We start from the raw sequence: 144,179 nt of genomic DNA, 5'->3' as shown, positions 1-144,179 counted from the left end.
ATTTTCGATTCCATGGCACATGATTTATGAACTGATATACAAAAAATGCCAGATTGAAAACTTAAGAGTTTTCCAATTTAAATGATTATACAATATTATTTCAACTAATAGTATATTATATATATGGGGGGATACAACCATCCCAGTTCTGTAGATTTTGCTGCGAAGAAACAGAATCATTAGATCACTTTTTTTGGTACTGCCCTTATGTAGTTTGTGTTTGGTCGCAGGTTCAGGAATGGCTGAATAATTTACCTGGCTGAATAATTTAACATTTACCTGGAGCTAACTCTGCGAATAATACTGCTGGGTGACTTGGAAAGCCATATTCACTTGATCAATAATACTCTTAGCAAAAATGTTTTTTTTAATGTGATTTACAATCTGTAGAAACTATGACAATAGAAAGGTTCAGAACTTTTGTGAAACATCATAGCACAGTATTGTATGTATAAGCTGTAAGTAGAATATATATATATATATTTTATCCCCAAACTTATACAGTATGGGGGATTGGAAATGATGCAGACAATTACATTGATAGAAGTCACAATATATCTGCAATATTAAAGTTGATAAATAAAAGTTAGACTAGCCAGCTATCTAAACTAGTAATCATTGCGGAATTACCAACCGGGCATGAAGGGCATGTGCCCTGGGGCCCTAACCTGCAGGGGCCCCCCCATTGATTTTGTTAATCACTCTCACTCAGATATCATATTATTAACATAGCATAAGTCAAGGGAAAAAAACCACGAATTTAAGGAAATTAGCTTTAAAATGTCAGACATTTCTATCCATCCCACGGTTTGGGGGATGGATAGAAAGCTGTAAAACTCTCTGTCCCGTGACAAAAATGAGTAGAATTGTATGAAATGTGTTAGTAAATTGCAAAATGTTGTCTATGCCTCATGGAAAAATGTGAGGGATTTCAGTAAAGTAACCTTAAAACTAAAATAAATTCTCCCTGCCGTCAAGAGGGGGTGGGGGGGGGACACTAAAATGTTTCGGCTATGAGGCCCCCAAAAGGCTGGGGCCGGCTCTGCACACACGCACACACACACACACACACACACACACACACACACACACACACACACACACACACACACACACACACACACACACACACACACACACACACACACACACACACACACACACACACACACACACACACAGGCTACTTCCCAGCTGTGTCTTCCCTTTCATAAATGTCATTGGCACTGTGCTCTGTATGACTAATCCCAAGTTTATTTAGCATTTGCATAATAAACATGCACGTACAGAGGTTAACAAATGTGACATGTTTTCTAATCTGCTTTGTCTTAAGACAGATGATTTAGTTAGTGTAGAAAGACTGTCAGATGAAATTGTATTTAGGCTTCACATGGTTAGGTTACCTAAATCACTCAAGCTCTGTTTTGAAAAATCCTGGTCTATACTCCTTATTTCTGCCAGTCTGTTAAAGGTCCAGTGCAGTTAAAATGATGTTTTTCTGTGTATCCTATTTGTATAAAGCTGATGAAACTAACACTGCAAAAGTATGAGAAAATGTGATTGTGTTTTTGCCGATAATTGCTATTTACACAGGACCTCTAATCAGCAGGTTTTGCTTGGGTGGAGTTTTAGCTTGCTTGGTGACATCACCAGGTGGAGTACGTTAGTAGACCAATAGCAAAGAGAGTTCCAAACCTCTCTGTCAATTACAGCTAGTTTATAAGTTACATATCCCTCCTATTAGGCCCCATTGCTCTGATGGATTGATCCCCACACCATAATCCTAACTGGGGGTAGCCCTTTCCTGCAGTCAACGAGCAAAACTGCCCTCTTTGGCTTCGTGGGTGGAATGTTATTAATATTTTTTCTCATTTCAAAATGAATTATAAAAATATATATTTAAAAAACATGACACAAATTTGGAGTTTCTATGTCAAGCTGTTTTGTTATATTTCAGACTTCTGTTGAGTACACACTGAACAAAAATGTATTTACCTCAACCATGAATAATGCAAGTGTATTTCAAATCAAATCCAATTTTATTAGTCACAGTGAAATGCTCACTTACAAGCCCTTAACCAACAATGCAGTTAAAAATAATATGGATAAGAATAGGAAATAAAAGTAACAAGTAAATAAAGAGCAACAGTAAAATAACAATAGCGAGACAATATACAGGGGGGTACCTGAACAGAGTCAATGTGCGGGGGCACCGGTTAGTTGAGGTAATATGTACATGTAGGTAGAGTTATTAAAGTGACTATATATAGATGATAACAACAGCAAGTAGCAGTGGTGTAACTTAGGGGGGGGCAATGCAAATAGTCTGGGTAACCATTTGATTAGATGTTCAGGAGTCTTATAGCTTGGGGTTAGAAGCTGTTTTAGAAGCCTCTTGGACCTAGACTTGGTGATCCCGTAGCGCTTGCCGTGCGGCAGCAGAGAGAACAGTCTATGACCAGGGTGGCATAAGACGTCAAAGATGAGTACAGATCTATTTCATTTCCTTCCTTATCAGTTTTTTTTTATACTAATGATTTTATGACTCAGAAATAGTTCTGTGGCCTGATACTGTAGATCAGTATGCTGAGGATGTTGCACATCACATCAACCAAACCTTTTTAACGATGATTGACACAGCCGTCAGATGCATAAAAGACCAACTTGGAATATTCATGGGTGTCAAATGGCATTAAGTCATGCATGTGCAGAAATGACAACCATTTTATAGGTGTGTAGTCATTGGCTAAATCTCGACACACACTTGCTTAATTAAGTGTTTTTTTTGTCATCCGAACAAAATAATCCACAAATTATGGCAAAGTTGACTAAAATGAAGACATTATTTCTCCAAAGCCGTACAGTGGCTTATGTGTAAACGTGACGAAAAACCTCACAGGATTTCAGAAAACTGTGAGAGAATAACAAACACGTGTTGTATTCAGGGGTAGCTAAAGGTGTGTGACAAAACAAAGAAACGAGGTAGAGAAAGTACTGGACAAAAATGGACTGTTCATTGTTACAGAAGCTTCTCACCTGAGTAATTCACGTGAGTATTACATCTTGCCACGGAACTCAACAATTTGTTGGACATAACTCATATTGCACCTCAATGTGACATTTTATCTGTGGATCGCTCCATTTCGCACCTAGTAATAGGAGCGCCCATCAGTATTCACACATCGCCTTAATATAATACTCATTACAGCAACCCTACCCCTCTAAAGCACTGAGACTGGCAGTCTACATCCTAGGCTCCACTTTTGCAGTCTCCATTCCCATGACAGATCAGTGTTGTGCACGGGCGGCTTTCATCTCCCTCTGCTTTATTACCTGGTTTGAATAGTTCCATCATATGGACACCTTTACAGTATAGAGTCAGCTACAGGCCACACGAAGCAAGACAACAGAGGTTACATGAAGATAAAGTGTTCAACTGCAATTAGTAATTCCGTCGTAACTTCGGGAAAAAATAGGTGCAAAGTCACACGTGGACCACTCTTTTTCTGGTCTAGTCAATGTCACTTCCTCTCCAGGGTCAAACCTGCAAGGCCATTGTGTCAACTCTGGACCTCTCACAGAGTTTAATGGTCACTGTGGCAAGGTATTTTTAGGGCTCTGTCAGCTGAGATAATTTCAGATGCCTCCTATGATCAGATCACGCAAGGTTGTTTTATCTGTGGTGGAGAGATGTTATCCAACCTATCACGTCTTGACCATAAACTTCTTCCAAGGTAAGAAGAGACAAATCCATTATGAAAATAATCATAAGCAAAGTATTAATACATGGGTCTGGATGATTCAAGCAGTCTATCTATTCACCGATCTTATTGCTTATCTTCTTACTGTTTCTAAGATCACTCACTTTCCAGACTATCCAGAGGTTGGTTTTGTTAAAAAATATATATATTACAAAGGCCCTTTTGTGTCTGAGAGGGAAATGGAGGAAATAATAGAAAAGGAGGTAATAAAAATAGCTAAAGAGAGCCTGAAAGACATTTCGTTGCAACATCAAGGACACTCAGAAAAGCAGGTGGTAAGACCCAGCCTGTAAAAATGGCTATTGCAATGTAGCTTTGTAGCCTGATGTCTTTGATGTGGTACACTGAAACTTTGTGCTCTGCAAATAACATGTTCTCCACAACAACAAAAAAATCTAAGAAAATCCCATATATTGGATACAATAGCTGTCATGACCAATGAGTCTATCTGGTTTCCACAACAACGTTATGGGAGAGAACACGCGGACAGTCACTGCTATATGCATTCCCTTATCTTTGTCAAAATAAACAGATGTTCAAAAAAGACACAAGGTCACACTTTAAATTACAATGTTGTTACTGTGTAATTATTCCTAGGTTTAGTGCTAGGGCAAGGTTTAGGACTAGATCTTGTAGAGATAAATATCAATGTTTTTTTTGTAATCACTTATTATGTTTCAAATATTCAATGAATCTGAAAGGAGTATGACATACTTGGAGAGGCTCCAAAGAAAACAATAGTTGATTCATAGCTACAGAGCTCTTGGACATGACTGATGACGTCTCTGTACCCCATAATGTGCACGCCGTATATACACATGGGCAACCACCATCTTAGAGGAAACTAAATACCCAGCTAGCACAGTGGATCTGGGTCGATTCCGGCTGAGAGTCGGGGCACTCGGCAGAAAGTCAGACTCGCCTTCGGCAGTATTACTTATGGCTAGGATGCGGGGATTGAGCTTGGACCGATTCCGGTGTGAGTTATCTGGCCCAAATGTATTATTTGGGGCTCGGGCCGATTCCAGTGAGAGTTATCCGGCCCAAATGTATTACTTTGGGCTCGGGCCAATTGAGGCTAACCCTCTGGCAGATCAAATCAAATCAAATCAAATTTATTTATATAGCCCTTCGTACATCAGCTGATATCTCAAAGTGCTGTACAGAAACCCAGCCTAAAACCCCAAACAGCAAGCAATGCAGGTGTAGAAGCACGGTGGCTAGGAAAAACTCCCTAGAAAGGCCAAAACCTAAGAAGAAACCTAGAGAGGAACCAGGCTATGTGGGGTGGCCAGTCCTTTTCTGGCTGTGCCGGGTGGAGATTATAACAGAACATGGCCAAGATGTTCAAATGTTCATAAATGACCAGCATGGTCGAATAATAACAAGGCAGAACAGTTGAAACTGGAGCAGCAGCACAGTCAGGTGGACCGGGGACAGCAAGGAGTCATCATGTCAGGTAGTCCTGGGGCACGGTCCGAGGGCTCAGGTCCTCCTCCGAGAGAAAGAAAGAGAGAATTAGTGAGAGCATATGTGGGGTGGCCCGTCCTCTTCTGGCTGTGACGGGTGGAGATTATAACAGAACATGGCCAAGATGTTCAAATGTTCATAAATGACCAGCATGGTCGAATAATAGTAAGGCAGAACAGTTGAAACTGGAGCAGCAGCATGGCCAGGTGGACTGGGGACAGCAAGGAGTCATCATGTCAGGTAGTCATGGTCCTAGGGCTCAGGTCAGTTGAAACTGGAGCAGCAGCATGGCCAGGTGGACTGGGGACAGCAAGGAGTCATCATGTCAGGTAGTCCTGGGGCATGGTCCTAGGGCTCAGGTCCTCTGAGAGAGAGAAAGAAAGAAGGAGAGAATTAGAGAATGCACACTTAGATTCACACAGGACACCGAATAGGACAGGAGATGTACTCCAGATATAACAAACTGACCCTAGCCCCCCGACACAAACTACTGCAGCATAAATACTGGAGGCTGAGACAGGAGGGGACAGGAGACACTGTGGCCCCATCCGAGGACACCCCCGGACAGGGCCAAACAGGAAGGATATAACCCCACCCACTTTGCCAAAGCACAGCCCCCACACCACTAGAGGGATATCTTCAAGATGATTACATAGCTGCTTTATATAATTAACATTTCATCATTTTTTTCATATTTTATAATTGTTTCTGGTGATCAAAAATACAACATTTAAATACAATTCTTTAAGAGTCCTGTTTAGTATTTTGATACTTTGTACAAGGCCATTGATAAGCATTAAAAACTTTGTGGATTGAGCCTCCCGAGTGGCGCAGCGGTCTAAGACACTGCGTCGCACTGCAAACTGCGTTGCTACAGATGCTGGTTCGAGACCTGTGCCGCCTGCGACCGGGAGACTCATGAGGTGACGCACAATTGACCCAGCGTCGTGCAAGTTAGGGGAGAGTTTGCCCGTCAGGGATGTCCTTGTCCCATTGCTCTTTAGTGACTCCTGTGGTCGGCCAGGCGCATGTACGCTGACACGGTCACCAGGTGTATGGTGTTTTCTCCAACACAAAATATATTTTTTTGTGGATGGGTATCATTTGTATGTATAAAATGTATTATAGTAATATTTAAAATTACTGAATTGGTTCATTTTTATACATTGATTTAAATTTCCATTGGCCTGCTTCTGGGGCGATTCTGGTAAGATGCCGGTAAAGTTGTCTGAATTCCAGTAGACGGAAGTTGTACCGATTCTGGGCAGTCATTCTTTTTAATTCCGGGCCGAGTCCGACACCCGATTCCGGGCTGAGTCAATCAGTTCCGGCCCCCCGGAAGAGGGCCGCTTCTGTGCCGATTCCTCATTGCTAGCTGGGTAGGTATTCAAGTGGGTCGATCGGTAAGGATTGACCCTTCTACCGCAATCATAACTGAAACAACTGGCAACATTGACTACTGCTCAAGCAGGCCTGCTAAGACAGCTGTTGCATATGTAGTGAGTCAATATGTCGAAAGTGTCTCAGTAGCGGGTCATCCATACTCTAATCTGCAAAGGGAAAATCCAATTGCATATTACAAAGTCAGAAAAACGTATCGCCTGCCGACCCAATGTTCTGGGGAGAGACAGGGAATCACTTCTCTGTGTGGCTTCCATCATCTTGTTGACACTGGTCATTCAAGCATTCGATGCAACTCTACTTAAAGCAGGCTGAGATATTCATTGCTTTCCTAGAACAAACACAATGATTACCATACATTAAGGGCATAAGAACCCGTACGATGTTAAAGGTTCTAGGTTCTTACCTTACAAAGAAACCCTCATCTACCAAAGAGGGTTCTTCAGGTTTTTGGTACTGTAGAACCCTATCCAGCCGCAAAGAACCCTTTTGGAACCCTTTTTTTTCGAAGAGTGTAGGCGGAATGTATATTGTACACCTTTGACATGAAGTGTATTATCCATATTGGATGAATGGTTGTTTAAACTTACACAATCAATAAGTAGACTAAATCATGACCAACTAATAGTCATCACCATGGTCAACCACTGTTTCTAGCAACAACAAGACTAAAATAAATATAATGAATAAAAGTCATACAAAAAAAATGACAAAAAGGTTACAATTTCCTAGTGTCAAGTCAAGCTCAACATCACACACATCACAAAGTCTAACATGTTTGCGGAGACAATTAATTCACTCCTATTTCTATCAAGTGTCAACTTCCTTCAAACAGGACAGCTGGCTGTGCTATTCAAACCCTCTAATTGAATGCCTGTTAATTCACTTTCTGTAAAGATATAATTCCGGCCTTAGTCTTTGTGATCCGACATTGTTTTCCTTTATGTTAAAAGAACAAAAACATAATTATACCTGTATGGGTAACAATTGCTGGACTGAAGGACGTCCAATTCTTAAGGTTTTATCTTATCTTGCAGAGCAGCAAACCATTCATTAGATGTTGGAGTACCTGCATGGTGGGCTTGGGTGAAGATAGTGCTCAGGTCCGGGCAGTAGGGCTGAGAGGCTGGCACAGCACTTGATCACTGCACATTGGTAAGGTAGAGGCTATCTGAGGAAACCCCAGATGACCCTTGGGGGACAAGAAGAGAGCGTGATGCACCAAGAAGCCAGACGAATGCTCCTCTGGGTGAAACGGGGGCTGTCAGCTGCCCCTCTCCGCATGACCTGACCACCCTTCAGAATACAGATGCCACTCTACTCTCCCACCAAGACAGTTCATCAGCTTTCCCCCCGGCCATCTGTAAATCTCTTTTGACATTCAAGTAACTCATGAGACCATGGAAAGGAATAGATAAATAGCGAAGAAGGTAGACTTAGTTAAGCTCTGTTTCCTTTGACGTTGAAGGTTCGAACTCTCGAAAAGGGCAGTTGTATGTAACAAAACTGTGCTGTTTCTTGAATGCTCATTGACCCTTGCTGTGCCAGTCTCTAATCATGCCTCCAGAAATGTAAAAGCTCTCAACTGCTGGTCTGCGGGAGACAATACATTCAAACCGAGAAGCATGTGCAATAAGGTAGACTTGCAAATGGACTTGGTGCATGCATTGCTGTATTTCAGTTATACACATGAATCAATCCCTGCACATCAAAACAGTAATTGTCCATAAAACAGGACATTTGGATTATTGAATGTATTCGTGTGTGACGCGGTAAAGAAAGACTGATATGATGAGAATGGACAGTTTAAGTCCATATATATTGAGATTCAAGATATTGATTTCCTGATTAAAGGGTTGCACAAGAGACGTGAGGAGAGTGTAAACGAGCTCCTTTTAAAATCTCAATTCAATTCTCACTTTGAAAAAGCACTCTCAATGTCAAGGCAGTGCTGTTTTCAGCTGTAAACAGTGACAAGACTCTAATAAACAATCTGCCACGGTTCACTCTGTATTAATAACTAACTTTCATCTACTGTCAATCTTAATACAAAGCTCCAATTATCCAGTCTTTACTGGAGTGGAAAGAATGGGTTTTATCCATACTTTCCAGAGAACTACAGAAGTCTACTAGCTCACTGGGTGAAATCATTTGACTTCTTTATAGTTGCTTCATTGGAATTATAATCTCACTGTTATGGCTGTTGGGAAGTACTGCTGGGAAATAACAGACTTAATGTAGCTTAGTTGGTAGAGAATGGCACAATGCAAGGGTAGTGGGTTTGATTCACGGGACCACCCATAAGTCAAAATTGTATACAAGCATGACTGTAAGTCACTTTGGTTCAAACTCCTGTAGGTCTAAGCCCTTATATGGTGATATCTAGATAGACCATTTAGCTATCTGATTTAGAATTTTAGGACCCCTGTAGGTATGAAAAAAAACATGTAAAAATGATTTGATCAGTCATTGAATTAGTAGTCCATAGAAACTCACTGAATACGTGGCAAAGGATAGTACAGAAATTAATCAAAAGGAAGTATGGTTTGAAGTGTCTTACCTTAGATATATAGGAAAGCATAACAAAAAGTGTTAGATGTGTAACCCTGGTTCCTTTTCCAAACAAAAAGGAACCACACAATCACTAGATGACCTTCTGGTGAGTCCTGTGAAGTGTGTGAGATTGAGACGCAGCCCATGCAAAACTCCGGAAGTCTCTAGCTTAAAACACAGATTTTGATGAACAGAACAGCGATGAAATGTTTATGCTAATTAGACTTAGACTCCACTTCCGCTAAATGGCGTACATTATTATATTATAATGATGACAGAATACATAACAGCAAAAAAGTGTGGAAAAGTTTTAGCTGACTGAAAAAAATGCATGGCGTTTGTTGCCTCAAGGTGTTCTCAGTTTGTCAGGATCTCCAAGACAACTTATTTGTTTTTGAGTCACTCTCTCCAATGTAATAACTACTAAGGGGTTGTCACTGACAATATTGACAGAGTAGAAAAGGGAGCCTGGCAATCCACTGGCAGTTTTTTAATCATGTCCTAATTAGAATATTCAGAAAATATGTTTTGTGTCGTCTTTACTCGACAGTTAACATTTGGAGATGTTAGTGGAGGGAAATGACAGATCCAATTAACCAAAGTGTCATATTCATATTCCCAAATTGTCTAAACAGTTTTGAACATTTAATACAGGTGTATTTAGAGTCTTTCAATGTATTGTTTTCTTGTCTGTATTGTGCCATGTAAGAAGGCTGTTACATGCATAGAATTAGTTAATTTAATTGATCATATTATATTAATTAATTAATTATAATCGAGAGTGATCTTTATAGTGTCATGTTGGGTGTAATTGGGTTGTGTTGGTGTGTTTTGGTGTTAATTACGTGTTTATTTCAGTAGTAAACACACCGATAGGTAAAACGTCATATTAACAGTACAGTTCCCGAATATTGACTTTTGCCCTCAAGCAGCCTCAATTTGTTATGGCACAGATTCTACAAGGTGTCGATAGCAGGTGTTCTTAATATTTCGTAAACTCAGTGTATGTGTGATAGACAGGTTTCTTTGTCTGGTCAAAGTGGAATACATAGACTCTCAAATGGTTTTATTAGTAGTTCAAGTGTCCATCCTTAAAGGTCCATATAATGTGGAGAGAAATGTAATTTACCGTGTGGGTTCAAGGCACAGTTTACGAAGAGGTGAGACTGTGAAAGAGTTGAATTAGCAGTGGTGTGATAGTGTACCCGTGCCCTCTTGAGGAAAATGAAGATCAGATATTCAAAAGCGTACTGATTTTTCATGTTAGGAGCCCCTCATTTCCATGAAGGTTATATTCATAACAGATTCATTCATTAGACAATTTACATGAATGACATTTTATGAACAAGTTTGATTTCATTAAATACATATTGTATAGCCGCTGAAAAATAACACAAATCACCGAATAATGGGTTGAACAATTTTATGATTCAGTGCTCCTAACATATGCTGTACTCCATTAGGGAATCTGAATGCAGTCCTTAAAGAGAGACATGATTGAAATGATTACCATTGAATGTTGTCTGTACAAAGGAACATATCATTGTACCAAACAGAAAGAGAGTGAGAGATTAGGATCTGGATTTCCCTCACCAGTCAACCAGCAGGTAAAAAAAAAAAGAAGGACCGATGATGATGGGGTTCAGTGAGTTTCAATGCCATGCAATGCTTGGCACATATTGCTGGTACAAAGTGAAGGTGAAGAAGATTCTCCATCCAAAAAGAGATTATACGAACATTACAGCACAATTCCACAGATAGCCTCTGAGGAGTAGAGAGACACAGAGGTGAGGATGACCATGTTTTAAAGAAGCAATGGCCGAGAATAGTATTTGTCATTTTGTGGATACAGACAGCCTTCAGTGATGAAATACTGGTGACTGCCAAAACAGTGCTGGATAGGAAGTAGAAATAACCCCTATGTGTTTTTAAAACAGTTGAAAGACCATTTAGTTTTGTTGATGTGTAGCATAGTCAAAATGTACCAAAAAAAATGTGCCGCTGTAGGAGTGTGATGCTTTCGGCTGTTTTCTGGCTGCCTGCCTCTACCATTGCAGTGGCCCAGCTGCCACCTGAGATATTCCACGTACGACATTTATCCAGGGGAGGGCATTGACAGATGCTTCAAAGCGGATTTGTGCCATGGCCAAGAAAGGCCCCCTAGTCACATTAGATAAGGCAGGGGACAATCATATTAACCTGTGTGTGGCACTGCCATGTTTGAAACACACAGCCCCCCCCGCATAGCCTGCAGCATCCGCCTCCCAGCACATAGGGCTACTGAAAACTGTTTTGACAAAATGCTGTAGACCTTTGTGTTCACAGGGACAGATTGGTCTTTGCTCGTATTATAACACGACTGATATTTGTGGTAATATGGATGACCTTTGTTGTGTGTCATGTCATGTTAGTTAGTTGATGCTTATTTTTAATCATGGTTTGCCATGTCCCTATTTTCTATGAAATGTCCTTGCATTTTTCTGTTGTACACCACAGGCTGGCAAACGATACCATATCCAATATTCGTGTTACTATAAAGCAGACACAAAATAATACAACACAACACTTGTTCAATTAAAAATCATATGCCCGAGTGCTGTTCTGACAGGGGGCAAGATAAAGCAATGAACAAAACACAAACCCGCTCGCAAACAAAACCTACGTTCGGAACATGACTCATCAATAACTCCTAACTCATGACAACATCTATAACATTCCTTTACTGTAAATGAGCTGCAAACGGAATGTCAGATTGTCATGGTGAGAGGAGCAGTGGGCTGCTCTCTGCGCTAAGGAGAGAGCCACTTTCTCCGGCGGTATGTCAAAGTCAAAGTAATCAATCCTGTCTTTATTTCCTGGCTTTGGCTCCATTTGGCCCGGAGTAGTGCTCCATCCATGCAGAACCCGTAGCCACTAACTGCCCACCCAGCATCTACGCAGCGATGTAGACTATTTGATCAGAGGCTGTCCAGGGGTAAAGCCGTCGCACTGATTTTTTTCTGTGTTTACTTCCTGCCCTATGTGCCCTCTACAAGCTCCTGTCTCTATTGATCAACAGTGTTTGTCGAGTGACATCGTAAACCTAGTGTCGTCCACGGCATTTAGTATGCCAGCTCCAGTTGACTTTCTAGGGACGTTTTGATGTTGCATTGATGTTGAGGGCCATGGCAACCCACATCAAAGGTCAAACGCTGTTGAGCATTGCCTACATAGCAAAACGACAAAGGACAAGAGTTGCAGTGAAAATGTAGAAACTTCCATCCAGTTTTTTGAACGGTCACTTAGAATGTGTTTGAAAAAGAGAGTCGAGGCCCAATACATCATTATTACTGAGAAAACAAACCCTTTTTTCCACCCCTCTCCTTACTCTCAACGTGCTTTTCTTTCGGCCACACAGACATGGATTGCTATGCATAGAGTGACACGACCTGCAGGCATTGCTCCGATTCTTATCGCCATGCTCACATCTGATGAGAAAACAGCGCCTGACAAAGGCAGGTGCGCCTATATTCTGCTCATATCTGCTTTTTAACGATTCCATCAAAGCTGGATAAGCCGGATGGCAATAGACAAGATGGTAATATGTAGACAAATCTCGACAGCATCTGCTCACAAGAAAGCCCGATTCGAAATGCTGTCTGAACCGTTGAAGAAAGTGAAGAAAATGATGAGAGGGGAAAAGATATTGGCCATCAAAAAAGCAGGTCCACCTTTGGAAATGTCACTGCGATGCTTTGTATAGCTTTCTAATCTTTCCATAGATTCAAGCTGCCTTGACATTTCTCGATGTAATTAAATGAGGGATTTATTCAATCAAAATCCACATTGCAGTATTTACATAGTAGTATTGCTCTTTTTCCCATTGGTAGATACAATCACAGCTGGCTTGGTAATGTAAAGACATTCTGCTCATTACTCTTAGGTAGACTACGCTGACAGGTGTGCTTCCAGTTATCTGAATAAGATATGTGTCTGCGTGGGCAGTAGTTTTGTATGCATAACATTCGCACATAAACAAGGACACTATATGGAGCAAAAGAGTGTCACCGTCACTAACAGTCATACACTGACACACATTGCAGGAACATGCTGTACATTCCTTTCTGTTTCTATAGGTGCATTTTGGGGTTAAGGAAGTGTAATCATATTCTCAATAATACAGTAGAGATTTAAGAAAATAGAGGGTTACCAAAGATGAACTTTGCACAAAGATTCAAAGTCTGCCCCAGACTGTGATGCAGTGTTTATGGATGGATGTGTAATGTATTACAGGTAGTAATGTCCCATTGTTGGTCACCAGCAGTGTATTAAATTGCAGCTTTACACTCCAGGTGCTGTGCACTGTTGGCAGAGTCACAGCGTCTGCCTCTCCGTGCCGCCACACGCAGACACATCCTGACTGACAGCACACTCCCCACAGAACTGAAGGTAATTGGCATTCAGGATCATCTGGATGATAGGGAAGGAAGTGAATTCGGGGGGACGTCGGCCCTGTTTTTTTTATCCCGCACCACGAAGTTCTTCTCACCCACACCCATTTGCAGCAGAGACTGCTTTGCATGCAGTGAGTTGGCAGCCAGTCCCCAAGGGAGATATTGGCGGTGAGGGAGAACGGCTTTCTATGCATGAACAGAAATCTCCTTCAGGTTTGTGTTTCTCTCCCTGCATGTCTGTAGGGATTTATGACCCGTCGCCTCAGAACCCGCAGGGATGTGATCTCTCAACGTCACTCCCCCACGCGATGTGTCAATCTGCTGAGGGGTTTGCTCATTGAACCACGTCGCTGAAATCTCTGAAATTAACAAGGGACAGGGTGACAGAAGTTTATTGTGCTACCTCAGCTTCCTCAAACCTCACAGGTCTTATGTTTTTGGTCTTATGTGGGTCATGCTATCAAGTTTGTTTCCCCTCTTCACACGAGGGGCAATCAAACAATATGAGGCTGTTTACTGAACAGTCTGACATCTGAATTCAAACCACCATATTCTCTATTAGTCTGTGGAGATTTGATGGAGGGTATTAACCTGCATTCTTGCCAGCTCAAATAAATGACTCAGCTGTACCTGTGCCCTAAGGTAGATCATTAAAATGGTTGATAGCTGTAATAGCCTTCTCCACTATACAACACCTTTGTGGCTCGACATTCACGACAAAAGAACTTGCTCCAAATGAAGACCGGAATTAAGCTATCTGTCAAATAGAATAAACAATTATAAATGTGTCAGTGCAATATTTGATGTATTAGGTAAGTTGACAGCATTTCCATTCTTTGGAACGCATTGGATAGAAATGATCAATACTTTTCACTTTCCAATTGCATCTATTTACTATGGAAATAGCCACATTGGGGAAGTAATAAGTCTTAAGAAAACTATCAACAGCTGACTTTGCTTGACTGTTTTAATGCCTGTCAGTAGTTGACCTCTGATGATGAAGACTTCCTTCTATTCTCATTTGAAAGACAGAAATCATGGCAAAGATATCAACTATGCCAGTACTATATATGTCAAATGATTAAGGGAATACCAGATAAATGCACAAATATTCCCATATAGCTACAGTTGAAAACATTCTCACGCCTGTCTTTTTAAATTCATCAGATGACTCAAACTCCTAAGTTTAAACACTGATGTAAACACTAATGCTCAGGCACTATTTGAAAGAAAGAAAAGCATTACAATCATTACAAAAAACACTTCTTGCCTTCCAAAGAATCCTTTTTGCCTTCCAAGGAATCATCAACCAGGAGTGTATTATATGGTACACAGCAAATTGGCAAGTTTTACCAAGAGTTGATTTTTCAGTGTAAAAATGTCTAGTGGTGATTCGGAGTTAAATTAACTTAACACTCAGTGGTGTAGCATACCACCTTGCATACCATTGCTGGCTTACTTCTGACACTAAGCAGGGTTGGTCCTGGTCACTTCCTGGATGGGAGACCAGATGCTGCTGGAAGTGGTGTTGGAGGGCCAGTAGGAGGCACTCTTTCCTCTGGTCTAAAAAAATATCCCATGGCAGGGATTGGGGACACTGCCCTGTGTAGGGTGCTGTCTTTCGGATGGAACGTTAAACGGGTGTCCTGACTCTCTGGGTTCATTAAAGATCCCATGGCACTTATTGTAAGAGTAGGGGGGTTAACCCCGGTGTCCTGGCTAAATTCCCAATCTGGCCCTCAAACCATCATGGTCACCTAATAATCCCCAGTTTACAATTGGCTCTTTCATCCCCCTCCTCTCCCCTGTTACTATTCCCCAGGTCGTTGCTGCAAATGAGAATGTGTTCTCAGTCAACTTACATGGTAAAATAACAGATAAATATAAAAAGTAAAAGAGCCCCAGTTTTGGTGTTAATAACCAGAGTTGAGTATGATCATGTCATTTTTACTCGGTGTAGAGTAAAACACTCAAAACCATATCCCTCATTATCATCTTTCTCAACATGTTCTATTGCACATTGATTTTCAAAATTGTTTGTTTCAATATGTGTGTTTTTGCATGTACATAGATTGGTTGATTAATGTTATGCTACACAAAGATAAATAAGGGCCCGAACAGATCCGAATGTGACTGCTGCAGTAGGGAGAGAAATAGAGACATCTTACCATTTATCCTGCAGCTCTTGTTGCTTTTCAAGAGAGTGGAGCTTGGCACATATAGCTTGCTGTTGTTGTTGGCCAATCATAAGATATCAAAGCGGCAATAGGCTACAGTCGTAGAGCCTCCATGTGTGGCAAAAGTTTTTCGATATCTAATCAATGGAAGATAGAATGAAAATACTTGAACTCAAAGTTAAAGGAGAAGGAAAGGCTGCAGCAACCAAGCGCCAAACATGTAGGCTACTGCTTAATATTCTAAATGGAGTTGTTGTTATTTGTAACTGTAGGATGAGAAAGTGCATGCACTGCAGCCGCAATTAGCGTAGCTAGCTAACACTAGCTAGCTTAACTAGTTTCTCCCAGTTTGATGCAGTCAAGACAAGTAGTACGTAATCATATTTGATGATAAATAACCTATTTCTGGCAGCTATTATTCCTACTATAGCGCGAGTCGGCTTGGTTGGCTGCTGTCTCTTGTCTCTTGTCTCTCCCTCCTCCCTGCCCCCTTGTCACTCACTCACAGTACGGCCACTCCCCGCATAATAGGGCGGTACCTTTCTCTCTGGTTAATAAAGTAGCTTAAAAAATGTGATTTATGCTGCTTCCCTCACTCAGATTGGACCGGGTCTGGGTCCGACCAGGTCAGAAAGTGTCTCTATATTTCGAAACTGTATTTATGCTTATCGGGTCCGGGAGAAAGCCGCAGGTCCATTTTGGAAGACCTCTAGTTGGTTGGATCCATTTGGAATTACACATCACTTTGCAAGCCAGAATAATGTGACTCTCAGGCCTTATGTGACCAGAAGTTAGGGCTTAACTATACCCTCAAAGAAAGGCCTTTTGATATACTGTATGTAATGTATTGCATAAAGAGTATAATTAGAAATGCTAATAAGGCTGGTGGAACCGTTCATAGAGGCTTCTAGGAAGAACCTTTAGAGGATAAAAGGGTTATTGGTGGAACATTTGTGGAGGGTTCTAGGCAGAATCCTTCATACCCCTCTGCAAAGGGTTCTACATTAATACCAAAAAGGGTTGCCCTATGGTGACAAACAAAAGAACCCTTCATAGTTCTACTTTGTAGCTTTTTTCTAGGAGTGTAAGGGATCTTGAAGCCTCATTATCCATAGATGTCCATCAGTACCAAATTGACTGCTGGAATGAGTATTTCTCTCTCTCTTACAGACTACAACCACATTCTTCCTCTGTATTGGTAAAAATAAATGGGAGCACAGATAAATTATGCACAATGGGGATATCTATTTTCCTGTTTTCTTGCGAGATAACGGCTTGTTGTTCCATCCTTTGTTATCTACGGTGTTTGCCCATGGGATGATTAGTATAACAAAGGACGGGAGAATACAAACCTGCTTGTAGTTCAAAACAAGTTCTCCATCCTTTTGAAGATGCTTACTCACTCCAGGCAAAAGTGGGCTTGGAAATGGAGATATCTTGACACACACCAGAACAAGGTACTTATTAACCTGTGACCGTTTTGATCCGCAACGTGGTTTTTGCAACACACACGCAATTAGAGCACGCTTGAAAGGAAAAGTGCCTAAAGGTAAAGGTTATGAGAACAATGTTTTGCAAAGTTATTTTATCCATTATACATTGTTTGTGTCTGCGCTGGCACAATGAGAATGATAAATGTTGTATTAGCTCTGCGTCCTCTATTTCAGTCTCCTAGACAAGTTCACAAGGTTCTCGACAAGAGAGCCAGGGATACTCCTGCGGCTTCTTCACGTTCTCTTCGGTTTCAATTTCTCCTCATCAGAGAGATCTGTCAGTAAACGCCTAACGTTAACGTGCGACATGTGCACCTTCGTCAGGGAACACTTGATTTTTGCATATGACCAATAAGCAAAATAGATTAAAAAAAGTATTTCAAATGGATCACGAGTTTCCTCTCAAGGCATTGCAATTTGAAACAAAGGTGACACTTTAGATGACGTGTTGCTACTACTGTTTACATAATAATAATTACATTGTTAGGTACAGCGTAATCACAGTGTAAGAATAGCTTGTTATGGTATATCACCGAAGATGGCGGCTCCCCTTCCTGTTCGGGTGGCGCTCGCCGGTCTACTAGCTGCCACCGATCCCTTTCCCTTTTCGTTTGGTTTTGTCTAATTGTTTTCACCTGTTCCTTGTCGTGGGTTTTTGGGTTTGGTATTATTTAAGTTCGATTAGCCCGCTTGTGTTTGTGCGGGCTTCTTGCTGTGTATGTAAGAGGTGTATTGTTTATTGTTGGGTTTTTGCTGTCCGGGTATTACCAGTGGTCCTTGGGTTGTGTTTGCGCCTGTGTTTTGGCTTCACCCATTTGTACGTGTTCCTGGTTTTTGGACATTAAAGCATTTTTCCCTCGAATCTTCTGCTCTCTGCGCCGGACTCCACACCAATCACTCTTCAAGCGTTACAATGGTGAACAATATGCAACACTTTGATGTTTCTAAAAACATTTCAAATTGAAACCTCAAATGAACAACAAGAATCAAGTTAAAAGAAGTAGAATTATTGTTCATGATAATGCCTTAAGATGCCAGTGGGATTTATATGAGTTCACTTAGAGAATGAGATTTGGAGGAGTTTAGTGGATTGTGTGACTTTATTTTGGATATCCACTCTGTGCATCACATGATTGGGTTATGAGTTTAACCCTTGCTAGGTTAGTTTACTGATCATGTGCAGAACAACTGTGAGGGAAATCTGTTGGTATTTTAGTTGAGCTCTTGTTTTATGCATCTACACGTACAATGTACTATATCATCAATAACTCACTTATTGAAATGAATTGACAATTTTGACAAATAAGCAAATATTTGAAAATGAAATGATCTATTTGCCACTTCATAGTTTTTTTCTTTACGTGCATTGGCCCAAAGTGTAAAGGGTCATGTTCAAGGTGCAATATATCCAAGAGAAATCCTGAAACCTGGTATTTACACATAATCCTTGACTACATAAGATAAGTAAAATGTAATTTCCCTGTGCAAATATGTGTGAAATTAAATACACAGAAAATGACAGCTCTACAGTACCACACTTGATTCTGACTAGATGTGCTTTATTGCATGTTCAGTTAAAGAGAGAGACATATGGCAAGTAGGTTTATGACATTTCATACGTGGGTGATATCACATGTCTGTGTCAAAGCAGCTATGTGAGAGATTCTGCATACTGGAGTCCAGTTTTGGCAGCGTCATACTTCACTATCACTTGGTTAGAGAAGGGTTATGATCTCAACATCGGACAAATCATACTTGTATTTGTTATTTCTTTATTTGGATCACCATTAGCTTTTGCAGAAGCATCAGCTACTCTTCCTGGGGTCCACAAAAAAAAAAACACAAAACATGTCAAGTAACAAAACACTGATACACTGATAGACAAGGAAGTCACACAAAAAGCCACTAAAATGTTTTTTTGCTCAGGTGAAAATACACTTTATATACAAAAGTATGTTGACACCCCTTCAAATTAGTGGATTTGGCTATTTCAGCCAGGTGTATAAAAATCGAGCACACAGCCATGTAATCTCTATAGACAAACGTTGGCAGTAAAGTGGCCTTACTGAAGAGCTGAGTGACTTTCAATGTGACACCGTCATAGGATGCCACCATTCCAACAAGTCAGTTTGTCAAATTTCTGCCCTGCTAGAACTGCCCCGGTCAACTGTAAGTGCTGTTATTGTGAAGTGGAAACATCTCGGAGCAACAACGGCTCATCTGCGAAGTGGTAGGCCATACAAGCTCACAGAATGGGACCGCCAAAGGCTGAAGCACGTAGCACGTTAAAATCATCTGTCCTCAATTGCAACACTCACTACTGAGTTCCAAACTACCTCTCGAAGCAACGTCAGCACAATAACTTTTTGTCGGGAGCTTCATGAAATGGGTTTCCATAACCGAGCAGATCACCATGTGCAATGCCAAGTATTGGCTGGAGTGATGTAACACTCTCCGTCATAGGACTCTGGAGCAGTGGAAACGCGTTCTCTGGAGTGATGAATCAAGCTTCAACATCTGGCAATATTTATGGACAAATCTGGGTTTGGCGGATGCCAGAAGAACACTACCTGCCCGAATGCATAGTGCCAACTGTAAAGTTTGGTGGAGGAGGAATAATGGTCTGGGGCTGTTTTTCATGATTCGGGCTAGGCCCCTTAGTTCCAGGGACGAGAAATCTTAACGCTACAGCATACAATGACATTCTAGACCATTTTGTGCTACCAACGTTGTGGCAACAGTTTGGTGAAGCCACTTTCCTGTTTCAGCATGACAATGCCCCCATGCACCAAGCAAGGTCCATACAGAAATGGTTTGTTGAGATCGGTGTAGAAGAAATTGACTGGCATGCATAGAGCCCTTACATCAACCCATCGGACAGCTTTGGTATGAATTGGAATGCCGACTGAGAGCCAGGACTAACCACCCACCATCAGTGTCAACCTCAATGCTCTTGTGGCTCAATAGAAGCAAGTCCCCGCATCAATGTTCCAACATCTAGTGGAAAGCCTTTCCAGAAGAGTGGAGGCTGTTATAGCAGCAAAGGGGGTACCAACTCCATGTTAATGCCCAGATGTCCACATAATTTTGGTAATGTAGTGTATGTTGGTCAGGAGAAGGCATGCCCACTTAGACTCATGACCATGCATCACCAATTCAGTTTGTCTTCAGAATTTGTCTTCCAACATGTATTCAGACAACATATACTTTACTTTCAGTTTTCAGACACTGTAAGTGGACTAGAAAACAACATGGATTTGATTACTCTAAATAAAGCAACATTTCAAAATGATAGTGAGTGTGTGTAGCTTATGCTCATTTTCAATACCCATCCCTAGATGGGCTTTTCGGAAGATGACGAGTAGATTTCCATGGTGGATAACGGGTGGGGTGGATAAAAGCAATGCACTCAATAGACTCTGATGACCTTCATATTAGTCCCTCTTCTTCTTTAAAATGGGGCCAAGAGTGAGCTTTTAAGTGAAAATGCCCACCTTACGCGAAGCTTCTCTTGGTTTCAGACTCCTAAAAGAGCCGACAGGTGAACTACACAGGCATGCACGCAAGACAGCTGTGCATACAGACAGCTGTGCATACAGACAGCTGTGCATACAAACATGAATCCAATTAGTAAATGTTTTATTTTATCAACAAATTTACCAGACATCATATACCAATCAGTTAAACTGTTTCCTTACAACAGTGGTTCCCAACCATGGGTACTAGTACCCCTGGCGGTCCTTGGCTTATCCACAGGGGGTACTTGAGAAGACTCATGAGACCATAGGCCTGCTGGTAAAATGCACACGAGGAGGTACTTCAGGGACACTCTGGGCAGAGCAAAATTATGTTGGTGGTACATTAACTGAAAAAGGTTGAGAACCACTGCCTTACAAAGACCATTCTGGACAAAGTCTACTTATGTATCACAGTGAAGCTACAATCTCTTGGCAGTATTACTGGGAATGTATTTTATGTGAATCCAAATGCCAAAATATGAAATATGTCACAGTACACTCAATTAATAATGTTGTGTGATTATAGACCTAATTTCCTAAGGGATCTTTTTGGAATGGTGTGCTAAGTATTCAATTTATGTGATTGATCAGGCCAAATGAAATGCAGAACCAATCAAACTTTAAATGATCTATTGTAATCCTTCCATACAATATCAAAATCAATATTTCAACCAATGGGTATTCCATCTCCTGTGATATGGCAAATACCTCCTCGATGGAAGCAGCATGCTACCAGTTAACACCTATCCAAGGGGTTTGTGTGTCTAATGTGTGCACCTCGGCACACTCCTCTGGCACTGCTGTGATGTGAGGGTCAGGAGATGACGAATCCATCTCTGCCTAGAATGCCCTTTCTGTCTGACTGCACCTGCTTTAGCACATTAAACAGTTCTCACGGGTTCCTCAGGCTGCAAGCTATAGGCAATCGCATGCTGCCATACACACCAGGCTTGGGGTCCTGCTGCTGATGGAAAGGAAGGTCCAGAGTAATAAAAATGATGTATTGAGTAAAGGTTATTCCGTCTTTAAAATGCTAATTGTTCTGTCAACAGCATTCATTTGCTACGGCTCCCAAAGGGCATGCATCCATTTTGTTTGTTTCAAGCAGATGGAGGGTTTGTGTCTGTGCATGCGTGCCTTCATGCATGTGTGTGTGTGTGTACAGGTCTGCATGTGTGTGATAATAAGACACACCTTGTTTGTCAAAACTGCCAACCAAATTTACAATGGGAGATGATCGGATGAATGGCTTTCACAGCTAACAATAGACAGTCCCTTTGTCACATCAGAGCTGTCAGCAAAGGTACCTTTCCTTGTCTAGAATGTGGCAGTAATGAGGGATAATCCTGCTGCTGGGTCCTGCACTGTACATTTTTAAGGTTAAATGTTATGACAGCATTTAACTAAGTGTTTTAGCCTTAAAGGTCAAATTAATATTTTATCCCTGACCATGCTGGATGTATTGACATGTTAATGTTAATGTAAATACCACTACAGCCAAAGCTGCGGGACAGCTTCAATGAGGGAGCTTTTCCAAAAGGTCATCCAGTCCCCCTCCCACCATCTCTCATCTCCACCTTACATGGCTTATGCAACCATTTTTTGTCACTATGTTAGGGAACATGGAAACACATCTCTTGGGATCTCTTAAAAGGATCTGCCCCTTTTTTTCAATTTTCACCTAAAATGACATTACCAAATCTAACTGCCTGTAGCTCAGGAGCTGAAGCAAGGATATGCATATTCTTTATTCCATTTGAAAGGAAACACTTAGACATTTGTGGAATTGGGAAATTAATATAGGAGAATATAACACATTAGATCTGGTAAAAGATAATACAAAGAAAAAAAAAATATTTGAAATGCAAGAGAAGGCCATAATGTATTATTCCAGCCCAGGCACAACATATATTTTGGCCACTAGATGGAAGCAGTGAATGTGCAACGTTTTAGACTGATCAAATGAACCATTGCATTTATTTTTTTAAATTTGGTATCAAGTCTGTCCAAATGTGCCTAAATGGTTTATTAATACATTTTCAAGTTCATAACAGTGCACTCTCCTCAAACAATAGCATGGCATTCTTTCACTGTAATAGCTACTGTAAATTGGACAGTGAGTTACACACCCTGATCTGTTTCACCTATCTTTGTGATAGTCTCCACCTCCCTTGACAGTTATGCATCATTATGTGTAGTATTATTTGTAGAGCATGCACCCAAAATGCCACCATGCCCTTAATAATAAAAATTGATATTTCAATACAGTTTGCAGTGAATGAAACATTTCTTAATTACCCCCAAATACACCTTCTCACTGCAACTTTGGAGTATGGACAAGTTTGTCTGGGTAAAGTCCATCTCAAAATAGCTGATGTACCTTGATAAAGATTTGCTTTGATATAGTGTTCATCAACAAATGTGGCGCTTATCAGAGAGCTGCACCTACTCCATCTTAATGACAGGGGGGAAATAATACCTGCTATTAATGAGGCAAAGCTACAATCAATTACATGGCGAATGATGAATGACGTTACAATAAATTGTTGTCTACCCCTGTTCCTCTAGGCTTTGTGCAGGTTTGCATGACTTGATCTCCTTTGGCTCTTGAAGAGTGGAGATGATATAGCTATGGGTAAAACAGTAGTGGATAAAAATAGTAATGACTTGTGTTTGACATTCGCATTTGTACAATAGCATTTTAATTCCTGGAAAATGCTTGTCTGTTCTCTGTCTCTGTCTCTGTCTCTGTCTCTGTCTCTGTCTCTGTCTCTCTTTCTTTCTCGCCTCGGTTATACCTGGTTGAAATATGTGTCCTGATTGTGTCCACATTTTCAGACATGGTATTAAAATGTGTCTATTTTCCGTCCACTGTGTCCTCATTGTGACGAGATGAGCTTTGAAAAAGATCTGAAGTGGATGGTCAAAAGACCAATTGGGCTGCCTGCATGTGTAAACGCAGCGATTTAGATCTGATTGTGACGGACCTGGACTGTGAAACCATTTCAATCATAATAATTCTGCCCTCTAAAATCATTGACAGGTGGCACCATTGACTTATGCCATCAATATGTGTCAACATAAATATTATTTTGAAAGAATATCTGTCAAATAACTTACGTAACTTGCCTGTGTAAACGCAGCCAACTTGTATTTTGATTGTCTACACCTGTCATAAAATGTGGGCATTATCAGAATTTGGCAAAGATCAGGACAAAGGATACATGTTAGAACCAGAAATAAACAGGGCTTCTCTCTCTCTCTCTCTCTCTCTCTCTCTCTCTCTCTCTCTCTCTCTCTCTCTCTCTCTCTCTCTCTCTCTCTCTCTCTCTCTCTCTCTTTGAGTAGTGTCAGCAAATCTTCTCCTGCGCTTCCTCATGGATGCAATCCAGGCTGAAACGCCACATATGCTAGGTGGTTGGGAAAGATGCTGACGGTGGTGTAAAAGCACGGAGCCCTGTAGAGCGCATCTGTGATTTCAGACCTCTCCGAGTCCATGTCACACTGCAAAAAAGGTACCCACTTAAGACAACATGCAACTATATAAGCGGTCTTTATTAGTTTGTATGCATTATCAGATACATTTATACATTTTGTTAGTAATGCTGACAGGTTTTAATTAAGATTTCTCAAAGCAAACGTTCAGTGTTAATTGGTTTCTTAATGATTTGATACATGTGTAATTAGCCTATGTATTGTATGTGTTACTTTGATTGCGATAAATTAAGATAAATAATTGAGATAAATAGTATTATCAGGTGAACAGTGGCTTGTATTCATGAATGCCAAGGGAAGCCAGGCTTCTGCCAAAAAAATGTACCATTACAAAAAGAAAAAACATAAAATAATGTATCTTTCGTCTATTTGTGTTTCATAATTTTCCTTCAATTCGTAAGAGGCTGAATGATTGTATCTCACCAGAGAAACCATCCATACGACGAAACAGCGCCCCTCTTTCTCAGTATCTGTAGCCCGCCTATCTGATGCTGTCTGGTCAAAAAGAGTATGCCAGGGCCTCCCGCTTGGCACAGTGGTTAAGGGCGCCTTACTGCAGCGCCAGCTGTGCCACCAGAGACTCTGGGTTCGCGCCCAGGCTCTGTCATAACCGGCCACGACCGGAAGGTCCGTGGGGCAACGCACAGTTGTCTGTGTTTGGGAGGCTTTGGCCGGTAGGGATATCCTTGTCTCATTGTGCACCAGTGACTCCTGTGGCGGGCTGGGCGCAGTGCACGCTAACCAAGGTTGCCAGGTGCAGGTGTTTCCTCCGACACATTGGTGCGGCTGGCTTCCGGGCTGGATGCTCGCTGTGTTAAGAAGCAGTGCGGCTTGGTTGGGTTGTGTATCTGAGGACGCATGACTTTCAACCTTTGTCTCTCCTGAGCCCGTACGGGAGTTGTAGTGATGAGACAAGATAGTAGCTACTAACAATTGGATACCATGAAAAAGGAGTATGTTCGTAGCATTGAATGCAAGTGAAGCCAGTAAGCATTTTGCCTCCCTTTGTATTTTTTTAAACAATAATAGCCAAACTGAGTGAGCTCAACTGTGAATGGCGCTGGTGCACCCAAAAAACAAAGTGTTAAGAGAAGCCAGTTTGTATTTGGCTTCACACCAATCACATCAAAAGCAAAATCTAATTGACAGAAAAAACTTGTTGCATCTCGTTGTGTCGTTATCCTCCAGTGGTTAGCTAGCTAACATTGTCCCTTTCCTAAATCATTAATGGAAGGAGATACTGTAGGTATTTTGACTTGTAATTTTCCTTAATTATCCATACTGGCCAATGATTATAACAGCGATTCTGATCCAACCATAAATTACTAGATTGTGCTCCTGGCCTGAAAGGATGGAAGTTCAATATGTAGCTATATGTAGTAGGCTAATGTTGACTAGCTGCCTAATCGTTGCCCATGAAAGGAAGTTAGGCTAGCGAGCATTTTAGCCAGGTAGCCTAGGACAACAAAAACTAAAAGCTTGACAGAGTCACAGACCATTTTGGCAACATGAAAGAGAGGAGGATGGCATTGCCGTTTCTCTACAAGTAGGGTGAGTCAGCATGTTTTTCTACTTGCACGCACACACACACACACACACACACACACACACACACACACACACACACACACACACACACACACACACACACACACACACACACACACACACACACACACACAGATAAATCAGGACCATGGACAGCCACATCATATTTAGCTTATGTTGATTGGACTAAATAGCTTTTGGTATCTTTTAGTTGATACTGTATTAGACTAAGAATAAGTGATTTGATGATGTAGAAATGTTGAAGTTGAAATGGTGCTGGAATAGTGCAGGCAGAGCTCCTGTATTCTTTGCGACTTATGGTAACTCTCCGTGGTTCTAAATCAATAGGTTTTTAGTGGTCTGAAAGTTTCAGAAACATTAACTTGTTTGACCACGCTGTAGGTCATGTAACTGTCTGTTACATGCAATATGTTTTGTGGACTTCACTGGACAAATGTTGCTCTCCGGTTTTGTGACGAAACAAAGGTGTGGTTGAATTTATTCTGCCACTGTGTCCTCCTATTGTCTCGGCATTAGGCGGCAAGGAATATTAACTAACAGGTTATAGAGAAAACAACACAATTATCACAACACAGGTTGTAGTGTGGCTTTTTTTTCTGCCTTGGCTTCTCCAGTGATTTTACCCACTCACTGCTACTACAGGTGAATAGCCCAACATTTAAACGACACTATAAACCACAGTGGACAAAATGTACCCTGTATTTCACCTGTCTTTCTTAAAGATGCTTTGGCCGCACAGATTCAGATCAACAAGACAAATAGGGACAGTCTGGAAACAAAAAGAGAGCCGCCCGAGAACTCAATGAGCATATTTTTTTAACCTGGCTCCATCCATCGAAATAATGATCCTGCAGTGAGACTGAAGCATTCCTGCAGGCTGTGATCCATATGTCTGCTAATACCAGCACTGTTGGAACCATGCATGGAATAAAATAAATCTCTTGGAATGGCTTCTAGTATGATTGACAGATTATTCAGTTGTGCATCTGAATTTCAGGCTACCTTTTGTGTCTTAGAGAGCTTTGGTCAGCCAATGCTATCAGTTATATTTTCATGAGCATTTTTTTAACTCTTTAGGAATGAGTTTCCCAATATTGATGGATCGTTGGTATTAAAATGAACGATCAACTTAATAATGAACTTGAGCAACATACAGTATGTTAGAGTTGTACAAGTGTTTACTGACACAACTGGGATTGACATATGCTAGTTAAATTCGCTGTTAGACCAACAAGGAATAGGAGTTCATTTGAATGAATTTGTCCAAGGCCACATGCAACTACAGTCCTTCGGTTAGAGATGTATAAGGTTAATGTTAAAATAAGTCCAATTCAAAACTATGAAGTACCTTCTATTCAAATGTAATAACTGTAGTAAAAAAAAAACGCACAGTGCAAATATTTCACTTATGTCAGGAGTAATGTGGTTTTTCAGGGAAGACTAAGCACTTCAATATTAGCAAATTGAATAAATGTTATTTTCTTCACATCCCTATGAGGAACTAAATGCAGAACTTTTAATTTCACATTGTAGGTTTTGGTCTCTATTTCCATAATGTAGCCTTTAATGTAATTGGTTCTCAGAGAGTAGACTTTATATTTACATGTATCATTTGAAATTCAGATGGGTGCATTTGGAAACATGCTGACAAAATTGAAAGATAAAAGTGCAACACAAGGCTGTTTCACCTCATTTAATTAGAGGGAGCAGACATTGAGTGCCTAAAACACATAGAGAGTGGAAGGAAAAAGTCATACTCAGCTACTTTTTCATGGCGGGTTATCGAAATTAAAACCAAATAAGCAGCTCTATCTCTATAATGACACTATCAATTAAGCAGTGGCAAACATCCCATGCTCGCAGTCCCGCACAATTGTATTGAATGAACAATGCCTCAACCCTAGTACAATATCATGGTAGAATGGTTACTGTGAAGGCTTTCAATGATGATTACACTATAGTTCAGTTATAGTTTATCCATTTATATACATTAGGGCATAACAAGAATGACAGCAGCATTGCTACATTTGAAACGAGATTGCCATTCTGTGAAATGTTGCAGTACTGACCATGAAGGATCATTTTTGAAGCTGGCTCACTGATTTATGTTTAGTCAGTTTAGTCTTGGAAATTTGTCTGAAATTTGTCTGATCATAACTCAATAGGCCTTCAATTAAACATTCAGCTGTATCCATGGATATTGAGATGATAGTTGGTATGCATGTTCCAATATATCTGCATGCTATTACTGCCCACTAAATCAGTCACAATCAAAATGCACATGCACAGCCAGGAACACTCATTTACTGATAGTACCAAATCGAATGGCTTAATAGTGATTTTGCTCTTTATTAATGAGGCTTTACCTTAGAGTGTGCCGAGAATTTCAGACGTTCTGCCCGCCTCTAAATTGAATTGCAGGGTGCTTGGCTTAAGTTATGTTCATTCCCTCCTAAGACAAGTGGTCCCACTCGAATAGGGTGCAATAACACAGCACATGCCAAAGACAGACAAACACTTTGCATACTTATCTAATCAGGGGACATGCACTCCAGTTCTCCAGTTCTATTCTACTGCCTCGTGCACCAATGTCAATTTAGCACATTCCAAAACCATCTACGTGATCAGTTAGTACTTGTGCTGTCTAACTGCCAGGGACACTTTAAGAATGAATCATTTGAGGTCACTATGAATACAATTGAAAAGGGAGAGAACTCATTCTTGAGACATGTTGTTACACCGATGCATCTAACAGTGGTTTGGCTATGCAGTATGTTTAATGTCCTGTTTTTCTTTACAAAGTAAATATACTTTTTCTGCATACACATATGCACACAACAGACATTTACCGTCACTTTGAATTAGTCTGTCTTGAACCTTCACTATTTCTACCAGTAAATGATAACACTGACTTGTCCTTCAACGGCAGGTGCAGAGAGCAGTCAATTGTGTTTAAGTACAATTTCTGCTCAACATCTGTTTGAAAGATAACTTGCATTTGCAAAACTTTTAAGGACAGACTTCAATTGGGGCTCCCGAGTTGCGCAGTGGTCTAAGGCACCACATCTCAGTGCTAAAGGCGTCACTACAGACCCTGGTTCAATTCCAGACTGAATCGCAACCGGCCATTATTGGGAGTCCCATAGGTTGGCACACAATTGGCCAAGCATCATCCGGGTTTGGCCAGGGTAGGGTGTCATTGTAAATAAGAATGTGTTCCTAACTAACTTTGCAAAGGGTTAAATAAAAAAGGTTAAGTAAAAAACAAAATATATGTTATCGCAGTTAGTGGACTACTAGTCTACGTGTTGCTCAGGACCCGATAGTGTTCACTTGTTGAATATCTTCTGGGCTAGAAAGTGCAATCCCTGCTTCACCTAACGCTAACATCCATACATACATATTGGAAATCGATTGAACGTGTTCAATGACATCATACTTGAGGATTAATCCCATTGATGTGGCATTTAAGCAAAGAATTCAACCAATAAGCGAGACTAATTGGGTAAAAGAAATCGAAGTGTTAACATACATTGGAGTGGAGGTCTTTGGATGGGGACTGAAGGGAATTTGGGCATAATTGGGAGGAGTATGTCTGTCTACATCCGTCAGCCAGCAGCTGAAAGGAAGAGGTAGAGCTCACAGTGTCAGAGAGAAGTGCTGACGAAAGTCCCAGGCTCCCCTGGGACATAATTAGGTCTGAAAGGGCTAATCATCTGATGTAAAATACATTCTTTCTTCCTGTAATACCATGTTAACTCCCCATTCTACATTGGAACAAGGATCACTCAGTCCCACTCAGTCCAAATAATGTTTTTTTTCTGTGTCTAATGGGTCTAAAAGGGAGTGCAAGAACATCCCACACCTATTTATCTCAATAAATGATTGTGTTATCCTGCATCACTCTATAAATATTGTCACATTCAAGTTTTTGGAAAGTGTTTGAAATGCTCGCACCGGAGTGAAAATGTCAACGTGAAAAGAAATTGGGATTAGGCAGGTTATTCTACTCCTAGAGCAATAACCTGCCTACGTAATGAGCAGAGGGATATGTTTGGATGTTCTTGTGCGCATGTGTGCGTAAGTGCAGTGGGTAAACATTCGTGATATTAGCCCACTGCTGAGGCAACAGCCTGGGTTTGAACTGAAATTCTCATGCAGTTTCACAGCCTCCATTAGTGTCTGTTTACGTTGTGGAAAACCTCCCTAATATCGTTCAGTCTGACTAGCTTGGCTTGCGAGCTTGTTCTGAATGCATTTGGACTGAGATCTGACACATCTCTATTTGAGTTGTCCCTCTGCTCCAATTGAAAAGGAAGTATCAACCAATCAGCTCACAGGGGTGTTTTTGGTAAACCTCCCACTGGACATCCCACTTTAAAAAAATTATTTGACGGTGAATTCGGGTTGATTAACCTTGATCTTCGACTACACACGTTGTTTTAGGGAAATAAAGCTTTCAAGTTGTCAGAATTACCTGTAATGGGATGAAGAGGTACCATATAAATAAGACTTACAACACAAAATAAGTGTAAAAAAAAAGAGGAACACCTGCTCTTTGCGTGAAATAGAATGACCATGTAAATCCAGCCTATGAGCCCTTATTGTTGTCACTCGATTGACTTTAATCAGTGTAGATGAAGAGGAGGAGACAGGTTAAGTAATTATTTTTAAACCGCGAGACCATTGAGACATGGATTGTGTATGTGTGACATTCAGAGGGTGGATGGACAAGACAAACGATTTAAGTCCCTTTGAACGGGGTATGGTAGTAGGTGCCAGGCACACTGGTTTGTGTCAAGAACTGCAAAGCTGCTGGGTTTTTCACACTTAATAGTTTCCTGTGTGTATCAAGAATGGTCCACCACCCAAAAGACATCCAGCCAACTTGACATGGTTATGGAAGCATTGAACATGGGTCAACATGGGTCAGCATCCCTGTGGAATGCTTTCGACACCTTGTAGATGTGGCGGTTCTGAGGATCTGAAAAATGCAATATTAGGAAGGTCTTAGTAATGTTTTGTAAACTCAGTGTATATATATAATATTATTATGATCTTTTGGAATCGTGTGAGAACTCTGTTTCAGCACAGCAGGGCATAAATTGAATGCACTGGCAGTTACAGCTTATTGACTTGTCAAGACACATACCCACTTTGCAATCAATTATCCCCCGCACTCTATATTCAATTCTGCACATTTTTTACTCCCTTGAATGCCAGGGCATAATACCAACTTTACACTAATGTGAGCTATTTTTTGCAGACATCTGCATGACTTTCAGACAACGATTAGAACGTGGGACATGTCTGCCTCGATGTCCACAATAGCAATCCTCAGATTGTAATCTTAAATCTACAACTTGTTATCAAAAGAGAAAGGTAAATACCAGACTCTGTATATTGCCCTTCCATTCTTTCTCTATTTCTACCTTCTCCCTCTGCCTCTCAAAATACAATATTTATCCCAGTCTGTTTGAGTTCACTCACCCTGATCATTGGGTCTACTCGCTCTGGCTCTCAGGTGGATTAGTATAGGACTCATTGACATTACATTGATCATGAAATATGCATGACCCGATCAACGGCGAGGGGGAGAGTGAGGCTGCATCTCAACAAGACCTCTCAACCCGAAGTTGATGCAACTCATTCAATAATAAAGAACTCGGAATGATGCACTACTATGGACCTCACCACAATGTAGCACGATAATGACTGAGCCTTTCTAAATATCAAAAAGGTTAACACACTTTAAAAGGTATGAATTAATTACAAGTGTGGCACAATAACTATTGATTTTGTACAGGGCCTTCAGAAAGTATGACTTTTCCACATTTTGTTGTGTTACAGACTGAATTTAAAATAGATTTAAAAATATTTATATTTAACCTTTATTTAACGAGGCAAGTCAGTTAAGAACAAATTCTTATTTGCAATGACGGCCTACCAAATGGCAAAAGGCCTCCTGCGTAGACGGAGGATTCAAAATCAAAAAATAAATTAAATTAAAATATAGGACAATACACACATCACGACAAAACCCCATAATGTCAAAGTGGAATTATGTTTTTAGAAATGTTCACAAATTAATTAAACATTTCAATTAAAGCTGAAATGTCTTGAGTCAAAAGGAATTCAGCCCCTTTGTTATGGCAAGGGTAAATGAGTTCAGGAGTAAACAGTTGCTTAACAAGTCACATAATAAGTTGCATGAACTCACTCTGTGTGCAATAATAGTGTTAAACATGATTATTTAATGACAAAATCATCTCATACAGGCATCTTCCTAACTCAGCTGCCGGAGAGGAAGGAAACCACTCAGGGATTTCTCCATGAGGCCGATGGTGACTTTAAAACGGTTACAGTTTAAAGGCTGTGATAGGAGAAAACTGAGGATGGATCAACACCATTGTCGTTACCTAATTGACAGAGTGAAAAGGAAACCCTTACAGAATACAATTATTCCAAAACAATGTAAAACTGCAAAAAAATTGTCACAAATATAGTTGAGTACCACTCTTAATATTTTCAAGCATGGTGGTGGCTGCAACATGTTATGGGTATGCATGTCAAGGACTAGGGAGTCTTTGATGATGAAAATAAACAGAATAGAGATAAGCACAGGCAAAATCCTACGGGAAAAACTGGTTCAGTCTGCTTTCCAACAGACACTGGGAGACAAATTCACCTTTCAGCAGTACCATAACCTAAAACACAAGGCCTTATTCTTATTATCTAAATTTGGGAGGTGAATTGATGTTGTGCAAGGTTGTAATGTTTTTTGTTGATATTTCCTGTTTTACAGCTTCAATGCTCTAGAGCCTGGTGTTGTTGTCGCCAAGGAGCGTTCGGACTCAGTTGGGACCAGGTTTCAGCTGCTGAACAACACTGACATCCTTCCTCCCATAGATGGTCTGCCTGTACAAGCACCACCTGGACTGGACACAGCTAGACAAACTTATGTTTTTGAGAAGATATGGGAGTTTTGCAACGAAGAGTCTATGGACATAACATGCCCTGCACCAAAATCAAGGGCAGGACAGAAACAGGCACTCCGAATATAGATTCACTTCTACATGCGTGGTGTCGGACTGACCAGTCATCAGCACTATCTGCAGTGCCTCTATTCACATGACTCTCTCTTAACACACGTCAAACGTTGCTGCTATTTTTTATCCTGCTGCTCAGCCACTTTACCCCTGATTGTATGCATATAACTCCCTCGTCTATCACTAATATTGTTATTGATATTGTTCTTGTACATACTATATATTATTTTATTTATATTGACCACTATCTATTTCTAATATTACTAATATGCATGTAACCATTTGGCTGTACTGTTTACACCTTCTGTGGAGAACCATCCACTTGGCAAGATATGTCTGGGGGTTATAGTATTTCTTTCACATGACCCATCAATTTCTGTTTACCTGGAATTTTTCCTTATTATAGGCTACTACTTTTACCACTGTTTAGCACATGACCTCACATGTGAATCATTAAAGAGATGGGTGGGTCTGGCTTAAGATGTGAACGGCTGAATGGCTGTAGACAAAGGAGAGCTCTCCAGTAGTTACCAAAGCAATCAAAGGTCTTCCTCAAAAGGCTTTCCTCAAGTGAGTTTAGAAGTTTATCAACTTTCAAAATATAATTACTTTCCCATTGTGCCTCAACAATGCAGTATGATATACCATTTTGCAGCTCTGAGTCCCTACTTTTATTCAACGTACAATTTCAAATTTGCTACATTAGACTGATTTGAGCCTGATTTGCGCACCAAGATGATATTGAATGTTACTGAGTGGCCTAATTACAACTTTAACTTAAATATTGTGAGACTTGAAAATGGCTGTCAACAACCAACTTGACAGAGCTTTGAAGATTAAAAAAATAATAATGTGCAAGTATGTACAATTCAGGTGTGCAAAGCTCTCACAGCTGTAATCGCTGCCAAAGGTGATTCTAACATGTGTTAACTCTGGGGTTTGAAAATGTATAGTTGAAGTTGGAAGTTTTGCTACACTTCGGTTGGAGTCATTAAAACTCATGTATCAACCACTACACAAATTTGTTGTTAACAAACTACAGTTTTGGCAAGTCAGTGAGGACATCTACTTTGTGCATGACACAAGTGATTTTTTCCAATAATTGTTTACAGACAGATTGTTTCACTTATAATTCACTGTATCACAATTCCAGTGTGTCAGTTTCCAGACACTAAGTTGACCGTGCCTTTAAAGAGCTTTGAACATTCCAGAAAATGATGTCATGGCTTGAGAAGCTTCTGATAGGCTAATTGACATGATTTGAGTCAATTGGAGGTGTACCTGTGTGTGTATTTCTAGGCCTACCTTCAAACTCAGTGCCTCTTTGCTTGACATCATGGGAAAATCTAAAGAAATCAGCCAAGACCTCTGAAAAAAATACCAAGTCTGGTTCATCCTTGGGAGCAATTCCCAAACGCATGAAAGTACCACGTTCATCTGTACAAACAATAGTATGCAAGTATAAACACCATGGGACCACACAGCCATCATACCGCTCAGGAAGGAGAAACGTTCTGTCTCCTAGAGATGAACGTGCTATGGTGCGAAAAGTGCAAATCAATCCCAGAACAACAGCAAAGGACCTTGTGAAGATGCTAGAGCAAACAGGTACAAAAGTATCTATATCCACAGTAAAACGAGTCCTATATCGACATAACCTGAAAGGCCGCTCAACAAGGAAGAAGCCACTGCTCCAAAACCACCATTAAAAATCCAGACTTCGGTTTGCAACTACACATGGGGACAAAGGTCATACTTTTTGGAGAAATGTCCTCTGGTCTGATGAAACAAAAATAGAACTGTTTGGCCATAATGACCATTGAAAAGGTTGCAAGATTGCAAGTCGAAGAACACCATCCCAACCGTGAAGCACGGGGGTGGCAGAAACATGTTGTGGAGGTGCTTTGCTGCAGGAGGGACTGGTGCACTTCACAAAATAGAAAGCATCCTGAGGGAGGAAAATTCTGTGGATATGTTGAAGCAACATCTCAAGACATCAGTCAGGAAATTAAAACATGGTCTCAAATGGGTCTTCCAAATTCACAATGACCCCAAGCATACTTGCAAAGTTGTGGCAAAATGGCTTAAGGACAAAAAAGTCAAGGTATTGGAGAGGCCATCACAAAGCCCTGACCTCATCCTATTGAAAATTTGTGGGCAGAACTGAAAAGGGTGTGCAAGCAAGAAGGCCTACAAACCTGACTCAGTTACACCAGCTCTGTCAGGAGGAATGGGCCACAAATTACCCAACTTATTGTGGGAAGCTTGTGGAAGGCTACCCGAAAAGGTTTACCCAAGTTAAACCATTTCAAGGCAATGCTACCAAATACTAATTGAGTGTATGTAAACTTCTGACCCACTGGGAATGTGATGAAAGAAATAAAAGCTAACTACTATTAGACTTTGGGGGTATTTTCATCGATATTGGGTGAACCACTTGGAGATTACAACACTTCTTGTACATAGTTCCCCAATTTTAGGCGACCAAATGTATTGGAACAAATTCACTTATGTAGAAAAAAGTTAAGTATTTGGTCCAATATTCATAGCACGTAATGAATACATCAAGATTGTGACTCTACATATTTTTCCGATGCAATTACTGTTTGTTTATTTCTGTTTCAGATTATTTTGTTCCTATCACGACTTCCGTGTTGGCTCCCCTGCCTGTTCGGGCGGCGCTCAGCGGTCGTCACCGGCCTACTAGCCGCCACCGATCCCTTTTTCGTTGTCTGTTTGTTTTGTCTTATTAGTTTCACCTGTGTCCTGTTGTATGTGCTTTAATGGGCTTCCTTATTTAAAGTACGTGTACCCGCCCTTGTTTTGTGCGGGATTGTATTTATGTTACGTGTGTGCGTTAGGTAGAGGTTATATATTTCTGGACCAGGCACCCTGTGTTGTGGGTGGTCCACATTATTGTCCGCGCCCTGTGTTTTGGGCTTGTTATTTTTTGTGCCACATTACAGTGCACCTTTTCCAGTGGAACTCAATGCGCCTGATTCCTTCCTCACCCAGCTAGTCCCGCGTGACAGTTCCCAATAAAAATGAATGGTAAATAAAGTATTGTGTCAGTTTGGAGTCACTTTTATTGTAAATAAGAGTATAATATGTTTCTTAACAATTCTATATTAATGTGGATGCTACCATGGTTACGGATAATCCCAAATTAATCGTGAATAAAGATGGGTGAGAAAGTTACACACGCACAAATATCATACCCCCCAAAAATGCTAACCTCCCCTGTTAGCGAGAGGTTAGCATGTCTTGGGATTTGTGCGTCTGGAACTTTTTCACTCATCATTATTGATGATTCATTCAGGATTATCCGTAATGGTCCCTAAAGTGGGAGGTCTGTGTGCAAAAGCGTTCTAATTTCTAAACCGTTCATCCGATATGGATGAAAATACCATTTAAATTAAAGCTGACAGTCCACACTTCAATTGTATCATTTCAAATCCAGAGCCAAAACAAGAAAACGTTTGTCGCTGTCCCAATACTTTTGAAACTCACTGTATATCTGGAGCACTCTACCAGTGTACTTTGACTAGTGTCCCTAGTGTTACCTGGAATCCCATAAAGATGACATAATTCCTTGTCAACCTGTAGCTCTCCGGTGGGGTTTTGTATGATCTTTCTAGAGATAAAATAATTAAAGGTACAATGCAAAGAGAGTGTAGTATTCAATTAATGGTGTTGGATCAATGTCTCTATTGAATCACGGATGGTGTGAGGCATCTTATCGTCATCAAGTTGATCAAATACTGTGACACCAAGATGAACTAAGTTCTGTAAATGCAAAGTAGTATAATGTTCTGCGGTTTGGGCTTACGGACCCACCCTCAGTCATTTAAGGGGCTCTTGAACGGGAGTAAGTGCTGCGGTAGAAGAGCTCTGACCAGACACTATTGATTTCCAGCATACTGCTCTTGTGAAGTGGTCGAGCTATACATCTGACTTGCAGCAAGAACCAAGACTGCTTGCTTTACATTTCTCCCCATCTCTTGTAGATTCGATCAATTCGTAGTTTTGCTTAGGACCTTCCCATGTTTGAGCTAATCAAATCAAATCAAATGTATTTACATTTACATTTACATTTAAGTCATTTAGCAGACGCTCTTATCCAAAGCGACTTACAAATTGGTGCATACACCTTATGACATCCAGTGGAACAGCCCTTATATAGCCCTTCTTACATCAGCTGATATATCAAAGTGCTGTACAGAAACCCAGCCTAAAGCCCCAAAAAGCAAGTAATGCAGGTGTAGAAGCACAGTGGCTAGGAAAAACTAGGAAGAAACCTAGAGAGGAATCTAGGCTATGAGGGGTGGCCAGTCCTCTTCTGGCTGTGCCGGGTGGAGATCATAACAGAAAATAGCCAAGATGTTCAAATGTTCATAAATTACCAGCATGGTCAAATAATAATAATCACAGTCGTTGTCGAGGGTGCAACAAGTCAGCACCTCAGGTGTAAATGTCATTTGTTTTTTCATAGCAGATCATTGAGAGTGTCTCTTCCGCTCCTGCTATCTCTAGAGAGTTGAAAATAGCAGGTCTGGGACAGGTAGCACGTCCGGTGAACAGGTCAGGGTTCCAAAGCCGCAGGCAGAACAGTTGAAACTGGAGCAGCAGCACGGCCAGGTGGACTGGGGATAGCAAGGAGTCATCATGCCAGGTAGGCCTGAGGCATGGTCCTAGGGCTCAGGTTCTCAGAGAGAGAGAGAGAGAGAGAGAGAGAGAGAGAGAGAGAGAGAGAGAGAGAGAGAGAGAGAGAGAGAGAGAGAGAGAGAGACAAACTTGTCTCAAACTTATCTGTCATGGTTTGCAGATAGAGGTCTTGAGTACGGAGCAAGAGATTCAGTGATGAGATTTCCTCCTCTTGCTTAGAAATCAATATTTCCATCTTCATCACATGAGTTCTCTCATCATTCATTAGGTCAGCGCTCCTGTTGGTAGATAACTCTTCAGATTTATCTAGTTTGGCGTGGACATCATCGTATTTAGTTTAGGCTAAATCGAGATGTTCCTGTAGCATATGATTTTGTTCCTGTAGAAGACGATTTTGTTGAAGAGCTTGTGCTTGCTTGTTCATCGTCATACGTTTTTGCAAATACATTTAATTGTTCAGTTTTCAAGCGCAGTTCCATAACTAGCAGAATTTTTCCCTTTTCTGCATTTGTCATTGGTTTCCCAGTTCTTCCACCTGTCCCTTTATGTCTACCATTACCTGCTCGTGCTTCAGCTGTGCACTGCGGTATTGGACAGATGCCAATCTCGGGTGGCAAGACATCAGGGCTAGACTGGAGAGAACCTTTACGAGGCCTGCGCCCCATGGTTGATTTTGGAAAGCGTTGTTGTCTGCTTTTCCACTAATGGCATAATTAGGGTTGGTATCGCTACTGAGGTCAGAGATCAATCCATTTGCAGGTGGAGGTTCACTAATTAGTGGGCGAGTGGGGACTACCCCCTCTGATAGCTTGCACATTATTAGAACATTTGAAAGAAAAAAATGTTTTTCCTAATTTTCCAAAGTTTGGTTTTGCAATATATTGGGAGCTGCAAAGACGATTTTAATCTATTTATATATGTTTATGAACCATCAGTACTGGACAGTACTGTGGAAGTTGGACGTGAATGAATTTGCAAAAGCGAATTAAATTAATCAATGATAATGATTAATCATACTTGGATAGGCTGTCGGGAATTAAACTTAAAATTAAAGTTTTAAGGAAGTTGGGAAGTTGGTTCATCTAGGTTACTATTGTAAGGTTTAAGGTGTCTCATTTAACTGGAAGAACCTAGAAAGGTATGTTCGACAATTTAAATAAATAAATTGAATGAGACCCAAGCAATTGAGATTGCGGGATTATTTTAACGTGATCCACGTTTGGATTTCCAACACTTCTTTTAAGAGATGTACTTGCGATTCTTCACCACCAGTGATGCAGAATGCTGAAATCAAACGTAAGTACAAAGGGCGGGACTTCCGTTGCGCAACGCACAGGAATTTAAACGGAACACAGGAAGTGAAAAATGTTCCCTCTCTGTTAGCTTAGCATCCCGTGCAAGCTATTTCTACATTGTTCAGAAATATCACTTCTAAGCGCAAAATAGGGTCCTCTCACCATGGACAGGGTGGGTTTACTAATGACGTCTCACATTAAACCATTCGGCATACTTTGCTAGCGTTATGTTGACCTGAGCGACACGGTACATAAATACACTAATTTAGTACGGTAGGCGGACAAAATACTTCAGCTCGAACACCGAAGATCTATCCTCTAATTCCAAACCTTACTGGCTCTCTGCCCTTGCTCTAGAAGTTAATATTGACTGACAGAAATAGTACTGTTTGGCCTAACGGACTAAATCTGCAATTTATCACTCATTGCTCTGACGCTAACGACCACTACCGGAGGCGCTCTGTAGCCTCTTCAAATGGGAATACACGCACACAACCAATTTGAATGTATACAAAGCAGTCTGTTTGTACAATTCTGTTTGCACAATTGATATATAGAATTCCACAGCAAAGTCTAATTCTATTTTAGATTCCTCTTACGGGGGCGTCATATATGTCGTGTCTTTACTATCATTAAATTAAGACTTTTAGTTTTATCAAAGATTCTCTGTAATTAGTGTTACGCGATTAAACTGATTAATCATGTAACTGTAATTAATTATGAAGTCGGGGCACCAAGGAAAATATTCAGATTACAAAGTTATAATTTCCTAATAACTTTTCTGATATGTTATATCTGATCAACTAGTCTTCGAATTAAGGAATTATTTACTTTACCTCACGTTAGACTCATTCCAAAACGTTGTAAATTGTTGGTTATCTGCACAAACCCAAATCAAAATAAAATACAATTTATTTATATAGCCCTTCGGATATCAGCTGATATCTCAAAGTGCTGTACAGAACCCCAGCCTAAAACCCCAAACAGCAAGCATTGTAGGTGTAGAAGCATGATGGCTAGAAAAAACTCCCTAGAAAGGCCAAAACCTAGGAAGAAACCTAGAGAGGAACCAGGCTATGAGGGGTGGCCAGTCCTCTTCTGGCTGTGCCAGGTGGAGATTATAACAGAACATGGCCAAGACGTTCAAATGTTCATAAAAAATAATAATCACAGTAGTTGTGTAAAGCTGTCATCAAGGCAAAGGGTGAGTACTTTGTTTAACACTTTTTTGGTTACTACATGATTCCATATGTGTTTAAATAAGTTCAGAAAACGTATTTGTACACAAGTGAAAAGTGAACTGCCAGGACTTAAGACTTGGGGTAATTTACATTGTCGAAAGGGCACAAAGAGCAAAGAAGTTTGAAGAAACTGTACGGGTATCTTTTCAATTAAACCAGAAAGTGTGAGCACCCCAGATTCCATCATTCTTACGGTGAATGATACGGACTCTCGCAGAGAATAGCCACTGCAGCCAAAGTAGCCAGATAGTTTTCAAGCGGGTCACTGCAGCAGTGACAGCAGTGCATGGTCCAAACTGCAGGACATCCAGTTTCAGCCGTGCTATCCACCGACAGAGGTACTAATGAATGATAATTACACGAGTGTGTCAATTACGCACTCCACAGTGCAGGATCAGTGCCACTGTGTTATGGCATTACCAATAACCACAACCATGCTCCTAAAAATAGATTCAATCAAAACATTCAAATTAAATAATACATTAAATGAGAACACAACCAAAGGTAAAATGCTCTTAATCATATAATGACTGCCACAATTTAAACTTAGTCTTGGCATGTGTATGCAGCCACCACCTACTACAGACAGTGTTGTTTGATGTTGTGAGACTGTTGATATACAGTAATCATTAATTGGCTTAACATGAAACCACATTACCGCTCTGGCCTAGGTGTTTGCTGTGACTACACTGTCTCTGAATGAGCCTTTTCATATTTAGTAATAAATCCATTCTGTGATTGGATCTGTTCTCACATCCAGTGCAATCCAGTCACAGTAGAAAGGATCTACTAATATCACCTTCCTGAGTTGGGCTAGGAGGCATTTTGGTCATTATACTGCCAACTGTAAAGAAACCAGGGATAAACAGAATGGTAGTGATGGTAGTGATAATATCAGTATAAATGTGGTCTATGGACAGTCAGACAGAAGGGTCATGATGGACAGATGGATTGGGATATTTAAAAATGCAAAACACACTATCTAATTCAAACTGCAGTCTAACATATTCCAGCATTTGCATGTGCTGATGTTTTTGTGATGGAGGGCAGCACTTTAGGCAACGTAATTACAGTTTCCCCACACCATCAGGTGCCACCAGACAGTATTTAAACTCAGTAGAGAACATGTACAAGGTTGTCACCAGAGGGGCACTTCCATTACGTGACAAAAGAGGGAAGATAATTAGATTTGCTGTTTAGTTAAGCAGCCTCTGTCAGACCTACAGACAAAACATAAGTGTGACTGCAGGAACTGACTGCATGAACTGTGACTACATGAACTGTGACTGAAGTGAGCCAGTTGGTCTGCCGGGGTCACACAGGTTGGATTCACATTTCTACGGAGTATGTCAACACTTTAGGAAAAACAAATCAAGGAGACAAACCTCGTTCTAAATACATTAAACAAAAATATAAACACAAAATGCAACAATTTCAATTTTATTACTGAGGTACAGTTCATATTGACAAATATGTACATTGAAATAAATTCATTAGGCCCTAATTTATGGATTTCACATGACTGGGCAGGGCACCAATCAGAATTAGTTTTTCCCCATAAAATGGCTTTATTGCACAGAAAAACTCCTCCGTTTCATCAGCTGGTTTCAGACGATCATGTAGGTGAAGAAGCCGGATGTGGAGGTCCTGGGCTGGCAAGGTTACACGTGATCTGTGGTTGTGAAGCCGGTTGGACGTACTCCCAAATCCTCTATAATGACGTTAGAGGTGGCTTATGGTAGAGAAATGCACATTCAATTATCTGGCAAAAGCTAGATAATCTGTGGCATTGTGTTGTGTGACAAAACTGCACATTTTACAGTGGTCCTTTATGGTCCCCCAGCACAAGGTGCACCTGTGTAATGATCATGCTGTTTTAATCAGCTTCTTGATATGCCACACCTGTCAGGTGGGTGGATTATCTTGGCAAAAGATAAATGCTCACTAACAATGATGTAAAAAATGTGTACATCAAATATGAGAGCTTTTTGTGTGTACGGACATTTTCTGGGATCATTTTATTTCAGCTCATGAAACATGGGACCAACACTTTACATGTTGAGTTTCTATTTTTGGTCAGTATAATTTGCAGTAAAGTATACTAGTATTGCAGTATTTATGTGGTTTGAGTTAGCTTCATATTTAATGGTGAACTACTACAGTATATCCACATTTTTAACCGCCTATGAAGTATATAGGATTCAAATAAACAAAGACAAAAATAAATTATCCCCCACTCTCTTTCTGTGTAACAATATATAAATTAATTCAAGCACAGTCAGTAATTGACAAGATCAAGTTATTTTGCTTATTCATGAACAGTCGTTGCAATATCTGATAAGATTGAACTCTAATCTTTCAGCAGGATTAACCACGAGAGAAGCTGACGCTCAAAATAAATCTCTCTTTTTAAGAAGATGTGAGTAAAAAAGGGAAAATTGCAATGCCTCTAAGCCTCTCTTTTGTTGTTAACACAATGAGGGACAGACTATTATTACTATATAACGCAGCGTTATAAAATTGAATTCAATTTCATTAATGTAATCAAGGTCTATTCATTCCACGAGGAACCTTTTTACATGAGTAGGTAACGTTCCCGTGATGGAATGAAGATGGGTTTACTTTCTTTGAAGAGAAATGAGTGGTGAGAGGGTACACATAAAGAACATCTGTTCAGTCTAATTGAAAAACATATTTGTTTAACAGACTTCACAATATTTATTTGCAGGTTGACGGGCTTTGGCAGATATCAAATTGAAGAAAATGGTCTCATGACCTTGCATGTTCACCAAAAAACAGCTTTTTGAGACTGTCATTTTCATTTGAAATAATACATATTATACATATAAAATACATATTCAATTGACCTATATGAGACATGAATAGGGGCACTTACTCATGAAAGGAAATGAGTTTAGTAACCATGAGGTCGCACAGAAAAGACCTAAACATGTTCCGCCCTCTGTTGTTGATGGTGACAACCTTAAATATCTGTATTCATACCTGAGTAGTCCTCTACACATTGTAATGGGACATGAGAACATTTTTTTCATTGTAAATAGTTGAGAACATGTTGTGCAGAAATCCATTAGTCGCTTTTCTATGTAATGCCCTGGAACTCGAAATGGAATACAATATCTCAAGCCCTTGGAGGGATCTTTGTTATGGAAAGTTTCATGTTGTACCGTTGTTCAGAGCTGAACTACCCAGTCTGACATTACAAACGCTGTGATGTTCCGTCACATTCAATAAGCAAGCAAGTTATACAATGTAGGTGATTTGTAAAGTTAAAACGAGTTAATTCCATAATGTTAAACTGATAAAGTACTTATTTAAGACAGTATAGGTTGAGAACAATCCCAGGATCTTATGTGGATAAACACAGCACTTTTTAAAGAAAAGCTACTAGGAGCAACAAATGATAAGCAGTTGACATTTCCTGTTTTTTTTCTGCCTGCCGTTTACAATTTAGGTTCACAGTCAATAATCTTGATTGTAACATACTTTACTTTACTGGCTCAAATGTCAATGTTTTTTTCTCTTTCCAAGCAAACAGCAAAGACAGAATTCCTGAGGAAACACAGTCAGGCCCAAAATGATTGGCAACCATAAAGATAATCAAAATGACTGCATGAAATAAATAATACAAATACTGAGCTATATGGTATTGTCACGTTCTGACCTTAGTTCCTTTATTATGTCGTTGTGTTAGTTTGGTCATGGTGTGAGTTGGGGTGGGTAGTTCTTTTTTCTATGTAGTATTTATGTGTTTGGCCTGGTATGGTTCTCAATCAGAGGCAGGTGTCGTTCGTTGTCTCTGATTGAGAATCATACTTAGGTAGCCTGTTTTCCCCATTTTAGTTGTGACTGATTGTTTCTGTCTCTGTGTCTCTACCAGACAGAACTGTTTCGCTTTCGTTCGCTCCTTGTTATTTTGTTTTTGGTGTTCAATGTTAAATCAATTATCAACATGGACCACGCTGCATATTGGTCCGATCCTTCATACTCCTCGTCAGAGGAAGACGAATATCGTTACAGGTATGCATTTTTGGGGGGGTGAAAATTATATTATTTTGTACTAATGTAATTGCTCAGAGAAAAAGATTCTGTATGCATGGCCAAAAAACTCTATTTTCACGTCATCCAACAAATGTAAACGCCTGGACATTGCTAAATGTCATTGGCAGTTGGATTCAAAACATGTGCTGTGGACAGATGACGTGAAAATAGATATATTTAGCCAGGCACACCAGTGGTGGGTTTGGCATCGAAAGAAAGATGCATATGAAGAAAAGAACCCCATGCCTACTGTATGGTGGTGCTGAAGGAGATGGCCGCCGCTTTACGATCCCGTAACCAATTGTGCTATTGTGTATGTTTTTTCAAGTTATTTGTAACTTATTTTGTGTCATGCCTGCTTCCGATCTTCCCCCCCTGGAGCTCGAGGGCACCAGGCTGCCCAGCTTTATGCGCTCCTGCCACTATCGTTACGCACACCTGCCTTACCTCGTCATGAACATTAAAGATTTTGTACTCACCTGGACTCAATCACCTGTTTATTACCTCCCCTATTTGTGTCAGCTCCCCAGCTCTGTTCCCGCTGCAGCATTGATTGTCATCTGTCTTTGTGTTTACCAGTTCTGACGCTGTTCCAGTCTTGTTGCATGTCTTTTTCAAATTAAATGTCAACTCCCCGTACTTGCTTCTCTTCTGCAGCGTCGTTCCTTACAGAATGCAGCAGCCCTCAAATGAAGCATCGGTGAGTGCTGGCGGTTCGGTTGGTGGTGACGTCGGGTCCGGGGGGTGCTGCCGATGGAACCAGGGGTGCCTTAGCTAGATCGTCGGGCTTACATTCCCTAGCTGGCTCGAGAGGCTTCCTTGCCCCGGTTGGCTCGGAAGGCGCCCCTCCCACGTCAGGCCCCAGCCGGACCATCAGGTTTTTAAGCTCAGCCGCCTTGTCAGGCTGCTATGCCTCAGCCAGATCATCGGGCTCCCACAACGTCAGCGCGATCGACAGGCTTTCACATCTCAGCCGGATCGTCAGGCTCCTATGCCTCTGCCAGTTTGCCAGACTCCCACGCCTCTGCCGGTTCATCGTGATTTTACACCCAGCATTGCTGCCCAGCTTTTCGCATTCCTGCCACCATCATTACGCACGCCTGCCTTCCCTCGTCACGTGCATCAGCGATATTAGACTCACCTGGACTCAATTGACTGTTTATTACCTCCCCTATATTTTCCAGTTCCCCAGCTCTGTTCCCCACTGCTGCATTGATTGTCGTCTGTCTTTGTGTTTCCCAGTTCTGACTCTGTTCCTGTCCTGTAGCATGTCCGTTCCAAATTACAGTAACTGTCAACTCCCCATACCCGTTTCTCTTCTGCAGCATTGTTCCTTACAATTTTGTACATAATGTTTCTGCCACCGTGTCTTATGACCGAAAAGAGCTTCTTGATATCAGGGCAGCGATTACTCACCCAGTACTGGAGGAATTCCTCTTCAACGAGTCAGACGGGAAGGATTTTCTCCTGACACCCGACAAGGCCCTCATCCCTGTCATTCGCAGGAGGAAAAGACAGAGATGTCGTGGACAACGGTCCGGGTGTCTTGTAAGGATCCGTCGCCGAGAGGGTAATCTACCTTTACCATTGGCCTTATTAGCCAATGTACAATCAATTGATAATAAAATAGACAATTTACGACCATGTATATCCTACCAGCGGGACATTAAAAACTGTAAAATCGTATGTTTCACCGAGTCATGACTGAACGACGACATGATTACCATATAGCTGGCAGGTTTTAAGCTTTTTCGGCAGGATAGAACAGTGGCCTCTGGTAAGACAAGGGGTGGCAGCCTATATATATATTTGTAAACAACAGCTGGTGCATGAAATCTAAGGAATTCTCAAGGTTTTGCTCGTCTGAGGTTTAGTATCTCATGATAAGCACCTATATTCTTTGTATGTGTCTATATACCACCACTCCTCCCTCAGGGGTGCGTGCTCAGTGCCCTCCTGTACTCCCTGTTCACTCATGACTGCATGGCCAGGCACGACTCCAACACCATCATCAAATTTGCCGATGACACAACAGTGGTAGGCCTGATCACCGACAATGATGAGACAGCCTATAGGGAGGAGGTCAGAGACCTGGTCGTGTGGTGCCAAGACAACAACTTTGCCTTCAACGTGATCAAGACAAAGAAACTACAGGAAAAGGAGGACTGAGCATGCCCCCATTCTTATCTGCAGGGCTCTTTGGTTTCCACATATTTTCTTAAATTAATGTTGGTTAAGGGCTTGTAAGTAAGCATTTCACAATTTTGATTTGATCTTTGATGCTATTTTGCTTCCACTGCTCCCGGGGCCCTTGTGAAGGCCAACGCTATCATGGACTTTACCCAGTACCAGGACATTTTAGCCAAAAACCTGGTTGCCTCTCCAGGAGGTGGAAACTTGGCCAGAAGTGAATCTTCCAGCAAGACAATAACCCTAAGCACACACCAAAATCCACAATGAAATGGTTAATTTACCACAAAATCAACATTTTGCAATGGTCATCTCAGTCTCCCAATTAAATACCTGTGGCTGTCCATTCCATAAGCGCAGACAAAGGATTTCAAGGATATGGGCAGATTCTGTATAGAGCACTGGTCTAAGATCCCTTCCAATGTGTTCCCCAATCTCATTAAACATTTTAGAAAACACCTCAGTGCCATTATCCTCGCAAGGTGAGGTATTTAAAGGTAAAACAAAATCTCTTTCCCTGAGCAACTGTATAGTATAGAAAAGACATAAAAAATACCAAATCCAATTTTCCCCCAAAAACGTGCATACAATATAGCTCAGTATTTGTATTATTTATTTTATACAATGTTTTTGGCTTATTCTATGGAAGCCCCTAAAGCAACATTGTTCTTTTTTGAATGACTTAAGTCATTCAAACGAGATACTAAGTCATTCGAGATACTAAGTTCATCCTTCCGAAGGTCGCATGTTCAATCCCAGTGGAAGACACTTGTTTGATGTTTTTGTTTGAACCCTATCGCAAACCTTATCTCTTACTTTAACCATTCAGAATGAATGCCTAAACTTAAGTGTCGTTTTTGTTTGTTTGTTGCCCTATCCAAAAATGTAAACCTTAACTTAAGCATTGAGAATTAATGAAGATGATGCTGAGCAACTCCAAAACGTTTCGAGAATCTGAAGTCAAATTGGTAAAACATGAGATCTTGTTTTCCCCACTTACAGGCCCTATCAAAGAACTGTCAATGAATACTCATATCAGTGGATGGCATCAGTAAATGAATGATTGCAGCAAAGGACAAACACAACTGGCCCTGCATCACAAAATGAGGCCTAATTAGACAATAACAATTAAGTCGTTCAAATTAGATACTAACTTGTTTGAGCAAGATACCAAGGGTGCCAATAATTTTGGGTCTGACTGTAGGTTTTAAAACCAGTCAGTGCATCAACTGCCAAATAAATTCTTCCTAATTATAAGATATGTGACATGTTGACATTGGTATTGGTACTTCCTGATGCACAATGACGGACATAGATAATTCAAGTAGGAACTGTGCAAAACTCTCTTATTCCAACCATCTTAGCTGCTGAAGAAAGCCAAACTCATTCAGCAATATTTATAAAAATATATTTCACAAAGTAGGAAACAATACAGGGTATCTTAGATTACATTACAGGGAGTAAATAATTAAACATACACATTTATAAGCGTTAAAGCACAGTAGAAAATATGATCTGCATGTAAGACTATTTCATATATATTATGAAGTCTACTGAGAACTGCCATATACTGTATCAGTACAAATTGAGTATGCACGCAGCTGTAGTGCCATTTTAGATTCTCATGTGCAAGAGCTAACGTGCATAGACAAAACCTACCACCTCAATGAAAGTTGAGGACATTATCAGTAACTCTATGTACATGTATTTTTTGTATAATATCATACAGTGTAGCACAATATGCAAGAGTCTGTATTTAATTTTTATGGGTTTTGTTACCCGTGGGTCCTAAATAAAATTGAGGGGTCGAATATTCACATCAATTAAATTATCCCAGCTATTGTGCTTATATGGTTACTGGTAACTCTGTATACAGAATAATGATAAACAGTATACATTAATTGTATATGTAAAAGTTCCCTTTCCGTCGAATATTTTACTATACAGTAATTCGTGTTCTCTGTATACTATATTAACAGCAATATCCAAACAACAAGTTCAGCTGTGATGAAATAGCTTCAGTGGTGGAAAGAAAAGTTGAGAAAAGGGATCATTCTAAACTCTCACTCACTTATAACCTGTAGCACAGTAACAAACGCAAATAAGAACAGATATATAAAACAAAAACAAATCATACAACGATAATGAGGAATCAACACGATCATTTTCAAAAAACGTGAATACAATTGTATTTTAATGCTTGCTTCTGTAAAAAGAAGGCCTCAAAGTTTCTACATTTCTCTTTTTTTGTCTTTCGCTTTAGTCTTTTATAGGCTAATAATATTTGCAAACCACACTTGGAGCGTGTAAATACAAATAGTTGTATAAAGCAAGCCGTCTGGCTCAGACAGTTTATAAATGTGGCCACCTGGTATCAAATGATATCTAAACTAATTAATTTTGAAGCCAATATTGTAGTGGTTCTCATTTCGCTTTTTCAAATCATACATACATTCAACATTGTAATGTCGATCAAATATTGCTTTCTCTTTTAGTTTCCTATTTTATCTTTGATTAGCTGGGTGGTGGGTAGAGATCTGAGATGAGGGCCACTCAGTAGTGCCATTGTTCTGTGGTTGAATCTCCACATTGTCCAAGAAGGCTGTAGATCACACAATCCCTCTCTCTTCTTTCAACAGGCAACTACCAAGAATCCAGGTCTTTATGCTTCTGTCAGTCACAGCAAATGACAAATACCCAAAATACTGCTAGACACTCCACGACGGAATCTAAGTTACACTCCACAAGAATCATAGACCTCCTAATATAGACATTGTTAAGTTTGGCTCAACAATACAAAGCGCTTGATGTGATAGATGATGAACGTTATACTTCAATCTAAGAGTACGAAAGGTGGCCCCCTTTTTTAAACAGCTGTTTCTAAAAGCCGGCAAACCCTAGCATAATACACAAGTATGTGGACAAAATCAAAGGGTCTCTACAGATCAAAGGTCAAGTCTCCTTATCACTTTCACCCACTGAGTAGAGTTCCCCAAGTCTTCTGAAACGCGGACCCCACTCTCTGAGGTAGTCATAGTTCTGGTCTGAGTCTGAGGACGCAGTCTCGAGGGAGCTCAGAGACCCAGCAATGGAGCCCCGGCCCTCATAGCCATAGATCTGAATGGAGTCGTAGGGAGGGGCTGTGGGATCGTTGTCCGCCTCATGGAGTCTGACATTGATGAACTCATCCACATCCACACCGTTAGGACCACTACTCTGCCTTGGCATGAACTGCAGGTCCGGCTTGATATCCTTGCGGGGCAGGTAGCCATTGATTCCATCAGGGTTCTGCAGTGTGGCAATGTCAAAGGCCTCAGTGTCTTCTTCTCCACCCCCCTCATCGTCATAGCGGATGATGTTCTCCCTCACATCTTCGTCATCTTTGATGATAAGTGGCTTGTTCTTGTGTCTTCTGAGCGTCACAAACAGCACCACTATAACTGCCGAACAAGAGGACATGTCAAAGTCATGTGCTCACAAAGACAATGTTTGTAGAAGTTTACCAGTGTTGCACGTCTGTATTTTTCAGATGTAATCAAATGGCATAAAGTATCAGTATTATCTTACCTAAAAGTAGTATTATGCAGGCCAGAATGGCAATCAAAGCTCCCATGCTGAGGCCAATGGGTAGGACATAGGCCTCCACGTTGCATGACTGGACTATTCCCTCCCTGCTGCATCCACACACCCGGATGGTCAACGTGTTAGTGCTGCTCATTGGAGGATTTCCATTGTCAGTCACAATTATGGGCAGGAAATACATCTCCTGTTTCTGGCGCCGGAAGGTGTCATGCTTGGCTAAAACACTGATGGAGTTGTCTGTGGGGAGAGAAAGCAGTTGTAAACAAAAAAACAACTAGCAAATTAGCTTCCGTTGAGTAAGAGCATGTATTTTTGTAGTGACAAACCAAAATGTTTTGCAATCCAGTAACATTTTTTTTTTTATTAAAATTTTTTGGGCAGTTCCAAATTGACGATAGAAAAACAGCATATTGCATTGGCCTGCCATTTGTTTTGTGGTCTCACGTGTATACTCTGCCGATGGCTTTCAGTCACCTTCCTCCTCACCATATTCTAATAGCAGAACTCTGTAAGCGATTGAATCCTATTCTGTCAAACCCATATTAAGATGTGGAAATGAAGAGAGGTGAGTGCGGCACTGACTTAGAAGATGGTACAAGGCAACTCCGAGAGGTGCCAGGGACTCTTTGATGACACTTCAGTGAGCTCTGTGTTCATTATCTAGCTAATAATATCCACTCACCCACATATTGTCAAACACTTTTATTCCTGTAAAGAGTCTACTCAAGTTGGCGTAACGAATGATTTCACGTGAAGGTTCACATTTGAAATCATGTGAAAACGTGCTTTTAGAAGACATTTTCTTTTTACACGTGATCACATGTCAGCCAGCACGTGTAGTTTCATATTATCACATGTAGCCTTTACATGTTGCTGAATGTTATCACAATAACTTCACATGACATCACGTGATCACATGAGAACGTGTTTTTGGGAACACTTCACGTGTTCACATGTGAAATGAATGTGCTTTCTCCACGAGGGCAGTTCAATTGTCTACCCTCTGTCTGAGCATGTGTGACAGAGAGACGTGAAACATTAGCAATCAAGCCTGAAGGCCCACGTCGACTCCGATGCTTCCTACAGTCGTGTTTGCTGGATGTCCTTTGGGTGGTGGACCATTCTTGATACGCATGGGAAACTGTTGAGCATGAAAAACACAGCAGCGTGACAATTCATTCAGTTGGACAACTGACTAGGTATTCCTCTTCCCCTTTCTCTTTCCTTTATTGACCCACTCAAACAGATGCATCTGGTACCCACAACCATACCCCGTTCAAAAACACTTCAATCTTTTGTCTTGCCCATTCACCCTCTGAATAGCACACATACACAATCCATGTGTATTGTCTCTAGACTTTAAAAAATCCTTCTCCTCCCCTTCATCTACAATGATTGAAGTGGATTTAACAGGTGACCTCAATAAGGGATCATAGCTTTCACCTGGATTCACCTGGATTCACAATCGGTGTATGTCTCTGTTGGTAGAGCATGGCACTTGCAACGGCAGGATTGTGGGTTCGATTCCCACGGGAGACCACTACTGTAAGTTGCTTTGGATAAGAGCGCCTGGTAAAATGCTGGTTCCTATCGTGTCAATCTTAAGTGCACAGCGGTATATCATTTATCACATTATATACCTGAACATTTCTCTGAGGTATTGGGTTAAAGCCTGAACAGATTGTGTGCAGTAGGATATCCTAGCTGGCTGACCCTGGCCCTGGCTAACCCTATCCTCTCCACAGCACATATCCTCTCCACAGCACATTCACTGCAATTAGAGTCACCGTCACAAACAAACCAGCACAAAGGGTCAAAGTTCAAAGGGTCTGCTACTCTTCACTGGAGTGGCTTTGCCTGCTCTGTGCACGTCGAAATAGTCATACAAGTGCTGTGCCTATATTTCTCATGTAGAATACTGACACTTCACAACAGCTAGATGTAGACATTTTTTAAACATATTTGTATTTATTTATTTATATTGTATGTATTTATTTTATTGAATATACGAAACATACAATATACTTGCAGTGAAGCCGCTCAACAACTACATGATACCAGTCATCCAACAGACTCCCATTCAGAGCGATACACAGAAGCATCCAGGGTCAATACCCTGCTCAAGGGCACGTTGACAGATCTCCCACCAGGCCAAAAAAACGTGAACCCGAACCCTCCAAGATCCCCCCCACAGTTCCCCAATAGCTGTCCCTCAACCATTCGAGACCCCACCCACAGTCCCCCCCCCCCAAGAAGAAAAATAATAAATACAAAATGTAATTAATTCCATTCCCCACCCCCTAGAACCCCCCAATATTCTAACAACGAAGAGAACGAGGTAAAGAGAAAAAAGAAAAAGACAGAAGAAAACAGCAAACAATGCAAAAAAAATCATCTACAAAAACATGCTAAAACAAAGGACATCAAGGACAACTGAAATCATAACAGCAATGCCAACTGTATATGTTTGTGTGCATGTCTGGCACTATTACATGTGTTCTTGTATGTGTTTATTTGAATGAGAGTGTGTGTATATGCATGTGTACAAACACCTGCATGGCATCAGCCTCAGACAAACCGGCATTAGTTGTAAAAACACTGCCCCTCAGTGTCATTCAAACATACTTTTTATTATGTTTTTTAAAACAAAAACAACCATCATTCTATCTCCCGCACAGCAACTTCACTCCCACTTCCAATTCCACATCCCAACCCTCAGCTTCCCTCAGCCCATCCCATCTATCTCTGCTGGCCACCCACTTCGTGTTTCTACTCAACATATACCATTCAACTATGCTGTGATGTTTAACGTACAATTTCAATCTATTTAATCGAACAGAATCCACAGATTACGAGTTGAAGATAAATACTTTTCCATTTTCAAACATCTTTCCCATAAATACAGGTATTTTATCAACCAGCACATTTGAGTTCAGCCATAATATTTGTTGTAATATTTGTTCTTATTTGTTCTATCTTTTCAGGGGGATGAAATTGAAATTCTAGCCAGCTCTGTAATGCTTGTTTGAGAAAGAGAGATACTTTGGAAAAAAAGTATCATTTTCAATTAATCGAAAATGAGACATGGCAATCTGCACAAAGGCAAAAAGGCAATTTTTAAACAATGGATGAGATTTTCTTAGTAATCTACTTGAGAACCATTTAGGGTTCAAATAAAACTTTTGAATGTAGACATTAACAAGAAGAGTGATTTCTTACACTATCAAATTTTTGCTGAGAAAATGTGATTCAAATGTAAAAACCTGTTTATTGTTATGGATAAGTATATATGTGTATTAGTTGTAGCAGTTGAATTAATATCATAATGATATCTACATGTGAAAATGTTGCTTCAATGTTGCCTGTGGTTTCTTATTTATAAATAAATTCCTCTAGAGTCAGCAACTTTTCCTATTTGTCTCTTAATACACCTGTTTCCATGGTGGCAGGTTCCCATTTAGATAAAGAGGCTGGTGCATTTAATGTCCTTATTCTATATTTTCCTTTTACTAACAACTAGACACAGCAGTTCCTCTTGCCTGCAGCCTTCGCATCAAAACAGTTGGACAGAACCAGATGAAGATTCTTCGCCCCAAGCTCTTTGAAAACATTACGCAACAACTTCAGTGAGAGTGATGGAAAAGAGAGCGGGGGGGGACGGGGGACGGGGGGGACGGAGGATGGACAGAAAGCCTGCTAAACCAATCACCGTATTTAGCAAACAAATGTAGTGCCATCTGCCATGCAGCAACAGCTCAAGAAGTCACCCTACAATGAGCTGCAAGACTACCCGCAGACTATTTGGATTCAACTAATTTACTTCCTTTCAAAATGCACTGGGGAGTAAAGAATAGCTGATGACCAGGCTATTGTGCATCTGCTAACCACTGGGTCCGGTAATCCAACTAGATTTCATCTTCAATTGGACTAATATGCTGCAGGATATAAGACATTTTTTTGTCATTCTAAGTCACATGTTCTGTCCTTACCTCCGTTGTTCTTTATCGTGAAATTAGGATTGTTTAACATCTCTGGGATGAGGCGGTATTCAAAGTAGTGTCCCTGTATTGGGTCATCCTTGTCGACAGCACTGACTGTCTGTATCACCTGTGGAAACACAGACAGAAAGAGAGGAGCCCAATACCATTAGAGAGATAGGTCATCCATTACTCTTTTTTTGCCATCACAAGAAGCCTGACCGTGACATTGGCTAAGAGAAAATGAAAAATATCCTCCATTCATTCCAGGAATTTGAGATTGTTATCAATGTGGTGCTGTCTCACCTGGCACACTTTTGGTTTCTGGGTTCATCTATTTACCTGCCATCATAGTTATTATCAAGCTGTATGTCTGTGATTGATTAGAAATGAGAATTCAGCTATCTCGGTCAGTGGTCTTTTTTAAATGTATTATTGTAGTCGTCTGAATGAATAGGATTGATGTGAAGGAGAATGCAAAGCACTTGTCCAGAATTTTGGCCAGAGATCCATTGTGCCATCTGGAGGAGGACATGAAAGACAACTCTGAATTATGATTCACTCTGATCAATTCTGACTGCTCTCATTTTCCCTCCGTCTCTATGTGCTGTGTCAGGGGAGGAGAGTGTCTCAGAGAAAAGCCACACTCCTGCCTCTGTACTTTCCCAGTGAACTAAATAGGCTATAATTCACCATGGCTGATCATTACGGAGGAGATGCAGGGGGAGACGACAATAGCAGCCTTGATGAATGCCCCCTACCTGGCCAGGTTTGCCATTTTCACAGAGGAAAGCCTCGTATTCCGTCGCAAACTCTGGGGCGTTGTCATTTATGTCCAGCACTCGGATGGCCACGGTAGCCCGTGATATCTGGCTGTGGTTTCCTGATAAACAAAAAAAAAACAACAACAGACAATGAATACAATGACATTGGATACTATCTACAGCGGGAAATTAAATCCCAGGTAAATTCCGTGACCCAGATTTTCTTTCTCCTTCTGTTATTTAAAAAAAATAAAAATCCCCTTGGCTGATAGAAAGGCAGATGAGGTGCCACATCAATCTGAGTTTTAGCTAATATCAAGAATGCAAAAGAGAAGTGGTGAGAGAGAAGAAAAAAAAAACACATTCAAAGTGCTTTTGAAATCCCCTGAACACGCTCATGTTTCATGCATGAGGGTTAAAAAAAATGCATATTAATGAATCAACGGCAGCAGAAGTCTAAAAAGATAATAAAGGGCAATTTAATTAGATTGGATTTTTATTGGGATTATTCATCGCCCATAATTGACAGTCCCTTTTGAGATAAATTATTGTGTTTAATAAGTGTTGCAACCACTAACTTGCAGCTAATAATTTGGTCCATGGAGTAATAGATGTCGTTCTGGCTGTTGACATCTTTTCCTCTTTTTGTAAGACCATACACATAGCTAACATTCAAACCAATGATGTGCATGATGCATGTTGTCACATAGAAAACAGAAAAACAGAAAATGGTTTTGAGATATAACACTGCAGCAAATGGAGGATTTTACACTTAAGAATGCTTCAGGACAAAATGCCCAGTGGTGAGCATAAGAGAGGAGAGAAAGAGTGGGAAACAGAGAGAAACTAAAATAGACAGTTTGCTAGAAGGTGATAGATGGACAGAGTGGGGAAAAAGAGAAGTGTCCACATTTTCCTTGTGCTCTGTTAAAGTGACTTTCACTCCACCGCAGCAAGAATTGCAATCTGATTAGTCAGATGTCAACTGGTGCAAGCAGTAGAACGCGACACCGTTTGGGTGGCAAATGGCAATGGAATTGGACTGGGAACACATTTCTTCCTCTTCACGCCAGAGAGGATTCCTGCTTGGCTCCAATCCACCAAGAATAGTAAACAGACATATTTATTTTGGTCAATTTCGATTAAGTGCGTTCATTGATGCTGCTGTCTTGAGTCACAGTCACTTTTAGCATAAGTCATGAAAGGCACAGTGAAATGTCTAACACCAGACATCACAAAAACTAGCATGAATATCAACAGAGATTATTATGCTCTATAGCATAACTTTGATATAAAAAAATTGGGATATTTTTTTATTTTTTTTTATTGCTGTGACAATTAGTGTTTCCCTTTGATTAAGAAAGGCGAGGGGGAGCAAGTTACAAGTATTTTACATTTCTCATTTAAGGTGTGCACTACATTTTATAACAACATATAGTCCCCCTGAAACAATCTGTTATGCAAATAAAGTTTTACATATGGTTTGAGTTGTTTGTCGTTCTACCTCGAAGATGTTGTATAGTCAGTCAGTTTCCTGGATCACAGATGTTCCTGTATCCGTAATGGATGCTGGCTTTGGTGTAAACAACGTTGGCGTTTGTGTTTACAACTGTTAATTGGATACTTCTTAATGTACTCGCACTTCCACAAATTGACTACTGAGCTGTATCACACTCTATGGTCATCAACATGAGATAGGTTACAAGTGCAGGACTATTTTATAGAGGACTAGGAAGGCCGGTCACTCCTTTGTTGGAGGCAAGAATGAAGTTGTTCAAACTGTGTTCGTAAACAGATCTGAATGTTCACAAGCAGCTGTCTTCCCCCACTGAGTTGACACTCGTCCTTCATCATTGCATTGATATGAAGAGGATATTGCATTTCGTTAATTATGTAGTAGACCACAAACTGTGTAACAATTTCTATTGGAAATGTTACTTACTGATTTCGGTGGCTGTTACTGTGATGTTGTGCCACATATCTGTCTCTCGGTCCAGTGGTTTGGCCAACGTGATCTTCCCATCGTCTACGTTAACATTGAACTGCCTCTCCAGATCGGTGTGGCGATCAATAAAGTACCTACACAAAGAGAGAGAATCATCAGAAGTTCTACATGCAGCACACAGCTAACCGTTCTCGAAGATGCCTTGGGTGCACTGACTAATGGAGACCTATCCATCAAGAGGTTCCTGTGGATGAATGTAAGTGAAAAGCAGTAGGAAGTCAATAATTATAATCAAAGTATGAATTACAGGTCTCAGATTAGCAGGAGAGGAAATTCAAGCCGCAATACGGTTTAGGAGGTTCTTTAAAAACTAAAGTGGACGTGAGTCCGGTTTAGTCTCCCAACAGTGGCTCCTTAATGTCCCCCTCCATACAAATATGTCATTAGTGACACTACCATCCTCCTTAACATTATCTCCTTTCCTTGTGACTTTACCTTGACCTCGTTTGAAAAACTTCACAGGGGTCATACTAAGGAGGGGTGGGAAAGTCACAAGATAGACGGGGTACAATGTAATGTTGCGTTTAAATTCAAATCCAAATCAAACATCCTCGTTCACGCTGATGTCCCTGTTCTGTGGATTGAAGCAAGACAGAAGAGCATTTCAAGGGCAGCAACCTTATATATAATTCAACAACCTCACCAATAGCAACAACATGATGACACATTGACCATTAAAAAGCCTCTTAAAGGTAATATATATGTGCATTTCCAAAATCATTTTGACTGCAGAACTGGCTTTGTCACAGTGCATTGTGGGGTGCCAATCCCTCAAACGCTTTCAGAAAGGACACACGTGCACACTTGGCATGTGAAAATGTTTTATTGTCATGGAAACGGTGTTATTTTTCATGTTTATTTGAATGCATACATTCAATACTTTTAACGCATTCATTGCCACACTTGGCATGTGAAAAACAACTGTGAATTGCCCTAAATTAAGGCTGCCAGTTAGAAACATCAGTCACCAAGAGAAACAAGGCCTTTAAGGTATATCATATGCATGTGAATGCATACATTCAATAGTTGAATGCTCTCAATGCCACACAGAACATACATGGATATTCCTTTAAACTAAATGCCCCTCCCTCTAAACATAGCCTCGTTCAAAGCAAAATCCAAGTCAAAAGTTTAGCCAATGCCTTGCTTTTTCACTAATCCAATTCCCCAATGGTCTTTGCAATCCTCCTCCACCCACCCTCCCAACCCCATCTCCCTTCACACATGACCTTGGGTCTCATCCTATTTCACTGTGGAACTGCTCATCCCTATCAGCACAGACCTGTTGACAGACATGCATTTCTGCATGAGAAAAATGGGAGAGAAAAAAACAACAATGACAAAATAATAATGAAAACAAAGAGCTTACAGGAAATGAAATAAATAAGCCATTGCCCTAGATTCCAACTGTGGGAGACGTATTGAGCCATGACATTTCAATTTTTTGGGGATGAAATGGTGTAAATCCTCAGACGGCAGGCAGGAGGTCCAGGAGGACTCCTCCACAGACGCAGAGCACTTTCAAGACAGGCAGACAGTCCAAACCACCTGGGAGAATTCTCCAGGAGACGGAGTGGATTCCAGTCAGGCTTTGACAGCTTCACGTGGAGGGAGACCGACCCTGAAATGTTCTGCCACGTGTCAATCAAACTGACAATGTGATGTGAAAAGAATTAAAGCAAACACAATTATCAGATGTTCCATGCAAGAGATGGGTGCTGACTGTCAAAGGTGTGAGGATGTGTTTGGGAGCGGATCATTGGATGTGAATAATTCAATGCCGGGAAAGGACGACATAAAATAGCACCTCATACGTTCCACTCCTTCAATACCTGACTCCAATTACATTGGGCAGCTCTCCACCTAAAAACATACTTCTTATTCAATCATATGACATGTATAACTTTTACACACTGTGTCAATATTATTTTTGGTTTGAACACTACATTTACGAAGCTGTCATCTGGGTCACAAAAAGGGGATGTTAGAAGTGATAGCTATAATTAGTGTTGGCTATAAGCCATAAAGCCAGTAATATGAGTGTGAGACAGAGAACAAATGCATTCATGACATTTCTGTCTTATATAAGGTCAGTAATTCTATTGGGAGGATCACAGATGTAGAAGTAATTTCTCTGTCCTCCGCATGCTAACAAGCTCTTTGTAAGGACACATTTATTCCCGTTTTCCCTGAACATGTCCTGAACCTGTTTTCTACAAGAAAGCCTACTTGACATTACATTTTACATTCATTTTTCATAATCTCTTTTACATGACTCCTTGTATTAACATTTGCAACATGTCAGCTGTCAAGGTAAGTAAATGATGTAGCAGGGCCTGAAGAAAGGCAGACAAGCTTACACAGTCACCTGACAGACCTGGCTCTCATTACCCATAACCTTTTGTAGTCCTATGATCCGCTTCTAAACCCTCACCGGGTTCAGTGTTGTGTGCATGTCCCACTCAACTCCGTCAATGCGCAAATGTTTCTCTACATGGTATTTAGGGCAACTTCCTAGGTTAGCCATAACGTATTATTAAAAGGCATCATCAATACCAGGTACTGGAATGATACCCTTGATTGGCTCTTACTCTAGCCTTCAAAGCTATGGTGTAATGCCCAAAGTCTTGAGCATAATGATCAGTCAAGATTAAAATCATATTCACAGAGTATGGGAGGACACTGAGGGAATTGTGTTGCATTTCATGAAGTCCACCTGAAACCTTGGTTGAATGTATACAGTACAGCTTGAGGGTTGAGGTCTAAGTGAGGAACCAGCCCTAAGCCTTTGAGTCATCCTGGTCAGACTGAGAGACAGTGAGTCATTTCGGTGTGAGGGTGTTTACTCACAACCTGGACTTAGCTGTAGACATAACATAGTAAATATAAATCTGTCTCCCTCCATTCATTATGCTTTGTTACATTTCATGAGGTATGTATACATTTGTAGATGTCCATCATCCATTTCATATGATAGAATCCAAATTACAATTTGTATGATATGTTACAATTTACAATTCGTACAATATTAAGAATTTGCAATATGCTACCAATTCTAATGTGTTGTTGCTAACGTTTGCTACAGTAGGTGGTTAGGTTGTTAACACGAACGTTAGCTTGGAGGATAATGTTATCTTGGCTAGGGGTTGGGGTTACGATTAGGGTTAAGGTTAGGAATTAGGTTAATGGGTTAAGGTTATGATCAGGGGAAGGGTTAGTAGTTGCAAAGTAGATTAAAAAAAAGTAGTAAGTAGTTGCAAAGTTGCTAATTAGTAAAAATGCTAAAGTTATCCGTGATGTGATCACGGACACATTTGTGTTTACCTGGTTACATCTAGTCTTTCAGATAAAGCTAACAGTGTTCAGCCTATAACCTCTGTGATGGTCACAACATTGCTTATTATCACTCCAGATGCACTCTATCCAACAGCATGGTATGTCAAGGATAACATTTGTCTGGGCATAAAAACAGTATGAGACTTGCATTGATTGTCTCTTCATGAGGTCTCTGAGAGACTACATACAGTTCTATGAGAATGGATTATTACATATTCAAAATTACACACAAATAATATAAATAGATACTAAATTGTCAGAAATTATTATATTATTACAAGAAACTCAAGGAGATACAATTGAAGACATTACAGAATAGAAGTTACATTTTATAAAAGTAATACAATAAACTAAACTGTCAATGGCAATCTTATATATATAAATCTTATATATATATATATATATTTTTTTTTAACCTTTATTTAACCAGGCAAGTCAGTTAAGAACATATTCTTATTTTCAATGACGGCCTGGGAACTGCCTGTTCAGGGGCAGAACGACATATTTGTACCTAATAATAATAATAATAATATATGCCATTTAACAGACGCTTTTATCCAAAGCGACTTACAGTCATGTGTGCATACATTCTACGTATGGGTGGTCCCGGGAATCGAACCCACTACCCTGGCGTTACAAGCGCCATGCTCTACCAACTGAGCTACAGAACCACCCATACCTTGTCAGCTCGGGGGTTTGAACTCGCAACCTTCCGGTTACTAGTCCAACGCTCTAACCACTAGGCTACGCTGCTGCCCCATATATATCTTATATATCTGACACATTGTGAAAACATACAGGGAAAATGTATTGACTTGAAGCAGTGCAGTTTCCACACTAAGAGGTCGAAATAACATAGAAATTGTGAAAATTATGAAGATGCCCTTTTAGTGTAACAGCTCTTGAAGAAATAAAAAAAGGTCTAAAATTGTACCTGTCAAAAGATTTAGAACACCTACTCATTCAAGGGTTTTTTATTTTTTAAACTATTTTCTACATTGTAAAATGCTAGTAAAGAATTCAACTATGAAATAGCACATATGGAATGACGTAGTAACTAAAAAAAGTGTTCAACAAATCAAAGTATATTTTATATTTGAGATTCTTCAATTAGCCAACCTTTGCCTTGATGACAGCTTTGGACACTCGTGGCATTCTGTCAACCAGCTTCATGAGGTAATCACATGGAATGCATTTGAATTAACATATGTGCCTTTTTAAAAGTTCATTTGTGGAATCTCTTTCCTTCTTAATGCGTTTGAGACAATCAGCTGTGTTGTTACAAGGTAGGAGGTATACAGAAGAAAACCATATTTGGTAAAAGACCATATTATGGCAAGAACAGCTCAAATAAGCAAAGAGAAATAGCAGTCCATCATTACTTTAAGACATGAAGGTTAGTCATTATGGAACATTTCAAGAACTTTGAAAGTTTCTTCAAATGCAGTCGCAAAAACCATCAAACACTATGATGAAACTGGCTCTCAGGAGGACCGTCACAGGAATGGAATACACAGAGTTACCTCTGCTGCAGAGGAAAAGTTCATTAGAGTTACCAGCCTCAGAAATTGCAGCCCAAATAAATGCTTCACAGAGTTAAAATAACAGACACATCTCAAAATCAACTGTTCAGATGAGACTGCGTGAATCAGGCCTTCATGGTCGAATTGCAAAAGGACACTGATAAGAAGAGACTTGCTTGGGCCAAGAAACATGAGCAATGGACAATAGACCGATGGAAATTTGTCCTATGGTCTGGAGTCCAAATGTGAGATTTTTGGTTCCAACCTCTGTGTCTTTGTGAGATGCAGAGTAGGTGAACGGATTATCTCTGCATGTGTGGTTCCCACCATGAAGCATGGAGGAGGAGGTGTGATGGTGTGGGGGTGCTTTGCTGATGACACTGTCAGTGATTTATTTAGATTTCAAGTCACACATCTGGTTCAGGTTTAGTGAGACTATCATTTTTTTCAACAGGACAATGACCCAACACATCTCCAGGCTGTGTAAGGGCTATTTTACCATGAAGGAGAGTGATGAAGAGCTGCATCAGATGACCTGGCCTCCACAATCCCCCGACCTCAACCAAATTAAGATGGTTAGGGATGAGTTGGACCGCAGAATGCAGGTAAAAAACAAGTGCTCAATATATGTGGGAACTGTTGGAAAAGCATCTCAGGTGAAGCTGGATGAGAGAATGCCAAGAGTGTGCAAAGCTGTCATCAAGGCAAAGGGTGGCTATTTGAAGAATCTTAAATATAAAATAGATTACTACATGATTCCATATGTGTTATTTCATAATTTTGATATCTTCACTATTATTCTACAATGTAGAAAATAGTCAAAATATAGAAAAACCCTTGAGTATGAGTAGGTGTTCTAAAACTTTTGACCGGTTGTATATATATGTATCTCAATGTAATCCATTTTAAATTCAGGTCGTAACACAAGAAAATGTGGAAAAAGTCAAGGGGTGTCAATAGTTTCTAAAGGTGCCGTAGCCAAAATTGGCTTAAAAAGTAAAACGTAACACAATATCTGCCTATTTATTTCCATCAATATTGACCCTGTATATCTGTTAGACATAATGATGTCTGTCTTTTGGGTAGACAGAAAGAGTTTCCCTAAAACATTCTCAAGGAAATGTTAGAAAGTAAACTAGAAAGTAGGCTCAATTATTAAGAATTATACAATGACTACTTGTATCAATCATGTGTCATGACATAATGCACCAGCAAAAACATCACTAGACCAGCACAATCCTCTCTTCTAAAGGGGTATTACATTTAAAAAGTATCTTCTGATGTGAATTAAGCATTGACATGGACTCACAACATCCGATTTCATTGTTTCTCTATGAATAATTGTAATATTTAGAGAGAAAAACGGAGAAAAAAAATCCCAAACCAGGTCAATTAGAAGCGAGAAAATGGATTTCGGGAGAATACCAAGAGTGCCTATTTGAAAGCTAGGAAAAATGTATGAGTAGCTTGCGACATGTTTCATAATTTAAAAGTAGCTCTCATGCTTGAAAAGGTTGAAGGCCCCTCGTCTAGATGATCCTATCTGCCAATCAGGGCTGTGTATGTACAGTACCTATATTAACATGTGTGTCAACACCACACGATCAGACTGGGAATTTCAATGACGGCTCATGGAAACAAATAATAACAAATATTTGGGGAATTATTTTCATGAAATAAACACACATAGTGATTTATTAGAAATGAAATAAAAAGACTGCATGGGGGCATTAAAGGCACAGTACATTCAAATCACATTTTATTTGACACATGTGCCGAATCCAACAGGAATTCACTTTACAGTGAAATGCTTACTTACTTAACCAACAATGCAGTTTTAAGAAAATACCCCCAAAAAAGTAAGATTCCATCTTGCAGCAATTTATCAGTATTGAGAAACAACACAAGATGGCATGAACATCTCAAGCTGTGTAAGAGCCATTCCGTTCCTTCCCCTAAACAGAATGGCTTTACTGTTGAATGTCTTCCTTGACATTGGCAGACATGAGAAGCAATGTGACATTAACCACATACGTGCTGAATATAATTCATTTTTATCCGGCTCCAAACTCTTACAGCCTCTAAGTAGGTTCCGTAAAGCTTCCTTTAACTCTGATTGCTTGAAAGCTTTCGGACAGCCTTACATACACTGGCATAATATCCTTCAGCCTCAATTCACTTATCGAAATCTGTAATCTTATCCACAAAATAGTAAACACACGAAGTGCTCTTTCATTGAAAACAGAAAACAAGGAATCAGAAATATACTTTCAATGAGAAAGTCCCGAGTGGAAAAAACAACCTAATACATCATTACACTGAAAAATATGATTCCCAAATGCCAGTCTGACATGTCAATATAGTACAATGGAGTACCGTTTATGACAATTATTTTGGACACTTGGATAGACATGTTCACATAAAAATGAAATAGGGCCGTGCTTGTCACACATAGATCAACAGCATAATGTAAAGCACATGTCAATACATATGCACAGCACAGCACAGTGATAATGAAAAACGTAGTGAAAGTGCAACATAAAAGAGCATTGGGGTCACAGAAGAAGAACTAAAGAGACACCCAAACATGAGAACAAGTTACGTTATCTTGGTATGCATATTTGATTTTTGTTTTTATGAAGATGGAACCAGGTTGAACTCCCCTGCTTTGGCAATAGCCAAATAATGATTACCAGCTTGCACTCTGTTCGCCATGAAATTACACAACCTGTTGAGTGTTGTCCGGGAGACGCGGCAATTCACTGGAGAATTAATGAAATGCCGGGGTGGATGGAGAGAAATTGCCTGTATAACCTATACAAGGTGCCCTTGTGGTATTTCCAAGAATAAGTCACACAACTGAAACGCAGCAGGCAAAGTCATCACGAAGAGAAGTCTCCCTGTGCTGTGCTTTCAAGTTTACTACACTGTTGTCCTAAGGAAACCAGGGCAGCCGTCGACTCACATTTCACCTCCGAAAGGAACACGCACAGTGGCAAGACTATCTTTTGAAATACATATGATTCCATGCCGCAGTCCTTATATGGGTGTGGAAACAATAAGGTAAACAAGTGTTTGGTGAAATGAGGTTGTGAATAACATCTAGTTTCTTACCTGACCAGACTGCCAGTGACATCAGGATCGCGGGCTGTGACCGTTCCTACAACCGTGTTGATGGGGGCATTCTCGTCCACCTGCAGGACAAATGTGGGCTTGGAGAAGACAGGGGGTTCATCTGAATCTTCCACTGCAATCTTCACCGTGGCTGTATCTTTGAAGGGGGCGCCGCTGTTGGGATCAAATCGAATGTTGGCCGCCTCCACCTTCAGTGTATATGACTTTTTAGTCTCGAAGTTCAGGGGCTGTGGAAAATGACAGACACACATGGCTTTCACTGATGTCCAAAAAAGCAACAGGGGAAAATGCAGCTGATGTCTGAAGCATTTCTGAGTTGAAATTCAAAAGTGTGATCTCTGATGCTATCAAAACATGTAGGGAAATAAAACAAACACAAGGGTGGAACAACATTTGTAATTATTAGCAATAACCACAATCTCACCTCAAGTAATCCATGTGTTGGCAATTTGTTTTGTGACATCTGCTCTAGGATAGAATACGGCTGTAAATAAAGTTAATCTAATCTGATATCACACCGATCTGGTTCAAATGTGTTAGGCAATAATGAAAATAATGTTATTTGTAGGTTTGTGCTACCTGAAAATATAATTTTGTGGACATGCATTACCATGACGATAACACGGGTATAAGATTATTGCCGCAATCATTTGAAGGATAGCAATTATTGAGGCATTATCATCACTTGAATAGAAGTGGATGTGTCGTCAGGAATTCTAACACAACAATGCAATTTCCTAGGGAGAATTGCATACCTACTGTATGTGTACTTCAGTGAGAAGAAACATACCCCTTAAATAACAGCTGGTCTCATTCCTATTTCACAAGGACATTGAGAAACAGTCCAGTACTTTTTTACACATGCTCATCATTGAATATTTGCAACATGTAAAATCATCGCAATAAGTCTCTGGCGTCTCTGTAGCCATCCTAGACACAATTGTATTTTGAATCACCTCTGGCAGCTCTTATAGTACTATTTTGAATCACCTCTGGCCTCTCTTATAATACTAGACTAATGGGACCAAGTCACTTCCACACTCCAAAACCAGGATTTATAGGGAAATCAAAACTGGGTCTTGCCGCTTGAGGGGATTTGAGTTGGCTTTGGGAATGAGAGGGGTTCACAGAGGGATCAAAAAATGTATTCCAGCTTTTCACACAAAAAAAATTAAAGAATCCAGTGGTCCCCTAGGCTGGGTTAGGCCAGTGTTGGGGCAGTGCCGACAGCAGGCCCAGCTGTGAGAGAAAAGCAGCTGGGGACGGGGACTGACAGGGGGCTTTGAAGTCCACAGGTCTGGCATCAGGGCCCTGCAGCTCAGTCTTCCGCGGTCCGAGAAGCTATTTGGACCATTTTCATTATTAACCGCTCTTCCTCTCTCTCTTCTCTCCCCACCTTCTTCTCCTCCTCCTCTATGCTGAGAGGAGTGAACAGCTGGACCAAGAGCAAACAATGGATTCCAGCCTAATACCAAGTATAAAGGAGCCCAGGGCTAGAAGTGGACAGGGGTCAATTGTCCGAATTACACCACAGACAAAGGATGGAATACCACAATAGTTAAACTAACTACTCAACACTATTTCCCGATCACCTCTATTCTGTTTTTGTATTTGATTTACAACAACAATTAACAAGTCAGACTCCTTACTGCATTGCAGTTATAATTGTACTTTTAAATTGTAATGCATAATTGACCAAATCTTATAACAAAGAATTATGTATTTTTCCCCCCTCTTAACACTGTATGATTGTTTCAACGAGCGACTCTACCTCGACAGTTTTACCTCAGAATATAACTTTGACAATAGTATTCATATTCTCATCCTCAATGACAATCCTCAATGACATCTGACCTCTCCACTGAGTCAGCCATATTTGAATTGGCCCTCTATGCCACTCTGCCATTACTCATTGTTTTGGGGGAGTTCAATTCATGCAGCACTTGACTCTCTGTAATCCGGAGAGCAGCACTTTGGTGGAACATATGCTTAGTGAAAGTGTCGGACCGGCTTGTGTTGCTACAGTATGTGCATATGAATATGGGACAGCTTTTTCACTCCATTTTCCCCCATGCTTGCCCCTTGCTGACATCCCCACCTCAGAGCCCTCCTGTGCCATGCTTCAAATTCCCGTAAATCTCAGCATAGGATCTGTATGTATACATATAGGCCATTTAGAGACATCAAAGTTCAGTGCTGGCTGGTGGAGGAAGCAGAACTTCCCACTAACATTCCCTGATAGGCCTGAGGGTTGGAAGATAAAAAGCTTAAACCCAAAACAACAAAGCCACTTCTTAGTTTGTGCTTCTGCAGTCGTGTTTAGATCAATATTTTGTAACCTTGCCGCAAAGAACCTTTAATAATTTGCACTTGGTATTTGACAGTAGTTTACAAAACTATTTTTGTTTTTGGGAGTGTCGTGGTGCTATTTGCTCCATTTCATCCTTTGTTCTTCCACATCGGCTAAGAAAAACTCCACGAGCTGGTGCAACAGGGCTCTGAAACCAAGAAAATGTTGTTCAGAGTACGGAACGGAAGCAGAAATACCAGTTCTGCTAAAGTAATCTGAACTTCACCATCTGGAGATGTGGAGGTGAGAAGAGAGTAGGCAGTTGATTTCCTGTTTTTCACATGCAATCTCATCCATCATGCTATTAGCAATGCAGGCAACAGATTCCAAGCCAAGTATACCGGAATAAAGTGATGAGGCAGAGCCACAGCGCTGCTGTCGCTGTGAAATACTAGAGGGAAGTATGTCAAAGGTCTTATTGATCATGTCTAGTTTGTTCTCAAGCTGTCTATTTTGTTTAGTAGAGTATAATCTATTCCAGGCAGATCATCAGAAAAAACATGATTTCATTTCATCCAATAGGAAGTCACAGTGGATGTCCTAACGTAATGTCATTTAGCATCCAAATGCAGTGACATACAATCACATTTGAATGATCTAAAGCTCTAACTCCAGACATTAAACAAACCATGAGTCAAGACTTGAGCACACATCCATCAGTCATGCATACACTTCAATACTTCAGGCCTGAAGTAGCTTCTTCTTCTATCATCGCAGTTCTACAGAAAAACGGTGACACTCCATATGTTTGTGTAATAGTAAATATTTAGATTGCTGGAGGCAAACATGCCATATAATTTGTTTTCCCTTTTGTACATTTAACCATCTACTGAATCAACAGTGTTCATTTTGGTAGTTGTTTTTGATATAGTCCTACAGATCAATTCAATGTTGAAGGTGCATTAAGATGGAGGAATTCAGATGATGATGTCTTTGCTTGCGCACTATCCACAGACTTTTTAAACTACGGCGTGTGACATGGTTCAATGTGCCTAAAAATCAGCACTATCACATTTTTTTTATTTCTTAAAATTGCCAAATTGCTAGAATTGGGATCATGTATACTGTGCTAATGCCAACACAAAAAAATTGTAGCAGAGTGCACTGTACAATACGGCGAACCTAGCAAATGAGGCGTTTGTGGTAAGTACAGTACATGGGGGGCCGCCATCTCTCTGCATCTTCGCCATTGAAACTGCTTTGCAGTATATATGTAGTAGAACAGCATTTCCCCCCCCCCATGGTCAATCTAAATGAAATCAGTCTACATATACAGCTCTGACCTGTAGCCTGTATGAACAACCTTCCTCCTTTGATACCCCATCTTGCAACCAACTATTTGGTCCTTGTTTAAGTTGAAGCTGTTAAGGATATCAAGTGGTTGTTGGTGGAACCCTAGGACAGGGCAGTTTGCGTCAGGTCCTTACCTTCTTTAGCCGAAGGATCCCCTCTTGAGTCTGGGCATCTGTAGTGATCTCGAAGACATCCCTCTCATCACCGTCAATGATGTTGTACGTTGATTTGGCGTTCTCGCCAATGTCCCTATCATTTGCCTTTACCTTGCCACCAGGTTGACCAATGGCAAGGTCCTCTGGGATCACAAACTCGTACAGACCTGAAGAAAAGGACGTCATGATTATTTCACCCTAACAGTAGATGTTGTACCCGTATCTATGCATCGTTATAACTAGTACAATTCTGATTATTTTGGAAATTCATTAAAAAACATTAGGCAGCAAAACAACAACTAATACATTCAGATTTACCAATGATGGGTTCTAACTATATATATACTATACTATGTATACTATGTATATGGAGAGAGAATTGGACATTTTGTTTACTTTTTGAGAACTTCGGAGGGTTATCGTTGACATCTGTTAGTGTGACAGTAACTGTTGTTGTCCCTGACAACCCTCCCATATGACCACCCATGTCTTTTGCTTGAATGACGACCAGGTACTCCTCTCGCATCTCTCGATCCATCCCATGTAAAGCAATTTTAATGATCGCTGAAAGCAAAAGAATTAACACCAAATGTATTGTTATTGCAAAAAGTCAACATACACATAAATGAAAAATTATGGGGTATACAAAGGCATTCATAATGCTTGACAGGATCGCTTCATTGCACCTTTAAGAGTGTTGCAGTATCCTTCATAACAACCTTTCTTAAACAGAGGTGGAATTTCTGACAGAACACCTGGAGAGAAGCTCTAATCCTGTGGATGGCATTGCAAATCATTGTCTTTGTTTGCTGGAGTGTCTGCAAGTAATTTGTGTTCTGATTGAATGGGAATTATGCCGTCCAGGTGCGTCATGCACCCCGGAAGTCTGAGGGGACACCAAGTACGTGAGGATGGCTGGGGGGGTAGAGAATTTAGCATTTCTCAGACACCTGAAACTATTTTCTCCTGCAATCTAGAACCATAATTAATATGCTTAATTTTATGTTAAAAATGTGTTTATTTATCTGCATATCTAAGCATACCTCTTGAGCTGTCTGTATCATCCTGACTGGTGGATCTTTAAAAAAAGAATCTAACTAAGAATCTCTGCATCTCTGCTAAAATCTGGGTAAAAGATTGAAAGAAATGTGTCTTATTCAGTGCATTTAGTATTTTGCTAGCTTTTCTAAAGTCTACCAACCTTACAAGCAGGCATGCCAGCTAAGATAGTTAGACAAGCTAGCTGCTCTAACTTGATTGTGTAAGAACCGAAGCTGATGAGGAGAAGCAGGTATGGAGAGTTGAACATTTAATTTAGCACAGACATGGAACATGACATGAACAGCGTCAGAACCAGGTATACAAAGACAAACAAACATTAATGCAGAAGCAGGGAACAGAGCTGGGGAACAGACAGATATAGGGGAGGTAATAACACGGGTGATTGAGTCCAGGTGAGTGTAATGAATCGCTGATGCGCGTGACGAGGGAAGCTGGTGCGTGTAATGATGGTGGCAGGAGTGCGTAATGCAGGGCAGCCCGGTGCCCTCGAGCCCCAGGGACATTGCTAAGTAGGTAGTATTATTACAGAGAAGAATAAATACACAGTTCCAGTCAAAAGTTTGGACACACCTGCTCATTCAAGGTTTTTTCTTTATGTTGACTATTTTCTACACTGTAGAATAATAATAAAGACATCAAAACTATGAAATAACACATATGGAATCATGTAGAAACCAAAAGAGTCTTAATAAACAAATCAATTTAAAAAAATAGATTTTAGATTTCTTCGAAGCAGCCACCCTTTGCCTTGATGACAGCTTTAAACACTCTTGGCATTCTCTCAGCCAAATCAAATCAAAATTATGTATTTGTCACATGCGCCGAATACAACAAGTGTAGACCTTACCTTTAAATGCTTACTTGCAAGCCCTTAACCAACAGTGCAGTTCAAGAAGAGTTAAGAAAATATTTACCAAATAAGCTAAAGTAAAAAATTATAAAAGTAACACAATAAAATAACAATAACAAGGCTATATACAGGGGGTACCGTTACCGAGTCAATCTGCGGGGGCACAGGTTAGTCGAGGTAATTTGTACATGTAGGTAGGGGTGAAGTGACTACGCATAGGTAATAAAAAGCGATCAGCAGCAGTGTACAAAACAAATGGGGGGGTCAATGTAAATAGTCCGGTGGCCATTTGATTAATTGTTCAGCAGTCTTATTGCTTGGGGGTAGAAGCTGTTAAGGAGCCAATTTGGTTCTAGACTTGGTGCTCCGGTACCGCTTGTCGTGTGGTAGAGAAAGCAGTCTATGACTTGTGTGACTGGAGCCTCTGACAATTTTTTGGGCTTCCCTCTGACACCGCCTATTATATAGGTCCTTGGATGGCAGGAACCTTGGCCCCAGTGATGTCCTGGGCCATACGCACCAACCTCTGTAGCGCCTTACGGTCAGATGCAGAGCAGCTGCCATACCAGGCGATGATGTAACTGGTCAGGATGCTCTCAATGGTGCAGCTGTAGAACTTTTTGAGGATCTGGGGGCCCATGCCAAATTTGTTCAGTCTCCTAAGTGGGAAGAGGCATTGTCGTGCCCTCTTCACAACTTTCTTGGTGTGTTTGACCAATGATAGTTCGTTGGTGATATGAACACCAAGGAACTTGAAACTCTCGACCTGCTCCATGACCGCTCCGTCGATGTTAATGTTGGCCTGTTCGGCCCTCCTTTTCCTTTAGTTCACGATCAGCACCTTTGTCTTGCTTACATTGAGGAAGAGGTTGTTGTCCTGGCATCACACTGCTAAGTCTCTGACCTCCTTCCTACAGGTTGTCTCATCGATGTCGGTAATCAGGCCTACCACTGTTGTGTTGTCAGCAAACTTAATGATGGTCTTGGAGTTGTGTTTGGCCAGACAGTTGTGGGTGAACAAGGCGTACAGGACAGGATTATATACACACCCCTGAGGGGCCCCAGTATTGAGGATCAGTATGGCAGACGTGTTGTTGCCTACCCTTACCACCTGAGGAGGCCCATCAGGAAGTCCAGGATCCAGTTGCAGAGGAAAGTGTTTAGTCCCAGGGTCCTTAGCTTAGTGATGAGCTTTGTGGGCACTGTGGTGTTGAACACTGCTGTACACAGCTGTATTCAATTAACAGCATTCTCAAATAGGTGTTCCTTTTGTCCAGGTGGGAAAGAGCAGTGTGGAGTGCGATTGACATTGCGTCATCTGTGGATCTGGAGTGGATCTAGGGTATCCTGGAGGATGCCATTGATGTGAGCCATGACCAGCCTTTCAAAGCACTTCATGGCTACTGACGTGAGTGCTACGGAGCGGTAATCATTTAGGAAGGTTACCTTCGCTTCCTTGGGCACAGCGACTATGGTGGTCTGCTTGAAACAAGCAGGTATTATGGTCAGGTAGAGGTTGAAAATGTCAGTGAAGACACTTGCCAGTTGGTCCTCGCATGCTTTGAGTACACGTCCTGGTAATCAGTCTGCCCCCGCAGCTTTGTGAATGTTGACCTGCTCACTTTGGCTACCGAGAGAGTTATCACACAGTCGTCCAGAACAACTGGTGCTCTCATGCATCTTTCAGTGTTGCTTGCCTGAAAGCGAGCATAAAATGCATTTAGCTCGTCTGGTAGGCTTGCGTCACTGGGAAGCTTGCGTCTGGGTTCCCCTTGTAGTCTGTAATAGTTTTCAAGCACCGCCACATCAGACGAGCGTCAGAGCCGGTGTAGCAGGATTCAATCTTTATCCTGTCTTGATGCTTTGCTTGTTTGTTGCTTCGTCTGTACGACATCGTCAATGCACTTATAGATGAAGCCGATGACTGAGGCAGTATACTCGTCAATGCCATTGGATGAATCACGGAACATATTCCAGTATGTGCTAGAAAAACAGTCCTGGCGCGTAGCAGCCGCGTCATCTGACCACTTCCGTATTGAGCGAGTCACTGGTACTTCCTGCTTTAGTTTTTGCTCGTAAGCAGTAATCAGGAGGATATAATTATGGTCAGATCTTCCAAATGGAGGGCGGGAGAGACCTTGGTATGCATCTCTGTGTGCTTTTCCAACAGTCTCGAAGGAGTTCCCACATATAATGAGCACTTGTTGGCTGCTTTTCCTTCACTCTGCTTTCCAACTCATCCCAAACCATCTCAATTGGGTCGAGGTCAGGGGATTGTGGAGGCCAGGTCATCTGATGCAGCACTCCATCAATCTCCTTCTTGGTAAAATAGCCCTTACTCAGCCTTGATGTGTTTTTGGGGTCATTGTCCTGTTGAGAAACAAATGATAGTCCCGCTAAGCACAAACCAGATGGGATGGCATATCACTACAGAATGCTGTGGTAGCCATGCTGGTTAATAAGTGTGCCTTGAATTGTAAATGAATCATAGACTATGACACCAGCAAAGCAACCCCACACCATCATACCTCCTCCTCCATGCTTCACGGTGGGAACCACACATGCGGAGATGTGTTCACCTACTCTGCGTCTCACAAAGACACAGTGTTTGGAACTAAAAATCTTGTATTTGGACTCCTTAGACCAAAGCACAGATTTCCATCAAATGTCCATTGCTCGTGTTTCTTGGCCCAAGCAAGTCTCTTCTTATTATAGGTGTCCTTAAGTAGTGTTTTTTTTTGCAGCAATTTGACCATGAAGGCCCGATTCACACAATCTCCTCTGAACAGTTGATGTTGAGATGTGTCTGTTACTTGAACACTGTGAAGCATTTATTTGGGCTGCAATATGAGGTGCTGTTAATGAACTTATCCTCTGCAGCATAGGCAATTATGGGTCTTCCTTTCCTGTGGCAGTCCTCATGAGAGCCAGTTTCATCATAGCACTTGATGGTTTAAGAGACTGAACTAAAACGTTAAATGTTCTTGAAATGTTCCACATTGACTGACCTTCATGTCTTAAAGTAAAAATGGACTGTTGTTTCCCTTTGCTTATTTTAGCTGTTCTTGCCATAATAAGGACTTGGTCTTTTACCAAATAGGGCTATCTTTTGTTTACCGCCCCTACCTTGTCACAACACAACTGATTGGCTCAAACGCATTAAGAAGGAAAATAACTTCCACAAATTAACTTTCAACAAGGCACACCTGTTAATTGAAATACTTTCCAGGTGACCATCTCATGAAGCTGGTTGAGAGAATGCCAAGAGTGTGCAAAGCTGTCATCAATGCAGGCTTCGTTCAAGAATCTCAAATATAAAATATATTTTGATTTGTGTAACACTGTTTTGGTTACTACATGATTGCATATGTGTTGTTTCATAGTTTGATGTCTTCACTATTATTCTACAAATAGTACAAATAAAGAAAAACCCTGGATTGAATAGGTGTGTCCAAACTTTTGACTGGTACTGCATATATCGAAAATATTGTACACAGAATGAACCTTATTGATTGCAGTGGCACGGTGCAGAAAATGAAGAGCTCAGGGCAAGGATAATCCGCTCAGCAAACAGAGGCCGGCAGGATAATCAAAAAAAGAATCTACACTTAATAAAGGCCTGACACCCTTGGTCTTATTATGCCTGAGACAATGCACTGTTCTTACCTGTCTGAAGCAGGTAAGAACAACTCTCCCTAAAAGAAGTGCACACACAAACACACACACACACACACACACGAAAAACTCACATGTACTCACGCACCACACCCACAGACACACATGCACACACACTTCAGTTATCCTCTGGTACTCACTCTACTGTCATCTCTGTTGATCATCGTTAGCTATTCAAATTAATTCCTCATCACTGAAAAGGGTGGAAAGACAAACACTAATTTCCACAGATATTCGGTAGGATTCTTTTTCTACCGTCCATTAACCAAGTGATGGATTGGGGCATGATGTTTATTTATTTATCACATGCATTTCATTTCCTTCATGGTGTTGGAAGTGTCAAATGGATAATAATGTTTGTTTTTCCCTTACTTTTTTATTTGTCATTAACATTCATTAAAACAGCTGGCTCACTTGAATGAGCCATCTGCATTTGCTCAGTAATCATGCAAAGCGTGCACGCTGATCCTCAAATTGTCCTTTCATAGATTCGCTATACCTTCTCCATTTTATTGTGGTAGAGGTGAGTGATTTAAAATCATAATATGGTTGAGGTGGAAACAGGGTTTCTACAGTATATGTAGAAATGTGCCTTCATATGTATTATGTACATACAGTTTGGACGTTCTTGGAGCTTGTTTATTACATGTTGTTTTTCCAAATTGTGAGCAGTTGATTTCCATCTCATTGCTTATTAATGTAATTTCACCATTATTTAATCATGTTGCTTACAGACACACTGTTAACAAGTCGGCTGAAAATGCAATTAGGAAAACAGCAGAGTCAAGGTTGAAGAATAAGCGGACGGCAAATTGAATTAAAAAAGACGGCACTGTCTTTTAAATGTAAAGAGTCCTTGAATATCTTGTTGGGAGTTATATCCTCGAAACGCAACTATAATTTGATTGCTGAGTAATTGTCCATGTATGGATTTTATGCATTCAATCTGTACATTTCACTGAAACAACACTTGTTTTGACTGCCATCGAACCATACAGGAAGGAGTGTATTTGTTCAGGCTCAACAATGTTACATGCCATGATCCTGAAAGTTACATGTATTTTGCACTGTTGAAGAAAGAGCTGCAAGTAAGCATTTCACTGTACTGTTTATACCCGCTGGATCCTGTGCATGTGACGAATAAACTTTGATTTGCTTTAGTATTTCACCATGGCAATCCACTCACCAGTGTTGGGGTCTATGGAGAAGTAGGGCTGTCCTTCCAGTATGCTGTACACAAGTTTAGCACTGTTTCCATAGACTGGGTCATCTGCGTCTGTTGCCGTCACCCTAGTGACTGAGGTACCTGTATATGAGAAAGGGCATATAATTAAAAAGAGAGTGGACTTCTGACACCCATAATCACTCCTTACAGCTAGCTTCTCCCCCTGTAATCTTCCTGGTTCCACTATAAAGCCAGGGGTACTTATTGGTAAGGTTAAAGACAACATTATTGCCAGACACATGAATGACACAGCATACTGTGCTACAACGTCCCAGCAGAGAAAACAATCATACAGTGAAAGCTTTGAAAAATGAACAATAAAGAGCAGGGTTGATGCTGATGCCCAACTCGTCATTAGTCTGTGGCTCAGGTGGGAAGAGAATAAAAGGAGGAAAGCTGTTCGCAGAGGCAGCAACTTGACAGTACAGATGGTATGGTAATTTGTTTTGTAAAATGTGTTCTCAGGTGTTCTGACAACATCGGTAAATGTTCATGGTTACAGAAGGCATCAGGCCTAGCCACAGGTATCCAGGCCTGCTGACTGCAGGAGACATAATGGGTCATAGTGGGGGACAACACTAGTTAAGGCCACCTCTGTGCCGGCCATTAGGCATGTGCCATTAATCTGGCACAAACAGAGTAATAACACCAGGCCAGTTTAACATGGTGCTTCTCAGTTTTAATATAAGGATGCTAACTCTTTTCTTTTCTAGTAGATTTCTCTGCAAAATTGTTGTTAGGACCATTGAAAGAAAATGTGTGGAATAAAGGTTGAGATGTTTCCCTTATGCAGCTGTTGGCAGGGAACAAACAGTCTGTTGGTCTAAACCCCTCTGTTCTGCCTTGTATCACCTGGCTTTGGGGCTTGGCAAATGGTTTTGAGGCAGAGAGCACGAGTTGTGCCTTTGTAGATACAGACAATCTGCAGTTCAGAATATGTTGTGCTCATCATCTGTTTTACAGGTACACTTCTCTGGTAGAGTTCAGTGTGTCAAATTGGGGGCCTGTTGTCCAGACCTCTGGCAGTCTCTATGGGTGTGCCACAGGGTTAAATTATCGGGCCCACTCTCTTCTCTGTATACATCAATGATGTCGATCTTGCTGCGGGTGATTCTCTGATCCACCTCTACGCAGACGACACCATTCTGTATACTTCTGGCCCTTCTTTGAGTACAGTGTTAACTAACCTCCAGACGAGCTTCAATGCCATACAACTCTCCTTCCGTGGACTCCAACTGCTCTTAAATGCATAAAACTAAATGCATGTTCTTCAACCGATCGCTGCCCGCACCTGGCCGCCCGTCCAGCATCACTACTCTGGACGGTTCTGACTTAGAATATGTGGACAACTACAAATACATAGGTGTCTGGCTAGACTGTAAACTCTCCTTCCAGACTCACACTAAGCATCTCCAATCCAAAATTAAATCTAGAATCGGCTTCCTATTTTGCAACAATGCATACTTCACTCATGCTGCCAAACATACCCTCGTAAAACTGATCATCCTACCAATCCTTGACTTTGGCGATGTCATCTACAAAATAGCCTCCAACACTCTACTCAAAAAATTGGATGCAGTCTATCACAGTGCCATCTATTTTGTCACCAAAGCCCCATATACTACCCACCACTGCGACCTGTACACTCTCGTTGGCTGACCCTCGCTTCATACTCGCTCCAGGTCATCTACAAGTCTCTGCTAGGTAAAGCCCCACCTTATCTCAGCCCACTGGTCACCATAGCAGCACCCACCCGAAACACGTGCTCCAGCAGGTATATCTCACTGGTCACCCCCAAAGCCAATTCCTCCTTTGGCTGCCTTTCCTTCCAGTTCTCTGCTGCCAATGACTGATTCTAAGAACACAGGATGAGATGTTACTATCCTTTGTGCAAGCACTTCCAAGAGTTAATGAACAGTGAGCCTGGTGAAATTTGTGGAGCGCATCGAGTGTACCTAGTGTACAGTAGTGTACGAACTGCAAAAATCACCAAAGCTGGAGACTCATATCTCCCTCACTAGCTTTAAGCACCATCTGTCAGAGCAGCTCACAGATCACTGCACCTGTACATAGCCCATCTGTAAACAGCCCATCCAACTACCTCATCCCAATACTGTATTTATTTATTTATCTAACTCCTTTGCACCCCAGTATCTCTACTTGCACATTCATCTTCTGCACATCTATTCACGCCAGTGTTTAATTGGTATATTGTAATTACTTCACCACCATGGCCTATTTATTGCCTTACCTCCCTTATCTTATCCCATTTGCAGACACTGTATATATACTTTTTTTCCTCTATTGTGTTATTGACTGTATGTTTGTTTATTCCATGTGTATCTCTGTGTTGTTGTATGTGTTGAACTGCTTTGCTTTATCTTGGCCAGGTCGCAGTTGTAAATGAGAACTTATTCTCAACTTGCCTACCTGGTTAAATAAAAAAAAAATTCTCAACTAGCCTACCTGGTGAAATAAATAAAAAATAAATAAACTGTATAATATTCTCATGAGCCTGTTCATATGACATGTTACAGAATTTCAAGATTGTTTCATGAGAGAGGGTCATTAAATATTGTACATGAGGGGAATGCATTTCCTTTTTATACAGCCAAAACATGTCTAACAATGATTAATAGTAACACTGTCCTCCCTTTTACAAAAACAAAACATATAGACCACCATTGCACTCTGACTAAAAACCTGCTTTGCTATTGCTACCCAATGATTTAACATAGAGAGCCTCAAGTGGCCCTTTGAGACATGTGTTTGTTAGTTATTCATGTGATGTGATGACCCTTACCATTGCCAGGGCTTACCAAATCACTCAACAGTTTCACGTGCTGTTACAATACCAGAACTTTAGTAAACCTAGATTCTTTGAAAGTGTCACAAAGTCTTCGTTTAGGGAATGATCAGGGAATGTAGGGAAATAATACAAATGAATTACAATTGAAGTACTATTGATGTATGCAACAATAAAAATGTGTCTATTCCTGCAACGCTGGTTGAGAATAATGTACTGTATATTGTATCTGCTATAGGTATTTGCCAATTGTCAAATGAAATTAGGACAGGACAGGAAATTGCTCCACTTTTCAGAGATAATAAGTCTTATCTGCCTAAAAGTTAAATTGCTAATACTACAGTGGCAGTGGGAAAATGGAGCCATATTTGCATTTAATTATGAAGGCACCTTCATACCTCTGATTCCTTGAAAGGTGTGTCTGCAGCAAATAGCAAATCCAAACTATGTGACAATACATAGGGACTGAAGTGTGGAACAAAACAGTGGAACTAGTGGGCCATGAAATAGCCCCCTCTACCTTTTTCTTTTCAGAGGGGTACATTCTCCACTCCTCTGATAAAAAAAAAGGTGAGGGATTAAAAAAGCTTCTGTTTGGCACTGTTTCAAATCAGTACAGATTAGCTTGTCCTTCCTGGATATTGTACCGAGAATTCGGGGACACTCATGACTGCAGAGTTGGATGCACCACTGGGCCCTTGGTCGAGGAAACTCAATTGTGGGAATATTGTCTCTGGTTTGATTTGATGCCTGTAGCCCACCGGTGCAATTACAAATATGTAACACCTATAAACTTCAGGTGATGAAAAATAACAATTTCTTATACAAATGAAATTCCAAAGCTGATTTGGGTCTGTGACAAAACCTCTGCAGGTTTGAGGCCTAAATCGACTGACGTGTGCAGTCACACTACTGACGTTAATTCTCAAACAAATGTCACTTACAGTATGTGGTAGTTTCTGAACTACTTTTGTGATGGATGAACGAATCCATGCTATCCCCCTGTCTAAAGACATGTGTCATGCACTTTTGTTTTGTTCCAGCCGTCCACAAACACCCAGAGATGCTACAGATTGTGTTCCTATGGTAAACCTAATGTAATCTCATTAATATTAACTAGAGTACTGAGGATTTATTGCTACACAAATGATTTAAAAAAAATAATTTATGCCCGCAGGTTATGAAACTATTAGGCAAATAGGAGTTATGGTCATGGTCTTTATGGTGCAAAAGCTAGCCTTTCAAGAGCGAGGGCGGGATAAAGTTGTTGGGGTATATCCCTTTGTCTCATCAGATGAAAAACTAAGAGGGCACTTCCCATTTACTGTGTACATTCCTACAGTGATAGAAAATCAATAGGAATCTTCCTTGAAAACTGGAGGGGATAAATCCAGAGGCTTAGTGATGGCAGTTGTGGCACGATGGCAGTGGGAGTGGGAACTCTTTGTTAGTGACATGGCTTTTGTTTCCCAGTGTCATAATTGTCTCTGGCTGATGCTCCAGTGTTGCCAGGGGCCCATGGGGCTAACAGGACCTCAGACCTCAGGACTATCCTGATTGGCACGCCACTGACAGTAAGGGAGAAATGGGGCTTTGTGACCACATGTAAACTCAGCAAAAAAAGAAACGTCCTCTCACTGTCAACGCCGTATATTTTCAGCAAACTTAAAATGTGTAAATGTTTGTATGAACATAACAAGTTTCAACAACTGAGACATTAACTGAACAAGTTCCACAGACACGAGACTCACAGAAGTGGAATCATGTGTCCCTGAACAAAAGAGGGTTCAAAATTAAAAGTAACAGTCAGTATCTGGTGTGGCCACCAGCTGCATTAAGTACTGCAGTGTATCTCCTCCTCATGGACTGCACCAGATTTGCCAGTTCTTGCTGTGAGACGCCACTCTTCCACCAAGGCACCTGCAAGTTCCCGGACATTTCTGGGGGAAATGGGACTAGCCCTCACCCTTCGATCCAACAGGTCCCAGGCTTCGCTGGCCACGGCAGAACACTGTCTTGCAGGAAATCACGCACAGAACGAGCAGTATGGCTGGTGGCATTGTCATGCTGGAGGGTCATGTCAGGATGAGCCTGCAGGAAGGGTAACGAACAGCGTTGAGATTGCCTGCACTGACAACAAGCTCAGTCCAATGATGCTCTGACACACTGCCCCAGACCATGATGGACCCTCCACCTCCAAATCGATCCCACTCCAAAGTGCAGGCCGCGGTGTAACGCTCATTCATTCGACGATAAACGAGAATCCGACCATCACCCCTGGTGAGGCAAAACCGTGACTTGTCAGTGAAGAGCACTTTTTGCCAGTCCTGTCTGGTCCAGCGACGGTGGGTTTGTGCCCATAGGCAACGTTGCCGGTGATGTCTGGTGAGGACCTGCCTTACAACAGGCCTACATGCCCTCAGTCCAGCCTCTCTCAGCCTATTGCGGACAGTCTGAGCACTGATGAAGGTATTGTGCGTTCCTGGTGTAACTCGGGCAGTTGTTGTTGCCATCCTGTACCTGTCTCGCAGTTGTGATGTTCGGATGTACCAATCCTGTGCAGGTGTTGTTACACGTGGTCTGCCACTGCGAGGATGATCAGCTGTCCATCCTGTCTCCCTGTATCGCTGTCTTAGGCGTCTCATAGTACGGACATTGCAATTTATTGCCCTGGCCACATCTGCCGTCCTCGTGCCTCCTTGCAGCATGCCTAAGGTATGTTCAACCAGATGAGCAGGGACCCTCGGCATCTTTCTTTTGGTGTTTTTCAGAGTCAGTAGAAAGGCCTCTTTAGTGTCCTAAGTTTTCCTAACTGGAACCTTAATTGCCTACCATCTGTAAGCTGTTAGTGTCTTAACGACCGTTCCACTAGTGCATGTTCATTAATTGTTTATGGTTCATTGAACAAGCATGGGAAACAGTGTTTAAACCCTTTACAATGAAGATCTGTGAAGTTATTTGGATTTTTACAAGTTATCTTTGAAAGACAGGGTCCTGAAAAAGGGATGTTTCTTTTTTTGCTGAGTTTATATATATATGCAGTCACGTAGACATCAGGAAAGTAGTATCCAACTCTACAACATTGGATACACCCGTGCTATTTATCTCACTGTGTCTGCACTGTGGAGTGCACATAGACTAAAATGTCTGTCACACCATGTTCAGTGGTTAGAATAGCAGTATTATTTACTGTATGTCTAGCCTCATCTGAGATTGCAAATAATATACAAATAAATATTATGAAAATAATGTCCTTGAAATAATTGCTATTTTCTATCTTCACCTATTTATACTCAAATGTATTGAAAAATACCGTATGTGAATTAAGTTTCAGTGACTCATCATGGTGATGAATGGATATTCCCCGGGCCCATCATCTCCTCTGGTTTCTAGGTCAAATCAAATGAGTGCCAGTCCTCAACTGGCTGACCGGTAGTGAATAGTCTATGAATGCACTAGCCTTGTGACAAGAGAATGACCACGTATTAATGATCATCAGATAGATGTTGGCGCTGTTATCTTTTCTGGCTGTGCCACAATAGAAAAACAGCTCATGTTCAGACTAAGAGACTCATGTGGATTGGCTTACCTTGCTGTAGTGAATGCGGCTGCTGTATGACCCTGTTGATTGAAATGCATAGACTGGGAAACACATTAAGCAAAGTCAGGACTGTGTCACATGAAAACAGCAGGCCAAAACTCTTGACTATAGAAATAGGATAAACAAGGTTCAGTAAACAACCATGTACTGTAGGTGCAATGCCATATTTGGAATGCTGCCAATGTATTCTCAGGGTTGACAACCAGGTTCCATATGGGTTACATATTAACTTTGATGAGGCAGATGGATGTGATGGAAATTCTGAAACAAATCAGTATGGAAACAACTTGAAAGAGTGAACTTTGTCATCTGCCACTCAACATGGCAGTCCAATTTCCCAACCAATGTTCAATCCAGTATGATTTACAACGAGCACTGTCACTGAAAATGGTGTTTACATTCCATATAGCTCATGAGGAGACAAGAACATGGTGTAAAAGTCTGACGAGAAATAATAATCCATCAGTAAAGCATTCTCTCCCTCAACAGATCACTCTTCATAACCCAGGTAATGCATACCCATGCTTAACATTGTGTGCGAGTAGGGCTACTTCAATGGATAGGAGAAAGAATGGACAGTCTGAATCTGAGATGATCAAAATGCATGTGTTTTTAACGACTCATGGTGTAATCACAAAACGATACAGGAATTCAAGTCCCTCTGCTCATCCGATCTAGAATGAATTACAATCAAGTGCCGGCCATTTTACCTATCAAGAAAATTCTTGTCATTTATAGTCACAGCTGTGTACATTCCCCCTCAAGCAGACATCAAGACGGCTATCAAGGAACTTGGACTATATGCAAACTGGAAACCATACACCCTGAGGCTACATTTATTGTAGCTGGGGATTTTAACAAAGCAAATCTGAGAACAAGTCTACCTAAATGCTTCCAGTATATTGACTGCGCAACGCGCATGCGCAATACCCTCGGCCACTGCGACTCTGACATCCGCGATGCATACAAAGCCCTCCCCCGCCCTCCCTTCGGTAAATCCAACCACGACGCCATCTTGCTCCTTCCGTCTTATAAGCAGAAACTCAAACAGGATGTACCAGTGACGAGAAACATGCCACGTTTGAAGGACCAATCGGAAGCCACGCTTCAAAATTGTTTTGATCACGCGGACTGGAACAACATCGACATATGCGCTGACTCGGTGAGTGTGTTTATAAAGAAGTGCTTTAGAGATGTTTTACCCACTGTTACTAATAAAACCTAACCTAACCAGAAACCATGGCTGGATGGTGGAATTTGCGCAAAACTGATAGGGCGATCCACTGCATTTAATCATGGAAAGAGGTCTGGAAATATGTCTGACTATAACAGTGAAGCTATTCCCTACGCAAGGCAATCAAACAAGCGCAATGCCAGTACAGGGACAAGGAGGAGTCGCAATTCAATGGCTCAGACACGAGACATATGTGGCAGGGTCTACAGGAAATCACAGACTGCAAAAAGAAATCCAGCCACGTCATGGACACCGACGTCACACTTCCAGACAAACTAAACACCTTCTTTGCCCGCTTTGAGGATAATACAGTGCCACCATCGCAGCCTGCTAACAAGGACCGCAACCCCCCCTCCTTCTCCGTGGCTGACGTGAGTAAAACATATAAAGTCGTTAACCCTCGCAAGGCTGCTGGCCCAGACAGCATCCTTAGCCGCATCCTCAAAGCATGCGCAGACCAGCTGGCTGGTGTGTTTACGAACATATTCAATCGCTCCCTATCCCAGTCTGTTGTTATCACATGCTTCAAGATGGCTACCATTGTCCCTGTACCCAAGAAGGCAAAGATAACTGGACTAAATGACTTCTGTCATCATGACGTTCTTTGGGAGACTAGTCAACATACTGCACACTGCCCTATCCCATCTGGACAAAAGGAATACCTATGTAAGAATGCTCAGCATTCAACACCATAGTACTCAACCCCACTCTGTGCAATTGGGTCCTGGACTTTCTGACGGGCCACCCCCAGGTGGTGAATGTAGAAAACAACATCTCCACTTCTTCGCTGACCCTCAACACTGTGGCCCCACAAGCGTGTGTGCTCAGCCCCCACCTGTATTCCCTGTTCACCCATGACTGCATGGCCATGCACGCCTCCAAACTCAATCACCAAGTTTGCAGACGACACAACAGTGGTGGGCTTGATTACCAACAACGACAAGAAAGCCTACAGGGAGGAGGTAGAGGCACTCAGAGTGTGGTGTCAGGAAAACAACCTCTTACTCAATGTCAACAAAACAAAGGAGATGATCGTGGACCTCAGGAAACAGCAGAGGGAGCACCCCCCTATCCACATCGAAGGGACATCACTGGAGAAGGTGGAAAGTGTTAAGTTCCTCGGCGTACACATCACAGACAAACTGAAATGGTCCAATCACACAGACATTGTGGTGAAGAAGGTGCAACAGCACCTCTTCAACCTCAGGAGGCTGAAGAAATGTTTCTTGTCGCCCAAAACCCTGACAAACTTTTATAGATGCACAATCGAGAGCATCCTGTCAGGTTGTATCACAGCCTGGTACGGCAACTGCACTGCCCTCATCCGCTAGGCTCTCCAGTGGGCGGTGCCGTCTGTACAACGCATCACTGGGGGCAAACTACCTGCCCTCCATAACACCTACAACACCCAATGTCACAGGAAGGCCAAAAAGATCATCAAGGACAACAACCACCTGAGCCACTGCCTGTTCCAACCACTACCATCCAGAAGGCGAGGTCAGTACAGGTGCATCAAAGCTGGAACCCGAGAGATTGAAAAACAGCTTCTATCTCAAGGCCATCAGACTGCTGAACAGCAATCACTAACTCAGAGAGCCTGCTGCCTGCATTGAGACCAAATCACTGGCCACTTTAATAAATGGCACTTTAAATAATGCCACTTTAATAATGTTTACAAATCTTACATTACTCATATCACATGTATATATAGTGTATTTTATACCATCTATTGCACCTTGCCTATACCGCTCAGCCATCACTCATCCATATACTTATATGTACATATTCTCATTCACCCCTTTAGAAATGTGTGTATTAGGTAGTTGTTGGGGAATTGTTCGATTACTTGTTAGATATTACTGCACTGCCATAACTACAAGCACAAGCATTTCGCTACACTCGCATCTACTAACCACGTGTATCTGACAAATAACATTTGATTTGATTTGAAGACCTGTTGAATATCAGATACTGTGTTCCTGCCCAGAATATCCAGAATACATAGTTGTCAGTATCACCAAAATTGCTCCCCTGAGCCATTGCTTGATCGGGGACATCAGGCATGTGAAGTGTAAGTAACTGTCACACATAACCCCTTTGCGGTCATTGTCAGTTTTGCAGTACAATTCATTGCCTTTTTTAAGATACAGCATTCACTGAGAAACTGGAAGGGAATGTGTGTGTGTGTGTGTGTGTGTGTGTGTGTGTGTGTGTGTGTGTGTGTGTGTGCCTGCATGCGCGTGCGTGTGTGTGTTGCAGGAGGAGTGACAAGGAAAACTTACATAACAAGCAGGCTGTGGAGTGTGAGCCGTGACAAGCCGTTTACAGGAACCACAGGAACAAAACAATTAAGAGTGTCCTTTGTTCACCGCTGATGGCTGTGACATATGCCGCCATTTTGAAGTGTTGTGTCATTGATTCACTTTAATTAGTTCTTAGGAAATGTATGCAACATGCAGATAGTTTAGGGAAGGAAGTTAGAGACAGAATGGGACACTTCACATATTTAATTGCTCCCAGGACAGTTATAATGGCTGGGCAAAAACAAATAAAAAACATTGGTATATGTTCTTATGAATATATTCATCCTGAGTAAGTGACCACAATGGTGTTCTTCCAATACTCTTACAGCAAGGAGTGTAAATATTTAGTACACATTATGTTTTTGAAAAACAAGTTACAATATGCTGTAGGAACTGTTCTGGAAAATGATGGTGTGGTTAAGGGTTATTCAATAGAAGCTGATTATAGAAGCTGGTTATTCAATAGAAGCTGTCCATGGTCAACAGAGACTTGAAACCAAGAATGACTGTGTTACAATGATGACCAATGCACTACGCTGACATAGACAAATGCGCTGTAGCACATTGTTTTTAACATAACTAGATTTGCATTGTACATTTTCTTTGCATTGGAAAATGTATCCAAATGACCCAAACTGCAAGACTGCAGTCAAAGGTCCCATAACCAGGGGGCAGCAGCCTGAGGGTGAAACAAGGGAAATGGGGCATAGGACTTCTGAATATCACATAGGACCAACTACCACAGGTATAACCGGTTTTTAACTAGGCAAGTCAGTTAAGAACAAATTCTTATTTACAATGACAGCCTACCCCGGCCAAACACAGACGACACTAGGCCAATTGTGCGCCGCCCTATGGAACTCCCAATCACAGCCAGATGTGATGCAGCCTGGATTCAAACCAGGTACTGCAGTGACTTAGACCACTGTGCCACTTGGGAGCCCGCTTTGACATTGGTCAGACACCTACTAGAGAACTGAATCAAAACATGCACCCTGTACTCAGAGGAAATGTGAGTGTAGGAGGGAACACCGGAGAACTTAGCTGAACTGCCATCAGATACAAGATCGTTGAGTCCAAAGGGTCAACATGATTCCCGGAGGAATCTGAAAGGTAAGACCAAATGCACTGCACGTGACTTGGGACTCAATGCATCAGTCAGGCATACAGAGAATTCCTACTCCCTCCTGACGAGCAATCCATCATTGGGAACACACAGAAGCTTGTCCCTATAAAATTAGCGCACACGCACGCACCTGATGGATATCACATAGAAGAAGAGAGCACATACAATGGCTAGGGCCTCCAAACTCCAAGTCATCTCCTGCTTTGTTTATCCTCCTTGAAGTGAGTTGAAATGTTAAAGGGCCATCTCTGCACTCTGTTGCAGAGCAGATTTAGCCAATTACCCAGAAGCGCTGAAGTGACATAGTCAACCTGTTCACTGACTGGTGCTGCATAGACGACTGTGGACACCAGCCTATTACTGTGGAGAAACCACAGACTGGTTAAATCCATACTCCGGCGTAAGGTACAATGCAACTGTCAATATTTCACTAACAGTGAAACCAGAATAAGGCACTGTGCTGAAACAAAACAAGCCAAATACCAACATGAGCAGAGAGGTGAAGAAAAACACTCCTCAAAGAATAATCATCATCTACAGAACATGTAACAGGCTGAGTGCTGTTTCATGGTTTCCACACACAGGTTAGAGAAGTGTTGGAGAAAGCATGAGCAGAGGCAGTGTAACAGAGCATTGGCTTTGGTTAATGGGACAGGCATCTGTGAGGATCACAAAGGCTCCACATACAGGAGATTTACCACTTGATCTCACGTTCTTATCTGTTCCTTTTTCAAATGACCTTGCTACGTGGACTTTTATGCCTTCCCTTTATTCTCTGCTGTGATTGGATGGGCCTCCTTGCTCAAGTCTCTGCCACCTTGATGAATGTTTTTCCCTCCCATTTATGTGTCTGTGTGCAATTCCCGCCACCAGCAGTGCCACATGAATCTTCTGCTGGGCCCCTTCGGGAAATGTTAGCATAGCAGTGACACTCTCATGCACAAAATAAAGCCTCATCCCTGTGTTTACTGAAGTGATACCCAGAAAGCTTTTTACTTTTGTGCGTGTGTTCTTCACTAAGGAGATGCTTAAGCTACTGTGGGTAGAATCATGGACCTTTTTCGTCTCTCGTAAGTATTTACTTGGTGTACTGCCTTTAGTAATTTGAAAATGCCTTTTAAAACAACTATAAAGATAACGTATTTTTTTTCTCTCCACAGGATGCAATCAGTGCTTTCCATTTGGGAGAGCGCGGTTGGGTGCCTGCGGGGACCAAACAACAATGGTTTGTACCTCTGACAATTAATAATGCAGACAGAGAACGATGGGAGGGCATAGGATCCCACACTCACTGCTGAGTACTCTACAATCACCAGGAGCAAGAAGAGCACGAGCATCGACAACTGTTCCCGCAACGCACCCTCCCACACACTACAGTCCTTCAAACACACACACTTAGGAAAGAGTTTGGGGGTGAAAACAAGTGAAATATAGTGAGAGAGATACACAGAGATAGTGGGGAAGAGAGGCAGGGAGTAAAAAGAGGGAGGCTTGCAGAGCAGAAACGAGAAGGAGAGCGGCAGAGAAAAAGCCTCAACGCAACACATATCTGCAGCTCTCCTCCTGCATAATTAATGGGACGGAGCAAGATATTTTGAACTGAAGAATGTCTGTGAGAAAGCAACCTGGCATCCTATCAGATATGAATAAGCGTTGCCAATGCTGGGCTGCGAATTAGAACACTTCAGCATTCAGAAAACACTCCCCGCCTCGCTCTGTGCTCATTTACAGACCTCCCACCCACCATGCAGCCTTTGGGTTTCCCTGTTCACTTCCAATCAATTCATAATGGGGTTGGAAGGTATCCAGATTTTTAGACCTTTTCATACCGTTTCTGCACTATACACTGCACTATAAGGTATTACCTAATGTGCACATAAGGGGTGTTGTAAGCCTGCCACACACACTATACGATACATTTATCAAACTTAAGAATGAGTTTGAGTTTTTGTCACAACCCGGCTCATGGGAAGTGTAAAAAGAGCTCTTATAGGACCAGGGAACAAATAATAATATAATACTATTCAGTGATTTTGCTCTTTATTTAACCATCTTACATATAAAACCTTATTTGTTCATCATAAATGGTGAATAATTGACCACAGGTTAATGAGAAGGGTGTGCTTAAATGGATGCACATAACTCATTGGGGTGGCAGCGTAGCCTAGTGGTTAGAGTGTTGGACTAGTAACTGAAAGGTTGTGAGTTCAAACCCCCGAGCTGACAAGGTCTGTCGTTCTGCCCCTGAACAGGCAGTTAACCCACTGTTCCCAGGCTTTCATTGAAAATAAGAATGTGTTCTTAACTGACTTGCCTGGTAAAATTAAAAATAAAAAAAATAAAAATTGGATGGAGTTTCAGTCTTAAATCATTTTCCACATAATTTGTGCCTGTACTGTCACACCTTGGTCTTAGTGTTTTGTGTTTTCGTTGATTGTTTGGTCAGGCCAGGGTGTGACATGGGTTTGTTTTGTTGTATTTCGTATTGGGGTTTTGTGGTTATTGGGATTGCGGCTGAGTAGGAGTGTTGTATGGGCTTGGCTGCCTGAGGCGGTTCTCAATCAGAGTCAGGTGATTCTCGTTGTCTGTGATTGGGAACCGTATTTAGGTAGCCTGGGTTTCGCTTTGTATTTCGTGGGTGATTGTTCCTGTGTAGTGTTCACCAGATAGGCTGTAATAGGTTTCACGTTCACGTTGTTTTTGTATTTATTAGTTATTTCATGTATCGTTCCATTTTCTCTTCATTAAAGACATGAGTAACCACCACGCTGCATTTCGGTCCGACTTTCTTTCGACAAACGAAGAACGCCGTTACAGAATCACCCACCACACACGGACCGAGCAGCGTGTTAACAGGCAGCGGCAGCATGAGCAGCGAAGGGAGGACGTTATGGATAGCAGAAGTATGGAGTATACTACGTGGGAAGAAATAGACAGGTGGGCGGTCGACCCAGAGAGAGTGCCGGCGCCCGCCTGGGATTCGCTGGAGGAGTGCGAAGAGGGCTATAGGAGAATGGAGTCGAAGAGAAAGACACGGCAGCGACAGCATGAGCAACGAAAGGAGGATGAATTATTTGGAGAATGGACATGGGAAGACGTGTTGGATGGTAAAGGTTGTTACACTTGGGAGGATATACTGGCCGGAAGAGATCGTCTCCCATGGGAACAGGTGGAGGCACTTAGGAGAGCAGAGGCAGCCGGAGATAGGAGCCGACGATACGAGGGAACACGGTTGGCAAGGAAGCCCGAAAAGCAGCCCCAAAAAATTATTGGGGGGAGGCTTACAGGGAGTATGGCTATGCCAGGTAGGAGACCTGCACAAACTCCCTGTGCTTACCGGTGGGCTAGAGAGACCGGGCAGGCACCGTGTAATGCTATGGAGCGCACAGTGTTCCCAGTGCGGGTGCATAGCCCGGTGCGGTTCATACCAGCCCTTCGTATTGGCCGGGCTAGAGTGGGCATCGAGCCAGGTAAGGTTGGGCAGGCTCGGTGCTCAAGAGCTCCAGTGCGCCTGCACGGTCCGGTCTATCCAGAGCCACCTCCACACACCAGTCCTCCGGTAGCAGCTCCCCGCACCAGGCTTCCTGTGCGTGTCCTCGCTCCAGTATCACCAGTGCCAGCACCACGCATCAGGCCTACAGTGCGCCTCGCCTGTCCTGTGCTGTCGGAGTTTCCCGCCTGTTCAGCGCTATCAGAGCCTTCCTCCTCTACAGCGCTGCTGGAGTCTCCTGTCTGTTCAGCGCTATCAGAGCCTTCCTTCCCTCCTGCGCTGTCGGAGTCTCCCGCCTGTTCAGCGCTATCAGAGCCTTCCTCTACAGCGCTGCTGGAGTCTCCTGTCTGTTCAGCGCTATCAGAGCCTTTCTCCTCTCCTGCGCTGTCGGAGTCTCCCGCCTGTTCAGCGCTATCAGAGCCTTCCTCCTCTACAGTGCTGCCGGAGCCTCCTGCCTGTTCGGAGCAGCCTGAGCTGTCAATCTGCATGAAGCAGCCAGAGCTGTCAGTCTGCATGAAGCAGCCAGAGCTGTCAGTCTGCAAAGAGCTGCCAGTCTGCAAGGAGCTGTCAGTCTGCAAGGAGCTGTCAGTCTGCAAGGAGCTGTCAGTCTGCAGGGTGCTGTCAGCCTGCATGGAGCAGTCAGAGCTGTCAGTCTGTTTGAGGCAGCCAGAGCTGTCAGTCTGCATAAAGCAGCCAGAGCTGTCAGTCTGTATGAAGCAGTCAGAGCTGTCAGCCTGCATGGAGCAGTCAGAGCTGTCAGTCTGTATGAAGCAGCCAGAGCTGTCAGTCTGCATGAAGCAGCCAGAGCTGTCAGTCTGTATGAAGCAGCCAGAGCTGTCAGTCTGCATGAAGCAGCCAGAGCTGTCAGCCTGCATAGAGCAGCTAGATCCGCCAGTCAGCCATGATCTTCTAGATCTGCCAGTCAACCAGATTCTTCCAGATCTGCCAGTCAACCAGAATCTTCCAGATCTGCTAGTCAACCAGAATCTTCCAGATCCGCCAGCCAGCCAGGATCTACCGGAGCCTACTACCTGCCTGAGCTTCATCTCAGTACTGGGCTTCCTCTCAGTACTGGGCTTCCTCTCAGTATCTCAGTACTGGGCTTTCTCTCAGTACTGGGCTTCCCCTCAGTCCCGGGCTGCCCCTCTCTCCCGAGCTTCCCCTCAGTCCCGAGCTTCCTCTCAGTCCCGAGCTGCCCCTCAGTCACGAGCTGCTCCTCAGTTCAGTGGGGTTCTGGGTGAGGACTATTAGGCCATGGTCGGCTGTGAGGGTGGATTATCCCGGGACGCGAAGGGGAGGAACTATGACTTTAATGTAGTGGGGTCCACGTCCCGAGCCGGAACCGCCACCATGAACAGACGCCCACCCGGACGCTCCCTATGGTTTTGAGGTGCGTCCGGGAGTCCGCACCTTGGGGGGGGGGGGGCTCTGTCACGCCTTGGTCTTAGTGTTTTGTGTTTTCGTTGATTGTTTGGTCAGGCCAGGGTGTGACATGGGTTTGTTTTGTTGTATTTCGTATTGGTGTTTTGTGGTTATTGGGATTGCGGCTGAGTAGGGGTGTTGTATGGGCTTGGCTGCCTGAGGCGGTTCTCAATCAGAGTCAGGTGATTCTCGTTGTCTCTGATTGGGAACCGTATTTAGGTAGCCTGGGTTTCACTTTGTATTTCGTGGGTGATTGTTCCTGTCTCTGTGTAGTGTTCACCAGATAGGCTGTAATAGGTTTCACGTTCCGTTTGTTGTTTTTGTATTTATTAGTTATTTCATGTATCGTTCCGTTTTCTCTTCATTAAAGACATGAGTAACCACCACGCTGCATTTCGGTCCGACTTTCTTTCGACAAATGAAGAACGCCGTTACATGTACTTACTTTTCATGCTTGTGAGGGCAGAGAATCCACTCTAACATAGGTACGTGGTTGCAAAGGGCATCAGTGTCTTAACAGCGCGATTTGCCAAGGCAGGATACTCAGAGCGTAGCCCTATCCAGAAATCTGGCAGTGGCTTCTGATTAAATTCAATTTTCACAGAACCGCTTGATGCAATTTCGATGAGGCTCTCTTGTTCAGATATCAGTAAGTGGACTGGAGGCGGGGCATGAAAGGGATAGCGAATCCAGTTGTTTGTGTCATCCGTTTCGGGAAAGTACCTGTGTAATTGCGCCCCCAACTCACTCAGGTGCTTCGCTATGTCATATTTTACATTGTCCGTAAGCTTAAGTTCATTTGCACATAACAAATCATATAATGATGGAAAGACATGTGTGTTGTCCTTGTTAATGCAGACAGAGAAGAGCTCCAACTTCTTAACTTCTTGGATATAGGGGGCGCTATTTTAATTTTTGGATGAATAACGTTCCCGTTTTAAACAAGATATTTTGTCACGAAAAGATGCTCAACTATGCATATAATTGACAGCTTTGGAAAGAAAACACTCTGACGTTTCCAAAACTGCAAAGATATTGTCTGTGAGTGCCACAGAACTGATGTTACAGAAAAGACCCAGATAAAAATCCAATCAGGAAGTTGCACATTTTTTGAAACCGCCTCATGCCAAAGACTCCTTATATGGCTGTGAATGGGCCACGAATGAGCTTAGGCTTTCTGTCGCTTCCCCAAGGAGTCGACAGCATTGTGACGTATTTGTAGGCATATCATTGGAAGATTGACCATAAGAGACTACATCTACCAGGTTTTTGCTTGGTGTCCTCCGTCACAATTATTGCGTAATCTCCAGCTGCAGTATTATTCCGTTTGCTTCTGATGAGAAGCCAACTGCCACCACTGATAGATTATCGAATAGATATGTGAAAAACACCTTGAGGATTGGTTCTAAACAACGTTTGTCATGTTTCTGTCGATATTATGGAGCTAATTTGGAAAAAAGTTTGGCGTTGTAAGTGACTGCATTTTCCTGTATTTTTCTTAACCAAACTTGATGAACAAAACTGAGCTATTCCGTCTACACAAATAATCTTTTTGGAAAAAATTAACATTTATCTATCTAACTAAGAGTCTAACTAAGAGTCTCGTCATTGAAAACATCCGAAGTTCTTCAAAGGTAAATTATTTTATTTGAATGCTTTTCTTGTTTTTGTGAAAATGTTGCCTGCTGAATGCAATGGCTTAATGCTATGCGATCAATACTCTTACACAAATGCTTGTTTAGCTTTGGTTAAAGCATATTTTGAAAATCTGAGATGACAGTGTTGTTAACAAAAGGCTAAGCTTGTGTTTGAATATATTTATTTCATTTCATTTGCGATTTTAATGAATAGGAAATGAATATGGTAATGAGCTTGAGGCCATGATCACGCTCCCGGATACGGGATTGCTCGTCGCTAGAGGTAAAAAAAAAAAAGTAAATACTTTGCCCCTTGATAACCAGTGCACGCACTTCTGTATGTTGTTAAAGCGTTACATGGTCGCTACCCATATCATTGCATAATGCAGAAAATAAACGAGAGTTCAGGGGCCTTTCTTTAACAAAGTTAACCATTTTCACTCTAGTATCCAAAACGAGCCTCTCGGTGGATGCTGCAGTGTACCAAAGTGGCGTCACGTTACCGTCACGTTACCACTCTACTATGTCTCCCTGTCATGGCTTTTGCGCCATCAGTACAGATACCAACACATATTGACCACCAATGTCCATTTGATGTCACAAAGCTGTCCAGTACTTAAAAAATATCCTCTCCTGTTGTCCTGGTTTCCAGTGGTTTGCAGAAGAGAACGTCTTCCTTAGTTGACGCCTCATAAACGTCACGGACATATACCAGGAGCTGTGCCAGGCCCGCCACATCTGTTGACTCATCCAGCTGTAACGCATAGAATTCACTGGCTTGTATGCAAAGCAGAAATAGTTTCAAAACATCTCCTGCCATGTCACTGATGCGTCATGAAACAGTGCAGGTTTAGTACTGCTGGTAGTATCAGAACTACCAGTAGAGCTGGTACGTGTCTCTATGGACGCAGGCCTTACTTTTTTAAACCATTTATCAATTTTCGAGCAAACAGAATGAGCAGCAGCTACGTTTGGCTACATACTGACTGTTAGCTAGAGAGGAACGATTAATGTGATTGGATGTTAATTATTAGACTAGGCAACCTGCATTTGAAATTGTGTTGTTATTTCACTGAACACTAGATGGTTTAATTTTATTTTTGGCAGTGAAACGAGGCTACTCAGGTGAGAGAAAACAACATCACCCAAATGTATAGCCCTGTTGGAAAATCTAAATGGACTGTTTGAAATCACATTTTTATTTGGCGTTCCCCCCGACGGCATTACACGTACCCCAGTTTGGGAATATCCGCAGTAGGGGATTGAATGTCTCTGCTGTAACCAAGAACCTTGATCTTGAAATCTAGCCACTAGCTAGCTGGAGCCCTGAGCTGGATATAATCTGAGCTGGATATAATTTATCTTAGATTCAATGGCTTTCTCCCAAAACTGAATTTTTTTTAACATATATACGGTTTTAAATCATACCAACAGGATTTCAAAATTCCCCGGACGGTATACGGTACAAACGGTATATCACCCAGGCCTAATTCATAATATGCTTTATAACACTTCGCTCATGTAAAACTGCATTCTTACATAGTCATCTATTCCATGCAAATGTCCATAATGTTAATTAACACATCAAAAAATATATATATTAGGAAGGTGACATGAGCACCTCACTGTGTTTTTACATGTGAGAACTGAACTATGCTTGCCACCTAAATGAAGTATGTAAAAAGCCAGGCAACATAAAGTGTAACACCCTGATCTGTTTCACCTGTCTTTGTGTTGTCTCCACCCCCCTCCAGGTGTCGCCCATCTTCCCCATTATCCCCAGTGTATTTATACCTGAGTTCTCTGTCTGTTGCCAATTTATTTTGTTTGTCAAGCATACCAGCAGTTTTCCCCTTGCTGCTGTCTTTTTCTAGTTCCTGTTTTGACCATTCTGCCTGCCCTGAGCCTGCCTGTTGTTCTTTACCTTGTCACACCACACTCGATTATTGACCTCTCCCTGCCCTGACCCAGAGAATGCCTGCTGTTTTATACCTAATGGACTCTGATCTGGATACTGACCTCTGCCTGCCCTTGACCTGTCGTTTTGCCTGCCCCCTGTTCTCGTAATCAACTTTTGTTACTTGTCTGCATTTGGATCTTCCCCTGAAACGTGATATAAAGGTAATATCAATGTAAATCGTATGTTGGCAGCTATACACTGGGCCTTTATTAGGCTTGTAGTACCACATATAGCATGTTCCACTCTCGGGATGCTCTCCATCCCTCCCGTCTCCATCATGAAAGGGATAATGTCAGTGTCCAGCATTGTACTGGTTACCCTGTCAAAGGGGATCAGTCGCATCACTCCAACCGACACAATGCTGCCCAGACTCATTAGCACTGGCCTTGGGTGTTTATGTACCTTCCTCTCACCACAAGAGCTGCCCAGACAAAAACACACTTCAGCTCATTCATTTCCCTCTCTTTTATCACGTTGCCTCTTATCTCTTCATTTTTTGTGGGCTTCATGGCCGCCACGAAAAGGGTGACTTTTGAAAAGAGCCAGTCGGGGGTTTTGTCCTTCGTTTCATTGAGCTCTTTACCATTCATCCGTAAGAGCCAATCTTATGTAGAACATATTGAAGGGCATCGTTACCTGGGAGCCTGTAGTTTTTGTTCTCTCTTCAAGGAAGACCAAGCTGAGGTATTAGAGATGGAGAGTTCAGGCTCAGCCACACAGGGGGGCAGGACAAATGACAGGCACCAGCAACCTTGGAACTGCAGGGTACAATTGTGTTAATGCACAGCTAGGTATGTTATGTGTGCCACAGAGTGCATGCTACATAGAAAGCCTACATACTGTATCCTACGAAGAATAAATGCCTCAGGAGGCTTTGAAGGACCAGAGACTGATCATATTACATGCATAATTCAGAGTTACGCCGGATAATAAATAACATGTGATGAATAAGTAATGTGTGAGTCAGTGTGTGTGTGCGTGCGTGCGTGCGTGCGTGCGTGCGTGCGTGCGTGCGTGCGTGCGTGTGTGTGTGTGTGTGTGTGTGTGTGTGTGTGTGTGTGTGTGTGTGTGTGTGTGTGTGTGTGTGTGTGTGTGTGTGTGTGTGTGTGTGTGTGTGTGCGTGCGTGCGTGTGTGTGTGCGTGCGTGCTTGTGCACTTTCATTATTTTGGTACAACCCGACAGATGCGTCAGCTAGGTGATTGATTAAATTGAATGATGGCAGAACCAGTCCAGACACGCCCGTTGTCTCGGCATATTCACACTGTTTGTCTGACAAAACAACACATTCCCAAAACTTGAAATTGTTTTCTATCATCCAACAAGCCATATCAAAAAGCTGTATCGAAAGACGAATCTAGATTTGTATATAAGCATAGGCACCCATATAGAGGGAGAAATAGCGCGAGAGAGAGAGAGAGAGGACTCTCCAAATGCAGAATGAGGTGAAATAGAAGGAGCAAGTTATTTACAGCTAGGCCCAGCTTGTCTGTGAAGTCTCCTCTGCCTTGGACTCCTGTCCTGTCCCTATTTAGCAGCACCGAAAGGCTGGCTGGGCTGAGAGAGTCACACCAGGTTCACAGGCCTGACCCCTGCCTCAGCTGAGGCCATTGGCCTTCTTCTGGCCTGCACGGCAGATGTGACTCTGCGATGGTCCAGCTGCAGACCGTGTTAAAGGCCCACAACCTCCTGCCTCCCTGCCCATCTGCCAGAACCTATAGTCCTGAATCGGAGAGGCGAGTCGCACCAAACAGAAGCCCTCCACCAACGTTCTCCACCAAGTTATTACAGTTGAAGACCATGGTCAAAAAATGAATGTTTTCAAAGGTAAGACGATGACCCTCAAATGAAGCTACAATGTTCCCTTCGCCACTGCTCCAAAGCCACGGTTTTGTTCAGAATTGACAGCAAGATCAGCGTTAAATTACAAAGACCATATGTTCGATGAAATCAGGGCAGTCAATGTATTGCACATCTGGCCTAAATGGAGCGTGGAAGGGTATCAAAAATAGTCCAGCTGTCCTGTAATGTGTTGAAGTATTGTGTGTAAGATCATCTCACAGGTGACTAATGTGGCCCATATCTGAGTTCACCTGCGCCCCTTTGCTTTTTTGTAAAAAACGTGTTATGTTTCACTCTGTACATGTTTAATTTATGTTTAATTTATGAAGGTGTGCTAATATTAAAATGAGGGGTCTAATGTACGTATACTGTATGATTGGAAGCCCAATGGATGTCTGCATGTAGCACTCATTTCCATATGTCTTCTCCTTGATCAAGTCAAAATCAATGATGACAACTCTTCACTTATTTCCCAAGCTGCCATCATTGATCAGTGCATAATCAGAAATATCATTAGAGCCACAGACCGTGCCTGTTAGTCCTGTTACCGATGTTCATAATAACTCTCAAAATGCAAATGAACTCCAGGTAATCTATTAATGTCACTTCAATTTTATGTCTGCGCTCCAATTTAGCAGATCCTGACACGTTTGCACGCCTGGTGCTTCTGTACACAGGCTCATTTTACAGGAGGGCTGAGGAGCGACATGCCATCTGTCTCTCCACCAGCTTTATTAATCGCCTTGATAATGAAGCAGGCTCAGGCAAGGCTCCCGAGGCCTCACGTTGGAGTTTGAGACGGCAAAAACAACTTTCCAAGTTTATTTCTCTGTGTAGCAATTATTGTCATTCACACCCTTTCTCTGGTAGAGAGGAGGGTCGGACGACCTGATTCTCATTACCTGAATCGTCACTTTAAGCAGACTCTGTAATTTAAACTACATCACAATCCCCTTGTTAGCTCCAGAAGGCAGGGAGCTCTATAATTCCGGCATATGGTTGGATGACCTAGTGAGGGAATTTGCTTGCTTGTCTTGGCCTTAAAGTCAAAGACCCCATTAACAAGAGAACGGATCCAATAATCCAGTGAGATTTGTCCAATCCGTGCAAATGATACATAATTCCCCTTGTAACAAACTCATTTAGAATTTAAGACCACTTTAAATATATAAATATTGTGAATATAGATACAGCATTTTCAGCTGTCCAGTATCAAGAAATGAATGGGTGAGTATAGTGATTTAAATATTAATATATAATCATATAAAAACCTTTAACAGGATATTTGGTGCTTGTTTGATTGTTTATTTGCCCACACTCAAAGGTTAATATGAAGATGTAAGCAATATTAATATGACAAACACCCCAACAACTTCCCATTTGAGATAATGTTGAAGAAAAAAATGTTTAATGCTCTAATGTCCTCTTAGAATGAGATCATTAAGTGTTACAGTCAAGGAATGAGATCAGAGTAAGATAAGAGGAACATCTCCTGTAGGTTGAATGCACATCACCAAGGAAGTAAGTAAAATAAATGTCATGACATGTACTCTGCACTCTTTCGTCTTCAATGGAGAATGTTTATAAGGGCACAAGGCGAGACCAAAATGCAGACACAGGAGGCTTGAGCGCCGATATTTATTACACCAAAAGGGTAGGCAAAAGGCAGGTCGGGGACAGAGTTCATAAACCAGGTCAGAGTCCAAACAGTACCAGGGGATAGGCAGGCTCGAGGTCAGGACAGGCAGAGTGGTCAGGCAGACGGATTCGGCGTCAGAACAGACAAGGGTCAAAACCAAGAGGGCTAAGAAAAAACACAAACTGGGAAAAATAGGAGCTAGGAGAAACGCTGGTTGACTTGGCAAAACAAGACAAACTGGCACAGAGAGACAGGGAACACGGGGATAAATACACCGGGGACTAATGGGGAAAACAGGAGACACCTGGAGGTGGGTGGAGACAATCACAAAGACAGGTGAAACAGATCAGGGCTTGACAATGTCAGTACACCAATAAACAAAGCCCAAACTGTAAATGGCTTTATTTGATTTGTTTTTCCATAAATGACACAACATGAAGTGAACAAAGCCACATTTCTTATCCAGCTCACCTTCAGAAAGAACAAGGCATTCTCAGGCATGTTCTATTAACCTTTGTGCTCACCTGCACACTGGAAACATGAAGCCCTTACAAGCACATGTCACATATATTTTTTTCTAGCGGTAACTGCCTGCCAAGGTAGTGATGACACACTGAGGCATTGTCAAGCCTGTGTTTCATTGTGTACTATGAGAGGCATGTCAACCCAAACATGTTAAAAGCTCACCTTTGTTTGTTAAAGCTCCATATAACAGCTTCCGGTTTTTGAATTTACTTCAAGCCCTTTTTAATAGTTTTGAGTTACATGTTTTTGTCAGAAATCCAACAGTCTATGTTCATAAGAGTTTCTTTTCCTCTGTTTTCGCAGTAGACGTTATTGGAATTTTAAAGCATAATTAGAAAATAGAGTATGAGTGAGTTCTGTATGAAATCTTTTTAGTGTGATAGAAATGAAACACAAATGATTTATGAATATGAATATGAGACGGGAGATGAAAAAAGACTCCAATGTTTGTTTGTGTCTTTATGTCCAGAGCTTTTGATAACGCCACAACACATAAAAACTTAACAAGACCAAAACAAGTCCTTTCAAAAAAGCCTTTCAAGCTAACAAGAGAACATTGGTGAATGTTTAATTAATCAGCAGTGACAAAGCAAGAATCACACAAAAGCCACCAACTTCAATTTTTATATTGCATTCCCTTTGCCAAATCCCAGTCTCTGCAGTCAACTAGCACTTTGCTTTTCACCCCACTACTAACAATTCCCTTCACTTCACTGTCAAAACCCTTGGATAAATACAATGGACATTTCAATTGAGAACAACACACTAAGAGAAAACTGCAATGTTGGTGGCTGCAATATGTGTTTGCAGTCATAGTAAAATCATATCTGACTTATGTCAGCATCATGATAGGGAACAACAGTACCCAACAAATAACCACACCACTATATGCCTCTTTCTGAAGGCAGCATGTCAAAAAGATGAAGAGATGCATCCTGCTCTCCCACTTGTTTCTGATTTTCTACAAAAATACTCACAGTTAGGTAACCATTCCAAGGTCAGTACTGAGACCCTCGAAATACGTGAGCCGATTCATTTTCAGGTACTGCTAACTTTGTGTGCTATATTTGAAATGTGTGATCAGGCACCGCTAATTTGAATGCTTGGCTGAAATAAACATGTGAATATATGAATATATTAACATACTGTTACATACAAAAGGTTTTGTAGTGGTTATATACAATATTGTTACGGAATATGTCAAACGTGTTGAAAGCATATATGCTATCCCCTTGCAGGAATTGTTACTACTCAACACTGAAGACCATACTTAATATTAGGATCGGCAAGTAGCCTGGTGGTTAGAGCATTGGACTAGTAACCAAAAGGTTGCAAGATCGATTCCCCGTCCTGACAAAGTAAAAATGTGTCGTTCTACCCTGAACAAGGCAGTTAACCCACTGCTACTCCGCTGTCATTGGAAATAAGAACATGTTCTTAACTGACTCCCCTAGTTAAATGAAGGTTAAATGATAATATGACAACATGGAATTCATGATGGAAACATGCAATTGAAAAGTCAGGCAAAAAGTGTGTATTCCAATGATGACCAATGTTATCAAAACAGAAATGTGGGTATTACATATCACGACAGTTACCCAAATACCCTAAAATTACATGTAAATAAAGGTTCTATTTTCAAATGATGTAGAGGTGAGTTTGTATGCCCGCAGAAAGAGAAGTTGAAGGCCTTCACTTGACTTACCCACTTGAGACGTCTCTGGGACAGAGGCCCGGTAGGGGCCTTCAACGAACTGTGGCGGATTGTCGTTGATATCCTGCACCTTTATGATGAACTCCGAGGGCGGTTCCAGGGGTTGATCGGTGTCTCTGTTCGTGACTTGTGCTGTAAGCGTGTACTCTGCCTTCTCCTCTCTGTCCAGTCTCTTCATGGCGTGAATATCTCCTGTAATCTCGTTGATGGCAAAGATGGTACCCGCCCCCTCGCCAGCCAGGACATACTTTATTGGTGTGCTGCCAACATCCAAATCTGTGTGTAGCTGGGGAAAAAAGGAATGAATTGGTAAGAGTCACAATTTATTCTTATATCACTGGCATAATCTTTTAAGTTAATTGATAAGAGTTTTATGAATGTTGACGCGACTGGGGTAGTCATAAATGTTTTTTCGTACATATTGATAACTGAAGCCCACTGAGAACAAAGTTTATGGTGAACTGATGCACTATAGAAAGTGGGTCATGTCTACCTTATTATCTTATCATGAAGCACAGTATACAAATAGTAATGCCAGTACACATTAGTGCGAATAACACTCTATGGCCAGAGATTTTTTTATTTCAAAACAACCTCAAACACTTTCATTTCCTATAAATCCATGGTGTAAAGTAATATATAATAATAAATATATGCCATTTAGCAGACGCTTTTATCCAAAGCGACTTACAGTCATGTGTGCATACATTCTACGTATGGGTGGTCGTATGGGTGGTCCCGGGAATCGAACCCACTACCCTGGCGTTACAAGCACCATGCTCTACCAACTGAGCTACAGAAGGACCTACAAAATACTTTAAAGTACTACTTAAGTCATTTTTTGGGGTATCTGTACTTTACATGACTACTTATATTATTGACAACTTATAGTTTTACTCCACTATGTTCCTAAAGAAAATATGTACTTTTTACTTCATATATTTTATTTGACACCCAAATGTACTATTTAAATGTTGAATGCTTAGCAGGACAAGAAACGTGTCTAATTCACAGAATTATCAAGAGCACATCTCTAGCCATCCCTAATGCATCTGATCTGGCGGACTCACGAAACACAAATGCTTTGTTTGTAAATTATGTCTGAGTGTTGGAGTGTGCTCCTGGCTATCCATACATTCATAAAACAAAAAAATCTTGCCATCTGGTTTGATTAACATTTACTTGAACTTTTGATACGTAAGTATATTTTAGAACTTACATTTACTTTAAAACCAAACACTCTCAGACTTTTACTCAGGGAGTATTTTACCGGGTGACTTTCACTCTTACTTGATTCATTTTCTATTAATGGTGTCTTTACTTTTACTCAAGTATGAGATTTGAGTACTTTTTCCCATCACTGCCTATTTATAGAGTCACCTGTCAAGGTCTTTGACACTGGCATCTGGCAAGCGAGCACACATTGTGTGAACATTAGCGGATTCAAGTACAGACAACCCTTTTCATGTTTAAAACGACTAAAGAGATTCATAGGGAATAAGATGATAAGAGAACTGGAGCTCCAAGGTAAGAGACAGTTGGAGTTTTTTTTTCTTCTTCTTCAAATGAGGAGCGGATATGGTTGGTTTTATTCTATCCATATATTAGGAACTTGATCCCAAAGGTAAGTAACTAAGGATTGCAGGGGGGATCTTAAAGTAGAATATTTGCAAATTGGACAATGTTCAGCATTGGTCTGAAACAATGCCAGAAGAGGTCCTCTTTCTAATTTGTATTTTTGTAAAGATCTTGCGCCAGAACATCCTATTCAGCAACTTCCATTTCATTTTCTGCCCTGAAATTTGCCAGAGGTATTCCTTTGAGACCATGTTTGGGGACAGAGTAACAAGGTAAAATGTGTGTACAGAAATCCAGACCTCTATAAAGCCTCCACGATTGTTTTATAAACCCGTTTTTATGCATATACTGTCTCAAAGGTGCTGTTCACAGACACTGACAAAGCATATTCACTTAAATTGTCACACCTTGCACTTTTGTTTTCCTAATTGTGCCATCATTTCACATGAAAGATGTGGCTCATTAACACAACAGCTTCACAACAGTCCACACACTACGAAACCCCTTAAATGAGCCCAAATGAATGCATGTCGGTTTACTTGGAGGCTGTGTGTGTGTGTGTGTGTGTGTGTGTGTGTGTGTGTGTGTGTGTGTGTGTGTGTGTGTGTGTGTGTGTGTGTGTGTGTGTGTGTGTGTGTGTGTGTGTGTGTGTTAAAATACAAAGCCAGCAAAGAAGAACCATACATGGTACGAAGTCTTCTTATTATAATTGTATCAATTATTCTAATCATGTAACAAAAATAAATATCAACCCCCCCCCCTCAGAGTATGTATGAACAGTAAACTGTGAGAAACCCATTCTCACCAGAATGTTTTTAGATACAGTGCATACTGTCCAGTGTAAATGGTACATCTTTCCCTCTCGTAGGATGATCTTTTCACCACAACCTTAACACTTAACCTTTAACCTTAACCGTTTTGTGTTCATTAAAACTGTTCTGTCCACATTTGCAATTGCAACAATAACTTTATATGATACAGACACTCAACCACTCAAACCCTCAAACTGCACTTTGAGTTAAATAAAGTTTAAACCCAAAAATTCAATAAAAAAAGACTAAGTCTGCACTAAATAAGCATAAGTAGATTAACGACTGGAAAATAACCCAATAGCAATGTCACAACAGCAGCCTTGCATGATAATGAAAACTGCTCACATATCCGGACTTCCCATCATGCATCTATGTATCTATGTTTATTAGAAACCCCTCTACATGTAAGAACTCAGATATCATGCTTATTGACCTGCGTTATAGTTCACTGCTTCATTGTGAATCCCAATGCACAATGAGGGGAATCAGACCCCCTTCCCACTGTACCCTCAATCACTGCCACATGTGGCTGCTTTGACTGTCAAGCTCAGGAGAAAACATGCCACTCCATACTCAAGATGAGCTTTCATAGCAGTCGGTGGAACAATAGTGCATTCTAATGAGGAATATTTCATTCCCCTTGGCCTCAGGCTCCACACTTAAGTGTAGCGTTAAGCCCTACATGGCGAATTAATGATTTTGCTCCTTGTCAGGGCAAGTGGTGGAGAGGGCATGTGCTGCTCCTCTCTGCAGGGTGAGGGAGTGTGAGGGAGAGGGGGCCCTGTCACCCTGTAAGGCTGGGTGTCAGCTGGCGTCTAGCATGTCAGAGCAGTTCCCCATCTGAATCTCATCGCAAGGCTCAATTAGCCAGGGTTTCTTTGTGCAGTTCGCCCTGGAAGCTTAAATCCTTATATGCTGATTTGTGTGGTGAAATTCATCCTAAAATACTTTCTTTTTAAATCCTAAGAAATGTGGATGTGGGCTATCTGTGTGTGGTTCACAAACTGTCTTGAAAAGCAACATATGAGCAAGTATGATCAGACTGAAACCCTGTTTACAACTGGTAAGATAATGAGAATGACTATTTCCTATACGTTCTTATTTGATTAGATCACGATCAGATAAAAGGTCAGATATGATGTCCATTGGTCACTATAACAATTTCTCACTGTTTTAGGTCACAGTTGCCATCATAGGGGATGTAGTTCTAAAAACATGGCATCATATACAGAACCAGTCAAAAGATTGGACACCACTCATTCAAGGGTTTTTCTTGATTTTTACTATTTTATACATTGTAGAATAAAACTGAAGACATCAAACAAATCAAAACATATTTTAGATTCTTCAAAGTATCCACCCTTTGCCTTGATGACAGCCTTGAACACTCTTGGCATTCTCTCAGCCAGCTTCATGAGGTAGTCACCTGGAATGTATTTCAATTGCCTTGTTAATTTGTGGAATATGTTTCCTTCTTAATGCATTTGAGCCAATCAGTTATGTTGTGACAAGGTAGGAGTGGTATACCCAAATCACTGAAGCTGGAGACTCATATCTCCCACTCTAACTTTAAGCAGAGCAGTTCACAGATCACTGCACCTGTACGTAGCCCATCTGTAAATAGCCCATCCAACTACCTCATCCCCATAGTGTATTTATGTTTTGCTCCTTTGCACCCCAGTATCTCTACTTGCACATGCATCTACTGCACATCTATCACGCCAGTGTTTAATTGCTAAATTATAATTTTTCCGCCACTATGGCCTATTTATTGCCTTATCTCCTTTATCTTACCTCATTTGCACACACTGTATATATACTTTTCTATTGTGTTATTGACTGTATGTTTGTTTATTCCATGTGTAACTCTGTGTTGTTGTTTGTGTCGCACTGATTTGCTTTATCTTGGCCAGGTCGCAGTTGTAAACTTGTTCTCAACTGGCCTACCTGTTTAAATAAAGGTTAAATAAATTAAAAATGAAATACATAAGATATCCCTATTTGGTAAAAGACCAAGTACATATTATGGCAAGAGCAGATTAAATGAGCAAATAGAAACGACAGTCCATCATTATTTTAAGACTGGAAGGTCAGTCACTCCAGAAAATGTCAAGAACTTTTAAAGTTTCTTCAAGTGCAGTTGCAAAAAACATCAAGTGCTATGGTGAAACTGTCTCTCATGAAGGACCGCCACAGCAAAGGAAGACCCAGAGTTAGCTCTGCTGCAGAGGATAAGTTAAGTTAACTGCACCTCAGATTGCAGCCCAAATAAATGCTTCACAGAGTTCAAGTAACAGACACATCTCAACATCAACTGCTCAGAGGAGACGGTGTGAAACAGGCCTTCATGGTTGAATTGCTGCAAAGAAACCACTACTGAAGGACACCATTAATAAGATGAGACTTGTTTGGGCCAACAAACACGAGCAATGGACATTAGACTGGTGGAAATCTGATGAGTTTAAATTTGAGATTTTTGGTTGATCTCTGCATGTGTGGTTCCCACCGTGAAGCATGGAGGAAGAGGTGTGATGGTGTGGGGTGCTTTGCTGGTGACACTGTCAGTGATTTATTTAGAATTCAAGGCACAACCAGCATGGCTACCACAGCATTCTGCAGTGATGCGCCATCCCATCTGCTTTGCACTTAGTTGGACTATCATTTGTTTTTCAACAGGACAAAGACCCTAAACATACCTCCAGGCTGTGTAAGGGCTATTCGGCCAAGAAGAGTGATGGAGTGCTGCATCAGATGACCTGGCCTCCACAATCACTCAACCTCAACCCAATTGAGATGGTTTGGGATGTGTTAGACCGCAGAGTGAAGGAAAAGCAGCCAACAAGTGCTCAGCATATGTGGGAACTCCTTCAAGACTGTTGGAAAAGCATTCCTCATGAAGCTGGTTGAGAGAATTCCAAGAGTGTGCAAAGCTGTCATCAGGGCAAAGGGTTGCTGCTTTGAAGAATCTACAATATTAAATATATTTTGATTTGTTTAACACTTTGTTTTGGTTACTACATGATTCAATATGCGTTATTTCATAGTTTTGATGTCTTCACTATTATTCTACAATGTATAAAATAGTAACAATAAAGAAAAAACATTGAATGAGTAGGTGTTTCCAAACTTTTGACTGGTACTGTATATATAAAGCATATTCCACTTTACCTTAAGGCTACACTAAGGAATTACTTACTGTAGTTACTTGATTCTGAGCAAGAAGTCTACCAATTTATACAGACAGTTTTTCATTAGAAAGATTTAATTTGTTAATTACACCTACATGAATAATCTGTAATTCTAAATATTGCAATAACATTTGAATATAAGGAACAGATGGCTCGATGCATGATATATGATACACTTAGCTATTCTTGGGGACAATTTTCCCTGCAGTCCATCCCATGAAAGTACCATTTTAATCAAATCTGCCAAAAATGTCCTCAGTGAGAACCACACTACTCCAACAATGAGAGTTACAATAAATAAAGTCAGATCCCCTGTCTTGAATGGTGCAATCTCTCAAAGCATTGAGGAGGAGAAGAGGAAGAAATGGCAACCACTGTGTTATTGTTGGGCCAGACTATTGCTTCTCAAGATTAATTCAAAGGCAAAAGGATCACAGAGCAAATGATTTGGCTACCTTTAGTCTAAGAGGCCAATGCAATTAGATGTACTCATCCATGAAAATATGTTGTTTGTGAGTGTGTATGTGTGTGTGTGTGTGTGTGTGTGTGTGTGTGTGTGTGTGTGTGTGTGTGTGTGTGTGTGTGTGTGTGTGTGTGTGTGTGTGTGTGTGTGTGTGTGTGTGTGTGTGTGTGTGTGTGTGTGTGTGTGTGTGTGTGTGGTGCATGTGTGGTGTGTGAGGAGGGTGTAGTGTGAGTGTGTGCGTGTGTGTGTGTGGTGCGTGTGTGGTGTGTGAGGAGGGTTTGTGAGTGTGTGCGTGTGTGTGTGTGGTGCATGTGTGGTGTGTGAGGAGTTTGTGTGTGTGTGTGTGTGTGTGTGTGTGTGTGTGTGTGTGTGTGTGTGTGTGTGTGTGTGTGTGTGTGTGTGTGTGTGTGTGTGAGAGAGAGAGAGAGAGAGAGGAGGGTGTATTTCAGGCTGACTGCCTGCTGAGAGAAACTTGGAAATGGAAAATGATTTTGCAGTACACTTTAAAGGCCTTACACGCTATAGTGAGGGAATAACCTTTGGTACATAAGAAACTATCCCTATTGAGTCATTCACACTGTTCATTTAATTTGTTACAATTTCCCAACCTGAGCCAATCAATCTGCTACTGACGCCTTCACAAGTGTGCTATAAAAATATTTAACTGTAAAGTCAAGTCAATGCACTTGACGCAATGAGTATATCTATCCATTGTATCGCCATTCCATATGCATTCTCTGAGATTCTGTGTAACAAGGTCTTAGCCCGGGCAGAAACCTCTGCATTATGTAGAGTGCAGAGACAAAGGAGCCGCAGCAGTAAAAATTCATTAGGAGATGGATGCTGTGCGGTCTGTTAAACGGGGGTAGGTTTTTAGCTTTAACCTCCTCCACAGTATGATTAGCCTACCTATGAGCCTAAATATACACACCACAGGCTAGGGGAGAAGCCAGAACAAAACAACAATAATCAAGGAGGAAATTGTTTTCTTTTTTTCCACGCAGCTGACCTACTCAAATCAGAATGAGATTGATTTCGCAAGGTACAGATGGAACCTGTTGCAAGTGTAATTTGATGCATCATTTCGTTATGATGGATTGTTATTGTTGTCCAGATGGCGCTGCTTGGGTTTCTAATTCATATTTCAACCATCTTTTGTTTTTTAAATATTGAACAACTGAATGAATTAGTTAGAAGATAGAAGATAGGCGTCTCATTCTCCAGTACAACATGCAATGTGATCTTGTAAATGACACCACTGCAAAGCAACACATTTTTAAGGATTGAGTGCTTATCGGAGTCCAAAAATGTACACGCATCCACACACCAGTGTTCTTGAATATTGGACCGTTAACTTGAATACTTTTCAAATTCTTGCACGTCTCAAGCCATTTCCCCAACCGTCGCCACGTCGGTTAGGAATGTTGGGGAGGTGCAAGGTCGCGGCTGTGTGTCTAAGCGAATGGTGGTTGCAAATTCAGATGGATTTGTCACAATGGACCACAGGGCAAACCACAGCTTTGGATTCTGAATTGCCCTTTAGACAATGGAGCTGCTGTTCTTCATGTCGGACTGTTGAGTAGAAACGTAGCTGTGGCCTACTCTAATTTACAGAGTATTATACAGGATTTTTTGTTTTGTAACTTTCTCACCAAACATGGTCAACAGTTAAACACACTATCATTACGTGTGTCAATTAAACTCAAAAACGATGTTTTAAATGCTCTTCCAAGGTTTTCCAGCACATAGCTTTGACCTACTACAGTAGCTATGTTGGTCTATTGTACTTCAAAGAATGTGTAGGCAGGTTGCTTAGGATTCAAACCTTCTCAAACAGCCTACCGAACAGCCCATCAACCTATTGACGTGACTATAGGCTAATGATACATTTATCAGAATAACAATTCCAGTAAAATGAAAGAATGTTATTCTGGGATAAATTGAACCAGTACACTTCTAGGGGACTTTACCCCCATGTTCTGTACAATGAGTCACGGGAGGGAGCAACATTTCAATGATGGAAGAACAGACTTTTGAGTCCTTGACCAGGTGTCATGGACAACTTGAGTTAAGAGTTTTCTCTGTCGGGAATAAATTGTAAGTGTGTCCTACTGAAAAAAAAGTAGGCCACAAGTGCACTAAAAACATGTATCTGTACCCTGTGGCGGGCTAGCAGGAATATTAAACTAGGTACGCCAATCCAGCAATAAACACACAGCAACACCTGGATTTCATATAGAAACCAGGCTTGCGTATCTCTCCATTGGGATATTCCATGTACAGGTATCAGAGAGAAATGTATGTACAGGCATGTAATACATCTAGAAACATTGCTGTTATTGGTTAGATTTATATCCCCCGCCCCCCTTAATTAAGAAGCTTAGCTTTTCGACTCTCATTAGATATGCAAATAACAGCATCGTTTTATGTTCTTGGATGGAAAGCAAAAAAAAAAAGGGATGCTTTGCTGTAGCGGAAAGCAGTTAAGCAGTGCTCTTCACAGCAGCAGCTGGCAGCTCCCTTCAGATAGCTAGGGGACGGAAAAGGTCCCTCGATTAGGTAGCACCGTCAACGCAGGTCGTCGAGTTGGAATGTGGGATTACACCAACCTGTGTTGGAAGACGTCACGTCACTTCCGAGTGGACGGCCGCTTACAGGCTGAAGCACTGTCTGCGTGAGTCATGCTTGTGTGCGTGTGTTTCACACTGCTGAGAAGAAGGAACCATTGACCAGGGAGAGAAACATCACCATACCCTCCCACAGACAGCAGTGATGCTGTTTTTTTTTTTTTTTTTTTTGAGAATCTCAGCCATCTAAGTACATTATCGTTGTAGCTCTGAGACACAGTTCAGGACCTATCCAAAATTACATAACTTTATCCCAATGCAAAACGGCTGACCTTTTACATCACACTGCACCACTCAAAAGAATGCAGCAAAATAACAGACAAGGTCCTGAACATTCATATAAAGTGCTCCAATTTTAGTCCAGCACTTCAGTCGAGATCATTTCAACTAAATATTGTTATATGCTACAGAAAGAGAGTCATTTCTTCCTCCCTACGGTGCCGAAGAACGTAGAAATTGCTTCATGTAACTCATCTCCCTAGCTACCTCACTTCATTTTAAAGTTATCTGCTTTTCTCTCCCCATCAAATCTGGGAAATATCTTAGTCTGTTTAAAAGGTTACCCAGGAAAAAATAAGAAAACGGGTTAGGTCTTTGGGGTATTGTAAATGTAAGAACGAGCAGGTAAATTAGGAGTTATTTTTATAACTAGTTACTGTCAGGGATGGTGTCCTCAGTTCTGTGAATGTGCAGATGACAGCTGGTAAATAGGAAAAAGTCGAGCCTTTTACTGTAATTAAATTCAGTTCCATAGTGAAAGAGACAGGAGTCAAAACTGACTTTTTGAATTGTTCATGTGTCTTTTTTTCTCTCTCTCTTTCTGGAATTGCCCATAAGGTAATGTCAACAGAGATTTCACGGCACACTGCTGGTACATCAGCCAGGCTCAGGGTCCCCTTACCTGTGATTTACATTAGAGCTGAGCCACAAAGGGATTTTCCATGCCACTGACAGGACAACACTCCAGGGCTCCAGAGTTACGCACCCGAACAATGCTGTTCGGCCACAAGGCATAGGGCTGTTTTTACCACCAAGAGAGACAGTCTACATGACTGCAATTATTCATTTTATTTACTACAGTATTAAATAACTTAGATATGATCTGCTGAAAGTACCCTATGAAACAGAGCTTGTCTAGTAATGTTATCTTGGGATAAAGTACAGTACAGTACATTTCAGAAGATACATGCATTACCATATTACCTATTCATGAAATACATTACATCACCAAAAGTATGTGGACACCCCTTCAAATGAGTGGATTCGGCTATTTCAGCCACACCCGTTGCTGACGTGTATAATATCGAACACACAGCCATAGACGAACATTGGCAGTAGAATGGTTCATACTGAAGAGCTCAGAGACTTTCAGCGTGGCACCGTCATAGAATTCCACCTTTCCAACATGTCAGTTTGTCAAATGTGTGCCCTGCTAGATCTGCCCCGGTCAACTGTCAGTGCTGTTATTGTGAAGTGGAAACGTCTAGGAGCAACAACGGCTCAGCCACAAAGTGGTAGGTCACACAAGCTCACCGAACGGGACCATCGAGTGCTGAAGCACGTAGCGTGTAAAAATAATTTGTCCTTGGTTGCAACACTCATTACCAAGTTCCAAACTGCCTTTTTTACTGTTTGTAGGGAGTTTCATGAAATGGGTTTCCATGGCCGAGCAGCCGCACACAAGCCTCAGTTCACCATGCGCAATGCCAAGCGTCGGCTGGAGTGGTGTAAAGCTCGCTGCCATCGGACTCTAGAGCAGTGGAAACACGTTCTCTAGAGTGATGAATCATGCTTCACAATGGGTTTGGCAGATGCCAGGAGAATGCTACCTCCCCCAATGCATGATGCCAACTGTAAAGTTTGGTGAAGGAGGAATAATGTCTGGGGCTGTTTTTCAGGGTTCGGGCTAGGTCCCTTAATTCCAGTGAAATGCTCTACCAAGATTATCCAGCATATAGCTTTGCCTACTACAGTTACTATGTTGGTCTACTGTACTTCAAACAATGTGTAGGCAGGTTGCTTAGGATTCAAACCTTCTCAAACAGCCTATCAACCTATCGACGTGACAATAGGCTAAAATACATTTATCCGAATAATAATTCCAGAAAAATTAAAGACTGTTATTCTAGGATAAATTTAACCTGCACACTTCTAGGGGATTTTACACTCATGTTCTGTACAATGAGTCATGACATACATTACAGAGCACTAAGAGAGACATGCAGTGAAACAACCTTTATTTAGGGCTCCCTCCCACGGAAAAAAAAGTCAGACCATTGCGACTGCAGACGCCCACCTGTGCAACCTCTCAATAAATAACAAAAGAATAGACTTGGGTTTGGCGGATGCCAGGAGAACGCTACCTGCCCCAATGCATAGTGCCAACTGTAAAGTTTGGTGGAGGAGGAATAATGTTCTGTGAAGGGAAATCTTAACACTACAGCATACAATGACATTCTAGACAATTCTGTGCTTCCAACTTTGTGGCAACAGATTGGGGGAGGCCCTTTCCTGTTTCAACATGACAATGCCACCATGCACAAAGTGAGGTCCATGCATAAATGGTTTGGTGAGATCGGTGTGGAAGAACTTGACTGGCTTGCACAGAGCCCTGACCTAAACCCCATCGAAAACCTTTGGGATGAATTGGGACAGCGACTGTGTGCCAGGCCTAATCGCCCAACATCAATGCCCGACCTCACTAATGCTCTTGTGGCTGAATGGAAGCAAGTCCCCGCAGCAATGTTCCAACATCTAGTGGAAAGCCTTCCTAGAAGAGTGGAGGCTGTTACAGCAGCAAAGGGGGACCAACTCCATATTAATGCCCATGATTTTGGAATGAGATGTTCGACGAGGAGATGTTCGCATACGTTTGGCCATGTAGTGTATATTTTACTACACTATGGAATCAGGGTCGTTACTTGAAAGCAGCAGTCTTTTACAGAGAAAACGTGTCAGAAAGCATGCCATAAGTCGTCCTAATCATATAAGAGAGTAGACCAATAGCCTACTGGAAGATACTGAAACAAATAGAGTCCTTCCTGGAATGATGGCTAGAACAGGAAGGGGGGGGTTGTCTCTGTATATGAGTGCCCCTCCCTATTACCCCTGACTGAGAGATGGATTCTGGCTGTCACACCTGCCTGACTCTGTTCCTGCCAGATGCGGAAGGGTCACAGGGAAAACACCCAAACACTCGTCAATCTCACCATTGTCCAATGCTTCTCTGTCTTCTATAACAGGTTCCAATATCCAAGTCGCTCCAGATGCTTACAAAAATGCTTACATGCACAGAAATGGGGTGATGAAATCTACTGACCTGTAATACCTGTGCGGGAGGATAAAAAAAAACAAATATGGAGTTGTACATAGAGGGAGAGAAAAGAAGAGTTACATGCCATATCTTGATACATTTAGAGCAAATAAATGGAGATATAGAGATACTCCTTCCAAGACATTTTAAAGCCAGAAACGATCATTTCCAAGTATTTTAGGTCAAAAAACAGATCTTATTTGGGGCCTAGTGGTCATAATCGACGAAGAACAGCGTTTCCTTGTGCGGTGTATAATTTGTCTAACATTGTTACTGCTGTAAAAAGGCTCTGCAACAATAAAACATGAAAATATTGCATTTTTCCTTCTCCCCACCCTTCAGTTCCCTCTCTTCCTTTTTAATTCTCTCAACTCCTAGCTCTCCTGGGGTTGAGAATAATGTACACAAGCACAACAGCAGAATTGAGAAGTGCTCGTGTTGTTTGTGCCTGGTGAAAGAAATCATCACAGCATGCATTTTTTTTCCCACACAGACTTAATTGCAGAGAATCAGAAAGTTGGAGAATTCCCCCAGTATGCAGATCCACTTTGATGCTGTCACTCATACTGTGGAGCTTTTGATTAGCCATTGTTCAAAACAGCCTGTTCATGACCACGCACGGTTACCAGGCGCCCGCCATTAAACTAACTTACAGTAACTTCATGCCTTCTCTAACTGGGGCACCAGCTAGACCTCAAACAGCTTGTTATTGGAGGGATCACAACATAATACTTATATTCAAGGGGCAAAGCTGGTAGAAAGAAAACTAGCAAACAAACAGGGATAATTCAGTCACAAATGGGAAACCAATAGGTTTCTGGTGCCTACATGAGGCATAGCTTTAATACATGACATACAATAGATACAGTCAATTTAGTTGAAGTTACAATGGGGCAGATCTCCTCATATCCTATTCAGAAGATCAGAAGTCAATATATAAATTCCCCTGACAACAAATCAACAAATCCACGCACAAAATCTGCAGTGATTTGTTGAAAATGGATTGTTATTTTCGGAACTTGCTGTATATGGCAGATGGTGCTAGACTAACCTTGTCTTCGTAGCCACCACTCTATGTACCAGTGTGTGTGTGTGTGTGTGTGTGTGTGTGTGTGTGTGTGTGTGTGTGTGTGTGTGTGTGTGTGTGTGTGTGTGTGTGTGTGTGTGTGTGTGTGTGTGTGTGTGTGTGTGTGTGTGTGTGTGTTTTTGTGTGAGAGAGAGAAAGTGTGTTTGCGATAAAAAGAGAGGAAAAGAGAAAGCCCATGACACTTTCCTGCTAACACCTACTCCTCATGCTGTACAGAGGGAGTCCTTGCCTGAGGACAACCTTTACAGTGTCAGTGTCAGAGCAGACGGATTACTTGTTCTTCAGTGGCTTGCTAGTCCTCTCAGAAAGTGAAGTCACACTGCCTGGCATTCCCAGAGCTGCTTGCCAGAGTGCCTGGCCCGACCCAGCTCCCTGATTTACACACATCAGAGGCCTAGGTCAGTTGAGATCGTCACTTTACACATTAACTGCCTGCAGAAGACTTCTCCCAGGCTAAGTGACTAACTCCACAAGATTGGATTCATATGCTAAAGGTCAGGACAGTAGATCATATGGCCTACATGGTCTGAGCCGGAAATGAATCCCAAGGCATCAGTAGCATGTTAAACGAAGCTATACCGAAATGTGTTTTATTCAAACACTATTGTTAATTACTACCACAAAACGACAAGTGAATCGAGAAGGAAATGAACAAAAACTATTGTCTAATTAATGTGTTTGGGGGATGGAATTTGTTTTTGCTAATTGGCATTCACATTTTAATGGGACACTTTTTGCTCATGGTGACAAATGGCTCATATCACAATGCTTCCTAAGAGGATACTTGTATTATTTGACAGATTCTATCTTCTATATTCAACCCTTCCACAAATACAGAGGCATTTCCGCTCCAATTAAATATGCAAAGAACTGTAACTGTGCAAAGACACTATAATTAACAATATTGTATATTTTTTTGTTTTCAGATATATCTGTTTTCAGATATACTTTTCTGGTCATTGAACAACGACGACAAAAATATGATTTGTCCTGAGGCACTAATTGTATGCCTTCCATAACTTTCCCCACTAGTCATTAAATACATCAGTAGTTGTAACCAAAGCCAGACGATGATGATAAGCAGCTCACTAGTGTTTGTGCATCATAAGGATTGGGGTATAAACAGGAAAACAAAATCAGACATAAAACAAATGCTGCCCCAAGACAGAATGCAACAAACAGAATATTCAGACACAATGGATGGGGATAAAAATATCTTGCCTGGAGAGTTCCAGATTTGCCAATATACAACAAGCACTCTATAAATCAAAGTTTGCCACCAATTTGCACTTGTTCAGATATCTGGGGGGAACTATGTTTGTTTATTTTCCCCTCAGAGTCTGGCAGTTAACCACTCGAAATTAAGCCTGTGACAAAACACAGAGATGTATTGTATGGGAAAGCAGGCATGTCAGCTTTGGAGAACACCATTTATACTCATACATTATATTCTATTTACAAACCGCATTAACACCCATGGAAAAATCCCCCTCTCCCATAAATCTAGAGTATCCCTTCTCCTCCTAGCATCTAACGGGCCCACAGTTTTCAATTTTTGGAGCAAGAAAAGGACAGAGGTATAAAGCTCTTTCGACTGTTACATCTGTTCTACTTTATTACCAGTCTTTTGGGAAAAATCGGAGGGCAAGCTTTGCAGCCAGCGATCTGTTTACATTTTCTCTACAACACTGTATTGGAATTATAATTGTGTTCTATGGTGCCTTCTTTTGGTGCATAGGTCTGTTTAAAGGTCCTTTGGTCCAAGAGAAATGAAGAAAAATGAAACCCTTTTTGAGGGATTCGATTACTTGGTAGAAGGCGCAGCTGCACATATTTTTCTCTCTCTATCTTTCCTCGTGGTGCTACTCTCGCGGGAAGGATGATATTAAAGGGGGAATAGGGCTGATGCAAACACATTGAAAATATTTCGCAAATTAAGGCTGATGCAGACAAAGGGAATGTTATTATTGATGGAGGATTATGAACGGGATAATTACAGCGGATCTAATGTCCACAGTCACAATTCTAAGGGCCTGGCCAAAGTGATATTAATTGCTTATTGACTTTCGTGACTCCCAATGTTCAAGGTTACAGGGGGTCATCGTGTTCAAGGTTACATGGTACATTTGGTTGGCTAGAGTTGCCTTGGAGTACCAGCCATCACCAGATTGGATATGTGGGCCTGGCAAACATGCCTTAGGACATTGGTGAATAAAACAAACATTATTTTGTGCACATTTTATTGTCCCACATTTTAGTCTCGATTGTTCATAGTGATTGTATGCATGTTAGGAGGTGGAGTATCTTCTGGATAAAGTTTGACTTCACTTGTGAAACAGTGTTACCAACCAACTTTGGCCTGCAGTTGAAGGTGGACGTGATGCTTTATAATGATGATGAGTCTCAACACGAGGTGAATCTGAAGCAGCACAAAGTTAATTATCCAGTCTTGATTGGCAGTGATCTCTCTCGCAACTCATGTCCACCTATTGATTAATCAGAGGTTTTCAACTTGGCCCCGTTTCCACCTCATGTTATAATTTCCTCCAAAATATGAGTCTGTCAATAAGTAATTACTTGCTTGGCAAGTTGCTATGCAAAATGTTAATCTGACAGTGGAAGATCCATATCAATTGTTCATTTACATATGCAAATGAATCGAGCAGGAGGAAAACCAACAACAGTGACATCGACACTTGAATGCGAGGGCTAAAAATCCAAGGTGCTGCAACAGAGAAAAGCAATTGTCTGCAGAGTGAATTTGGAGAAATGTCAAAAGCCTGAAACTTATATCAGGGTGGAACAAATGTGTCCAGATTTGATGACTCTTGTAAGCGGTTCCGTATGTGTGCTGTGCATTAGTGGGAGATGGACTTTTAGCTGCTCCATTAGTCTTCCCCAGATAATGCAACACATTTTAGCCCCCCGTTTACTTAACATTCAGGATCCGGCCCCTCTATTTGCTCTAATCAACTGATAAGACGGAAGCCCTTTCTCCAACCCCTGGAGGGTGAAAACTGAACTCCTAATGGTCATTAGTAGTAATTATGTTCCGTAACTGGCACATCCAGCCCCTTTGCTGTGTTGATCCCATTCGGGCACAAGGGACCCAGATTGCTGATCCAAGGCACTTCTGGGCATGCCGTTATCTGCCAGGCCAACCGCAGCTTGTATGATAAAAGTCAAGTTAACTTTCCGGTATGATGAGACATAGGGTGTTGTTTAGGCCAACGTGATTTGAGCAACACTGTTTCTTTTGTTTGGGAAAGTGTGCGGAGGTGTGTGTGGGTGTATATGGATAGATCAAGAGGAAATATCTAGCACTGTATCACCATTGTATGAGCTAATTGTTGACAAAGGTATCCTGAAGACACAATAAGCTAGGCTAAGTCCAGGGCTGGGCATGTGACAATAACCTCAATCAGTTGACACAGCCTTTTTCAAAACGGATTCAGTGGAGTTGTGATTTTATGCAAACCGTTTCCCTCTCCTCTCTCAGATCAAGCGCCTCTGCCCTAATCCCAAGAGCCGAACCTGCAGAGTGTGATCCTTATCGACAAGTGCAAAGCTAGTACAGACAAGAGTGGGATTCAATTACATATGCACAGACCTTTTTGGAATGCAGCATCCTTGCTACTAGTGATGCAACAAAGAATGGACTCTCCCTTCTATTCCATTGTAAATGTTTGATAATCCAATCCAAAAGACTCATCCCGATTCTTCAAAGGTCCGACCTTTCAGATGTGTTGACACAAACCTGTCGGTCGATGAGCAGGCTACCTTGCAATTAGTAACTCTCACTAAGTACATTGTTGAAAAGGTAATTGAATTCGTAGTTTAATGTCTGAACATCATCGCCATGATTAAATGAAAATAACAGAAACTAACATGAATAATACAACAGCCATTGTCAGCTAGTCATAACCTCAGTGTTAATTGGCTTTGCCTTTATCCTACTTGATATTAATCAGATGCAGTGATAGAGCTGTATGATTACAACGCCCACAAGTTCTATTGTGCCCTTATTAATGAAACAAGACGACATTAGTATGTAACTCAACAGCCCTTAAAGTGAACCTAAATCTAGGCAGAATGTGTCCCACTGAATATGCATCTTTAGGCAATAGCTTAATCGAAAGCCCTCGAAGAGAGGACGACATACGGGGGATCATCTTTGTATATACAAGACAACACGAGTGCGTTTCCTACCCGCCGGCTGTGACGAGGCAGGCCATTGTCAGAAAACTAATAAAGAGGCTCCCGTGTGTTGTAGTGCGGTAATTACACAGCCTGGGATATCAGTACGCTATTTATGAAAACATTGTGCATCAACAAAAAGAAAAGGTCATCAACATGGACACACCCCCAGCATTAGCATTTTCACAGCACACACACTGTGTATCTCCATAAATGGGAGATAAGAAAACATGACATTCTTTTCTTGAGTGCAAGAAAACATTGATAAACATGGCACATTTTAGCAGTGGGGATACAGGCTACTGGGATTCAGAAAACATCACCAGGCAGGGGACTACACAAATAGTGAGAAATACGGGGCTGTGTGGCAGCATCGATTCAGAGGTCGCAATCGGTTTGCTAGGTCATCCCATATGAGTGAGTGTGATACATTTTAAGACCAATGAAGATATGAAGTGACGAAACTATCACAGCAACTGTGCATACAGGTACAGCATCCCCAGGTACCTGTTCCTCATATGTCGATGATCAATAAACATCATACATCTACAATATTGGGGCAGCAGGTGGTTAGTTGTTAGAGCGTTGGGCCAGTACCCGAAAGGTTGCTTGATCGAATCCCCGAGTTGACAAAGGTAAAAATCTGTCATTCTGCCCCTGAACAAGACAGTTAACCCACTGTTCGTAGGCCGTCATTGTAAATAAGAATGTGTTCTTAACTTACTTGCCTAGGTAAATAAAATAACAAAAATATGAGTAGTTCCAAGAAGATGTATCTGTAATTGACATTGGTCGCGCTATTTAAATGATAATGCGCATGAGGTGCATTATCATTTAGTTCCATTTCTCAATATGTGGGTGGAGCAGGTGAACTCCTTGATGTTTGTTTTCAGTTCCAGGGTAACCAGATGAGCTCAGGATATGGGGGTCAAGATAAACATCAGTCCACATGGACAGTGATGTAGAATAATGACAACAGACTTTAAACATATGAACATTTGATCATTGGACTCTCTACTATTGATAACAAAACTGTATGCTACAACGGTAAAGAATGTCCGATTTTCAGACTTTCACCATCATAAACTCAGCAAAAAAAGAAATGTCCTCTCACTGTCAACTGTGTTTATTTTCAGCAAACTTAACATGTGTAAATTTTTGTATGAACATAACAAGATTCAACAACTGAGACATAAACTGAACAAGTTCCACAGACATGTGACTAATAGAAATGGAATAATGTGTCCCTGAGCAAAGGGGGAGTCAAAATCAAAAGTAACAGTCAGTATCTGGTGTGGCCACCAGCTGCATTAAGTACTGCAGTGCATCTCCTCCTCATGGACTGCACCAGATTTGCCAGTTCTTGCTGTGAGATGTTACCCCACTCTTCCACCAAGGCACCTGCAAGTTCCCAGACATATCTGGGGGGAATGGCCCTAGCCCTCACCCTCCGATCCAACAGTTCCCAGACGTGCTCAATGGGATTGAGATCCGGGCTCTTCGCTGGCAATGGCAGAACACTGACATTCCTGTCTTGTAGGAAATCATGCACAGAACTAGCAGTTTGGCTGGTGGCATTGTCATTGTGGAGGGTCATGTCAGGATGAGCCTGCAGGGAGGGTACCACATGAGGGAGGAGGATGTCTTCCCTGTAACGCACAGCGTTGAGATTGCCTGCAATGACAACAAGTTCAGTCCGATGATGCTGTGAGACACCACCCTCGACCATGACGGACCCTCCACCTCAAAATCGATCCCGCTCCAGAGCACAAGCCTCGGTGTAATGCTCATTGCTTTGACGATAAACGCGAATCCGACCATCACCCCTGCTGAGTCAAAACCACGACTCGTCAGTGAAGAGCACTTGTTGCCAGTCCTGTCTAGTCCAGCAACAGTAGGTTTGTGTCCATAGGCGACATTGTTGCTGGTGATGTCTGATGAGGACCTGCCTTATAACAGACCTACAATCCCTCAGTCCAGTCTCTCTCAGCCTATTGCGGACAGTCTGAGCACAGATGGAGGGATTGTGCGTTCCTGGTGTAACTCGGGAAGTTGATGTTGCCATCCTGTACCTGTCTCGCAGCTGTGATGTTCAGATATACCAATTCTGTGCAGGTGTTGTTACATGTGGTCTGCCACTGCGAGGACGATCAGCTGTCCATCTTGTCTTCCTGTAGCGCTATTTTAGGCGTCTCACAGTATGGACATTGCACTTTATTGCCCTGGCCACATCTGCAGTCCTCATGCCTCCTTGCAGCATGCCTAAGGTATGTTCAAGCAGATGAGCAGGGACCCTCGGCATCTTTCTTTTGGTGTTTTTCAGAGTCTTTAGAAAGGCCTCTTTCGTGTCCTAAGTTTCCATAGCTGTGACCTTAATTGCCTGCCGTCTGTAAGCTGTTCCACAGGTGCATATTCATTAATTGTTTAAGCATGGGAAACAGTGTTTAAACCCTTTACAATGAAGATCTGTGCAGTTATTTGGATTTTTACAAATTATCTTTGAAAGACAGGGTCCTGAAAAAGGTCTGTTTCTTTTTTTGCTGAGTTTACATGTCCTTTTCAGTTGCATAACCAAACTGATGATATACCATTATAGCTACGCCCCAAGAACAATGCATTTCACTGTACGCTAAGTCATAGCTTTTCACACAATTGTTGGCTTACTCCTATTCCTCCCATCCCTCTTGCTTACTATCAGCCAAGGGCACATGTCTGAACAACACAATACAGCGAAGAGATGGATAATGGCATGTGTGTGTGTGTCTAAAACAGAAGCCCATTACCAACACAATTGGCAGCTAACAAAGAAAGCCATCGTTCTTTGAGCACAATTCCAAGACCCTACATGTTCAGTCCTGATTTCCATGAAGGATTCATGACTCATCTGGATATTATATTACAACGTTCTGAATGTATCATGCACGCACGCACCCCCTCCTCATCCCCTCATCCAGAACTGAAAAATCTGCAAATATTGTGTATCCATAGGTATCACACATTAAGCCTGCATTGCCACCACAACCTGCTAGTAGGTCCTATCTAAATGCTGGACTTTTTCATTTGTAAGGCTTTGCTGTTGAGTCATGGACACCGTGGAGATGCAAATAAAAACATTTTCAGAGGATATGAGTTTGTGTGCACTGGGTTGTTGAGAAAAGTCTGCTTGGTTGCCCTTTTAAGGGGTTTTATACTTTCAGCAATTATTTCAGCTATTTCTTTCTTCTCGCAAAAGGATCATTAAACAGAAATAATTCATTTGGGATAAAGGTCAGAGGCACAGTCTGTTGGCTGAGGCAGTTTCGCCGAGAAGTGCCTGGGCCATTGATTCTCCATGGATACTTTCTTTCACAATATTTCCTGCTCAACTCACCATAATAGCGACAAAACAGTGATTAAGGTTAGCACCCTTTCTTCCTTTCCCTCTGCTATGATTATCATCATCTTCACTAGCGGAGATTGGTAAAGAAATGGCTCCTCAAGCAAATGTCAGCGCCATTGTTCATTTCATCTTTGTTGTTGTTTTGGCTCATGAGGGTGAGATGCGAGGAGGAAGGGGGGTGGTTGCTGTCATCTTAAAAAATTCCAGAAATAGGCTTTCCACCCACCCCTTCCCATATTGTCTTCTTCCGGCAGCCCACGTGTGCTCCTAGCTAACCATGAAGCCAAATGCACAATAACAACATCCATTCTTAACAAGATTACTTTGTAGTCCCAGTTTTGCTCCTGGACTGTGTATGGGAGCAGAGGCACAGGGATAAGCTGTGATGCCTGCAGCTACTCAGGCTGAGGATGCCATCCATAGGAGAGGGATGGCGAGCTGAGCCAAACATCTACTGGCTCAAAGGGTTTCTTAGCTGCCCACGATCACTGAAAGAGGCCAATTAGTAGGTTTTAGATCATTATAATCGTAGATTTGAATAATTTGTCATTATGGCAAATTGATCCTGTCTGCCCAATGTTTAGCACATGTCTTGAACGAATATAGGCCCATATTACATTCCCCCATAGAGGGTGACATAAAGGTCACGTCCCAACATGTCACCATAACGAGCTCTCTATAGTGGTACACATAGGGTGCATGTATAATATCCCCAGAATAATTGGGGTTAGTTAACTGGCATATCTAGAAGACAATGAATGATGGTATGTCAATAAAAGACTGTGAGACTGAAAGCATTAAGCCTGTTAGGATTAACCTCTTGCTCCTACCCGACACGCAGGCGTCCCATCTAGACATCTGGAAATGCAAATGCGCTATGCTAAATGCTAATAGCACTCGTTAAAACTCAAACGTTCATTAAAATACACATGCAGGGTACTGAATTAAAGCTATAGTCGTTGTGAATCCAGGCAACAAGTCAGATTTTTAAAATGCTTTTCGGCGAAAGCATGAGAAGCTATTATCTGATAGCATGTAACACCCCAAAAGACCCGCAGGGGACGTAAACAAAATAATTAGCATAGTCGGCGCTACACAAAACGCACAAATAAAATATAAAACATTCATTACCTTTGACCATCTTCTTTGTTGGCACTCCTAGATGTCCCATAAATATCACTATTGGGTCTTTTTTTCGATTAAATCGGTCCATATATAGCCTAGATATCGATCTATGAAGACTGTGATCAAGGAAAAAAATAGTGTTTTATAACACAACGTCATTTTTTTAAATAAAAAAAGTTGACGATAAACTTTCACAAAACACTTCGAAATACTTTTGTAATGCAACTTTAGGTATTAGTAAACGTTAATAAGCGATCAAATTGATCACGAGGCGATGTATATTCTATAGCTGTTCGTCTGGAAATAATGTCCGGGTAAATCTCAACCAAAATATCCGGTCGGACATCGGAAGAAAGGCGCTACCTTGTGTCCGTTTGACCAATAAACAAATCGTAGGCAAATGACAAGACTGTTGACATCGTGTGGAAGCTGTAGGTATTGCAACCTCGGCCCCATTTAATGTGGTTCACATTCAACAATGGGTTCTAGTGGCGCATGGATATATTTTTGCATTTTCAGTGATCACATTTTCCTGCACTTTTCGATGAAACGCACGTTCTGTTATAGTCACAGCCGTGATTTAACCAGTTTTATAAACGTCTGAGTGTTTTCTATCCACACATACTAATCATATGCATATACTATATTCCTGGCATGAGTAGCAGGGCGCTGAAATGTTACGGGATTTTTAACAGAATGTTCTAAAAAGTAGGGGGTAGGAGTAACAGGTTAAACAAATGGCTTTTTTGGGGGTTTGGGGAAGAGCGATCAAGCCAAAATTTGGACGATTTAGCCAAAGCAATGCACAAGCAAAGCATTAGAGGTGAACTACTTCATTCCAATGATTAGTTTGAGCAGAGTTCACGGCACTTTGCCAGCCAACTCCGTTGAGCCGCTCAATGCACCAGCACCGCAACTTCAGATCGAGCCGAGGCCAGGATGCAGGAAGCAGAGCCGCCAGTCGCTAGAGGAGAGGTTAACACCACATATCAGCTCGCAAACACTGACATGGGAGCGCTAATCACTGCAAGCCTTTCCAAGGTTACATCACAAATACCCATTTATTAGGAATCTGCATTAAACCATGAAAATACCCATGCACTCACTAACTCAGCACCTTGGTGTGAACAATGGCAACCTTGTTATATCCTCAGGGTTTCTGTGGCAACAGACCTGGACACAGGATGCATATACTGTAATATTTGATGCATGCATAGGGAATTAGCCTATACATGACCTTAAGAGTATATCTCATAAGCGTCTGTATCACTGCGTCTGAGGGATTGTGCCTTCTCCTACGTCTGACGATAAATGTAAGGCCAAAAGGTAACAATACCTGGAGAGAGGAAATGGAGTATGTGCACGTACTGTATGTGGATTTGAACATTATGTAAGGATAGAGGATTTACACAGGCAACATCTCGGCGTTACTGACATAAAACAAGGTTGAGGTGAGAGTGAGAGAGAGAGAGACAGGGAGAGAGAGAGAGAGAGAGAGAGAGAGAGAGAGAGAGAGAGAGAGAGAGAGAGAGAGAGAGAGAGAGAGAGAGAGAGAGAGAGAGAGAGAGAGAGAGAGAGAGAGAGCATTAAGAGAAATAGAACGCCAGCATTTAGTTGTTTAAATCCTGCGCTGTATGCATTTTTAATGATACAACACCTGGTCAAAAGCATTTGCAATGGGATTTTGCAATTGCACTCATGACCGTGGAGTTTTAGATTATACTTCCTACTCATTTTTGGTTTTGTCCCTGTGCCCCTCCACACCACACACATACACCTTGTTAACGCGGAGCAGGACGACAACACAGAGCAATAGACAACCTGTCAGCCTCTTCCAAGGAAGCAATAATGTGATCCCACAGCTCAATCAGACTGTTTTATTACAGTCACTGTAGAAAGGGAATGGGGGACTGTGCTCATGTTCCAATGATATAAAGGCCTCCATGATATATACTAGCAGTAACATAGTAAGATAACACACAGAAGAGAGATACTACAAGGAGAAAACACCAGGGAGAGCCCAGGAGAGGCTGTGAGGAAGAAGTGGATTGGAACTGAAACCATAAACGTCAAGTGACTAATTTTCAAATGGTTGATGCTTAAAACATTGTACCTACATTAGTCATCAAGGTAATACTTAGGCTGATTCTGTAGCCCAATACCTATCATTTCAGTCTCAACATTAGCTTTCATAAATGCAGAGTAATACTCTTGTTAACTCACACTACGAAGCCTTCAATCAAGGGCGAAGCTCGATATCCACTAGAACCTGCGCTGACTCTGTCCTAACCTTAGCGAATGCAGATTAACGCGTGAGATCTTCTCAGATCACAGTGCACTTTGGCAGGGCTAAATCGAGGTGGGATCAGGAGGACCTTTGATCTACTAAAAAAAAACTTGTCAAGAAGCTCCAAGGGTGAAGTTGTCTACAGCAGCGCCAACACCCAGAGAGAGCTTCCCGCCACGCATTATTGAAGTTGAATACGACGAAATTTGAACGCCGTCGCCCCCCACTCACTTTACTATCTGTATCATACAGAAGGAGAGAACCAAGCCCCCAGCATTGACAGGCGTATAGGAGTATAACTTCAGTCAGCTCCTTTGTACTCTTATGGAATAAACAAACATCTGGGACTTGACTGGATAGCTGATGGGTGTCTCTTCACCTGTGAGGAGCAGTGCACTAACAGTTGTTGCCCGACATGAAAATATATTCCATGACAATATTTCAAAATGACAGTGATGCTGAGAAGCTGTTGATGAAACCGTTAGCATTAATACAGTGGTTCCTCTTTTAACCCTTGTGTTGTCTTAAGGGTGAAAAAATGACCCGCCACCTCCTAAAGAAAACCTCCTAAATTATGTGTTTTTCAACTTGAAATTTGATGACTATTTCCATGAAAGCTGTACACCGCCGGGGTACAAAGATTGTCTTATGGTCATTTTTTAAATCATTTACACGCCACAAAAATAACAAACACACACACACAGATACACACACACGAGAAATTGAGATTTATGGTCATTTTGTAAATCATTTACACGCCACAAAAATCACAAAGACAAACACACACACACAGATACACACACACGAGAAATTGAGATTATGTGTGCTACGGATTGAACTCCCCTTCACGACCCCACACGAATCAAATTCACAGACAAAATAAACAACATTTCAGACAAAATAAACAACATTTCAGACAAATTAAACAGTTCTTGGAAGCATTGTTTACTAATGGGGAATGCAGTTAGAGACTATAAAGGTGCCCAGCTCTCTCTTTGCTGAAGCAATGAGTGCACGTTTCAGTGCTCAACAGGTCATATATCTTATTTTTTTAGATGTCCAGGAGGGACAAGAGAACAATGATTTAAAAGAGGAGGAGGAATCTGAAGAAGAAGATGGGAAAGAATACAACCCAGAGCACGACTCATCATCTTCAGATGAGCTGAAAGAGATATGTTTGTTGAAGAACAGCAAAATAACATGGTCCTTGTCACCATATGACAACCAGAGCAGGATGGCAGCACAACATGCCATAAGGATGACCCCAGGGCCCACAAGACATGCAGTTGCCCATGCCCAGGACATCGCCTCAAAATTCAACTTGTTCACCACACCAGCCATAGAAAAAAATCATCCTGGGTTTCTGTAAATATGGAGGCATCTGGAAAAGGATGGATGAGATTGACCTGCGTGCCTACATAGGGCTGCTAATCTTAGCGGGTGTGTATAGGTCCCGAGGCAAGGCTAAATGTAGTCTCTGGGATGCAAAGAGTGGAAGGGCAATTTTCCGTGCCACGATGCCACTGAAAGTCTTTCACACTTTCTCAAGAATACTACGATTTGAGTCACAGTAAGTCAAGACCTGCAAGACATGTGAGAGACAAACTGGTGGCCATAAGAGAGGTCTGGGAGAAGTGGGTGGAGCGTCTGCCATACCTCTACAACCCTGGGCCTGAAGTAACAGTGGATGAGCAACTGGTTCCATTCAGAGGTACATTTTTATGTTCATATCTGTAATATAAGTGCTTTTCACTGTTAAATTATATTATGTATTGCTGTAATATCATTGATTTATGTGATTGTTTTCTGTGATACTGATACAAATTACTGACAGTAATCTCTTTTGTCAAAAGGTCGCTGTCCTTTCTGGCAGGATATGCCCAGCAAGCCAGAAAAGTATGGCATCACGCTTGGAAGATGCAAGTCTACACATGGAAGCCAACCAGTGGAGGCCCAGAGAAGAACCAGGGGATGCGGGTTGTGCTTGATGTGACAGATGGACTAAGGGGGCCCAATATCCCGTGTGACAATTTCTTCACCTTTTATGAACTCAGCCAGCAGCTCCTGAAGAGGAAGATCAACATGGTTGGCACAGTTAGAAAGAACAAGCCTGAGCTCCCCCACCTGCACTCCTCGCAACAAGGGGGGGAGAAGCCTTCTTATTAAAGTTTGCCTTCACCCCCAACACCATTCTAGTTTCTTACATCCCAAAGAGGAACAAGAATGTGGTCCTCCTGAGCACACTGCACAAAATGTCTGAGATCAGTGATTGTGAGGACAGGAAGCCAGCCATCATCATGAACTACAACCACAGCCACAAAGGAGGCGTGGACAAGCTGGACAAGGTGATTGGAACTTACAGCTGCAGGAGGATGACTGCACACTGGCCCCTGATCATCTTCCATAACATCCTTGATGTGTCCTCATACAATGCCTTTGTGATATGGATTAAGAGGAGGGTGTTCCTGGAGCAGCTGGGAAAGGCACTTGTAACCCCGAAACATTCAAAGAAAGGAGCACCTCCTCCGCACAGCAGCCTCTGCAGCGCTTGTGAAAGCTGTTCAGGGGACTGAATCTTGTCCTGATCCACCTGAGGCTGCAGCTGGGGCAGGCAAGAGGAGGAGATGCCAATTCTGCCCCCCAAAGAAGGACTGTAAAACAAATACTATGTGCTGCACATGTGAGAAATACATGTGCAAAGTCCATGCACTCAAATTTGCATACTGTCCTACATGTGCTAATTAGAGTTGATTGATTTATGTTTTTCACTTTTTAATTTTGTATCTATTATCTAATCTTATTTTATTCTTATTTATTGTTGTTGTTTATACACTTTGTGGGTAGGGGCAATGGTAAAAAACTATTTTGTAGTTGAATTCCTCATTGTACAGTATTTAAGAATATACTGTATCACTATGTCGCCAAAAAAGGTTCAAGACTGTTATTGTTTCCCTTCAAAAAGATTGTTAGACTTTACAAGTGCTATCTCTTGCAAAATTATATTTACACCTATGCAGTACCTTTAGCAATAATAATAATAATGAAAATAAAAATCTCATTGATTTATCAAGACCAGTCCCCATGCTTGTCTCACCGCAATGTGAAACAATGCTGAAATAGCTATTGCTTCAACTCCAATTGCTTCTAATTTCAATATGCTTTTTAAATAAATAAGAGCTATATTACTTTTAACAGCACATTACTCAACAATAGTGAGACTAATTTCGCCTACAGTAGGCCTACAGTATATCGAAAAATATATATATTTTTTCAATGATGAGATTCTCCGCCAAAAATTACATTTAGAGGATTGGAGGATTCTAAATTAATATCTAAGGGGAATTTTTCAGTATGGCAAATCTGGTCTGTGAGAATACCAAAGGGGCTTTTATTTAATTCTAAATAAATTAGTAATAATAATAATCACTTTGTTTAAAAATGAAGAATATTTTGGAGATGATTTCATTTTCATTTAACCCAGATTTATTGCACAAAGTATCAAAATACCGAGAGGTGTTGGAAAAGGTATATTGTCCTTCTAATAGCCCATAATGTACTATTATAATGCTTTACATTGTGTCCAGGTCCAGATAACCCAAACATTTCTTTATTAAAGACTATCAAAAATATTTGTTTCTGTTTTTAGAGAGAGAGAAACACTGGGGCAATTGTGCACTGTCCTAAAGGACTCCCAATCACGGTCGGAAGTGATACATAATAATAATAACAAAAATTATGATTTTTTTTTATCTATTAGGATATTTGAGTTTAACCACAATGTTTGTTGTATGATTTGTTCTGTCTTTTCTGGTGGATTAAAGTGAAAATGCAACCAATAACGGCCGGTTGTGGTACAGCCAACCTAACTAAGAAATACATTTGAAGAATTCTCCCCCTACCCTCCTTCTAGGCAAGTTGATTGTCCTGCTAATAGCCATTATGGCACTGTGCAACGTGACCGTGTGTGTTGGAAATAGTATTTTCCAGTAAGCAACAATTTGTTAAACTTCATTAGCCTACTATGTTCCAATATTTCTGTCATTCAGTGATATTTATTCCCATAGTAATTCCAAAGTTTATCCAACATTTTGAGGTTTCCATGAGCTTGCCCACATGCAGTTTAAACATTTAGATAATAAAGCACTTAACAGCATTTTGAAGGTGGAAGCGGCACAGCATTTGTTTATTAGGCTACTGTGCAGTCTGACAAGTAAACATAGCCTACATAGCCTACTGTAGTTAACATGGTAAAGTGTCTAATTCCTTACATAAGGGAGAGCAGGCCATGTCCAGACTTTCTCGTGACCTCAAGTACTCATTAACTCAGTCATTTAATGCTTTTTGGGGTTGCATCAGTCATGGACAGAAACGTCTGAGACACAGTACTAATGAAGAACACCCGGAGGTTCACTGGTAAGCCATATCTGCCACGGGATCCATCCCAGTTGGTATTTTGTGTCCACTAGTGGTATCTCTTCAGTTACACATCCTTGGAATAGCAGAACAGCATAACGGTCCGGATGGCCCTTGCTGTGCCTGGTGAGTAGTTGGTCAAGATCTGTTGTCAGAGGAGGAATGGAAATGTCAGGGTGAACCAATGACCAATGACGAACCCGCCAGGTATGTTGACTCAGCCTGTCGGACGTAGAGTTTCAGAGCTCACAGGTGTACCTCGCATGGATTGTGACTCCGTCTCGTTCCTCGCCCTCTTCAACGCGCCATTCTCCGCCTGACTCTCCGCCAATGACAAGTGACTTTCTGCCAATACCGCCTGGCTCTGGACCAATACATCAGTTGTCACCCGTATCTCTGCCCTCATTATCTACTGTTTCTCATTCTGCTGGTCTGCCTTCGATGACTCGATCTCGGTCTTCAAAGTTTGAATCTGATCCATGTGCACATTCATCAGATGAGCAGAACGGTACCGCCCTGAGCCCCCATCGATTTCAATGGCCTATGATAGAAACGGTAGATGTTCAACGGAATGTTGTCGGTGTGGCTGTACGCTCTGCAAAAACACATTCAAGGTTTTACAACACAATATTTTTGTAAAAATGTTTTTATTTAACCCTTATTTAGTTATCGATTATATTACATAGTATGCCTACACATTGATAGGCTATATCATTTTTTAAATGAAAATGCACCGTAACCAAAATACCTTGTTTTGGTGATCCCCTCATTCAGGTTCATTTTCAAGTCCTCTGGTGGTTATGGTCCGAACCCTGGAACGGGTAGCAGCATAGAAAGAAGCTGGTTTACTGAAAACTATGTCCATTTCGTCTGTTCTCTTTAGTCGAAATGTCTTCTTTTTTTTTAGATAAACAGCTAGTTTTTGAATGGCAACTGTGTTAATTAAGGTGTTACAGGTGGAGTTTGGGGCAAGGTGAAGAGTACTGGAAAGGTACTACAGTACACTAGTGAAAAACAAATGCATCCAGCTGTCCATCATTACTGTCATTTACATCCTGTTTACATTGTTTATTGCAACCACAATAACACAAATAATTTGTATCTACCTTTCCAATTACTTTTAGTTTGGCATTACAAATGTGCGCTTTTCATATCATTTTTTGTTAAATCCAGTTCGGATTTACAGTTGAAGTCGGAAGTTTAAACACATCTTAGCCAAATACATTTAAACTCAGTTTTTCACAATTCCTGACATTAAATCCTAGTAAAACCTCCGTGTTTTAGGTCAGTTCGGATCCCCACTTTATTTTAAGAATGTGAAATGTCAGAAGAATTGTAGAGAGAATGATTTATTTCAGCATGTACTGGTGCACTACACAAAATAGATGGCATCATGAGGCAGGAAAATTAGGTGGATATATTGAAGCAAAGTCTCAAGACATCAGTCAGGAAGTTAAAGCTTGGTCTCAAATGGGTCTTCCAAATGGACAATGACCCCAAGCATACTTCTAAAGTTGTGGAAAATGGCTTAAGATCAACAAAGTCAAGGTATTGGAGGGGCCATCACAAATCCTATCAAACATTTGGGGGCAGAACTGAAAAAGCATGTGCGAGCAAGGAGGCCTACAAACCTGACTCAGTTACACCAGCTCTGTCAGGCGGAATGGGCCAGAATTCACCCAACTTATTGTGGGAAGCTTGTGGAACGCTGCTCGAAATGTTTGACCCAAGTTTAACAATTTAAACGCAATGCTACCAAATACTAATTGAGTGTATGTAAACTTCTGACCCACAGGGAATGTGATAAAAGAAATAAAAGCTGAAATAAATCATTCTCTCTACCATTATTCTGACATTTCACATTCTTAAAATAAACTGGTGATCCTAACTGACCTAAAACAGGGAATTGTTTGTTGGATTAAATGTCAGGATTTGTGAAAAAACTGAGTTTAAATGTATTTGGCTAAGGTGTATGCAAACTTCCGACTTCAACCTTATATTGTCCTGCTAGAAACGATGTTTGCAGAATTCACAGCCTGCTTCTCTTGTGAAAAACAGTGTTAAATAATATATCTGTGAGAATATCCAAGGGGGTTTATATCATTCTAAATTAATTAACAATAATAATAATAGCTTTGTTTTAAAAATAACGATATTTTGGAGAATTCTTCAATTTCAAATAACGTAAAGTGAGTGAGAAACTGGACATTCTTGAACATGGGGTGAGACATTGTTACTAATTTGTAAATAAAGCCAGTTTGTTATTTAGAATGATTTATTTCTGTTTTTAGAAGGAGAGAAATCAAAAGCCCGGTCATGGCCGACACAGGTATTGAACCAGCATCTAGTAGCAGCGCAGTTTGCAATGTGATGTGTGAGTCCGCTACAACGCAACCACTCAGGAGTAGGCTACAGTACTACAGTAAGAGAAAAAATATTACATTTATTATTTAAACATTTCCACAAAATAATTGGTCTATGTTTCTCTTAGAATACAAACCTTATTGTAACAACAGTTTTAGTAAGTAATACTGACGAGTAGTAACAAAAAACACAAGTGTATTTTTCCTGGTGTGCGCTGTAGGACAGCGTAATATAAATGCTTACTCTATTGTTCTAAATTCAATCACCTTCTTCATCCTCATCATTCAGTTCATTGAAATTCAATTTTGAAGTCGTTTCCCTGTGGCTTATGTCGCTCATTCATTGCTAGTTAGAGACACAGTAGCGCTTTGGGATCCAAAAGCATAATCAGTGCTCTAACTCCCCCTTGTGCTGGTCAGGAGCAATGAAGTAGTGATGCAGGGTACCGTAATAAACCTCAAACGACCTCTAAGTCCCGCAGCATAATCGCAGAACATTTAGTGGAGCAATATCACCCACTGTATATTGTATTGTATTGTTGATTGGTGATAAAGATCATTCTCCATCTAACTAAAGAGAAAGTAGCAGGGATGTGAGAGGTACGGGATTTATATCCAAGCCCACACTATTGCAGGCCTTGCATGCTATCCATCTTATGGTGTCAGATATCTTGTTTTCTGCCACCAAAAATACATTAAATGTTTCCCCCTGCATTAATAATCAAAGGCAATTACTCTCTTTATTACTCGCGGCCCTCGCAATCTTAGTGGTATGAATTGTTGAATATGAATGGCTTATTATCAATTCTCTTTGTGCAAAACACACAATTGTATCAGAGATAAAAGCATCGGACAATAAGAAACAGGATCAGTCAGGAGCTGTTTCATTTGGATACATCTGCACCTCAATGGGAAGAATGGAGTCCATTCTTAAAAAGCATTATAATACATGAGATCAAAAGGAAAGGAAAAGGAAAGTTGCATCAGTGTTATGTGAGATACAACAAACTGTGACACAGACTATAATCAATTTGACCCTTTACAAACAGAGTCTAATTTTTCTTAGGTTGGGAGAAATGTTGATTTGTTGAATATGTCTCTCTCCTTTCAGTGTGATGTTTTGTTTTGTTCGGTGGATGACAATGAATGTGCACTTTGTAACATTAAATAATTCGACTCACAGAGAGTTAAAACTAAGGATGAAAAGTAGAAAAAGTAATCATGGAAACGTACTATCCTGGATTAGACTAGGATTTGTGATCAATTCAGACAGTAGTATGAAGAAGATTTAGGAAAATATATATATTTTTTATTTTAAACGTCATGCCATTGCTTTAATATGACATTCTAGAATTCTAGAATTCTAAATCTAATCTCACACCTGCACTCACATTGCTCTTAATGAGTCGTTATTTTTGAAGACATTACTCAGTCACGGTTAATCTTAAAATCCCCCGCACACCACTTCTACATTGGAGCAACAAGCTTTCACAGCTGTCTCGTCAGCTTCAGTTTTACAGGTACTGCATTTCCTTCAAATGGGAGTGACACAGGGTGACGCAGATCCAGCTCAGTGAATCACAATGTCAGAAGGGCGGTGCTGTAAAGAACAGCAAGGATGACGCCGTCACGCATTGTGACCATCTCACACTCCCACACCGCCATGCTCACTTTTGCATTTATGCTAATAGTCTCCTTCCAATGCCAGCAGGAACTCAAGAGGAGCTCGGTCTCTGACAAGACAGGAGATCTATGTATAATTAAACATCAGAGTGCCGCACAATGAAATGTAAAGGATGGAATGAGTCTAATCTTGGCCTGGGGTTCCCTGATAATCAACCCACAACCACAGGCTGCACTGAAAAACTGAGATCTGCATGACCCATTTGAATCACACCTCCCACTACCATTTGATCATTTTTTTAAATTAAGCGTGAGAAAGAGAGAGACAGAGTGAGAGTGAGAGAGCGAGAGAGACATCATACATGTGTAGGATCTTAATTTGACCAGTTTCTCACAACAGGAAAATAATCCTGAAGCAACAGACTCTAATGTGAATTATTGGGTGGATTAAAATGAATGGACATTTAGGAAATTAAAACATGTAAGAAGCCTTTTTAAACCTAGAACACACTACAAGTTAGCATTTCCTGCCATGCAGGACATTTCTTGCAACAACAGGGTGATCAAATTAAGATCCTACACCTGTATCTTACTGCAATATCGAACTTATCTTTGCTCTGCCAGCCATGCTCATGAGTACTTAACCTTATGAATAATAATGCAACTTATCAACACTGTCTTTCAAATGCGAGACAAATACATCCTCAACCAAACTAACTCCTACAATCCTTGCAATGTCCTTCAGCCTACACATGCTAATTATTTTGAGTGACAACGGCTAAATATTCTTAAAACAAACCCCGACCAAAAACAGAGGCTTCATGCACACCTAAAACCAAACAGATTTGAGTACTATCCTTATTTTCCATGAACCCTCATGACAATCTCTCTCCAGCAGTGAGAACAACTCTATATGCATGCCGAAAGCTAAATCAGTCTATCTCAAAGATACACCTAGGAGATCATTACAGCGATAGAGTGTGTTTTGTTTATTTCGGCTCTCTGACGAAGAGCCATTGGAGGATCCGACAGAGGCCGTTTAATTGAGACCCGTGAAATATGAATGCTGCATTTAACGACATTTGTGTGTTCGTTTAGTATTTGGAAACACACAGGTGTAAACACTGCATGAGAGCATGTGATTTATTGATATACCTACGTGACAATAATCCCCCAAAGAAATCAAGTTAGAGTGCTAAGTTATGTGACATTCTGCCAAACTTTGGGCATTCAGGCAGTACTGTAGGGCTCCATTTTCCACCTCATGAATATTTAGAGACTTCTACCTATCCATGCTTTATAGTACCATGGCGCCATAAATTACGATCCGCATGAATTCCTTCTTCATCACTGTTATGTTTGGCAATGATTGGACCTGAAATGGTGTGTTTTACATACTGCAATGGTGGGATAGGGATTGAGATATAGGTGCAGCAATCATTCAAATGATATAATAGCTGCCTCGTCATGTCAGCTTGCCTCCAACTACTAGCTGTAAATATCATGACAGCATTAAGCTGTGAAATATACAGCAAGAAATAACCTCATCAATAAATAGATAACTGCATTACGGTATGTGTAAATCATAGCTAGTGTGAGGTCAAATATTATCCTTGATGGCATATTCTGGTGCATGTGCCAAAGTGGTTGGGTAATGGTCAGAGGTAGTAGCTGCCAGGTTGAGACACCCCAGGTGCGTTCTTGCAATGAGCTGTGAACAAGCTGCTTTGGCTTGCCTTATCAACAACCCTCACTGGGCCCCGGGCCCTGGTCCTTGGCCCTGCCACGTCTACACAGGCCAGGTACCAGGTGTCCCTTGTCCTTTGGATTATAGGGCTCTATCAAATTCTCAACAATGAAACGTAGCCAAAAATACCCCTTTTTATCCTTGTGTTCCTATGACAAATACTTCAAAGGAAAACTACACCCAATACCCTGGCCAGCAAACAAAAGAAAACACAAAATAGAAAAGAAAGGATAGAAAAACACAATGCGTAGATATTTCCACTGTATATATGGTTGTACTGTAGGTCATTCCACTGCAATGAAACGCATCATTAGTTATTCATTTTCACTCTCTTATTCCATATTTCAGGGACACGACACAAAACGCCTCAGCGCAGAATTTTGTAGCTGTGGATTTATATTTTCTCTCCAAAACCCTGCATGAGATCAGGCCAATGTCTGTCTCTCTCTCAGCACTAAAACTATCCCGCAAATTTTATTTTTTTATTTTTTAAATGGTGGAGCATTCAAATGGCTGAATTAATGTTTCCAAACGATAAGCAAGCTTAATATACAGCTGACAATTACAGTACTCACCCTGCCAACTAGAATTGGATCTGGTCCAGAGAACTCCTCCAACACAAACATTTGGTTCCAAACCCATCCTCTCTTGGCTCGACTAAGTATTCTTTGTCCTTCGACGAGGCCACGTAGGAGCGCAGTGGAACCCGTTTGTAAACTTTTGGACTGGCTGATGATGGGGGTCGTGGATGTATAAGGGACACACGTAATCCACACAAGCATCAAGGAAGTCCACACGTCTGTCAGCATCTCCTCGGACCGTTTGGGCATTGTTATGACACTTATTTTCCCAAGATCAACAGCTCTCCCTTAGATGATAAACAGAGGTTACTTCTTACTTCTTTGAACGTCAGAGCTTGCATTCATTGTCTGATAAAGGTCACTCACATTGCTTCATTTGTCTCCATTGCAGATGGTGAGGAGATGTAGTACTCAATACACCATCCATTTGGTGTTCCAGCAGTGTGAAAGTTCTACAAGGGAGCAAACAGAGGTGATCAGTATTAACCATATAAATTACAAGCCAAGTGCAGAATTCAAAGGAAGGAACATGGGAGAGCAAATCAAGGTCCTCACTTTAGATCAGTGGAACCTGACTTGTAACGCGATATTTAAGGAGCCAACTCATGCAAACAATCACTAGATTTAGTTGATGATAATCAATGGATGATCACGATGATATCAACCGTTTACCAGCCAAAGAAAATAAATACATTGCTGTCTGTCATCTCTATGGCGATTTTGACAGGAGCAGGAAGAGCTTAAGAGTCAGTCCTCTTCATTACAAATGGTAGGAAGCAGCAGAAAGCATTACCCTGTGTGATCCATTATCCTGTGATTCTATTCGACTGCTACAGTGTAGGGTAAACGATTGTGTCTCTGGTCTAATACATCTGGTCAAGTCTGATACATGAGATTGCCTATCTTTAATCTGATGTTCTGGAGATTATCCTAGAAAGATTTGGAGCAATTACATGTTGGTTATGATTATTGTTTTCATGTTACTTTGGATAAATGTATTTACTAATATGCTTTTCAGCAAATACCCTCTCCATATGAAGCAAATGTCCCACATGTCACTGTAATTGAGGCTTGGAAAGATCCCACAGACCAGGTATTCTATTTCAGCAATGCTGCAAGTACTTATATTCCTGATGAGATCATGATTGGAGTAATATGATATAATCTTGTTTATCAACTCATCTATAACTTCTATACAACCAGTGATTGAATGAAAATCAACTATTATTCTGACTGTGAGGAGAGAAATCAGTGTTAGCATTGTGGTACACAAACTATTTTACAAATATACCATTCAGAGTAATTAAATCTAATATACAAGAAACATCTACAGATATTGATGTTAATTTACTCGGAAGAGTAAAAGAGTGGCATGTTGCAATGTGCATACAGATGCCAATTTTAGTCCTGCAATCACATAATTCATAGGATTTTAAATGGCCTATACAGACCAATGAGAGAATCTTCCACATCATGTCAATTGAAATGAAAGAATATGAAACGGTAAAAGACCAATCATTCTCCTCATTAATAAAATAATTGTAAAAATCCCACGGGTAAATGCACAACCTCAAACACGGTCTATCCATTTATCAAAGTTGGTCAAGTTAAAAGACAGCAATGACAGCATTGGAGTTCATACGGATTTCTTGATAAAGGTCTATGTACGACATAGCTATTGGATATGACGAAAATCAACTGTGATAAACAAGCCAGGCATAAAAGCAACGCTGAGTCAAATAACGACATTCACAGACAGTAGACAGACATAATCCCTCTATGAACTGGACGGATTTCATATACCTACTGTTAGTGCCAAGCAAAACATCACAACATACCCTGTGCCAAATAATAATTTAAAATAGTCAACCTTGATTATTACAGTTGAATACACACACACATATATATATATATATATATATATATACTGCATAAACAAACTTGCCATGTCGTCTACATTAAAACATGCTTATAGCTATGTTAATTATTCACCCGAGAATGCATCTCTATGACTGCTGCCTAACAACGTTCGCTTGCTGTTATTGAAATAAAGGAATATAAATATCAGAAACATCCAAACATTGATATGGTGCTTAATAATGATGACTGAAACTGCATTGAATTACATGGAGACCGGTGCCTTATGAGCTCTTTGACGGTTGGTTTCAGCACCACTCGGAATGGATAGCTCCACATGAGGTAACGTTGGGCTACAACTAGTAGGCTACACGTAGCTTGCATCGTCGAGAAACAGATTAGGCTACAACACGTAGGCAATAAACAGTTCTGCATAAATGTCCAAAGTGACAACATAACGCCTGGTCAACAATGTATGATTGTCTCATTAATTTGAAATGGTTGGCAACCACAAAAAACGAAGACAAGTTGCTAAGTTAAACTACTTACATACTATGGCTTCACTGAAAATGGACAGTGTGTCGTCTCAACTGCACTGCCAGGTAGGAAGTTAATGTTTCAACAAATGTAGTTTACATTTCTATCCATCAAAGCGAGGGGAAAAAAACACGGAGCTGAAAATAGGCTACGACATTGGAAAGCTGCACTTCCTAAATAGTTTTCACATAACGTTAGATAGTTAGCCGGTCAGTTGCCAACCATTCTTTCGACTCAGTGTGCAGTTCTCGTGCACAAGCTAATCTCTGGGTGATTTTGATATGCAGAACGAGATGTAAACATGCAAAAGAAAAATCAAACAAAAGCCCCGTTCTCTCCCAAACATGTTCATGCACCTGTTAATACATTTCCGCGTTACTTACTACAGTATCTCGCATCCTTGTGCTTGCACCATTTTACCCTTTCAAAAATGGATTAAAAGCATTGCAATTGCTTTTCTCTTTTCATTCGAGGAGAGACGTTTACAAATAAAAAAAATGAGCAAAAAGTGTGAAGACACGGTGGAAATCCTTACAGTTTAGCAACCCCGCAGTGGCACTACTTATTGTAGCTCCGACAGGCTTGCTTGCTGACTGGAAAAGTGAGGAGATGGAGGAGAAATGTTCGGTGTGAAGAGCCTCCCCTTTTACCGCGCTCATTGGACTGATGAGGAGGCAGGTCAACAGCCTCGGAAATTAATGCACGCGATCATACACTACACAACTTTAATGGTCGGGCCAGTGGTAGAGTATTGTTTCAAAGATACACTCCATAACCAAAAGTATGTGGACACCTGGTCGTCGAAAATCTCATTCCAAAATCATAGGCATTAGTACGGAGTTGGTCCCCTCTTTGCTGCTATAACAGCCTACAGTCTTCTGGGAAGGCTTTCCACTAGATGTTGAAACATTGCTGCAGGGACTTGCTTCAGGAGCATTAGTGAGGTTGGGCACTGACTTTGGGTGATCAAGCCTGGCTCAATTCCAACTCATTGCCACAAAGTTAGAAGCACATAATCGTATAGAATGTCATTGTATGCTGTAGCGTTAACCGGGACTAAGGGGCCTAGTCTGAACCATGAAAACAGCCCTGGACCATTATTTCTCCGTCACCAAACTTCACCGTTGGCACTATGCATTGGGGCAGGTAGTGTTCTCCTGGCATCCGCCAAACCCATATTAGTCCATCGGACTGCCAGATGGTGAAGTGTGATTCATCACTCCAGAGAACGTGTTTCCACTGATCCAGAGGCCAATGGTGGCAAGCTTTACACCACTCCAGCCGAAGCTTGGCATTGCGCATAGTGATCTTAGGCTTGTGTGCGGCTATCTGGCCATGGAAACCCATTTCATGAAGCTCCTGATGAACATTTATTGTGCTGAGTTTGCTTCCAAAGGCATTTTGGAACTCAGTAGTGAGTGTTTCAACCTGAGGATAGACGATTTTTACACCCTAAGCCGCTGTTGCTCCTAAACGTTTCACTTCACAATATCAGCTCAGACAGTTGACCAGGGCAGCTCTAGCATGACAGAAATATGATGAACTGACTTTTTTTGGAATGGTGGCTTCCCATCTTGGTGCTAAGTTTTAAGTCACTGAGCACTTCAATAAGGCCCTTCTACTGCCAGTTTGTCTATGGACATTGCATGGCTTTGTGCTTGTTTTTATACACCTGTCAGCAACGGGTGTGGCGGAAATCGGCGAATCCACTCATTTGAAGGGGTATCCACATACTTGTGTACATTTAGTGTATCTATATCCTACACTGTCTTCAGTCGAACAAAGCAATATAAAGAAATGGACGTCAATCGGTTGCTTTACTTCAGTTATATGAGCTTTTGAAGCATTTGTTATTGGGTTTTCCTTCCCCCAAACGTTTTATTAGTGAAATTAAATATTTCAATTAACCTGGCTCCTCATTTAGGTAGGCCGGCAAGGTCACCTGATACCCAAACAGTAAAAGTGAGACAGAAGTGCACTTTGAAAATGTGTATAGTGAAAATGCATTTGGCCAAATACTTCTACTTTTTAATTTAATGGAAACCATTTCCAGGGACATGTTTGTATTTTCCATAATGTGGGCTTACTGCTGTGTTTTGCCTCAGTTATAGCTGATTATATAGAAATGTGTTTATACAGACAATTTACTTAAAATGCTAATTCATGTCTAAGCTACACTTTGACTAAAAACACTGTTCGCTTCAGAAGAAAGGTTACTCCCTCTCAATTATTTGTAGCCAGAGGTGCTGAAATGATGGAGAGAAAACAAGATTTCTTATATTGTTCTGCAAAAAGTTCTTCATCAAAATAACATAAACAATGATTATCAAAAAAAAAAAACTTGATCTAGATGATATGAGCAGGCTATAATAAAAGGTATATGCATAAATATGTTGTCAAAGAGTATGTTTTCACTGAAAGGGCCCTCTAATTGCTTGACTAAGGATGAAATAGTCGCTGCACTCACACAATGCAACACACAAGGGATAGTATTGCAATTCTTGTTTCGTGCAAAGCTATTGACGCATGGAGACAGTAGCTGAAGGGTTAAACAACAGATAAAATATTACCACTGCTAACTTAACCACGACTTCCATGATTAGTGGTTGTGGTAACGCTGTAGATTCTAATATACGAATGCCCCATGTTTAATGTGAGATATCGGCCTGTGCACCAGCAGAATAGGTCTGCAGTGTAGTGTCGAGGGGAGAGCCCTCTAGTGTTCAGCAGCATGTTAAACTGCAGCCTTGACAGAGAGACACAGACCGATCAGTCCTTCAGGCCTTCGGGGAATGGGCTTTATTAGTCAGAGAGGACGGTCAGGTTCAACAGACTCTCAGGGACGCATTTGTGTTTTTCAATTGTGAGACCTCCTTATTAAAATCTGTGCTGCACATAATGCATTAACGCTGCATAGGCCCTACTGTTCCTCTGATATTCATGTCAGGACTGGGATTACATTAGCTCTATTTCCCAGTCTCATTCAATATCATTTATCAATATTATTGGTTCATACTTAATAATAATAGTAGATGGAATAGCAGCAGTAATAGTGGTAGAAGTCAATCTATCTTTTACCAGAAATTAACTCAAAACGTTTTACACTACATCATTTCTCCTTATCCACTAAAAATGTTCCCCCTGACTCACTACTTAGGGCCTTTGACCGAGATGCCATAGATCCCAATTAACAAAGATATCAACTCTACTATTATTTTTTCTGAGCCATTTAATTTCCCACCCACTTTGATGTTGCAGCATATTTCAGACGGGAATTCAAAAATTATATTTTTAAGAGCCTCTGCTATGTAGGAATGTTTTCCTTATTTTATGTTCAATCCATTTGCATTTTATCTGCCTATGCTACAGTATGTAATTAAACATTGGAGTGTCTATTTAGAATTAAGAGTAAAACATCTTTATGCTTATCCAAAGTTAATGCATAATTTTCTTACTAAGCAGAACTTTAGACTGATTAAACTTGTTTGGGACCAGAGAGAGGATGAAGTTTTGGTGAAAGTATTCAGACCCCTTAACTTTTTCCAAATGTCGTTATGTTACAGCCATATTCTAAAATGTATATATAAAAAAAATCTGTACACACAATACCCCATAACGACAAAGGAAAAACGTTTTTTTTTTTTTTTTTTTACATTCCTGCTCATTTATAAAAATATATAAAAAAATATTTTCAAAAGTATTCAGCCCCTTTGCTATGAGACTTGAAATTAAGCTCAGGTGCATCCCGTTTCCATTGATCATCATTGAGATGTTTCTACAACTTGACTGGACTCCACCTGAGGTAAATTCAATTGATTGGACATGATTTGGAAAGGCACACACCTGTCTATATAAGGTTGACAATGCATGTCAGAACAAAAATCAAGCCATTAAGCCTAGGGAAGTGTTCATAAAGCTCAGAGACAGGATTGTGTCGAGGCACAGATCTGGGGAAGGGTACCAAAAAATGTCTGCAGCATTGAAGGTCCCCAAGAACACAGTGGCTTCCATCATTCTTAAATGGAAGAAGTTTGGAACCACCAAGACCCTTGACCTGGCCGCCCGGCCAAACTGAGCAATCGGGGGAGAAGGGCCTTCGTCAGAGAGATGACCAAGAACCCGATGGTCACTCTGACAGAGCTCAACAGTTCTTCTGTGGAGATGGGAGAAACTTCTAGAAGGACAACCATCTCTGCAGCACTCCACCAATCAGGCCTTCATGGTAGAGTGGCCAGACAGAAGAAATCCTCAGTAAAAGGCACAACAGTCTGCTTGGAGGACAGTCTGCCAAAAGGACTTTCAAACAATAAGAAACAAGATTATTTGGTCTGATGAAACCAATATTGATCTCTTTGGCCTGAATGTGAAGCGTCACGTCTGGAGGAAACCTGGCACCATCCCTACAGTGAATCATGGTGGTGGCAGCATCATGCTGTGGGGATGTTTTTCAGTGGCAAGAACTGTGAGACTAGTCAGGTTCGAGCAAAATATGAAAGGAGCAAAGTACAGAGAGATCCTTGATGAAAACCTGCTCCAGAGCACTCAGGACCTCTGACTGGGGCGAATGTTCACCTTCCAACAACCCTAATCACACAGACAAGACAGCGCAGTAGTGGCTTCGGGACAAATCTCTGAATGCACTTGAGTGTCCCAGCCAGAGCCCGGACTTGAACCCAATCGAACATCCCTGGAGAGACCTGAAAATAGCTGTGTATCGATGCTCTCTGTCCAACCTGACAGGGCTTGAAAGTATCTGCAGAGAAAGAAAGGGAGAAACTACCCAAATACAGGTGGGCCAAACTTGAAGTGTCATACCCAAGAAGCCCCGAGGCTGTTATCAATGGAAAAAAAGGTGGCTTCAACAAAGTACTGAATAAAGAATCTGAATACTTACGTAAATGTTATGTAAATATTTCCATTTGTTATTTTTTATAAATGTGCAAACATTTCCTACAAACCTATATTTGCTTTGCCATTATGGGGTATATTGTGTAGTGCTTTGCCATTATGGGGTATATTGTGTAGTGCTTTGCCATTATGGGGTATATTGTATATTGTGATGAAGGATTTTTCAATTTAAAAATATATATTTTTTGTAATCAATAAAGTAAAATACAAAAACAACTTAAGTAGTATTTCAAAGTATTTTTACCTAAGTACATTACACCAATGGCATTTACCCAATATTTTTCTCCAAACTTTGAGTGAAGGTCATGATGGTTTTAAATAAGATTAACATCCTACATTTTTTTACAGATAAAATTGAATATAATGAAATAAGTGAACATCATCTCAGAAATCACTAAAACGCTGTATACCATCTAAATGCGGACAGGCTCTTGCTTAGCTTTAAATATGTGATTAATTATACTGACATGGCCCTAACTGGTGATCAAAATATCAGATGGCTTTGAAAAAGGCAAAGTAAGTGAATGGAAAATGGTCTTTAGCACCCGGGCATTCTCAATCGATCATTAGTTACTGCTTTGTCAGAGGAATTAATTACAGAGCCATTGTTTTGTGTACTACTGGCATCCTAGACAGGGACTTCAGCATGTCACCACTGCAGGCCTTAATTGGGAGGCTCCATTAGCACACAGGAAACAAACCATTCTTTGATTATCAAATCAAATACATTTTTATTTGTCACGTGCTTTGTAAACAACAGGTGTAGACTAACAGTGAAATGATTACTTTTGGGGGCCCTTCCCAACAATGCAGAGAGAAAGAAATAGTGAAATGATAGAAAAGTAATAACACGTAATAATTAAAGTAATAATAAATCCACAATTAGTAACGATAACTTGCCTATACACGTGGTACCAGTACCGAGTCGTTGTGCAGGGAATTGAGATACCCTCTATAGTGCCTTGAGATGCCAAGCAGTTGCCACACTGCGGTGCCACATGCCAGCAAAGATGCTCTCAGTGATGCAACTGTATAACTTTCTTAGGATCTGAGGACCCATGACAAATCTATTCAGCCTCCTGAGGGGGAAGAGGCATTGTTGTTCCCTCTTCATGACTGTGTTGGTGTGAGGGGACCATGATAGATCCTTAGTGATGTGGACACGGAGGAACTTGAATCTCTCGATCCACTTCACTACATGCTGGCATTGAGGGAGAGGTTGTTGTCCTGGCACCACACTGTCAAGTATCTGCTCTCTTCCCTATAGGCTGTCTCATCATCATCGGCGATCAGGCCTACCACTCTCGTGTCGTCAGCAAAGTTAATGATGGTGTTGGAATTGTGGGCAGCCACACAGTCATGAGTGAACAGAGAATACAGCAGAGGACTAAGCATGCCCTACTGAGGGGACCCCGTGCTGAGGGTCAGCATGGAGGATGTGTTGTTGCTTACCCTCACTACCTGGGGGAGGTCCATCAGGAAGTCCAGGATCCAGT

The 144,179-nt window shown here is 41.3% G+C and overlaps 1 protein-coding gene across 1 annotated transcript; it reads right to left on the bottom strand.

Moving 5' to 3' along the window:
* Positions 1-47,761: 47,761 nt before the first annotated feature.
* On the bottom strand, positions 47,762-138,362 carry LOC118358284 (cadherin-8-like). Its single transcript, XM_052480260.1, has 12 exons — positions 138,159-138,362; positions 135,376-135,833; positions 100,590-100,884; positions 75,263-75,382; positions 68,886-69,053; positions 68,469-68,656; positions 64,671-64,918; positions 56,635-56,771; positions 54,690-54,811; positions 53,941-54,058; positions 49,937-50,188; positions 47,762-49,809 (listed from the first exon to the last, which is right to left on the bottom strand). Exons 2-12 carry the CDS (start codon positions 135,628-135,630, stop codon positions 49,322-49,324), a joined length of 2,391 nt encoding a protein of 796 aa, XP_052336220.1. The 5' UTR covers positions 135,631-135,833; positions 138,159-138,362; the 3' UTR covers positions 47,762-49,321.
* Between the last annotated feature and the right edge of the window lie 5,817 nt (positions 138,363-144,179).

Source organism: Oncorhynchus keta, chromosome 2 (genome assembly GCF_023373465.1).
Source record: "Oncorhynchus keta strain PuntledgeMale-10-30-2019 chromosome 2, Oket_V2, whole genome shotgun sequence".
NCBI lineage: Eukaryota > Metazoa > Chordata > Actinopteri > Salmoniformes > Salmonidae > Oncorhynchus > Oncorhynchus keta.
The sequence above is the reverse complement of the archived record's forward strand: the minus strand, read 5'-3'. Positions and strand labels throughout refer to the sequence as shown.

What these genes read in the sequence shown, in the direction of transcription:
- LOC118358284 (XM_052480260.1), bottom strand. Translation starts at nt 135,630, where the DNA reads ATGCCCAAACGGTCCGAGGAGATGCTGACAGACGTGTGGACTTCCTTG. An exon ending in CCCAGAGACGTCTCAAGTGG is followed by an intron (nt 75,383 to 100,589) that starts GTAAGTCAAGTG and finishes TCTCATATACAG; the next exon opens with GTACCTCAGTCACTAGGGTG. An exon ending in CTGCATAATACTACTTTTAG is followed by an intron (nt 49,810 to 49,936) that starts GTAAGATAATAC and finishes CTTGTTCGGCAG; the next exon opens with TTATAGTGGTGCTGTTTGTG.